The 141,159-nt window shown below is 43.8% G+C and overlaps 1 protein-coding gene across 2 annotated transcripts; it reads left to right on the forward strand.

Moving 5' to 3' along the window:
• The first annotated feature begins 1,668 nt into the window (after nucleotides 1-1,668).
• Nucleotides 1,669-94,878, forward strand: ttf2 (transcription termination factor, RNA polymerase II). 2 transcript variants are annotated; one of them, XM_070892950.1, is made up of 23 exons: nucleotides 1,669-1,745; nucleotides 6,966-7,077; nucleotides 8,898-8,984; nucleotides 12,396-12,462; nucleotides 13,778-14,875; nucleotides 16,398-16,524; nucleotides 17,339-17,503; nucleotides 21,154-21,311; nucleotides 38,355-38,436; nucleotides 48,540-48,653; nucleotides 51,911-52,061; nucleotides 54,947-55,052; nucleotides 55,475-55,674; nucleotides 55,955-56,108; nucleotides 65,135-65,226; nucleotides 66,473-66,561; nucleotides 75,173-75,315; nucleotides 75,925-76,095; nucleotides 77,768-77,826; nucleotides 83,445-83,598; nucleotides 84,239-84,321; nucleotides 85,704-85,778; nucleotides 94,274-94,878. In XM_070892950.1, the coding sequence occupies exons 1-23, from the start codon at nucleotides 1,718-1,720 to the stop codon at nucleotides 94,416-94,418; spliced, it is 3,660 nt and encodes a 1,219-aa protein (XP_070749051.1). In that variant the 5' UTR covers nucleotides 1,669-1,717; the 3' UTR covers nucleotides 94,419-94,878. The 2 variants fall into 2 exon arrangements, with proteins under 2 accessions (XP_070749051.1, XP_070749053.1); XM_070892952.1 differs by having other exon boundaries at nucleotides 75,176-75,315.
• Nucleotides 94,879-141,159: the final 46,281 nt, after the last annotated feature.

Here is a 141,159-nt window from a genome sequence, read left to right on the forward strand (position 1 = left end):
TGGGTGGCAGTGTGAGCTGTGAGGGGGATGCCAAGAGGCTGCAGGGTGACTTAGACAGGTTAGGTGAGTGGGCAACTGCATGGAAGATGCAGTATAATGTGGATAAATGTGAGGTTATCCACTTTGGGGACAAAAACACGAAGACAGAATATTATCTGAATAGTGGCAGATTAGGAAAAGGGGAGGTGCAACGAGACCTGGGTGTCATGGTACATCAGTCATTGAAAGATGGCATACAGATACAACAGGCGGTGAAGAAGGCAAATGGTATGTTGGCCTTCATAGCTAGGGGATTTGAGTATAGGAGCAGGGAGGTCTTACTGCAGTTGTACAGGGCCTTGGTGAGGCCTCACCTGGAATATTGTGTTCAGTTTTGGTCGCCTAATCTGAGGAAGGACGTTCTTGCTATTGAGGGAGTGCAGCGAAGGTTCACCAGACTGATTCCCGGGATGGCGGGACTGACATATGAGGAGAGACTGGATCAACTGGGCCTTTATACGCTGGAGTTTAGAAGGATGAGAGGGGATCTCATAGAAACATATAAGATTCTGACGGGACTGGACAGGTTAGATGCAGGAAGAATGTTCCCGATGTTGGGGAAGTCCAGAACCAGGGGACACTGTCTTAGGATAAGGGGTAGGCCATTTAGGACTGAGATGAGGAGAGTTGTTATCCTGTGGAATTCCCTGCTGCAGAGAATTGTTGATGCCAGTTCATTGGATATATTCAAGAGGGAGTTAGATATGGCCCTTAGGCCTAAGGAGATCAAGGGGTATGGAGAGAAAGCAGGAAAAGGGTACTGAGGGAATGATCAGCCATGATCTTATCGAATGGTGGTGCAGGCTCGAAGGGCCGAATGGCCTACTCGTGCACCTATTCTCTATGTTTCTATGTAACAAAGACATCAATGAGGGTTTCAACAGCAGATGAGCTGAGGCAGAGGTGTAGACAAGAGATGTGTGTGCCATGGTGATAAACTGACACATGAACGACAATAAAGCCCATGTTCTGCTGCTCTCAGGGCCAAATCATAGAATCAAATAGTGCAGCACAGAAAGTGTCCATTTGTCCCATGAGTCTTTCGACTCCCCTGCTCTTTCTCCATATCTATGTATCTTTTTGTCCTTCAAATATTTATCTGATTCCCTTTTGAAGGCTACTATTGAATCTGTATCCAGCACACTATCAAGCAGTGCATCCCAAATCCTAACCACCTGTTGCGTAAAATTTATTTTCCTCATATTGCCTCTGGTTCTTTTGTCAATCACCTTAAATCTGTACCCTAACACGTTATTGCATAAGATTCCTCTCTTGAAGCCATTATTTGCCTGGGGTACTGTTTCAAGTATCCATTATTCACAGGTAAGTCTTACAAGTGAGCAGCCAACTTTGGATCTTAATTAGCATCAATATGAGCATGAGCCCTCTGCACCAGCCTGCTCCAAGATGCACACTTCGGGACGCAGCCACCTCCGCCTGTCACAGAGAGAGATCCGCCCCGCCGTCTTCCTCACATTCTGATTGGTCCGTTATCCGGAGAGAATTTAAAAGTACGGGACCCGGATGAAACCCTCGGTTTCCCGCCCAGAACTGGGTGCCGGCTTTTGATTGGGTGAGACCGCGGCGCCGGCACTGGTGACCTGCGTGTGGCGTCGGGTGTCATGTGACCTGGAAAGGTGAAGTTCGGAACTGGAGTTTCTCTGAGAACAAGAGTGCGATGGAGAAGGTGCTGTGCGAGGAACACGGTACGGTGAAGTACTCGGGAGTTTTATGGGAAGTACGCGCGCGCCCGCAAACCGAGCGGATCAGGGGAGTCAGAATCAATGCAGTCCTCGGTTTGAAAACGTCGTTCCTGACGTGACGAACATTAACTGACAGCCGGTGTGACCAATCCAGAGCAGCTGTGCGGTTTGGACCAATCGTTACGTTGAAAGATATGAATTTCCGGCAACTTGCCACGTGGGGCGGTGACGTTCCGAGACCGGGTGCTGTTCCCGGGGGCTTGGAACGTTGCCTCTCAGGGTCCGTGTAGTCGCGCTCGTGCCAGACATGTTCAAAGCTACAAGGAAGAAGTAGCATTCAGACAGCCCCCTTTCACTGCTTCACAATGTGCCACGGCGCTGCCCATTCAATGCATTACTTATGATGTGGATTCCCCTATTAGGGAATTAAATGTTGAAGCCAACTTACCTTGGCGTTACCCCCTCCCCACCAAGACCATGTTTGAAGAAAGGCAGGGAGTTCTCCATGTACTGACCAACATTAATTTCTTCACCACCATCAAATAAAAAATGACCAACTGGTCATTTATTTCACATTCTTGCTGAGTTTGTTTACATAACGGCAGTGACTGCTCTTCAAAAGTCATGCATTGGTTTGGGATGAGGGAAAAGTTAAAGCTATGAGTGCCTTTCTCCTGCTTGAGCTATGTAACTTAACACCAACCTTCCCCTCTCCCCTGTTGCAACGAGACCTGGGTGTCATGGTACATCAGTCATTGAAGGTTAGCATGCAGGTACAGCAGGCGGTTAAGAAAGCAAATGGTATGTTGGCCTTCATAGCGAGGGGATTTGAATACAGGGGCAGGGAGGTGTTGCTACAGTTGTACAGGGCCTTGGTGAGGCCACACCTGGAGTATTGTGTACAGTTTTGGTCTCCTAACTTGAGGAAGGACATTCTTGCTATTGAGGGAGTGCAGCGAAGATTCACCAGACTGATTCCCGGGATGACGGGACTGACCTATCAAGAAAGACTGGATCAACTGGGCTTGTATTCACTGGAGTTCAGAAGAATGAGAGGGGACCTCATAGAAACGTTTAAAATTCTGACGGGTTTAGACAGGTTAGATGCAGGAAGAATGTTCCCAATGTTGGGGAAGTCCAGAACCAGGGGTCACAGTCTGAGGATAAGGGGTAAGCCATTTAGGACCGAGATGAGGAGAAACTTCTTCACCCAGAGAATGGTGAACCTGTGGAATTCTCTACCACAGAAAGTAGTTGAGGCCAATTCACTAAATATATTCAAAAGGGAGTTAGATGAAGTCCTTACTACTCGGGGGATCAAGGGTTATGGCGAGAAAGCAGGAAGGGGGTACTGAAGTTTCATGTTCAGCCATGAACTCATTGAATGGCGGTGCAGGCTAGAAGGGCTGAATGGTCTGCTCCTGCACCTATTTTCTATGTCCCCGTAACATTGCAACGTTTCCATTTCTCACAGCAGCTACTTTCAAATTCTAGTATCAAATTGTAAACAAAAAATCTAGATGCTGGAGACCTGAAAGAAAAACAAAATGCTGGTTTATTTTTTTGCTGATTACATAACTGAAGCCCCTTGTTAACCAATGCCATATAAATAGTAAAAACAGAAAATGCTCAGCAGGTAAGGCACCATTTGTGGGGAGAAACAGTTAACGTTTCAGGTTGATAACTTTTAAATGGAACAGGTGTTTCATTGACCCGAAACATTAGCTCTGTTTCTCTCTTCGCAGATACTGCCTGACCTCCTTACGCTTTCCAGCATTTCCTGTTCCTATTTCAGATTTCCAGCATCCAAAACTTTTTATTGTATGATTACTATATCCACAAGTGACTGGGATATGGTGAGTGGGGACCTGTATTTTCAAATACAGGTACAATGAATATTTCAAATCAGAGAAACTGGTCTAAGCTGCTTTGTGGCATTGGTTTTGTCACAGTGTGGCTGTTATATAGGATTTATTATTTCTAGTGGTGTTTCACATGTGTTACAGACAAAGTGTGCTTACTGTGCTTAGGCGAGGCGAGGGCCCAGGGGCAGCACGGGCCAACCCACACTACGATCTATGGATCTAGGTCCGTGCAGCAGAGCTTGGTGAACTGGGCTTGTAAGAACATAAGAATTAGGAACAGGAGTAGGCCATCTAGCCCCTCGAGCCTGCTCCGCCATTCAACAAGATCATGGCTGATCTGGCCGTGGACTCAGCTCCACTTACCTGCCCGCTCCCCGTAACCATTAATTCCCTTATCGGTTAAAAATCTATCTATCTGTGACTTGAATACATTCAATGAGCTAGCCTCAACTGCTTCCTTGGGCAGAGAATTCCACAGATTCACAACCCTCTGGGAGAAGAAATTCCTTCTCAACTCGGTTTTAAATTGGCTCCCCCGTATTTTGAGGTTGTGCCCCCTAGTTCTAGTCTCCCCGACCAGTGGAAACAACCTCTCTGCCTCTATCTTGTCTATCCCTTTCATTATTTTAAATGTTTCTATAAGATCACCCCTCATCCTTCTGAACTCCAACGAGTAAAGACCCAATCTATCATCATAAGGTAACCCCCTCATCTCCGGAATCAGCCTAGTGAATCGTCTCTGTACCCCCTCCACTGGAGTTTAGAAGAATGAGAGTGGATCTCATAGAAACTTATAAAATTCTGACAGGATTGGACAGGTTAGAGGCAGGAAGAATGTTCCTGTTGCTGGGGAGTTCCAGAACCATGGGTCACAGTCTAAGAATAAGAGGTAAGCCATTTAGGACCTAGATGAGGAGAAACTTCTTCACTCAGAGTGGTTAACCTGTGGAATTCTCTACCGCAGAAAGTTGTTGAGGTCAGTTTGTTAGATATATTCAAAAGGGAATTCGATATGGCCCTTACGGCCAAAGAGATCAAGGGGTACTGAGGTTGAATGATCAGCCATGATCTTATTGAATGGCGGTGCAGGCTCGAAGGGTCGAATGGCCTGCTCCTGCACCTATTTTCTATGTTTGTATGTCTCCAGTCATCTTGGGTAACCCTTGCCACTGGATGAAGACCTAGCTCTGTCAAGCCTGTGTGGTGGCTGGTGTGCAACGGCCACTCCACGTTAAAATAATCCATGCACAGGCATCTTCCACCCTTCAGTATGTAGTTCAGGACCTCGAATATCAGGTCCCTCATTGAAACACCTGTGAACTCATCCCTTTTTGGTGTGGAAGCAGGTCATCCTCGATACGAAGGACTGCCTAATACTGTACTATGCCTCATCAGCACATGTATCCACTGTGGAGATTACCTGCATGCAAACATGGTGCAATAAGTGTTTTGGTATTGAAATGATTTCACAAATCTGTCAAAAGAGAAATGTCATTGTTTTAGTTTAGTTTTCAGGAAAAAGAAAGTCACAATGTTCTGGGCTAGTGGAAGAGTTTGAGAAGATATTGATTAGCAATCACTGGCCAGGGAAAGCACTGAAGCTTTGTTGCTGGATCTAACAAAGTAGATCCAGTAATATAGTTGGTAGTGTAAAATTGAGCATAAAATTACAAAGAGACATTGATAGATTAAATGAGTGGGCAAAACTCTGGCAGATGAACTTCAATGCCGATAAATGATCATCCATTTTGGATCAAAAAAGGTAGGTTAGAGTATTTTTTAAATGGTGAAAAACTAGGAACAATGGAGGCCCAAAAAGTTTTAGGGGTCCATGTACACAGATTACTAAGATGTAGTGGTCAGGTGCAACAAAATAACCAAAATGGAATATTGGCCTTTATATCTAGAGGGCTAGAATATAAAGGGGAGGAAGTTTTGACACAATTATACAAAGCCCTGGTTAGACCACACATGGAGAACTGTGTACAGTTCTAGGCACCACACCTTCGGAACAATAGTCCTTTGCTGAAATGTAGAGCAGATTCACCAGAATATTACCAAGGCTCCAAGGATTGAATTATGAGGAAAGATGTCACAAACTAGGCTTGGATTCCCTGACATCTAGAAGGTTAAGGATGATTTTATTAAGGTTTTTAGATTTTGAAAGAAATTGGTAGGGTCGATATAGAGAAACCTTTTCCACTGGTGGGGCGTCTAATACAAGGGATCATAACTTTAAAATCAGAGCCAAGCCATTCAGGAGAGAAGTTAGAAAACACCTTTTCACGCAAAGGGTGGTAGAAGTGTGGAACTCGCTCCCACTAAAAGCAGTAGATGCTAGCCCAATTAATCATTTTAATACGAGATCGATAGATTTTTGCTAGCCAAGGGTATTAAGGGATAAGGAACCAAAACAAGTAAATGGAGTTAGGATACTGATCAGCCATGATTTCATTGAATGGTGGAACAGACTCGAAGGGCTGAGTGGCCTACTCCAGTTCCTATGTTCCTAATAAATGCTGGAACTGTTGTCTGTAGAAACTATGTGAAGGATATGCAGTAAGTACCAGGACTCGAGTGTGTAAAAGTTTGGAGTAAAGAATTTATATGTTTTGATTTAACAGGAGCAGATTTTAGAATTGCAGAGAATCTTGCTGTGTGGCTCAATGTGATGTTCTAACCCAGGTGCAGTTACGCACAAGAGCTTTTTATGTTTCAGTTTAGCTTTGGTTAATTTAAAATACTTCAATAGCGCATCTGAAAGTAACGTGCTTCAAAGCAATATAGCCTATTGAAATTAATGAACTCTTATTTAAATTCCTTTTAAGGCGCATATGTTGTACCTTGTAATTGTCAGCTGTGGCTCAGTGGGTAGCACTCATGTCCTGAGTCAAAAGGCTGTGGGTTCAAGTCCCATTCCAGAGACTAGAACACAAAATCTAGGCGGACACTCTAGTGCAGTACTGAGGGAGTACAGCACTATCGGAGGTGCAATCTTTCGGATAACACGTTAAGCCAAGTCTGCCCTCTCGAGTGGACGTAAAAGAACCCATGGCACTATTCACAGAAGAGCAGGGGAGTTCTCCCAGTGTCCTGCCCAACATTTATCCGAGAATTAACACCCAAAACAGATAGCCTGCTCAATTATTTCATTACTGTTTATGGGATCTTACTGTGTGCAAATTGGCTGCTGTGCTTCCTACATTACACCAATACTAGACTGCAAAAGTACTTATTTGGCTGTAAAGTGCTTTGGGATGTCCTGAGCTCGTGAAAGGTGTTATATAAACGCAAGTTTTTATTTTTTTATTTCTTCACCCAAACTCTTCTTGATTGTGTGTTCTTGTGTTTCCTGCAGGAACCCTGTGTTTTCTGAAGACAGGAGTGAGAGATGGAGCCACCAAAGGAAAGAGTTTCTATCTCTGCGGAAATCAGCAAAGCTCATCGTGTGCATTCACACAGCTTGCTGAGTACGTATTGCTTGTTCTAAATCACAATATAGAGGAGGAAGTAGGAGCAATGTTTTGTTGAGAAATTTTTAATGTTAAAACGTTTTCCTCTAAGATGCACTCTTCAGAATCCAGTTCGGAATGTTTGGAGCCAAGCAACGTGGAGTTTCACAGGTTGCTGGAAATTGACGAGCAGGTGGTGGCAATACTGTAACTGGAAATTTTGAGAGTTGAAGCACCTTATGAACTTCTGTCATGGGAATATTTTCCCAGTGTCCTGACCAACTTATCCCTTAACTATCACCATGAAAAAATGATTAACTAGTCATTTATCTCATTGATGTTTGTGACACCTTGCTGTGTGCAAATTGTCTGCTACATTTGCCTATAAAACAATGGTGACTGTACAGGGTACTTCTAAAGTAACTAATTGGCTGTAAAGCACTTTGGGTGTGGGCACTCCTGAGGATGTGAAAGACACTTGTTATAAATTTGCGATCAGCCTAAAATATTCCCTTGGGTTTAATGGTGCTGGTTATTCCTTAAGCAAATCCCAAATCTTGTGTTTAGGAGCATGTCTATACTGCCTAATATCTAATTATACAATATGGGGATGTAACAATAGGACACCTTTGTGATCTGAACCAGATAGACTTTGCATTTGTGCTCTTTTCCAGTTTTTCAGTTGGCACACTGAGAAACACTTTATTGAGAAGACGTCAGATATGAATCACAATGCTACTTAATTTTACGGACAGCAATTGAACAGATGGAATAGCAGTTAGAATTAAATTTCACCTTAGTCCATCTCATTTTAGTTCCTATCTCGTAATGAAAAAAAAACATACACTTTTAGCAGGCTAAAAAATTATATTTTCCTTGGTCAGTCTTTTTCCCCGGAACCTGGCCAGCTGTCTAAGCCAAGGTTGGCTTTCTTCATAAAGGCAATCTGCCTGAACCTTGCTGGCTTCCCCCTCAGTAGACCTCTCCAACTGACTGACCAACACATGGGTCTTTATTCTCTTGTTTCCTATCCCACAGGAAGTTGGCTTGATTTCTGATCTCTCCTGCTCTCTTGAGTTGGCCAGAGCTGCTGATCAAGCCTATTACTGTGCTCTCCGTACCCCTTGGTGTGTGTCCCTTGTGAGTCTGGGATGAACTTATTGACTTTTACTACCTCAGCCCAAATAGTAATATTCCACAAATTTGTTTGCATAGCTTTAATACACATCTCCCGCCTCCCCACCCTCGTTATCGTCTGCCGTTAACTAAATAGCATCCTTTTTAACATAAACTATACTAGGATACTCTGTTGGAGAACTAGTCAGAAATCCCCCAAAACTGCCAGTGTTGTATAAATGCAAGACCTTTTTTTTTTCAATTGTAGCATCAGAACTCATCTTTATTTTAAAATAGTGACAGTTACATTATGAATGCTGTGCATATACAATAGTAGTAAGAATCTTAGTCTTTAGATTGAATATATGTTAGAAATTTAAAAATCTGATTCCTCTGCTGAAGTCAATGACCAATGATCCAGGCTTCCTCTTCCACCATGACTGGATAGCAACCAACAGAGAGAACCTCAGCTGATTTCCTCCTCCTCCTCCTCCTCCTTCTGCTCCCCCCACCCACCCAAATTCAGGGACACTGCGACCAATTGTAATGCCCCCAGCACTTCCTCAGTTGGGACCGTATGTCCATTTTTGGTTAAGTAGTTTCATTTAGGGCATCTTTTTTTTAGTTGCCTCCTGTTTCCTCTGATACTGAGGCTCCCACTAACAGCTGTTGTAATTTTCTGTATATTTTCTGCAGTAAGTGATAATGTTTTTCTTTCCCAGTATTTCCGTGTCTCACTGCCTGGTACACGAAGATTCAATTGTAGAACTTCAGGCCATCTCTAGAAAATCCAACACCCAGTCTTACCGGTATGATTTACTGTTAGTATTGTGTAAGCAACTCCAATTGACATTTCACAAAATAAGCAATGAGATCGACACTGAATCCCTTTGTGTTTCTTATTCTGAGGGACAGGAGAAAGGGGGAACCATATCATTTTGTACATTGGGGTATTAGTACTTGCACATTTTTCTTGTAGTTTTGCGCCTTGATCTACTGGCTGGGGTTCATTTACCTAGTCGACCAGCTGAGGAGTTGCAATTTCTTGTTTATTATTAAAAAATTTGTTCCTGGGATGTGGACGACGTTGGCAAGGCCAACATTTATTGCTCATTCCCTAATTGCCCTTGAGAAGATGGTGGTGAGCTGCTGCCTTGAACCGCTGCAGTCCTTGTAGTGAAAGTACTCAGGGAGGGAGTTCCAGGTTTTTGACCCAGCGACAATGAAGGAACGGTGATATAACTTGCAGGGGAACTTGCAGGTGATGGTGCTCCCATGCGCCTGCTGCCCTTGTCCTTCTAGGTGGTAGAGATCGCAGGTTTGGGAGGTGCTGCTGAAGAAACCTTGGTGAGTTGCTGCAGTGCATCTTGTAGATGGTACACACTGCAGCCATGGTGGTGGAGTGAGTGAATGTTGAGTGTGGTGGATGGGATGCCAATCAAGTGGGCTGCTTTGTCGTGGATGGTGTCGAGCTTCTTGAGTGTTGTTGAAGTTGCACTCATTCAGGCAAGTGGAGAGTATCACATCACACCCCTGACTTGTGTCTTGTAAATGGTGGAAAGGCTTTTGGGAGTCAGGAAGCCATAAAATGCCTAGCCTCTGACCCACTCTTGTTGTCACAGTATTTATGGGGCTGATCCAGTTAAGTTTCTGGTCAATGGTGACCTCCAGGATATCGATAGTGGGGGATTCAGTGATGGAAATGCCACTGAATATTAAGGGGAGGTGGTTAGACTCTCGCTTGTTGGTGATAGTCATTGCCTGGCATTTGTGTGGCGTGTATGTTACTTGCCACTTATCAGCTGGCATGGCCTGCTTCATTATCTGAAGAGTTGCGAATAGAACTGTACACTATACAATGATCAGCGAACATCCCCACTTCTGATCTTATGATGGAGGGAAGGTCATTGGTGAAGCAGCTGAAGATGGTTGGGCCAAGGACACTGCTCTGAGGAACTCCTTCAGCGATGTCCTGAGGCTGGGATTAACCTCCAACCACCACAACCATCTTCCTTTGTGCTAGGTATGACTCCAGCCCGTGGAGAGTTTTCCCCCTGATTGCCATTGACTTCTATTTTACTAGGGCTCCTTGGTGCCACACTCAGTCAAATGCTGCCATGATGTCAATGATGTCATTTTCGCTTCGCCTCGCCTCTGGAATTCAGCTCTTTTGTCCATGTTTGGACCAAGGCTGTAATTAGGTTTGGAGCCGAGTGATCCTGGCGTAACCCAAACTGAGCATCGATGAGCAGGTTATTGTTAAGTAAGTGCCACTAGCACTGTCGATAACACCTTCCATCACTTTGCTGATGATTGAGAGTAGACTAATGAGGCAGTAATTGGCCAAATTGGATTTGTCCTGCTTTTTCCACATTGTTGGGTAGATGCCAGTGCTGTCGCTGTACTGGAACAGCTTGGTGAGAGGTGCAGTTACTTCTGGAGCACAAGTCTTCAGCCCGACAGCTGTGATGTTGTCAGGGTCCATAGCCTTTGTTGTATTCAATGCACTCAGCCGCTTCTTGATAGTACGTGGAGTGAATTGAATTGGCTGAAGACTGGCTTCTGTGATGGTGGAGACCTCAGGAGGAGGCCAAGATGGATCATCCATTCGGCATTTGTGGCTGAAGATGGTTACAAACACTTCAGCCTTGTCTTTTGCACTCGTGTGCTGGCCTCCACCGTCATTGAGGATGGAGATATTCATGGACCCTCATCCTCCCGTTAGTTGTTTAATTGTCCACCACCATTCACGACTGGATGTGGCAGGACTATAGAGCTTTGATCTAATCTGTTGATTGTGGGATCCCATAGCTCTGTTTATAGCATGCTGCTTCCACTGCTTAACATTCATGTAATTCTGTGTTGCAGCTTCCCCAGGTTGCTACCTCATTTTTAGGTATGCCTGGTGCTGCTCCTGGCATGCTCTTCTGCACTCCTCATTGAACCAGGGTTGGTCCCCTGGCTTGATGGTAATGGTAGAGTGAGGGATATGCCAGGCCATGTGGTTACAGATTATGGTGGAATACAATTCTGCTGCTGCTGATGGCCCACAGTGCTGCATGGATGCCCAATTTTGAGCTGCTAGATCTGTTCGGAATCTATCCCATTTAGCACGGTGGTAGTGCCACACAACACAATGGAGGGTGCCTTCAGTGTGAAGACAGGACTTTGTCTCCACAAGGACTGTGCGGTGGTCACTGCTACCAATGCTGTCATGGACAGATGCATCTGCGACATAGATTGGTGAGGACGAGGTCAAGTAGATTTTCCCTCATGTTGTTTCTCTCGTCGCCTGCTGCAGGCCCAGTCTGGCAGATATGTCCTTCAGGACTTGGCCAACTCTATCAGTCGTCGTGCTACTGAGCCACTCTTGGTGATGGACATTGAAGTCCCCCAACCAGAGTACATTCTATGCCCTTGCTACCCTCAGTGCTTCTTCCAAGTGATTTTCAACATTGAGGAGTACTGATTCATCAGCTGAGGGAGGACGGTAGGTAGTAATCAGCAGGAGGTTTCCTTGTCCATGCTTGACCTGAAGCCATGAGGCTTCATTGGGTCTGGAGTCAATATTGAGAACTCGCAGATCAACACCCTCCTGACTATCACGGTGGGACCATACCCAGGGATGGTGATGGAGGAGTCTGGGACATTGGCTGAATGGTATGATTCTGTATGTACGACTATTCTCAGGCTGTTGCTTGACTAGTCTGTTGGATAGCTCTCCTGATTTTGGCACAAGTCCCCAGATGTTAGTGAGGAGGACTTTGCAGGGTCGACTGGGCTGGGTGTGCCATTTTTATATCAGGGTTTGGATCTATCTATCCTTTGGGTGTGATCTCTTTTCCCAGAGGAGTGAGCTGGATGTGATGCTTTTTCTCAATCCGAAGTTTGGCCATTCACCCATAGGACTTAGTTTAAAGAAACACTGTCAAGACATTCTTGTCAGTGTGAGTCACTCCTACAAAGTACCATAAAAATTGTCTTCTCTCTGAGGTTACATGATAGAAGCACACTTGCGTGCATAGCTCCATCATTGGAACTGGTTCTGTCTTCTCCTGTACATAGTCCCTATATATGAAAAGATGTTGGTCCAGTATATGTTCGTTAATGGGAAGTAAATTGAATAATTTATCTCCCAGAGCAGAAATAATGAAAGTGTGATTGAGGCACATTTGCAGTCAATTTTGATTTTCACTGTTTGTCTTGTGCTCTTCCTGTAGGTTATACTATCGCTGTGTGAAAGGGAAGGCAGATAAACTGAAATGGTGCGGAAATGTGCCCTGGCAGGTATAGTGGTTCAATAGGAGTTTGTACGATAGCATTTGGCAATAGTTAAGATGTTGTAATGTTGATAACCTATTCTATTAGTACCAGAAGCCAAAGGCATGGATCATTATTATTTTAAGGGGTTGAAATGTTGGTTCTTGATATTTTATATTTGGATTGATGTTAATAAAGCAGAAAAGAAAGTCTTGCATTTATATAGCGCCTTTTACGACCTCAGGACAATAAAGTACTTTGGAAGTGCAGTCACTGTTTAATGTAGGAAAATCTAATTTACTGTATATTCACAACTCCAAAAACTATAAGTGATGTACTCCTTTTAGATGTTATAATAAAGACTGTGGACGGGGATTACTCCTTGTGTGCCCTTCAGCCTCCGATTTTCCTTTCCATTAAAATCGATAGAAGCAAACTTAAGGACAGATGTGTGTAGAAATCCCCAATAAGGATGTTGTACAAGATGATAGGAAATACGTATAATTATAGGGAGCCTCTGAAATCCACTAGACCAGTTTAGTCCTTATATTTTCTCAATCTTCCATGATTCAGAACCTTGCCCAGAAAAAGTTGTATTTTGCATATGGCAAAGCTTTCCATTTAAAAAAAAATTCTGATTTGAGCACAAATTTAGCTTTTATTGAGAGGTAGGGTGGCTGTAGCAAGAAAAACCCTAACAACATATTAACAGTAACATTTTTGGCTTTGTCTAAACGATTGTAGAATTTGACCCAGTGGTGCTAATTTGAAAGGTGGCTAATGTTACGTTATTGACCTTCTGATATTGATACCAGTTAAGTGGGTTTCCAGGCATTAAAACAGTGTTTTTCACCTTTGTGACCTAAACATCCAGATTATAATGTTGGTATGAAGAATCCCTATTCCGATCATTAAATGAGTGCGGACTGTCAAAAGTGCACTTATGCTAATTATGCATTAGTCATCAATCTCACTCAGAGGCCAAAGGATAGTTAGTGCTTTGAAAGTGAAACACTTGTGCAAAGGGATGTTCTTCTGCGGTTTGAGTTGAGGTGCAGTGTGAGTGTTGTGCGGAGGTTACTTTGTCCAGTATCTGGTCTCTGCTGTCCCTGACCTGAGAACATTTGATGTTTACATGGGATGTAGGAATGGAAAAATGTTCCCACAGCACTGACACTGACAGGAAAAAATACAGATATTATACAATATTCTACATGGATTCATTCAGCTTGGTTTTCATATAAAGTGGAGCTTTTTATTTCACAAATTAGACAGTCTACAAGATGTGTTCTTTTTTGGACATGCACAATAAATATTAAATGTTAATATTTGTGTTTTTCAGGAACCAAATTCAAAGCTGTCATCAACTGAGAGAGATGCCCATCATGTTGGGGGGCAGCCCCAGCATTCTAAGAAGCAAGAACGCAATCCTTTCAGAGTTCCGAGTGAGAATCAGAAGCCATCCACATGGAAAGCTGCCACTGGTAACCGTAGTAGCGAAGAGTCTGAAAGAAACAAGATACATAATGAGGATGTAAGCGAGGCGCTGAAGTTAAATGGTTTACTAGTAAGTGATAAGGAGATGGCGAAGAAGTCTAATGATGGGTTCAAGATCAAGGAAAAGTCATCTGATGAGGCTGAAAAACTTGCAGTTAAAGACTCTGAAGAGACCCAAAAGGCAGCAATTCATCACCTTAAGTGTGATGCCAGAATAGGTGGAACTGACTCGAGCAGAAAGGAGAAAACTCACAACTTACCATATTTAAAACCATCTGGCCCCTTGGCAACTGACAAAGGAAAATTATCAAAGCCAACCCAGACTATGGAGAAGGATAAATTGCAGTTAGGATCTGAGGAAGAGCATGTCCATAAAGAATTATCTATGCACTCATCACACCATGGAAACGCTTCAACCACCAGCGGTGCACACTTGAAAGGGGAACAACTAAGGGACAGACAAGCATCAAGTAATAAAAGCGAATATAGTTGTGAAAATGAAAAGTCAAGTAGCACTCAGAAATGCTGTATGACCAGGATACCCCAAGTGATCGAACCAACAGACACTTGGGAGAACCGCTCAGAACAGACACAAGGAACCAAAGTGGATCATGGCGCTACTGGACACTGTTCAGTCCTTTCTACAGATAGCTCAGATTCAAATAGGAAAAAAAATGAGGAAAGTAGATCATATGGACAAAGTCATGCTGAGGCACCTGTCCGTATTGGAACAGAAAATAGCCATACCAAATTAGAGCAAAGTATGCCCAGCTGTCAGTCAGTGGAAGCCAAGCAGACAGCAGCTACAAAGAAGGCAAATATAAGTAATGGGCAGAGAACAATCACAACCTTTCCTGGATTCGAATATGCATCAGCACACATGGAAACCAAGAAAGCAGTAGCACTGCACAGCCAGCTGACTGCTCAACTTAAACAAAAGAAGGTAATAGTCATGAGCGGAGGTAACAAAGGGACAGTGATATGTGATTTTTAGCATTCTTTGGGATGTGGGCATCACTGACAAGGCAGGCATTTATTGCCCATCCCTCGTTGCTCTTGAGAAGATGGTGATGAGCTGCCTTTTTGAACTGTTGCAGTCCTCTGGTGAAGGTACTCCCCCCAATGATGTTAGGTAGGAAATTGCAGGATTTTGAGCCCGTGACAATGAAGGAACAGCGATATATGTCTAAGTCTGGATGGTGTGTGTCTTGGAGAGGAACGTGAAGGTGATGATGTTTCCATGCACCTGCTGCCCTTGTCCTTTTAGATAGTGGAGGTGGTGGGTTTGGGAGGTGCTGCTGAAGAAGCCTTGGCGGCTTCCTGCAGTGCATTCTGTAGATAATATTTTCTCAATAAATGATCTAAGCTAGGTGGGAATTAAGTGCACAGACTATAGATATGTGTTACTGGGAATACAGTCTGTTTAAATCTCATCTGTTGTATTGATGAGGTTAATGCAGGAATCCAGAATTGTAGACAGATGGTACTACTCTTCTCAAAAGCAAGGTGAGACGGCACTTAAATATATGGTGAAGCATAAAAGTGGTTGATGTAAAGTTTATAAAATTGTATATTTCTGGAGTTCTGAATCCATATGTTTTTCCCATGCACACAGACCCATGCAAAATAGGAGAATCTCAGTGTACTACAGATAGTTTTATGAATGTAAATTTCATGTTCAACATGAATTATGTGAAAATCTTGTTATTTTGAACTGTGAGGGCACTTGGAGGATTCAATTTTGTATTAATCCTATTTATCCGTGTTTATAGAACGACTGTAATTGTAGGGGATTATCAGGAATGATTCTTAAATCGATGCAAGAGAGGAATGTTAGAAATAGTTGACCCCATTTCCCATTTTTCTCTGTTTATCAAACCTGTTGATCTGACCACCATCATGCGTGCTTCTCCTCCAAACAGGACTGTTGGGTAACTTGGCTGTGGAGATTTCTCAAGCTGATTTTTAATGTCGCCTCTTGATTAACCAGTATGCATATCGTGTAGGGTTGCAAATGTACTAGTGTTGAGGTTAACCTGCCTTGCTTCTGACTGGGAGTACTCCATCTAGCAGAATGGCTTAGAGTTAGTTGCCTTTGCTATTAGATTCAATTCAGCATGCTCAAGTTACAGTAAAATCTGGAAAGCAGATTTCCTGCTTTCTGGCTTGAGAGGTAGGAATGATGTCTTTGCAACTGCAAAACCAATTGGTATGCTAGCTGTTATTAATTCCAAGCTGGGTTTCAAATAGGGCATAATTCTATCTATGCTGATCAGTTATGAATATCTTGCATTCTGTGAAATTTTTAACATGCCTGTTTTGATAATTCAATAACACAATTTGCTACATCCGTGATTGGCCAGCAAGAAAAAAATACTTCCTGTTTAAATTTAGGAAGAAAAATGATAGGAATAATAATACTTGGCAGTATTGCTGTTTTCATGTCTAAATATTTTATTTTTCAGAATACTCTGAGAATAGTGAATGTTGCTGCCCTTCCTGATAAAGGTCAGAGGTTAATAAATCAGGTCAAAGACCTGGAGGATGCTCTTGGTGCACTGTGCTTGTCTGCAGCAGATGATGAAGAGAAAGGTACTGTATTGGGCTCATTAGATTGAATTACTGCATTTCTTGGATGGGTGAGTGGGATATTTTCAAAGCTACAGGAGCGTTAATTTAAATCTGATTATTTTGTTTGAATCCTTGCTGAACCTTCTGCTCAGTTTTAGAATTGATTCCACCAAAAGAATACGTTTGTTACTTCTTTGGAATTCAAAATTCTGAAGTGTACATGTAACTGGGAACATTTTACGAGTTGACACTGCCAGCAAGGAGTGAAACATAGGAACAGGAGGAGGCCATTCAGCCATTCAATTAGATCATTGCTGATCTCTATCTTAACTACCCACTTTGGTTCTGTAATCCTTGCCGAACAAAAATCTTATCCATTTCAATTTTGAAATTTTCAATTGACCCAGCCTCAACAGCTTTTGGGGGTGAGGTTTCCAGATTTCCACTGCCCTTTGTGTGAAGAATTGTTTCCTGGTAGCACAAATTGGAAATTTGTGTGCATTCTGTCCATGGTTTTCCAACCAGATTGGATTTGCCCTGGCAGTGTGGACTCATAAATTTACACTCAACAAGTACCAGTAAGTTAGAAACTGTTAAGCAACAGCGGTTGATGCACCAAGATGCTTTGCTGTGAAATTGTACGATGTGAATTTCTACACAATTTGTACATCTAATCTCAACGAAGCCATCAAGCAAAGTGCTTTTCAAAGGCCAGGTACTTTATTAGTGCAACTGAAGTTGGTAATAATGGATTTAGTTACGAACTGACATGTATTGACAGTGCAGCTATAAACACAATTGAAACTCAAACTCTTAACAATATCTTTCTCTGTAGGAGAGGAAACCAGGAACAGTTCGATCAATCCCTTCGACAAAAGTGGCACCATCTTATTAAATAAACCTATACCCCATCAGGATCCCAGATCTGATGCAACAACTTTACGTTTCAATGATGCTTCTTCCCTGGGGTCAAGTCACTTTTATAACCAGATGTACAGAGGTAAAATTTCACAAGAAAGCATTCTTTTACGAGAAATTAGAATCACAGAATGTTACAGAACAGATCGTTCGGCCTGTCAAGTCTGTGCTGGTGTTTTCTCCTTAGGCCACCTTGTCTATTCCTGCTGCTGCTTGCTTCCCAAGCCCTTTAATATTCCTCTTTTTCATGCAACTGTCTATCTTTTAAAAGCATTTAAGGACCCATTCAACATCAGTTTGTGGCAAAGTATTCTATATTCTAACTAGCTTTTGTTCTTTTCAACTCTCGATAAGTTATCCTTTTTGGCAATCAACAGCTGGCTATATGTCTCCATTAAATTCCTAATAATCATGTCACAAATCAGCTCATACTTTCCTTTGGATGTTGAACCAGACAACTCTTTGATACTCCTTTATCTCTGGCTCAGATAGAACTGAACCCCACAGGTGGATTCTGTGAAAGGCACTCCACATTATATAGAGAAACAGCTTAATGTGAACTTTAACTTCAGATTGAAAACTCTCATTATTGCTTAGTTGAATTCATTACACAGTGACTACGCTTCAAAAAGTACCTCATTGGTTGTAAAACGCTTTGGGATGCCCTGAGGTCATGAAATACACTATATTAATAAAAGTCTTTCTTTTATAACGTATAATAGCAATGTTTCAGCTTGTTCACAATTGTAAATAAGATACAGTTATTCTCTTGTTTTAAAAAAAATAATAATTGAACCACTATTTACCCTAAGGAATGTTGCTATGGGTATTATATTAACCTCATCAACTGCTCTCCTAAAAAATAAATATTATAATCTGTTTTTAAATGTCACCATCCTTCTTCTGTGCTGTAAGAGTATATGATTCCTTCATATACTGCTACTAAATCCTGCTACTAAACTGTAATTACTGTCACGTGGCTAATACGATTAATGCTTCAGATGTAGGCAGTTGTATGGTGATTCAGTTTAGCAGTTCCAAACCATATAGCCACACCGTTATTGCTGCCACAAAATCGGTACAGGTTGAACCTGTCTAACCCGGCACCCTTGGAACCTGGCCTGTGCCGGACCAGAGAATTTGCCGGACCACGGGAGGTCACGCCGACCCTCGACTTACCGGGTCCTGATGACAGCGCTCGTGCCCCTGACCACCTCCGCCACGCTCCAGCTCCAAAACTCCCGCCACACACGCTCCTTCTCCGTGCTGCTTTGTTGAATGTTGACTGACAAAATGGCGTCCCAACCTCGAAGATGGATTTGCTGTACAGAAGGCTACTGCGCAGCATTTATTCCCAATTCACCCGATCTGAAAAGCATCCACTTTGTCCTGTCTGAGGAAGCTCCCAGAAGGAGCATCAGGATCATTTTAAGGGGACATATCTATGAGACACTGTCACCAAACACCGGGAAAAACACGCTAGGAACGTACACACATCACTTTTAGGATAATAATTCAGTGTTACTTTATTTGATTGAAGTTTCATTCTGATGGTGCAGAATAAGGTAAAAGCAGATCAAAGGGTCAGTATGGCTTATGCTGTTGGCGAAGAGGTTCTGCTCCATTGAATTGTGCATGTGCACAGCATTGACTCAATCCATACTGTAACCCTCCTGAGCCTTAGTGTTATTGTTTTAACAAAAAAACATTTCTTGTTAGTGTTCGGCATATAACGTTCTTGCAGTGTGCCAGCTGACCTTACCGGGTACTGCTGACAACGCTGCTGTCAACGACCCGGCCACGTTCTGCGCATGCGCCCCACTGGCCGGGAAGGTTGCCGGACCAAAGAGTACCGGATTTGAGAGGGTCAACCTGGATTTGAACAATGTTAACATTTATCTTTATCTTTTCTTTGTTCTAACTGAAGAATCATAAAAGCAGTGTTGTCCACTAGAAGTCACTGGCTAGCCACCGACGTGACTATAGCGATAACCTATTTAGCCAAGTGCACTAATTGTAGTAGAACACGCCTTGCACACAATATAGGTAAATGTACTTCACGTGTATATTTGCTTAACAAACTCTTACCATCATTCAGTGTGAAACTTTGCAGTCTTTCTCATTCATCAAAGTTTAGAATTCTGGCGTGAATTTATTAGATACAGTACAACTTGATGCAGTTTCTAGATTTTTGTCCAGTAGTTGCGAGTGATACTATGACTTCACCAGAGTGACCGCTTGAAAAGTTGACTTGCACAACACGACGTGCCAAACCCACCCCTGCTCTCAATTCATGACGTGGATGCTGCTTATCTTTTCCCATGACATGCCCTTTGGAGCTGCTCATTATTGGTTGGGCTTGCCTTTTCTGCTGACCTGGATGCTTAATCTAATTAGTCAAGCTGACCACGATACCCACTCCCCTCTCTATACAATGGTATTGAAGTCCGGTTTCACCCGCGATGCACACCATTTTAGCAGATAACCAATAAGTAGCAACTCAGGAAGAAAAGCACACACAATGATCAAAATAGGTGAAAGTACTCATGCGTACACTGTATGAATATGAGTATTGAGATCACATGGTCAACAACAGTACCTATTACTCATTTTTTAAAATGTATTAATCAAAAATGCAATTAGCCACATGTGGCTAATGTATTGGACAACATTGAGTTAAAATGGTCTGGACTGGAAACGTCTTGACTGCTACTGATACCATTTTGCGCTTTTTAAAATTAATTTAATTGACACAAAATCTATTTGCCGATGGCTGCTGGAAAATAAAAATTGCCACTGTGCTTGGAATTTCTGAAGAATGACTCCAGCAAATTTATCATCAGTTCTCTATGCAATTGTAATTAATGTACTTGCAAAGGTACGCTCTTTCTAAATTGGCCTGTCTTTTAGAATAGTGGGCCTCAAAATTCAGGCTATGGGTTCTGTAGGAAGCAGTACTGTTCGATCGTGAAATCCTACGATAGAAGCTGTCCAACGATGGAGGCTGACTAACTGTTCACAGTAACCTTTCCCTATACAATGGAACCTCTATTATCCAGACTCCAATTATCTGATTTTCCAATTGCTTGTAAGAATTTTTGCAAAACACTGAGAGACATCAATTTACTGCACAGCTTTTATTTATATTTATCTCCTTGTCTCGGTTGAATAAATCTATGTGATGTTTCTTTTATTATTTGTAGAGTATTGTCATCATCTGGAATTATTGACCAATTTCTATTGTCCACAGGGCCTCCTCCATATGGCAGATAATAAAGGTTCCACTGTAGTTGCATAAGATGGGCAATAAATGCTGGCCTTGCTTATATATCTGAGGCTGATGGGTTGGGGGGGAGGAGAGAGAGAGAGAGAGGAGGGAATGTCTACATAAGGAAGTAGCTATGAGCCGCATTGGTGTCAGAATGTGGTTCTTGATTCAAATCACTCCATGGTCTCACCCACCCTACTTTCATGCTCTCTTCCTGCCTTACATCCCCTTGTCCACGCTCTACTCTTCTAACACCAGGACTATCCTCATCACCCACGCCACCAGCAGTGCCTACTCTTGTCCTTTGAAATCACTTGGCCAGTTCCTTCTGCCTCGCCAGCTTTTATTTGCTTTCAAAACCTCTCCTTAACTATGCTTTTATTCCCCCACCCACCCCCGCCCAATCATAATCATCATCATTTTTGTGAGCAAATTTCTAAATTAATTATTTTTCTCGATTTCAGCAAATTCTCAGCAGCAAAGTCTATATGGAGGACGGATGACAGAGGATCGACTCCTCACTGTCACGAACGTGACCAGTGAGGCCATTGAACAACTCCACAAGTCACTGGAGTCTTGCCCAGATATATCTGATGAGGCTGAAGATCCACAATATCTCAAGGTAACTGTAAATGAGATTATATTGTTTGTATACATTTTCAGCTTGGTATACCTTTTTGACTTGGAGTTGGTTTTTAAAAAAAAGGTACTGTAATTTAGTAATATACTGATGTTCTCAGCCACTTGGCTAGTCGTTTAAAGCTGCTTGGCACAGTTGGGATGAGTTTGGTTAGTTTTCAGGCAGGGATCCATATTCCCCTTCTGCTGCAGTTATGGATAACAGCCATTGTTTCTGGAATGTTTTTTTTTGATCTGCAGTATAGGTAAATGGAGTACTGATTTTCTGATCATGCAGTGTGTAGAGTGTTCGTTTTCCACTCTACTTTGATTCATAGACCCCGGGAATTACAGGAAGGACTCCACGTAACACAAAGTTTAGGCTTAAACCCAACAGTTAGTTTATTACACAAAAACCAACTAAAAATTACAGAACAAGACTGCGTAGAGATTGATCGAAGACATATAATCACCCATCCAGCCAGTTGCTGCTGTTGTCGATTGTAGGCTTGTGGAGCTAGGGAAGATGTTGGATCCCAGCTGCTTGCTTCGTGGTCGTTCTTCCTTTGACCTGCTCCCCTGTGCTGTTGTTTCTTCCTTCATCCTGTTGTTCTTCTGAGCTGTTGTTCTCAGCTCTTACATGTATATCCATTTGATTATACACACCTCCTGCTGGGCTGCTTTCAGTTAATGCGTCTGGATGGCTCTGATGATGGGTCTGGATCTGTTTGGTTGGCCACAATTCACACATGGAGTTGACAGGGCAAACGATAACTCCTTATCTTTTGTGCCCCGTTATCCAAAAATACACGCCTTGTGGGATCCTTTGTTGTCCTGGATTTTCGTAGACTTGTAGTCTCCATAGGGAACTGTGTTTTCCCCTCTGGCCAATTAATCCATGGGCACCTCTGCTTGATTGTATCAAAAAACCTTTGTCTCGATGTTAATCGGGTCTCGCTCTTGACCCCAGAAATCACATTAATCAGTTATGAGTCACCACCTGCCTCGGGCTGGCGCCCTTTTTCCAGCCCAACAGTCCCAAAGGTTTCTTTTAAACTATTTTAGTCCATTGCCTCTTGCTGTGCCTTGATCATGAAATGTGTAAACCTTACAAGGGTATGCCATTTCTGTGACCTCTGCAGAATTTTTTTGTAGGCTTTGATACGTTAAATATTGTAAATTAGAGCTGTAAAATGGTTTCACCTAATTTTTGAAATGACTTAACTGATACAGGAGTCTTCAAAAGATAGATAGTGAAAAAGAATATGGGGCCGAAATTCCCCAGTTCTCCTCCCATTAGCGGCTCTGGGGCGCACTAACTGGGTGCAAACAGTTTTTGCCCCGGGGGGGAGGGGCGCTACCAGCACCCGCAAAACTGCGTGGGAATTAGTGGAGGCGCGAACATGGTAGCATAGCGCCCTGGGCCGCCTCGCCACCGGCGATGACATCATCACTGTGCACGGCAACCCCTTTCTGCCCTGCGGCGGAAATTGGCCAGCGCCAGTGCAATGTCAGCGCCAGCCTCGCGGGTCGTGAACCGGGCCAACCTCCGCTCGTTGGGTGGAAGTTAAAGGAGAGGTGCACTGTGCTGCGGGCCGCTATTTTTTTTCTTCAGCCAACTCACCAGTCAGCTCATTCTGCTTTGCTGCCCAGCGCTCCGTCTCGGTGCCGGGCTGCGGCCATGGCACCACACAGCCCTGGTGGCCCAGTGGAGGCCTTGAAATGGCCCTGCAGAGTTCGCAGCGTTCCTCCCCTTTAACGGAAGGGGGCGGATGTTGAAATGTTCTCCGAGTAGCGCCCCTGAATCCGCCCCAAATTTGGGATCTCAAGCTGAAAAATTTGGACAGCTGGATTTTACTGAAAAATTCAGTGTCACTATACTAAAGATGGTAAATTGGCATTTCCGTTGTATCGCACTCCCAACTTTCTGTAGAGTGAGTTTTACTAAAGAGATTGTAACGGCTTGTTGCGTTTCAAGATTCTATTTTGAGAATATAGTAGAAGTCTTTTTTTCATGAGGCTCCCTCCACCCATGACAAACACTCCCTTTATCCAATAATTTCAGTAATCGCTACGTAAAGAGGATAATTTCCATGGTAACTATACAAGACACTGACTCCATTCAAACAGCATCATTTGTGGGTGACATTAGGAGGCTCTGCAAGATTTTCTCAGACTATGATGCTGTCAGACCTCATCACAGTCAAATGTAATGAGAATTCTATCCATTGCCTTTTTTTAAACTACAGATGCAATAAAGGACTATTTTGAAATACTCGTTATAAAATATGCCTATAAAGTGGTAAAGTCAGTTTTACAAATTCATAGATCTGCAGTAGATTTTCTCCTGGTCTTAGCATCACTAGTCATATGTTAGTGGACCTCGTGTCCTCTATGATCTGGAGAGCAGCTTTGATACTCAATATCTAGTTAACTGACCCAGGGATCCAAACAGTAAGCCCCTTGTTGCCTGTACTGGATACTGTGATGTTTCACATGCTGCTGCGTGTCGTCCTCTCTGTTTGGAAGATGGATTGCAAAGCACTCTACTGAGATGAGGCCAATGTAAACCAACAGTTTATTTTTTGTAGGATACATGAATGACCAGAATATAGTTTTATAACAAACTGCATCTATTTCCTTCCACTCCTCAAACGATAAAACAACAAATATGCAACTTGCCTCTAGTGTAGGTTAAAATCACCGTTATTAATTTGAGTTCAGTGGTGTTAGCAGTTCCCTTAAATTGTCTGGTTGCCTGCTGCTCTTTATGGAAATTGACTGACACTCCCCTCTATCTGCTCAGTCCCAGGAGTGTAACAAATAAACTCACTTGTTATTTGGACTGGATGTCCATGTCTTAAGCATATGTACTCCTTTCAATATCTCTAAAGAAAGGTCGAGCTGACACTAGGTAAGATATTGGGCCCGAATTTGATCAAAGCCAAGTTCTGCCCATTTACCGTCGAAAAGATCGCTAAGATCCTGATGGTACTTTGGGCAGAAGTTAGGTGAATAAATGGGAAAAAAACCGCCCGGCGGAAAAAAATGGGCGTTACAAAAAAAAATGTTCAACAAATAAAAATCAAAACATGACAAAACCTTCAGAGGACCCTTTCAAACAAAATCGCTGCAAAAGAATGAAAGAAAAACATCTCACTAACCTTTTCTTGCAGGTCTTCATACTTACCGTCCCGACTTCAACGCAGCGATCCTTTCTCCTGCAGGAGTGGAGGACCGCTCCGATGAATCATGGGCGGGAGGACTTTTACCGGCGTTGCACGCCGACGCACACCAACGATGCTCCCCAGCGGTCCTTTCAAACCGCCGGTGTGAGGGCCTCACCAAACTCACACGGAGGGGAGAGCGCTGAATAAACGGGGAGTTTTCTTGGCGGCAGCCCGCGGTAGGGTGATCAAATTTGGGCCCAATATTGTTTGTTTCGGTTCATAAGCTGCTGTATTTAACATTCAGTAAAACATACATTGTGCCACATGATATTCATTACACTCAAACTTGTGTTCGTGGACCGTTACACAAATAACAAACAAGCGTACAGTAGCTTACTTTGGTAAGCCCTTAACATCATAACACTTGGGGCCCGAAATTCATCGACATACCGCCCGCTTACTGCCCAAAAATACAAGTTTTGTCAAAAAACAGGTACATACTACTGACATACCACCCAGCGGCAGATTCATCATTGACATATCACCGAGCGGTATGCACATGGCCATGTGGAACCGCCTGCATACTGCCCAAAAAGTGCAATTTTCATGACATACTGCTGACATACCACCAGAGCTGCATACCGTCCTGGAGAAGGTGGTTTTACTCAATCTTGAATGGGCGGTAGTGCTCAGTGTCACCATTTTGAAATCGGGAACAGTCAGCAAAAGCAGCACCTCAGTATTTCAGAGGTGAACAGTGAATTTTCAGTGCGATTTACAATGGGAAAGATATTTTTATTGGTACTGAGGCAATTAACTCAAATGCCTTCTATCTTAATAGAAGGCCAATAGATTGGCCTTCTATTAAGATAGAAGGCATTTGAGTTAATTTTTTTCATTGAAAAATCATTTGAGTTTATCTCAGGCTCTTTGAGGAGATTGTGGAGATTTAAAAAGAATGGGGCCTGTACTATCTCAGCCTGTATTGCTGACTACTTGTCTAATGCAGGATCTAGATGGGAGAAGGTTTATTGAGCAGAATTATCAGGGTAATGGAGGAGGTCGCAGACTGATGAGGAAGAGGCCTTACCCCCAAAGGATTTTCAGGGAGAAGCATTCATACTTGGAACTGACCAATCGACAGTGCTTTCGAAGGCTGGGCTTCCGAAAAGTGGTGATCAATGAGATTTGCCAGTTCAGTACCACCACCATTACTGCACTCTCTGTCAAGATGAAGGTGACTGCGGCCCTTTCCTTTTATGCATGTGGCTCTTTTCAGGCATCATCTGTGGACATATGCTGTATTTCTCAGCACGCTACTCATCGTTGCATTCGAAGGTAACCGAAGCACTGGGAATTATAGACCGGTCAGCCTGACATCGGTAGTGGGTAAAATGATGGAATCAATTATTAAGGATGTCATAGCAGTGCATTTGGAAAGAGGTGACATGATAGGTCCAAGTCAGCATGGATTTGTGAAAGGGAAATCATGCTTGACAAATCTTCTGGAATTTTTTGAGGATGTTTCCAGTAGAGTGGATAAGGGAGAACCAGTTGATGTGGTATATTTGGACTTTCAGAAGGCGTTCGACAAGGTCCCACACAAGAGATTGATGTGCAAAGTTAGAGCACATGGGATTGGGGGTAGTGTACTGACATGGATTGAGAACTGGTTGTCAGACAGGAAGCAAAGAGTAGGAGTAAATGGGTACTTTTCAGAATGGCAGGCAGTGACTAGTGGGGTACCGCAAGGTTCTGTGCTGGGGCCCCAGCTGTTTACACTGTACATTAATGATTTAGATGAGGGGATTAAATGTAGTATCTCCAAATTTGCGGATGACACTAAGTTGGGTGGCAGTGTGAGCTGCGAGGAGGATGCTGTGAGGCTGCAGAGCGACTTGGATAGGTTAGGTGAGTGGGCAAATGCATGGCAGATGAAGTATAATGTGGATAAATGTGAGGTTATCCACTTTGGTGGTAAAAACAGAGAGACAGACTATTATCTGAATGGTGACAGATTAGGAAAAGGGGAGGTGCAAAGAGACCTGGGTGTCATGGTACATCAGTCATTGAAGGTTGGCATGCAGGTGCAGCAGGCGGTTAAGAAAGCAAATGGCATGTTGTCCTTCATAGCAAGGGGATTTGAGTACAGGGGCAGGGAGGTGTTGCTACAGTTGTACAGGGCATTGGTGAGGCCACACCTGGAGTATTGTGTACAGTTTTGGTCTCCTAACCTGAGGAAGGACATTCTTGCTATTGAGGGAGTGCAGCGAAGGTTCACCAGACTGATTCCCGGGATGGCGGGACTGACCTATCAAGAAAGACTGGATCAACTGGGCTTGTATTCACTGGAGTTCAGAAGAATGAGAGGGGACCTCATAGAAACATTTAAAATTCTGACGGGGTTAGACAGGTTAGATGCAGGAAGAATGTTCCCAATGTTGGGGAAGTCCAGAACCAGAGGTCATAGTCTAAGGATAAGGGGTAAGCCATTTAGGACCGAGATGCGGAGGAACTTCTTCACCCAGAGAGTGGTGAACCTGTGGAATTCTCTACCACAGAAAGTTGTTGAGGCCAATTCACTAAATATATTCAAAAAGGAGTTAAGATGAGGTCCTTACTACTAGGGGGATCAAGGGGTATGGCGAGAAAGCAGGAATGGGGTACTGAAGTTGAATGTTCAGCCATGAACTCATTGAATGGCGGTGCAGGCTAGAAGGGCCAAATGGCCTACTCCTGCACCTATTTTCTATGTTTCTATGTTTCTATGCATGCCGGATGGAATTTATAAACTTCCCAATGACCAGGGAGGCACAGAGTGAGAGGGCTTTGGGTTTTGGACACATTTCCGGCTTCCCCAAGGTGCAGGGTGCTGTTGACTGTACCCATATTGCCCTGCGAGCACCATTACAGGAGGCGGAGGTGTACCAAAACCGTAAGGGATTCTACTCCCTCAACGTGCAGCTCGTCTGCGACCACACACTGCATAATGGCTGTGAATGCCAACTTTCCAGGGAGCATCCATGATGCACACATCTTGCGTGAAAGCACTGTGTCTGACATGTTGAAGTCTGAGCCACAAGGTAAATGCTGGTGGAACACAGGGTTTGGCCTCGCCGCCTGTCTCTTGATCCTCACCCTGCAGAACCCCAAACAGAAGCGAGTGACGATATAATGGCCCAGAAATCCCGGCCATCCCAGGTCCGTATGGAGTGTGTACGGACCCAGGAAGGCATCGCAAACGGCGGTTTTCAGCGCACAATGCGCATGTGCTGAAAACCGGCTTTTCCGATCCATCAACTGGAGCACGCATCTCCACATCCAGGACATCCGCAAGGGCAAGGTTGCGGTATTTACCCATATCTTGTCCAGCGGATGTCCTGAAAACTCTTGCGCCTGATAAAAGCAGGTGCATAGCCTACTTTTACAGGCGTAAGAATTCTAAAATACACAAAAACATAATAAAATAAAATGTAAAAAACACATTTTATTGTTTAAAAACCCTCCCCACTACAGTAAGTTTATTTTAAACCATAATTAAATTTTTCTAAATCGGAAAAATATTTTTCTTATAACAAATAACTTGATGTTAAATATGTGGTGTATATTTTCTATTTTTTTTATTTGTGTTTTGGATGTTGTTGGGGGGGTGAGGGGGGGATTTCTCAATCATAATAATGGGAACTCCCAACTAATGGAGTTCCCATTATTATGAATGAGAATATACTTTACCTGGATTGGCTGCCCAGAGCCATGTGACTGCAGCTCTAGCCCTGCGGACGTCCTGACATGCACACGCTCCGACACGCAATCAGTGGAGGCCTCAGGACTGGGATCTCTCGTGGGCGCAGCAGCTTCATGTAAGTGCGCATTTTTTAAAACTTTTTTTTACACAATCGCCCGCTGGAAGCAGCCAACTAGGATTGCTAGGCCATTGAGCCATATAGCCACACGTAATATTATCGAAAAGACAATTGGAGTGCTGAGGCAGCGCTCTCGATGCTTGGACCACTCGGGAGGCAGGCTGCAATGCCACCCTGAGCAGCTTGCTCAGTTCACAGTGGTGTGCTGCATGTTGTATAATTTAGCAATCATGTGGGGACAGGAATTGCCACAGGGGACTGCGGGACCACCTGAGGAGAGAGTGGCGGAGACTGAGGAGGAAGAAGAGGATAATGAAGGGGAGGAGGATGAGGAGGTGCTTCCAGATCAATCCATGGCACCACCACCACCCCGCCCCCCCCCCCCCCCCAAAATTGTTACGTCAGCAGCTCATAAATGAAAGCCCTGCTTGAATGTGGAGAGCTGCGTTTTGGGACCCTGATGACTGTTATCCCAAAGGTTTGACACCGTACAAGAGTACTTACATTCAATTCAAACGTTTATGTAAAAATGTAAAAAATATACAACAATTATAAAACTTTGTAAAACTTATAACTATAACTTTGAACAACTGTAACAACTTTAAAACTGTAACAACTTGAAATAACCTTTTTAAAAATCAAACTTCATCTATTTTAAATGAACAATGAGCACTTGACTCGAAAAAACACCCTTCACTGTCCTCGACCTCGACCGTATACTCACCTCCCCTTTTCTTACTCCCGCCCTTCCCTTTCCCACTGCCCCTGAGCCCAGACATCCCTGTGGTGGTACCAAGCCGGTGTGCAGCAGTGCACATCGAATGCTATTACTGTCGTTGGGGGTCAGACATTGCAGGGGCAATGAATGGGGCCTCAGGAGAAGCTTGTGATCTGGAAGGCACGGCTTCAGGGTTGGAAGCTGCTGGCAGCTCCCCACCCTCAGGTGCTGTCAACCCGACTATTATGGCATGAGGGGATTCCACGCCATGGCCTGATCCCGTCGATTGCCGCATGGCATCAACTGAGTCGACGGCTCGCTCCATCACAGTGATCAGACGCGACATATCCTCCGACTGTCATTCTGATAGCGCCGCGATGTTTCCGGCTATTATAGCCATGGCCTTGAGCAGCTCTCGACCTATGTCAACGCTGGCCTGTGACAGACACACCATGTCCTGGTACGCGCCTATCTGTCTTGCAGCATCCGACCTTTTCTGCACCAACCTCCATCGTTGCTGCACACCGCTTGGCCCTTATAAAAACAAAAGACAGAAAAGAAATGAGTAAAAGTGAAGGGCAGAGAAACCAAAGGCAAGAAACAAAAAGGGCCACTGAATATAAAAGGGCTGCAGGAGGGGTAAAAACTAAAAATCATGGTTTAAAAACTAGGATGAAAACACTCTACCTAAATGCACGCAGCATTAGAAATAAAGTAAATGAGTTGACGGCACAAATCATTACAAATGGGTATGATTTGGTGGCCATTACAGAAACATGGTTGCAAGGTGGCCAAGACTGGGAATTAAACATACAGGGGTATCTGACGATTCAGAAAGATAGGCAAGAAGGGAAAGGAGGTGGGGTAGCTCTGTTAATAAAGGATATCATCAGGGCAGTTGTGAGGGATGATATTGGCTCCAATGAACAAAATGTTGAATCATTGTGGGTGGAGATTAGAGATAGTAAGGGGAAAAAGGTCACTGGTCGACGTAGTTTATAGGCCCCCAAATAATAACTTCATGGTGGGGCGGGCAATAATCAAGGGAATAATGGAGGCATGTGAAAAAGGAACGGCAGTAGTTATGGGGGATTTTAACCTACATATCGATTGGTCAAATCAAATCGCAGGGGGTAGCCTGGAGGAGGAATTCATAGAATGCATACGGGATTGTTTCTTAGAACAGTATGTAACAGAGCCTACAAGGGAGCAAGCCATTTTGGATCTGGTCCTGTGTAACGAGACAGGAAAAATAAACGATCTCCTCGTAAAAGATCCTCTCGGAATGAGTGATCACAATATGGTTGAATTTGTAATACAGATTGAGGATGAGGAAGTTGTGTCAGAAACGAGCGTACTATGCTTAAACAAAGGGGACTACAGTGGGATGAGGGCAGAGTTGGCTAAAGTAGACTGGAAACAAGGACTAAACGGTGGCACAATTGAGGAACAGTGGAGGACTTTTAAGGAGCTCTTTCATAATGCGCAACAAAAATATATTCCAGTGAAAAAGAAGGGCGGCAAGAGAAGAGATAACCAACCGTGGATAACCAAGGAAATAAAGGAAAGTATCAAATCAAAGACCAATGCGTATAAGGTGGCCAAGGTTAGTGGGAAACTAGAGGATTGGGAAAATTTTAAGCAACAGCAAAGAATGACTAAAAAAGCAATGAAGAAAGGGAAGATAGATTACGAAGGTAAACTTGCGCAAAACATAAAAACAGATAGTAAAAGCTTTTACAGATATATAAAATGGAAAAGAGTGACTAAAGTAAATGTTGGTCCCTTAGAAGATGAAAAAGGGGATTTAATAATGGGAAATGTGGAAATGGCTGAGACCTTAAACAATTATTTTGCTTCCGTCTTCACAGTGGAAGACACAAAAACCATGCCATAAATTGCTGGTCATAGGAATGTGGGAAGGGAGGACCTTGAGATGATCACTATCACTAGGGAGGTAGTGCTGGACAGACTAATGGGACTGAAGGTAGACAAGTCCCCTGGTCCTGATGAAATGCATCCCAGGGTATTAAAAGAGATGGCGGAAGTTATAGCAGATGCATTTGTTATAATCTACCAAAATTCTCTGGACTCTGGGGAGGTACCAGCGGATTGGAGAGCAGCTAATGTAACGCCTCTGTTTAAAAAAGGGGGCAGGCAAAAGGCAAGTAACTATAGGCCGGTTAGTTTAACATCTGTAGTGGGGAAAATGCTTGAAGCTATCATTAAGGAAGAAATAGCGGAACATCTGGATAGGAATAGTGCAATCAAGCAGACGCAGCATGGATTCATGAAAGGGAAATCATGTTTAACTAACTTACTGAAATTCTTTGAGGATATAACGAGCATGGTGGATAGAGGTGTACCGATGGATGTGGTGTATTTAGATTTCCAAAAGGCATTCGATAAGGTGCCACACAAAAGGTTACTGCAGAAGATAAAGGTACGCGGAGTCAGAGGAAATGTATTAGCATGGATAGAGAATTGGCTGGCGAACAGAAAGCAGAGAATCGGGATAAATGGGTCCTTTTCCGGTTAGAAATCAGTGGTTAGTGGTGTGCCACAGCGATCAGTGCTGGGACCACAACTGTTTACAATATACATAGATGACCTAGAAGAGGGGACAGAGTGTAGTGCAACAAAATTTGCAGATGACACTAAGATTAGTGTGAAAGCGGGTTGTGTAGAGGACTCAGAGAGGCTGCAAGGAGATTTGGATAGGTTAAGCGAATGGGCTAAGGTTTGGCAGATGGAATACAATGTCGGAAAGTGTGAGGTCATCCACCTTGGGGGAAAAAAAACAGTAAAAGGGAATATTATTTGAATGGGGAGAAATTACAACATGCTGTGGTGCAGAGGGACCTGGGGGTCCTTGTGCATGAATCCCAAAAGGTTAGTTTGCAGGTGCAGCAGGTAATCAGGAAGGCAAATGGAATGTTGGCCTTCATTGCGAAAGGGATGGAGTACAAAAGCAGGGAGGTGTTGCTGCAACTGTATAAGGTATTGGTAAGGCAGCACCTGGAGTACTGCGTGCAGTTTTGGTCACCTTACTTAAGGAAGGATATACTAGCTTTGGAAGGGGTACAGAGAAATGAGGGGGTTACCTTATGATGATAGATTGAGTAGACTGGGTCTTTACTCCTTGGCGTTCAGAAGGATGAGGGGTGATCTTATAGAAACATTTAAAATCATGAAAGGGATAGACAAGATAGAGGCAGAGAGGTTGTTTCCATTGGTGGGGGAGACTAGAACTAGGGGGCACAGCCTCAAAATACGGAGGAGCCAATTTAAAACCGAGTTGAGAAAGAATTTCTTCTCCCAGAGGGTTGTGAATCTGTGGAATTCTCTGCCCAAGGAAGCAGTTGAGGCTGGCTCATTGAATGTTTTCAAGTCAAAGATAGATAGATTTTTAAGCAATAAGGGAATTAAGGGTTACGGGGAGAGGGCGGGTAAGTGGAGCTGAGTCCACGACCAGATCAGCCATGATCTTATTGAATGGCGGAGCAGGCTCGAGGGGCTAGATGGCCTACTCCTGTTCCTAATTCTTATGTTCTTATGTCCTGCAGAATCAGAGGAGGCATGGGGAAATCCTATGAATATAGAGTCGGTGGTGGAGGATGTTCCAGCTGGCCCACATGGAATTGTTATAATCCTCCTCTATTTCCACCCCCACTTCCGCCTCCACTGGCTCCAGGATGAGCTGCTGTTCCTCTTCCTCCTCTTCATCTCTGGCAGTGGTGAAGTCGGTAGAGGGCTGGGTGACGCCAGAGGTGGAGGCAGTGGGTCTATCGTCTGTCCTCTCTGCGGAAGTCTGGTCTGAATCCTCCGAGTCTGGAAGTACAAAACAACATTTAAAAGTGCTTGGCACCAGGGGAGGTGTCCGGGTTACATGAGTATAGTGACATAGCGTAGTCTTACTTAAATGTCCACCACTGCTGCATTACTGCATTACATATCGCAGACAGACTATACATATATACATATACATGTACATTGCATTACATGCCCCCAACATTGCAGTACATCATATGAACCCAACATTACAGTGCAATAAACTTGCATTACATTACATGAGGCCAACATTACAGTTACAGTTACATTACATGATATTACAGGACCCCAACACAGACCGGGGGTTGTATTGAACTGGCCATCCTGTATGGGTGGGTCAGCTCCAACACAGGTGGTGGCACAGTTGTTATCCCTGACCAGCGACAGGGCACGGATCTCAATCTCCATCAATGATTCTTGCGTTGGGGGTCCTCCCCCCGTACGCCGCTGATCCGCTGCTATTGCAGATGTCTTCTGCAGAAAGTGAAGTAAATGAAAGTAAAAACCTTCAATCCATTTAACATCGCAGACACACAGGTTCACACACAAACATGCGCGCGCACACACACACATCAAAACACTGAGTTGATCCTCTTGTCATTGCCTGAAAGCACAAATACATTGCCGTAACCTTGGGATAAATAACATCATCTGTGTGACACTGAACCTACGTTCACATGGGGGGGCGGGGGGGGGTGCATAAATAAAATCATTACTTTTGCTACCCTCACCAGGTCGTTCCACCTCTTACGACACCTTTCTCCACTGCGTGCCATTGTACTTGTGGAGGAGACAGGCTCCCCGATCTCATCCCATATTCTGTTGTACTCCTTTGCGCGGAGGGGGGGCCTTTCCACGACCACCCTTCGTTAATTCGAGTATCTCTCCGTGATATTCTTCAGCAGTGCAGGTATCTCCGTTACGTCGAAGGCGGACGCCCTCAACCCCCTGTCCTTCTCGATGTTCCTTCAATTTCTTTTTCAGCATTTCCATTACATTTATATTATATTTATTATTTTTTAATTTATAAAATATGTATTGATATTGTATAATTATTATTTGACTCTGGAATCTCTGATGAAGACAACTGACCCTCGAATACTTTGCTGCTCCTTTTCACTCTCTCTCCCTCGACTTCAACTCTCTGCACATGCGCAGGTGACTCCTGACCCCCGAAATCGCGGGGAAAAAGCATTTGTGGGGAAAAAAAGCAAAAACCAAATTTGCACATGTTCAGTGCCGCACTGTCCATCGACAAGAAAGTCAATCTCGATCGACTATAATACTGCCTACTGCACACCGCTTTCATACCGCCAAATAAAATTTCACCAAACTAACACTCTCTTCAGTCTCGGCGTTATTCCAGTGGTTTTAAACGACACACCGCCGGGAAATGGGCGGACCTTATGTCCTGATGAATTTCAGACCCAAAGTCTCCTGACCAGGGTAGAGGTTATCCTCTTTCTGCAGTGTCTGTGTCCTCACTTTTTTTTTTTTAAAGCCTCTCACCCCAACCCACAAAGATCAAAAAAAATTGCCAACACCAAGATGTTAGATGTCTTCCTGATTTGCCAGACAAATTCACCGTAGTTTGGAATCTACAAAAACAACTACCAATTCTGCACTTAAATCACCTCTGCCTGTGAGTGGGCTTGCTAGGGAAACTTTAGGCAAGTTTGTATCCTAAATATACATTAAAATGGTTTATTTCTGATTTTTGTGGAATGTGGCCAAAAAATTCGAAGCCATGACACATCGTAGCAGTCCCTGAAATAACCGGCACTAACTTTTTTTTGCAGGCTATACATGTTCATACCTCGACCTTGAATCTTTTAGTCTCCCTGACTGCTTAGAGGGCCAGATCTCCATGTTGCTGACTGCCCTAGACTGATTTTTCTAGAAAATGTTAGAGACACAAAGATGACCTCTGATCCCGCCCTCAACTCCAGCAGCACTGTACTTACTCCAAAGTTAAAGTTACCACCTTGAATACTTCCCCCACCCTCCAAATTCCTCCGTGGTGTGAAAGCTCTTGGCACCTGCGTTGTGTGTCCTTTGAAGCCCGCCTGAAATTCTAACTCTAGGGTGTGGACTGCTATGTGATGTTCTAAATGACTTCCCTTTAGTTCAAAGCTGACACAATTTGCAAAAGTATGAAATGTGATGGCTTTCCTCCTAAACATCCTCATCAACATTCTCGATGCCTTCTGTGTCTCTGAGGGTTACCTCTTTGTAAACTAAACGTGACCATAGATCTGCAGCGTAATATAAATTAAACCAAAATCCCATCTAGGACAAATAGGTAGGATTCCCAAATGTATTAGGCACACTAATCTGCTATTTGTCAGCTCTGGTTGCAATATATGGCGAAGGCTTAGTGCCGAAGCAAACTGAATAAGAATATAAGAATTAGGAGTAGGCCATACAGACCCTCGAGCCTGCTCTGCCATTCAGTAAGATCATGGCTGATCTTTGACCTCAGAGTGTGTCTGACAGATGTCAGGTTGCAAATACATCTGAGATTCAGGCTATTTATAGAAAGGTCAGAGGAGAAATGAAAAAAAAAATAAGAGGGGCAAAGAGAAGGTATGTGAATAAAATGGCAGCTTACATAAAAGGTAATCCAAAAGTCTTCAAAAGGCATATAAATAGTAAATGGGTTGTAAGAGGAGGGGTGGAGCCGATTAGGGATCAAAAAGAGACCAATGCATGGAGGCAGAGGGCATGGCTGAGGTACTAAATGAGTACTTTGCATCTGTCTTCACCAAGGAAGACAATGCTGCCATAGACATAGTGAAGGAGGAGGTAGTGGAGACAATTGATGGGATACAAATTGATAAAGAAGAGGTATTAGAAAGGCAGGCTGTACTTAAAATAGATAAATCACCAAGAGCGGATGGAATGCATCTTAGGATGCTGAGGGAATAGAGGGTGGAAATCACAGAGGTACTGGCCATAATATTCCAATCCTCCATAGGGGTGGGGGGTGGTGCCAGAGGACTGGAGAATTACAAATGTTACACCATTGTTCAAAAAAGGGTGTAAACATAAACCCAGCAACTACAGGCCAGTCAGTCAGGTACTGGGGAATATTTCAGAAACAGTAATGTGGAACAAAATTAACAGTCACTTGAACATAAGAAATAGGAGCAGGCCATTTGGCCCCAAGAGCCTGCTCCACCATTTAATAAGACCGTAGCTGATCTGATCATGGACTCAGCTCCACTTCCCTGCCCGCTCCCCATAACCCTTTATTCCCTTATCGCTCAAAAATCTGTCTATCTCCGCCTTAAATATATTCAATGACCCAGCCTTCACAGCTCTCTGGGGCAGAGAATTCCATAGATTTATAACCCACTGAGAGAAGAAATTCCTCCGCATCTCAGTTTTAAATGGGCGGCCCCTTATTCTGAGAATATGTCCCCTAGTTTTAGTTTCCCCTATGAGTGGAAATATCCTCTCTGCATCCACCTTGTCGAGCCCCCTCATTATCTTATGGTTCGATAAGATCACCTCTCATTCTTCTGAACTCCAGTAGGTCCAACCTACTCAACCTATCTTCATAAGTCAACCCCCTCATCTCCGGAATCAACCTTGTGAACCTTCTCTGAACAGCCTCCAATGCAAGTATATCCTTCCTTAAATACGGAGACCAAAACTGTACGCAGTACTCTAGGTGTGGCCTCACCAATACCCAATAACCAGGACTTCTCTGCTTTTATACTCTTCCCCTTGTAATAAAGGCCAACATTCCATTTGCCTTCTTGATTACTTGCTGTATCTGCATACTAACTTTTTGTGTTTCATGCACAAGGACCCCCAGGTCCCTCTGTACTGCAGCACTTTGCAATTTTTCTTCATTTAAATTATAATTTGCTTTGCTATTTTTTCTGCCAAAGTGGATAACCTCACATTTTCCCACAATATACTCCATCTACCAAATTTTTTCCCACTCACTTAGCCTGTCCATATCGCTTTGCAGATTTTTTGTGTCCTCCTCATAATTTGCTTTTCCACCCTTCTTTGTATCATCAGCAAACTTGGCTACATGACACTCTGTCCCTTCATTAATATAGATTGTAAATAGTTGTGGACCCAGCACTGATCCCTGCGGCACCCCACCAGTTACAGTTTGCCAACCGGAAAATGGCGCATTTATCCCGATTCTCTGTTTCGTGTTAGTTAGCCAGTCCTCTAGCCATGCTAATATATTACCCCCAACCCGGTGAACTTTTATCTTGTGCAGTAACCTTTTATGTGGCACCTTAACGAATGACTTCTGGAAATCCAAATACACCACATCCACTGGTTTCCCCCTTATCCACCCTGCTCGTTACTTCCTCAAAGAACTCCAGCAAATTTGTCAAACATGATTTTCCTTTCATAAAACCATGTTGACTCTGCTTGATTGAATCATGCTTTTCCAAATGTCCCGCTACTGCTTCCTTAATAATGGACTCCAGCATTTTCCCAACGACCGATGTTAGGCTAACTGGTCTATAGTTTCCTGCTTTTTGTCTGCCTCCTTTTTTAAATAGGGGCGTTACATTTGCGGTTACAGTTGCGTGTCCGCCCTTAAAGCTGCTGGCAACTCCATTATATTTATTTTTGTTGGCCAAATGCCAAGTCTGCCCGACAATTATATCCCCAGGGTAGGCCAGGCCACCAACAGGTAGCCTAGCCCCCTTCTTGAGTGCCAGGCGGCTGGTCCAGCTGAAACCCTCCCTGCTGGCCCAGGGGGCCAAACTGAGCTTGTTGCAGAGCTCGCAGTGGCCCTCCCCTTTAACGTTGAAGTGCTGCGTCGCACTGACATCAGCACGGCACTGATGACTGGTCGGGGCGGCCGACCCACTGCAAGGGCACTTCCGCCCCACAGCCAGCACAACTTATGCCCTGACCAAAAAAAAAATTCTATCAGTTGAATCTCTTCGTTATTTCTGCCCCATGGTTTGGGGTGGAAAAAAAAAAAGGAAGGTGCACCCCATTTGGGACGGGGGAGGGGAAATTTCTGCCCCCCTTACTCTGCTTCTATACTCTATCCCCATTACAATAAAGGCCAACATGCCATTTGCCTTCCTAATTGCTTGCTGTACCTGCATGCTAACTTTCTGTAAATTGTGAAGTGTGAGTGACTGATGTTGCCTACAGTGTTCCTTTAAGATCTTACCTGGTATACAGCGTACTTCATGTTATCTAATATTTAATGATTCTCTACCTTTCTTCCTAATGCTTTTTTACTGTCAATTCCATCAACAATTGTTAATTTACATTAAAATTGGCATACTTTATTCCTTCTATTGCATTTGAAAAGGAGACAAAATAAGTTCCCATGGTTACGATAGTTCAATCCTGGTAAAATTATGTGAGTTTATTCTGTTTCATTCTATATTTTGTAGACAAAGTTGAAAAAGATACTTGATGCATAAAATGTTGAAATTTTTTTTTTTTACTGTTCATTTTTACAGGTCCCGCTGCTAATTCATCAAAAACAAGCATTGGCATGGTTACTCTGGCGGGAGAAGCAAAAGCCATCGGGTGGCATACTAGGTAAGAGAGTTCTTTTTAGGAGGGTTGTACAAGCTGACCTGGTCATGGAAGGAAAATGAGATTGAAGAGTGTAATTTGCATAAAGGTTGAATATGGCCAAAGCTGGCATTAACTTTTAACTTTTTGAAAAGTTAGCGCCCGGTGAGATGGGCTGCCAAATTCTGTAAAATTGGCCGTTTTTGGAAGGGAGGGGTGGTGGTATTTGAGGCGCTAATGGCCTCAGTGGAGCGCTGTTGCAGCACTATTGCCAGAACGCTATCCAATTTCAGGTGACTTTCAGGCAGTACCTGATCATTTTCATCATTGCTGGACTTCACTGAGAGCTGGAAGCAACTTCTGACATGGCTGCTCCAAATCCTGTGACAAGGGCCATTCACTTCGATGAGGTGGCAATGGACACATTGGTCGGGGCAGTGGAAAAAAGGAAGGATGCACTGTTCCCTCCATCTGGGAGAAGGCCGGTGCCACTAGTTTTTAGGGCCATGTGGACAGCGGTGGAGGTGTCGGCCAGCATCGTGGTCAACTGAATGTCATCACAGTGCCGGAAAAAATTCAATGACCTCAATCGGGAGGCATAACTCTTACATACCAGCCTCTGAGCCTCTGTCTGCACACTCTGCAAACCAGCACTTAACCCAACAGGCAACCACCAAGCATCTGTACCTACTGACAGTCACATCCTCATTTCACACCTTACCTACATTCACAGCTACATGGCAGGCATATCTTCCACATTCATAGCTGAACTCTTACTCACATAAGTTCCTTTCTTTTGCAGGCCAAAGCAGCACAAAACAGAGGGGAGCAGCAGCGGGTTGGAGGGGCGGGAGGGGGGAAGCTGACTGCGCAAGCTGAGTGACCTGGAGGGGCGAGTGCTGCGGCTCATTGGCCTGCAGGTGGTGGGCACCGTGGCCAGCGAAGACGTCGAGCCCGCTGGGGGCAACAATGGTATCTTTATCCCCTCTTCTCATCCCACTTCCCTTTAAACCAGGTCCTTATCATTTTCCAGCTTCTCATACTGTCTGCCTTCCTTGCTCCATTCCTGCACTCTTGTGCCATTTATGCTTTCAGATCACCATGCAGCAGATGAGCAGCCTGTCCCTGAGTCCCCCCCAACAGAGTCACAAGGGGGGCGAGGAGGAGCCAAACATTGTGTCACTGCTTCTCTCACCCGCAGGCACCAGCTCAGATACTGGCACTACGTAGTCCTTGGAGGTTAGGTTAGTAGCGGGGTCTGCACTGGGGCCTAGCGGGCTGCAGCACGGTCAAGGGGAAAGGCAACCTCTGGAGCCATCTCCCCGGAGTACGTGTTTGCACGCGAGTTCTGCTGCACAGGACTCGGATGACGATCTCGATGGGGAGGTGTTCGTACAAAGGGTGATGGCCATGCAATCCGACATGATAGGTGTAATGGCAGGGGTGCCTGAGAGCCTTTAGACAGTGGTAGTGTAGAGGAGTCCGCATTAAGTCTTGCACAGAGCTCTGCGCACACCATAGAATCCATCATTGCCACTCTGCAGATGATGGTGGACTCCCAGAGAAACCGTGTGGATCCAGACCTCATGACGCGTGTCATGGGCGATGCAGCAGCTGCCATTACAGCACAGGCGGAAGCATCACAATGTCTTGGTGCTGTGATGCGGACAATGGTTGACAGCATGGAAGCTCAAACTGCTCTCATGCAGACTCGGCTGGATGCCACACAAGCTCCGACTCCTGCCATCGTTGCTGGGTCCTTCATAGGCCACTGGGGATCTCACGATGTTGCAGCAGCCCACCAAACTGTCCTGCAGCAGATTGGTGGAGATACTGAGGTGCTGCTGCGGGGAAGTGGCACCTGCTGTCCTCTCGTGATGAGAGCATTGCTGATCCCACCGCTGCCACTGCGCCATTGCACTTGTCGCTGCTTGTCATCCAGCCAGCCCAGACTGCCGCCGTCCAGCCTGAGGTGGTGCAGTCTACGGGCCCAGAGCTGGTCGAGGGCATCTTGCATCTGTAGTCTCTGGCCCTGACACAGCAGCCTTCCACCAGTGCAGCCACAGGGGACACACTGCGGTGTAATAGTAGAATAAGTAAAGGAAAGAGTGTTATAACGAATCGCACAAAGGTGATTTATAAATACACAATTATACATTTTATTATTGTTTTATAAATTTTGATTGGAATTTTTCATGTTTGCTGTTGGCTCTCATTTCAGTTTTGGGGCTTTAGTATGAAAGAGAAAATTGATGCGGTGATGGGGATGTCCAGAGGAACCGGGAAGTGGGATGGAAATCAGTGGAAACGAGTTCTGATGAGACGGTCACGGATCTCCCTGCAGAATCATGTTGCAGTCGCTGCCTCCTCCAGCGCAGGTGTTGCTTCTCCTGCTCCTCCTCGTCCTCGGGTGGTGCGGCTATGCTGGTAGCAATGGTTGTGCCCTCACGATGGCCAGGTTGTGCAGCATGCAACAGACGAATAGGGGCATCCACTCTGGCGAGTACTGGAGGACTCCTCCCAAGCCGTCAAGGCAGCGGAACCGTTGTTTGAGCACTCCGACAGTCCACTCAATGATGTTCCTGGTGGCGGCATGGCTCTCATTGTATGAGAGCTGGGCAGGAGTGTTGGCGTTATGGAGGGGAGTCATGAGCCAGGTACAGAGCGATTAGATCTTGTCTCCGAGCATCCATCCACACACCGGTCTGGCGCAGGATGAAGGCATCGTGGCTGCTGCCAGGATAGTGGGCATTGACAGTGAGATTTCTGAGTGTGTGATCGCATACCAACTGCACATCAGTGAGTGGTAGCCTTTGCGGTTACAGAAGATCTCAGGATTGTGATGTGGTGCCCGCCAAGCGACGTGACTGCAGTCGATGGTGCCCTGCACCATGGGGAAGCCCGCTATCCTGATGAATCCACATGCACGCCCGTGCTGCTTTTCTCTGGTCATAGGGAAGGAACTGTAGTCCTTCCTCCTTCTGTACCGAGCATTTGTGACCTCGCGGATGGAGCAATGGACGGCAAACTCGGATATGTTGGAGATGTCTCCTGTTGCATACTGGAAGGATCCATTGGTGTAGAAATTGAGTGCGATGGTGACCTTGCATGCCACTGAGAGAGCTGTCCTCACCCTGGTCTGAGGCTTGAGGTCTGGTTGCAGACGATGGCAGAGCTCTGTGACCATGTCCTTGCTGAAGTGCAGCCTTCGAACACACTGCTCATCAGTGAAATTGATGTAGGCGAAATGCTACCGGAATACTCTGGGAGGGTAAAGTCTCTTGTTGCCAGGCCTGTTGCGCTTTCTCTCTCTGGCCACATCTTGCTGTCCTTCTACCTGTCTTTCTCCCTCTCTCTCCCTGCCTTTCTCCTTGTCTTGCTCTCTCTCTTTCTCCTTGTCTTGCTCTTTTCAGGAAATAGTGGGGGCCTGTAAAAAGGGAACAGCAATAACCATGGGTGATTTTAACCTCCATATTGATTGGACAAATCAAATTGGTCAGGGTAGCCTTGAGGAAGAGTTCATCGAGTGCATAAGGGACGGAACCAACCAGGGGGCAGGCTATCTTAGATCTGGTCCTGTGTAATGAGACAGGATGGATAAACAATCTCCTAGTAAAGGATCCCCTTGGAATGATTGATCATAGCATGATTGAATTTCAAGTTCAGATGGAGGGTGAAAAAGTAGGATCTCAAACCAGCGTACTAAGCTTAAATAAAGGAGACTACAAAGATATGAGGGCTGACTTGGGTAAAATGGACTGGGAAAATCGATTGAAGTGTAGGACGGTTAATGAACAGTGGTGTACGTTTAAGGAGATATTTCACACCTCTAAAGAAAAATATATTTCAGTGAGGAGGAAAGGGTGTAAAAGAAAAGAGAGCCATCCGTGGCTAACTGAAGAAATAAAGGAAGGTATCCAATTAAAAACAATGGCATATAAAGTGGCCAAAACTAGTGGGAGGACAGAAGATTGGGAAGCTTTTAAATGCCAGCAAAGAATGACTAAAATAATGATTAAGAAAGGGAAGATGGACTATGAAAGTAAACTAGCACGATATATTAAAAACAGACAGCAAGTGTTCCTATCGGTATATAAAAAGGAAAAGAGTGGCTAAAGTAAATGTTGGTCCGTTAGAGGACGAGAGCGGGGAATTGGTAATGGGGAACATGGAGATGGCAGAAACTCTGAAAAAATATTTTGTATCAGTCTTTACGGTGGAAGACACAAACAATATCCCAACAGTGGATAGTCAAGGGGCTATAGGGGGGAGAAACTTAACACAATCACAATCACTAAGAAGGTGGTACTCAGTAAGATAATGGGACTAAAGGCAGATAAATCCCCTGGACCTGATGGCTTGCATCATAGGGTCATAAGAGAAGTAGCGGCAGGGATAGTGGATGCATTGGTTGTAATTTACCAAAATTCCCTGGATTCTGGGGAGGTCCCTGCAGATTGGAAAACTGCAAATGTAACGCCCCTATTTATAAAAAAAAAAAAGGAGGCAGACAAAAAGCAGGAAACTAGAGACCAGTTAGCCTAACATCTGTGGTTGGGAAAATGTTGGAGTCCATTATTAAAGAAGCAGTTGCAGGACATTTAGAAAAACATAATTCAGTCAGGCAGAGTCAGCATGGATTTATGAAAGGGAAATCATGTTTGACAAATTTGCTGGAATTCTTTGAGGATATAACGAACAGGGTGGATAAAGGAGGACCAGTGGATGTGGTGTATTTGGACTTCCAGAAGACATTTGACAAGGTGCCACATAAAAGGTTACTGCACAAGATAAAAGTTCATGGGGTAGGGGGTAATATATTAGCATGGATAGAGGATTGGCTAACTAACAGAAAACAGAGTGTCGGGATAAATGGTTAATTCTCGGGTTGGCAATCAATAATTAGTGGAGTGCTGCAGGGATCAGTGCTGGGACCCCAACTATTTACAATCTATATTAACGATTTAGATGAAGGGACTGAGTGTAACATAGCCAAGTTTGCTGACGATACAAAGATGGGAGGAAAAGCGATGTGTGAGGAGGACACACAAAATCTGCAAAAGGATATAGACAGGCTAAGTGAGTGGGCAAAAATTTGGCAGATGGAGAAGAATGTTGGAAAGTGTGAGGTTATGCATTTTAGCAGAAAGAATCAAAGAGCAAGTTATTATTTAAATGGAGAAAAATTGCAAAGTGCTGCAGTGCAGCGGGACCTGGGGGTACTTGTGCATAAAACACAAAAGATTAGTATGCAGGTAAGGCAAGTGATCTGGAAGCCAATGGAATCTGGTCTTTATTGTAATGGGGATGGAGTATAAAAGCAAGGAAGTCTTGCTACAGTTATACAGGGTATTGGTGAGGCCACACCTGGAATACTGAGTACAGTTTTGGTTTCTATATTTAAGAAAGGATATACTTGCTTTGGAGGCAGTTCAGAGAAGGTTCACTAGGTTGATTCCGGAGATGAGGGGGCTGACTTATGAGGAAAGGTTGAGGAGGTTAGACCTCTACTCATTGGAATTCAGAAGAATGAGAGGTGATCTTATCGAAATGTATAAGATTATGAGGGGGCTTGACAAGGTGGATGCAGAGAGGATGTTTCCACTGATGGGGGAGACCAGAACTAGGGGGCATAATCTTAGAATAAGGGGCCGCCCATTTAAAACTGAGATGAGGAGGAATTTCTTCTGAGGGTTGTAAATCTGTGGAACTCGCTGCCTCAGAGCTGTGGAAACTGGGTCATTGAATAAATTTAAGACAGAGATAGACAGTTTCTTAACTGATAAGGGAATAAGGGGTTATGGGGAGCAGGCAGGGAAGTGGACCTGAGTCCATGATCGTATTAAATGACGGAGCAGGCACGAGGGGCCGTATGGCCTACTCCTGCTCCTATTTCTTATGTTCTTATGTTCTATTTCTCCCTTTTACTGCTGTAAAGCGCCTTGGAACATTTTACTACATTAAAGGCGCTATATAAGTAAAAGTTGTTGTCTTGCGACCTCTCTGCCTTTGTCCACCTAAGTAATCTCCGATGGTGACGTCGGAGCAGGAGGTCAAGCGCCAACACAACCCCCATGAAATGAGAAAAATGTTGGCGAGTCAAATCTGCTCTGAATTAAACAAAGCAATGATTAAGAGCCAGAACAGTCCTCGAGGTCGAAACCACTAAACATAAGAACATAAGAATTAAGAACAGGAGTAGGCCATCTAGCCCCTCGAGCCTGCTCCGCCATTCAACAAGATCATGGCTGATCTGGCCGTGGACTCAGTTCCGACTTACCCGCCCGCTCCCCATAACCCTTAATTCCCTTATTGGTTAAAAATCTATCTATCTGTGATTTGAATACATTCAATGAGCTAGCCTCAACTGCTTCCTTGGGCAGAGAATTACACAGATTCACAACCCTCTGGGAGAAGAAATTCCTTCTCAACTCGGTTTTAAATTGTCTCCCCCGTATTTTGAGGCTGTGCCCCCTAGTTCTAGTCTCCCCGACCAGTGGAAACAACCTCTCTGCCTCTATCTTATCTATCCCTTTCATTATTTTAAATGTTTCTATAAGATCACCCCTCATCTTTCTGAACTCCAACGAGTAAAGACCCAGTCTACTCAATCTATCATCATAAGGTAACCCCCTCATCTCCGGAATCAGCTGCGTGAATCATCTCTGTACCCCCTCCAAAGCTCGTATATCCTTCCTTAAGTAAGGTAACCAAAACTGCACACAGTACTCCAAGTGCGGCCTCACCAATACCCTGTACAGTTGCAGCAGGACCTCCCTGCTTTTGTACTCCATCCCTCTCGCAATGAAGGCCAACATTCCATTTGCCTTCCTGATTACCTGCTGCACCTGTAAACTTTGGGATTCATGCACAAGGACCCCCAGGTCCCTCTGCACCGCAGCATGTTGTAATTTCTCCCCATTCAAATAATATTCCCTTTTACTGTTTTTTTCCCCAAGGTGGATGACCTCACATTTTCCGACATTGTATTCCATCTGCCAAACCTTAGCCCATTCGCTTAACCTATCTAAATCTCTTTGCAGCCTCTCTGTGTCCTCTACACAACCCGCTTTTCCACTAATCTTTGTGTCATCTGCAAATTTTGTTACACTACACTCTGTCCCCTCTTCCAGGTCATCTATGTATATTGTAAACAGTTGTGGTCCCAGCACCGATCCCTGTGGCACACCACTAACTACCGATTTCCAATCCAAAAAGAACCCATTTATCCCGACACTCTGCTTTCTGTTAGCCAGCCAATTCTCTATCCATGCTAATACATTTCCTCTGACTCCGCGTACCTTTATCTTGTGTGGCACCTTATCGAATGCCTTTTGGAAATCTAAATACACCACATCCATCGGTACACCTCTATCCACCATGCTCGTTATATCCTCAAAGAATTCCAGTAAATTAGTTGAACATGATTTCCCCTTCATGAATCCATGTTGCGTCTGCTTGATTGCGCTATTCCTATCTAGATGTCCCGCTATTTCTTCCTTAATGATAGCTTCAAGCATTTTCCCCACTACAGATGTTAAACTAACCGGCCTATAGTTACCTGCCTTTTGTCTGCCCCCTTTTTTAAAGAGCCGTTATATTAGCTGCTTTCCAATCCGATGGTACCTCCCCAGAGTCCAGAGAATTTTGGTAGATTATAACGAATGCATCTGCTATAACTTCCGCCATCTCTTTTAATACCCTGGGATGCATTTCATCAGGACCAGGGGACTTGTCTACCTTGAGTCTCATTAGCCTGTCCAGTACTTACCCCCCTGGTGATAGTGATTATCTCAAGGTCCTCCCTTCTCACATTCCCGTGACCAGCAATTTTTGGCATGGTTTTTGTGTCTTCCACTGTGAAGACCGAAGCAAAATAATTGTTTAAGGTCTCAGCCATTTCCACATTTCCCATTATTAAATCCCCCTTCTCATCTTCTAAGGGACCAACATTTACTTTAGTCACTCTTTTCCGTTTTATATATCGGTAAAAGCTTTTACTGTCTGTTTTTATGTTTTGCGCAAGTTTACTTTCATAATCTATCTTTCCTTTCTTTATTGCTTTCTTAGTCATTCTTTGCTGTCGTTTAAAATTTTCCCAATCCTCTAGTTTCCCACTAACCTTGGCCACCTTATACGCATTGGTTTTTAATTTGATACTCTCCTTTATTTTCTTGGTTATCCACGGCTGGTTATCCCTTCTCTTACCGCCCTCTTTTTCACTGGAATATATTTTTGTTGAGCACTATGAAAGAGCTTCTTAAAAGTCCTCCACTGTTCCTCAATTGTGTCACCGTTTAGTCTGTGTTTCCAGTCTACTTTAGCCAACTCTGCCCTCATCCCACTGTAGTCCCCTTTGTTTAAGCATAGTACACTCGTTGAGACACTACTTCCTCACCCTCAATCTGTATTACAAATTCAACCATACTGTGATCACTCATTCCAAGAGGATCTTTTACTAGGAGATCGTTTATTATTCCTGTCTCATTACACAGGACCAGATCTAAGATAGCTTGCTCCCTTGTAGGTTCTGTAACATACTGTTCTAAGAAACAATCCCGTATGCATTCTATGAATTCCTCTTCAAGGCTACCCTGTGCGATTTGATTTGACCAATCAATATGTAGGTTAAAATCCCCCATGGTTACTGCCGTTCCTTTAACCATGGGGGATTTTAACCTACAATCATTGCAACAGGCACTCTGCCTATCTGTCAGCAAGCTCTAAATAATGTTGGCTGACAGAAAATTGTTTGCCAAGATGGCGCCTTTAAATAACGCTTCTCCAGCCGACTCCCATCTGCAACTCGACAGGTGAAGCTGTCGTCAGCACCAGGCGGTAACTGAGGGGGAGAGGCCGAATTTATGTTGGGAGGAGATAACGAGGCAGTGCGCAAGGCGATAACATTATCATCGCCAGGCGCACTTGAGCGGGGCGAGCCCCTATACAAAAAACGAGGCCAATTTCGCTGGAGGTGATCGCCCGGCCGAAAACAGGTTTGTTAGCGACCTCAAGAGCTGCTAATGGCACCAATTTCGGCCTGGAAGAATCTTAATACAAAATAATGGCTCTCCCTTGGCATTGCTTATGGCAACTCAAATGATGCACTCTTTAATAATGACAGGAACATCATACCACATAGTACACAAAATATTTTTACTGCTAAGGTGGATCTGTGTTTATGTTGACATATACCTTTAAGGTCGCCAAGTCTAATTGCTTTGAATAAGCAGTCTAAGATTACTCTGTTTAATGGTCTGATTAAGAACTTTGCAGATTGGAATGTGCTCGTCACTTTCAGATTGCAGCTGAGAAGCATCCAGCATTTTAAGATTGTTTTGCATCTGAGAGAAAGTATGATATGTGTCCACTAATGTACTGTTTTTAATATTATACATAAGACATATATAGGGTTATAAAATATGTTTGACTAAGATAACCAAGGTTTAGACTTCTGTCAATCCAGGGGTGTTCTAATTTTGAAAACAGAATAAGATTGCACTCAATTCCTCTTGGAAGCAAGTAAGATAGAAATAATTGTTGGAGTTGGGGGTATTTGTGGATGAATGTGGAGCTGTTAGGCCCTTTAGGTTGCTATGTTATTGCCTGTATTAAACTTGTGAACAAAGGAATAGAAACATAGAAACTAGGTGCAGGAGTAGGCCATTCAGCCCTTCAAGCCTGCACCACCATTCAATAAGATCATGGCTGTCATACAATTGCTTAACAATAATATCTCGCACTCAGTCTCTCGATCCAGAAGTCAGTACCATCTGCAGAATGACAGTAAATTGCAAGTTCAAATCCTATAAGTGTTTGCTATTTAATTTCCCTATTGTGATTAGATATTATTTAGCTATCAGTAATAAATATATATGTAAGCATTCCATTTGGATTAACATAGAAGAAATCGAGGAACAACAACTGATGATGTATTTTTTGGCCTACTATTCATGTATACCCTAGGAGGAGGGGATGATATCCAGAATACCTATAACTAATAATCTTTGTGGTAAATGAAAGTTTTCTGGATTGGAATCAGATGTCTGTCCATCTTTAGTAATAACCTAATTAGGAAAATGAAGAGTATAAATTTAAAATATTGACACTTTTAAAACTTTTTTTAGCGGATGACATGGGTTTGGGGAAAACTCTAACGATGATTGCACTCATCTTAGCACAACGGTGCAAGGGGAAGAATGAAAAAGAGAAAAAGCTCGAGGAGTGGATCTCAAAAACTGGTAAGAAGTGAAGATAATTACAATAATTTAAATAACAGGGGAACAAAACATGCACTGTGGATTACCAGCTTTTTGCTGACTCGAGTCCTGGGAAGGGGCTTCTGACCGAGTTGAGAGTGCTGCTAATTGAAGCAAGGTGATATTTGCCTCGGTGACAGCACTCTCGCCTTTAAGTCAGAAGACGTGGGTTCAAGCCCCACACCTGAGTTTTGAGTAATTACCACAAAAACAAGGGACCCAGCACTGGGCCCTGTGGAACCCCACTGGGTACAGCCTTCCAATCACAAAACACCCATCAACCATTACCCTTTGCTTCCTGCCTCTTGAGCCAATTTTGGATCCAACTTGCCACTTTGCCCTGGATCCCATAGGCTTTTACTTTCATTATCAGTCTGCCATGTGGGACCTTATCAAAAGCCTTGCTAAAATCCATATACACTACATCATACGCACTGCCCTCATCGACACTCCTTGTTACCTCCTCGAAAAATTCAATCAAGTTAGTCAGACACGACCTTCCCTTAACAAATCCACACTGACTGTCCTTGATTAATCCATGTCTCTCCAAATGAAGATTTATCCTGTCCCTCAGGATTTTTTCCAATAATTTTCCCACCACTGTGGTTAGGCTGACTGGACTGTAATTACTCGGTCTATCCCTTTCTCCCTTTTTAAACAAACATGCAACATTAGCAGTCTTCCAGCCTCTGGCACCACACCTGTAGCCAGAGAGGATTGGAAAATGATGGTCAGAGCCTCTGCTATTTCCTCCTTTGCTTCTCTTAGCAGCCTGGGATACATTTCATCCGGGCCTGGAGATTTATCCACTTCAAAGGTGCTAAGCCCCTTAACACTTCCTCTCTCACTTTGTTTATCTCGTCTAATATTTGACACTCCTCCTCCCTGATTGCAAAGTCTGTATCGCCCCTCTTGTGAAAATAGATGCAAAGTATTCATTCATAATCATACCCACATCTTCTGCCTCCACACACACATTTTCTTTGTGGTCTCTAATAGGCCCCACTCTTTCTCTAGTTATCCTCTTGCTCTTAATGTATTTATAAAACATATTTGGGTTTTCTCTGATTATACTTGCCAACATTCTTTCACGCTCTCTTTTTTCTTCTTCCATGATATCTTTTTTAATTGCATCCCTGCACTTTTTATACTTCTCTCTGCAGTATTGACTTCTCCATATCTATCATAAGCTTCCCTTTTCCTAGATAAAAAATCTTGTTAAAATTACAGCTCTCATCGAACTATTAAACATCTACCAGTATTTAACCTTTTTTTTTAAATTACGTGCATACAGAATATAATAGAGGGCCAACTTATTTCATGGAACAAAATTATTCAAATAGTTTAAAAAAAGAACTACAACCATTCTTCTCCCTGGGAGATATCATCCATCATCATAATTGGTTCCTCGAACAAGGATGACTTGCTTCCACAAGAGTTCACTCAATGTTCCACCTCACCTCCAGTCGAGGGGGTGGAAGATGCCTGTGCGTGGATTTTTTTAACGTGTGGTGGCCGTTGCACACCAGCCACCACACGGGTTTGACAGAGCCACAGGAAAGATGTGATTGCACTGGAAAGGGTGCAGAGGAGATTTACAAGAATGCTGCTTGGATTGGAGAATTTTGGCTATGCGGAAAGATTGGAGATGCTGGGTCTGTTTTCTTTGGAACAGAGGAGGCTGAGGGGAGACCTGATTGAGGTGTATAAAATTATGAGGGACCTGGATAGAATCGATAGGAAGGTCCTGTTTCCCTTGGCAGAGGGGTCAACAACCAGCGGGCATAGATTGAAAGTAATTGGGGGGAGGTTTAGAGGAGATATGAGGGGAAATGTCTTCACCCAGAGGGTGGTGGGAGTCTGGAACGTCGGTGTTCTCGCTCAGGCCAACATCCCCAGCATCGAAGCATTGACAACGCTCGATCAGCTCCAATGGACGAGCCACATCGTCCGCATGCCCGATACTAGATTCCCAAAACAAGTGCTCTACACAGAGCTCCGACACGGGATGCGAGTCCCAGGTGGGCAGAGGAAATGCTTTAACAACACCCTCAAAGCCTCCTTGGAAAAAGTGTAACATTCCCACTGACACCTGGGAATCCCTGGCCCAAGACCGCTCAAAGTGGAGGAGAAGCATCCGTGAAGGCGCCGAACACCTTGAGTCTCTTCGCCGGGAGCAAGCGGAAGCGGAGTGCACAACATCCCAAGCACCCCCCCACCCATCTGTCCCTTCAACCACCATCTGCACTACCTGTGACAGAGACTGTAGGTCCCGCATTGGACTCATCAATCACCTGAGAACTCATATTGGTGTGGAAACAAGTCATCCTCGACTCCGAGGGACTGCGTAAGAAAAAGGTGGTCCAGGTCTGGAACTCACTGCCTGAAAGGGTGGTGGAGGCAGAAGCCCTCACCACATTTAAAAAATACTTGGATGTTCACAAAGTGCCGTAACCTACAGGGCTACGGACCAAGAGCTGGAAAGTGGGATTAGGCTGGATAGCTCTTGGTCGGCTGACGCGGACACGATGGGCCGAAATGGCTTCCTTCTGTGCTGTATATTTCTATGATTAGGAAATTACATAAAATAATTTTCTGATTTGATTTTGGGGGTATTTTTAGTGAATACATTAATTAGTGGTTGAACTGGTCTGGTTTAGCTGCATCTAAAAAGTTAACTTTTGCAACCACATTTCTTTCAACACTTGCTATTGCTCAAGAGTGGTTGGCTTAAACCACTGATCACAGCTTGGCTTTATTGAAGAGATTTGGCTGTATATTGTGTTTGTTAGAATGTCTTACAAAGCTGGTGATACTGGGGAGCAATGTGGTTTAAGACACAATTCATTTTTCTTGCATTTGCAATTTAGAAATACAAGTCTGTCTTAAAGGGTATACTTTGCAATTTACAACATTTTACATAAAACATGCATGTATTAGATAAGGTACCACAAAATAATTTGATGGGTTGCTTTCCGTGTTGTGATTTGACTAAACTACAATAGTTAAACAATTCTATAACTACCATTTACAGAAATACTACTGTAGGGACTACATTGTTTTGCTAGTGTACAGATTGTCCAGAAGGAGTCCATGACAAGTATTGGTAGAAATGCAGAGTGAAGCTTTGCCCATTGCAGCATGGTGTTGGCATGAGATCCAGCTAAACCAAGATTGTTTCTGTCACTGCTGTCTGTTCATAGCTTAATATTACATTCTAATGCCCTCAATTCCAACAGATAGCACTTTTGTGATCTCCTGTGGGACACTCATCATTTGTCCAGCATCTCTAATCCACCATTGGGAGATGGAAATCAAGCGGCACGTCAGTGCAAGGAAACTAAGTATATACATATACCACGGCCCAAAGAGAGAGACGTCAGCAAAGGCGTGAGTACCTGTAGCACTATGGTGTTCCTACTCTGAAAATACAATGCCATTTACAGCTCTGAATATAAAATATTTTCAGCATTCTATATACAATATTATACTTAATGCAATATATGGAAGACATTTCTATAATCTAAAGTGTGTTCACCCCTTTTGTTAGAGTTGCTATAAATATAGTTGCTGATCAATCTTTCTAGATTGGTATGCTAATGAATCACTAAATTCGTTATTTGATATTATTAACGTTAGCACAAGATTAGGAGTTCAATTTTCCCCGGTGATTTGCGGCGTTTTTTTTGGCGCGCGCCACTTTTTTTGGCCTAAAATAAAAAAATCAAAGTTTCCCCAAAGATTGTGTGCCAGCGTAACTCTGTTACGATTTTTTTAGGTTAAGTTTTTTTGTGTCATAGGGCCGTAACCTGCCACCCGCGCCAATTCTGGCCATTTAAGCAAGTTTGGCCAGCTCCGATTTACTCCAATTTTTCTTAGGATGGCGTATGTGGCCTCTGTGGAAATACCTTCTGGGCAGTTAAGAAAATCGCCGCAGGTAGGTAAATCAGCACAGCAGATGCCGTTTCAGAGCCTGGACAGCAACAGCAGAGGGGAGGGGGATGGATCGGGGGGGGGGGGGGGGGGAGGCCTTTCGGCCAGAGCTAGGAGCGGGGACTGCAAGGGAGGGAGGCTGTTCGGCCTGGGATAGGAGCGGGGACCGGCACTGGGAGAGGGGGGTAAGAGATAGACTTTTGTCATTCTCACTAATAATTTAATTGTGGTCAGTTGCTGCAATGTGTAAGGTACTTGTGCAAGTTGCTGTGAGCTGGCTGTATGTTTCACTTTCCAGCCTCAGCCGCAGTGTGTCCCTGGTTACCGTGGCAACCCAATCTTTTTGGCGCTGATCTTAGGCCCACCCCCAAAACTAAACGACAGGCTAGGCGGTGCCAAAATGAAGAAATCAAAAGGGGAAACTTGGATGATTTGTTTTTGGTGTACTTGGGCCCCCAAAAACCAGGCATGACTCTTCAAGTACGCCAAAAAACAGCTTTGAGGAAAATTGAGCCCTATATTTGTAAACTTGAGGCTGACCAAACAGCTTAGGCTGCACATACAGGTTTCCTAATGTGTCACATCATGAAAGAGTATAATGTAGGTTATATGTCACAGCATCGTCCATGGAGTTTCTGCTCTTGGATGCTGTTTGATGAAGGCAAGTGCCCCCCACTCCATCCCTTAGATCAAAGAACAATTAATAAGCAAGTCAATCTGTGGTCACCAGAAACCAGTTTAGTAGCAGCATTGGAAGAGGACTGGCACCAGGGCACTTTGCCCCATCAGTCAGGGCACAGAGCCCAGCAGGGCATCCAAATGAACGGGAAGGACTGTCTCACATAGCTGGAGGAAGTTGACCTTTAAACTAAAAATATCGTTAAGTAATATTTTATAGAATCATCGAAATTTACAGCATGTTAGGAGGAAATTTCGGCCCATCGTGTTCATGTCAGCCACAGGAAGCTATCCAGCCTAATCCCACTTTTCAGCTCTTGGTCCGTAGACCTGCAAGTTACAGCACGTCATGTGCACATCAAATACTTTTTATATTCGGTGAGGGTTTCTGCCTCTACCACCTTTCAGGCAGTGAGTTCCAGACCCCCACCACCCTCTGGGTGAATAAATTTCCCCATAAATATCCACTAAACCTTCTCCCAATTACTTGAAATTTATGCTCCCTGGTTGTTGACCCCTCTGCTAAGGGAAATAGGCCCTTTCTATTCATTATATCTAAGCCCCTCATAATTTTATACATCTCAATGAGGTCTCCCCTCAGCCTCCTCTGTTCCAAGGAAAACAAACCCAGCCTATCCAATCTGTCCTCATAGCTAAGATTCTCCACTCCTGGCAACATCCTCGTAAATCTCCTCTGTACCCTCTCCAGTGCAATCACATCCTTCCTGTAATGCGGTGACCAGAACTGCACACAGTACTCTAGCTGTGGCCTAACTAGTGTTTTATACAGTTCAAGCATAACCTCCCCCTGCTCTTGTATTCTATGCCTCGGTAATAAAGACAAACATTCCGTATGCCTTCTTAACCACCTTATCTACCTGGCCTGCTACCTTCAGGGATTTGTGGACATGCTCTCCAAGGTCCCTTTGTTCCTCTACACTTCTCAGTGTCCTATCATTTAATGTGTATTCCCTTTTCTTGTTAGCCCTCCCCAAATGCATTACCTCACACTTCTCCAGGTTGAATTCCATTTGCCACTGTTTTGCCCACCTGACCAGTTGATTGATATCTTCCTGCAGTCTACAGCTTTCTTCTTCATTATCAACCACAGAGCCGATTTTAGTATCATCTGCAGACTTTTATATTCAAGTCTAGATCATTGATGTATACCACAAAAAGCAAGGGACCTAGTGCTGAGCCCTGCAGAATCCCACTGGAAACAGCCTTCGAGTCACAAAAACATCCATCAACCATTACCCTTTGCTTCTTGCATTTGAGCCTATTTTGGATCCAACTTGCCACTTTGCCTTGGATCCCATGGGCTTTTGCTTTTGTGACCCGACTGCTATGTGGGACCATATCAAAAGCCTTGCTGAAATCCATATACAGTACATCAAACGCGCTACCCTCATCGACTCTTTGTTACCTCCTCAAAAAATTCAATTAAGTTAGTCAGACGCGACCTTCCCTTAACAAATCCGTGCTGACTGTCCCTGATTAATCCATGTCTTTCTAAATGAAGATTTGTCCTGTCCTTCAGAATTCTTTCCAATAATTTTCTCACCGCCGAGGTGAGGCTGACTGGCCTGTAATTACTCGGTCTGTCCCTTAAACAAAGGTACCATATTGACTGTAATCTAAGATATTAAAACATTTTCTTATAGGCTGTCAGAATTTGATGTTGTTGTTACGACATATAGCCTCGTTGCAAAGGAGATCCCAGTGAAGAAGGAAAGTCGACAGTGTGCAGCTCAAGATGAGGAGGCGAATGTAAGTGGAGAATTTTGTGCAGTGATCCCACTTGTAGATTTGAGTAGTATGAAATGCCTTGGCATCTTCCACTGCTTTTATGAGTACCCTGCAGTTGCTACTTGTTGGAATGGTCACCCAACTAAGAAATACCGGATTATCACTTCAGAATAATTCTGAACACCTGTAGTATTTTGACAGTGGGATAGCTCACGAACTATTTTTTGGAATGAGTGGATCAGGCAGATTATCAGTGTGCTTTCTAATTGGGTAGAAGCAACTTCTATGCTATCAAAAGAGACAGTGAAATTATGATTTTTGCTTCCATCTCAGAAAATCCATTGATAAGGATAAGGTGAGAGTAAACAGTTATGTACTTCATCTTTTCAATCCAACCATGTTCCAATAAAAAACACACTTTTTTGTTCATACGCTGTTTTCAGGTCTTGGCAAAGGCAAAGTCTGCACATTCTCCTCTGTTGAAGTTAGCATGGGCTCGGATCATCCTGGATGAAGCTCACAACATTAAAAACCCCCAAGTACAAACATCAATGGCAGTGTGTAAACTCCAAGCTAAAACACGCTGGGCAGTCACAGGAACGCCCATTCAGAACAACCTTCTGGATATGTACTCCTTGCTCAAGTAAGAAGTCAGACTAGCTTAAACTTCATTATTAAATTGTGTTCTTCGGACACTTACCTGTATTATCCCCATTAATGATTGGAGCATTTAAGAAGTTATCCTAAAGTTGTTTCCATCTTCTTGATCTTGTTTCCCTCCTTTTTAAAAAAAAAAACAAATCTTCAGAATTGTTTTAGATATTGTTCCCAAGTTATGTTGTTGAGACAAGTTAATTCTAGTTAATTATGGCTAATTCTAAATTCTCATAACTCTGCTTTCTAACCTTTCCCTATTTGTTCAGGTTCCTTCACTGTTCCCCATTCGATGAGTTCAAGCTTTGGAAGAATCAAGTGGATAATGGTACAAAGAAGGGTGGCGAACGCCTTAATATTATCACCAAAGGCCTTCTGTTACGGAGAATGAAGGACCAGCTTGACACCAGTGGCAAACCTCTGGTATATCTGTTTCTATATTTCAATTCTGACAAAAAAAAATCACTCTTTATATTGCAAGTTTAGCATTGCTCGCAAGTGATTTGGGCTTTGCACCAATGCCCAACTGCAGTATAAAGCTGACTTTGGAGCCAAACCTGACTCTATGAAGTGGGTTCTGTGTCAAACCTGTTCAAGACGTGCTCGCTTTGTAAGCCCACCTAATCTCAATTTAAATATTTAAAGTGTATGGATTCTCCCCTTTTAGACATTTAAATTTTTAGCTGTTGCGAAAGGGCTCTGTTTCTGCCTGTATCCAAATATGCACACAATTCTTTCCTGAGAAAATAAGCGAGAGCCGGAGGGTCCAATTTTCCACATGGCCGATTTTTGACACAATTGGTACATTTTAGTGGCCAACTGTGCCAAAAAAAAGTTGCAAGTTTCGCCAGAATAAACTTTCATTTTGGAGCGGCGCAGATTGTCCTTAAGCTCTGTGGGTGGAGCTTAAGGTCAGTGCCGAAAAACTGAGGTTACTAGGGTAAAGAGGGACGCTGAATTTATCCTGTAATGTCATTGCTAATTTTTCTCTCCCCAGAATTTCTAGTTTCATAACAGGTGTAAGCATTCCAAGAGCTTAATTTTTAAAAATTGATTTGTCTCTTTGTAAACTCAACCATGACCTCGTGATACCCCCCCCGCCCCCGGTGCCTGCCGCTTCTATCCCGGGCCGAAAGGCCCCCCAGCCCCTGATTTTCTTAAGGTAAGGTTTTTCGGAACGGTGCACTGCGCCGTTTTTGAAAAAATCCTACATGACCAGAAATGGCGCAGCTGGCACCCCCAGTGACGTCAAAAAATCGGGAACTAAAACGATCAGCAGTAAGTAGTTTAGGATGGTGCAGAAACTTTGGCGAAACTTGCAGATTTTAGTCCGCTCCAAAAAAAAGGCGCAGAATGATGGTGAAAATTCAACCCTTGAATGTGGACTAACTTTTGTCTGACTGGACCTAGTCTCAAATGGTAGCTGCGGTTTATATAGGATAAAAGATGGTAATTTATCAAAGCTGTTCTAAAGATGAACAACTTTAATCATTCTCTGATATTTTTGGTCCTAAAAATCAAATCATTCTTGCTGAACTTGTAATAATGGAACTATGGGTTTGCAGAACACAAACCGTAACAAATTCAATGTTTTTGCTGGAGGAGGGGATCTTAGTGAAGCTATAGTTTGCCAGTTATTCTTGTGGCGAAAAGTCCTTTTCTTTGTTTCAATGGTGAGGCCACACCTGGAGTATTGTGTACAGTTTTGGTCTCCTAACTTGAGGAAGGACATTCTTGCTATTGAGGCAGTGCAGCGAAGGTTCACCAGACTGATTCCCGGGATGGCGGGACTGACATATCAAGAAAGACTGGATCAACTGGGCTTGTATTCACTGGAGTTCAGAAGAATGAGAGGGGATCTCATAGAAACATTTAAAATTCTGACAGGTTTAGACAGGTTAGATGCAGCAAGAATGTTCCCAATGTTGGGGAAGTCCAGAACCAGGGGTCACAGTCTAAGGATAAAGGGTAAGCCATTTAGGACCGAGATGAGGAGAAACTTCTTCACCCAGAGAGTGGTGAACCTGTGGAATTCTCTACCACAGAAAGTTGTTGAGGCCAATTCACTAAATATATTCAAAAAGCAGTTAGATGCAGTCCTTACTATTAGGGGGATCAAGGCGAGAAAGCAGGAATGGGGTACTGAAGTTGCATGTTCAGCCATGAACTCATTGAATGGCAGTGCAGACTCGAAGAGCCGAATGGCCTACTCCTGCACCTATTTTCGATGCTTCTATGATTTACAGGTATAATCGTAAGAAAAAAGAAGTGATACGACATGGGTTTAAATTATTGGGCCGTGTGTAGAAGTATCAGAATGTGATGGACAGAAAATGTTGTTCTTGATCTCTCACTCTGCTTGGTACCATTCCTTTTCCAATTTACTCAGTTCCTGATCCCAGTTATTATGGAGACCAGGGAAAATAATGTTGTCAACTGGCCATGTTCATGTGATTTTTAGTGCCTGTCTAAGTAAGAGCAGCATTGATGGAGGCTTGGGAATAGGATGCCACACTGTGCTCTCAGTCACAGGAAATGCATCATCAGTAAGAGTAGAAAAAGCAGGAAAAAGTGAAGGGCCTTTGAAAATTAACTTTAAGGCTCTGTTCGTGGACAACTACATGTTCTGATTCTTAGTCAGAGATAGACAGCTTGTTAGGTTTAGGGTTATAATACGATAAAAATCTCTTCCTCTTACTATTGAAATTGTGTAGTTAGGACTGCTGCTCCGTGGTCTGTGCTTCCTGTCAATCACAGTAGAGCTGGAACCCAGGAGCAGCAGTAGAATTTTGGGGTGTGAACTTTGAGTTTCCAGGTTAACATCTTCACCTCAGTGATCATAAGTACCCTTTTAATGGCGTAGTAAATCTTAATTACTGTCAACCTCTCTGCAACCGAAAATTATCTTTTACAAGTGTGCAGTCTCATTCTTTCAGCTTTTAATTATTGTATTTTTGAGATTTAAAAAAAAATTAAATATCTTTATTTTTACTTTTTCTCCCTGTCTTTTATCTCTCTCATAATCCAATCTTTCTTTCCCTCTCCTTGAGCTCCATTTTCCCCAAAGCCGTTTTTTGTCGTATTTGAAGAGTTACGTCCGTTTTTTTTGGGCCCAACTATGGCAAAAAAAAACATCCAACTTTCCCAGCTTGAATTGTTGATTTTGGCGCTGCCTAGCCTGTCCTTTAGCTTTGGGGGTGGAGCCCAAGATGTGCGCCAAAAAATTGGGTTGCCAGGGTAACGAGGGACACACTGCGGGCTGAGGCTGGAAAGTGAAACATACAACACATCTGGCCAGCTCACAGCAACCTGCACAAGCACCTTGCACAGTGTAGCAGCTTACCAGCATTAAATTATTAGTGTTTATGCCAAAAGTCTGTCCCCCGCAACCCCCCTGGAGTCGGTGCCGCTGCTCGCCCTAGCCAAAAGGCCTCCCTTCTCCCGGTTGCCGCTGCTCGCCCTGGCCGAAAGGCTTCCCTCCCCTCCCAGTGCCGGGTGCCGCTCCTAATTCTGGCCGAAAGGCCCCCACCCCTCTCTTCTCTCCCCCTCACTCTCCCTCTCTACTGCTGCTGCTATCCGGGCCTTGGAGCTGCATCTGCTATGCTGATTCTCTTGCCTGCGCCGATTTTGTTCACTGCCCAGAAGGTTTTTCCAGAGTGGTCACATACACCGTCCTAAGAAAAATTGGAGTAAATCGGAGCTGGCCAAACTTTCTTAAATGATAAGAATTGGCATGAGCGGCAGGTTACACCCTCAACGAGGTTTAAAAAAAAAATCGTAGCCTAAAAAAAATCACGCTAGCTTAGAAACTTTGGGGAAACTTGGAGATTTGAATTTACTCCCCAAAAAAATGGTGCACGCCAAAAAAACAGCGCAGATAATTGGGGAAAATTGAGCCCAATATTTTACTTTCTGTATCTGATTTGACATTGAATTCACTATTCTGACTTACACTTCCTGGTTCAACTCTGCTGCTATTAAAATCTCTTCAATCTGATTGGTTAATAGAAAACATAGACATAGAAAATAGGTGCAGGAGCAGGCCATTCAGCCCTTCTAGCCTGCACCGCCATTCAATGAGTTCATGGCTGAACATGAAACTTCAGTACCCCCTTCCTGCTTTCTCGCCATAACCCTTGATCCCCCGAGTAGTAAGGACTTCATCTAACTCCCTTTTGAATATATTTAGTGAATTGGCCTCAACTACTTTCTGTGGTAGAGAATTCCACAGGTTCACCACTCTCTGGGTGAAGAAGTTTCTCCTCATCTCGGTCCTAAATGGCTTACCCCTTATCCTCAGACTGTGACCCCTGGTTCTGGACTTCCCCAACATTGGGAACATTCTTTCTGCATCTAACCTGTCTAAACCCGTCAGAATTTTAAACGTTTCTATGAGGTCCCCTCTCATTCTTCTGAACTCCAGTGAATACAAGCCCAATTGATCCAATCTTTCTTGATAGGTCAGTCCCGCCATCCCGGGAATCAGTCTGGTGAACCTTCGCTGCACTCCCTCAATAGCAAGAATGTCCTTCCTCAAGTTAGGAGACCAAAACTGTACACAATACTCCAGGTGTGGCCTCACCAAGGCCCTGTACAACTGTAGCAACACCTCCCTGCCCCTGTATTCAAATCCCCTCGCTATGAAGGCCAACATGCCATTTGCTTTCTTAACCGCCTGCTGTACCTGCATGCCAACCTTCAATGACTGATGTACCATGACACCCAGGTCTCGTTGCACCTTCCCTTTTCCTAATCTGTCACCATTCAGATAATAGTCTGTCTCTCTGTTTTTACCACCAAAGTGGATAACCTCACATTTATCCACATTATACTTCATCTGCCATGCATTTGCCCACTCACCTAACCTATCCAAGTCACTCTGCAGCCTAATAGCATCCTCCTCGCAGCTCACACTGCCACCCAACTTAGTATCATCCGCAAATTTGGAGATACTGCATTTAATCCCCTCGTCTAAATCATTAATGTACAATGTAAACAGCTGGGGCCCCAGCACAGAACCTTGCGGCACTCCACTAGTCACTGCCTGCCATTCTGAAAAGTACCCGTTTACTCCTACTCTTTGCTTCCTGTCTGACAACCAGTTCTCAATCCACGTCAGCACACTACCCCCAATCCCATGTGCTTTAACTTTGCACATTAATCTCTTGTGTGGGACCTTGTCGAAAGCCTTCTGAAAGTCCAAATATACCACATCAACTGGTTCTCCTTTGTCCACTTTACTGGAAACATCCTCAAAAAATTCCAGAAGATTTGTCAAGCATGATTTCCCTTTCACAAATCCATGCTGACTTGGACCTATCATGTCACCATTTTCCAGATGCACTGCTATGACATCCTTAATAATTGATTCCATCATTTTACCCACTACTGAGGTCAGGCTGACCGGTCTATAATTCCCTGTTTTCTCTCTCCCTCCTTTTTTAAAAAGTGGGGTTACATTGGCTACCCTCCACTCCATAGGAACTGATCCAGAGTCAATGGAATGTTGGAAAATGACTGTCAATGCATCCGCTATTTCCAAGGCCACCTCCTTAAGTACTCTAGGATGCAGGCCATCAGGCCCTGGGGATTTATCTGCCTTCAATCCCATCAATTTCCCCAACACAATTTCCCGACTAATAAAGATTTCCCTCAGTTCCTCTTCCTTACTAGACCCTCTGACCCCTTTTATATCCGGAAGGTTGTTTGTATCCTCCTTAGTGAATACCGAACCAAAGTACTTGTTCAATTGATCCGCCATTTCTTTGTTCCCCGTTATGACTTCCCCTGATTCTGACTGCAGGGGACCTACGTTTGTCTTCACCAACCTTTTTCTCTTTACATACCTATAGAAACTTTTGCAATCCGCCTTAATGTTCCCTGCAAGCTTCTTCTCGTACTCCATTTTCCCTGTCCTAATCAAACCCTTTGTCCTCCTCTGCTGAGTTCTAAATTTCTCCCAGTCCCCAGGTTCGCTGCTATTTCTGGCCAATTTGTATGCCACTTCCTTGGCTTTAATACTATCCCTGATTTCCCTAGATAGCCACGGTTGAGCCACCTTCCCCTTTTTATTTTTACGCCAGACAGGAATGTACAATTGTTGTACTTCATCCATGCGGTCTCTAAATGTCTGCCATTGCCCATCCACAGTCAACCTCCTAAGTATCATTCGCCAATCTATCCTAGCCAATTCTCGCCTCATACCTTCAAAGTTACCCTTCTTTAAGTTCTGGACCATGGTCTCTGAATTTACTGTTTCATTCTCCATCCTAATGCAGAATTCCACCATATTATGGTCACTCTTCCCCAAGGGGCCTCGCACAATGAGATTGCTAATTAATCCTCTCTCATTACACAACACCCAGTCTAAGATGGCCTCCCCCCTAGTTGGTTCCTCAACATATTGGTCTAGAAAACCATCCCTTATGCACTCCAGGAAATCCTCCTCCACCGTATTGCTTCCAGTTTGGCTAGCCCAATCTATGTGCATATTAAAGTCACCCATTATAACTGCTACACCTTTATTGCATGCACCCCTAATTTCCTGTTTGATGCCCTCCCCAACATCCCTATTACTGTTTGGAGGTCTGTACACAACTCCTACTAACGTTTTTTGCCCTTTGGTGTTCTGCAGCTCTACCCATATAGATTCCACATCATCCAAGCTAATGTCTTTCCTAACTATTGCATTAATCTCCTCTTTAACCAGCAATGCTACCCCACCTCCTTTTCCTTTTATTCTATCCTTCCTGAATGTTGAATACCCCTGAATGTTGAGTTCCCAGCCCTGATCATCCTGGAGCCACGTCTCCGTAATCCCAATCACATCATATTTGTTAACATCTATTTGCACAATTAATTCATCCACCTTATTGCGGATACTCCTTGCATTAAGACACAAAGCCTTCAGGCTTGTTTTATTAACACCCTTTGTCCTTTTAGAATTTTGCTGTACAGTGGCCCTTTTTGTTCTTTGCCTTGGGTTTCTCTGCCCTACACTTTTCCTCATCTCCTTTCTGTCTTTTGCTTTTGGCTCCTTTTTGTTTCCCTCTGTCTCCCTGCATTGGTTCCCATCCCCCTGCCATATTAGTTTAAATCCTCCCCAACAGCACTAGCAAACACTCCCCCGAGGACATTGGTTCCAGTCCTGCCCAGGTGCAGACCGTCCGGTTTGTACTGGTCCCACCTCCCCCAGAACCGGTCCCAATGCCCCAGGAATTTGAATCCCTCCCTGCTGCACCACTGCTCAAGCCACGTATTCATCTGCGCTATCCTGCGATTCCTACTCTGACTATCACGTGGCACTGGTAGCAATCCCGAGATTACTACTTTTGAGGTCCTACTTTTTAATTTAGCTCCTAGCTCCTTAAATTCGTTTCGTAGGACCTCATCCCTTTTTTTGCCTATGTCGTTGGTACCAATGTGCACCACGACAACTGGCTGTTCTCCCTCCCATTTCAGAATGTCCTGCACCCGCTCCGAGACATCCTTGACCCTTGCACCAGGGAGGCAACATACCATCCTGGAGTCTCGGTTGCGGCCGCAGAAACGCCTATCTATTCCCCTCACAATTGAATCCCCTATCACTATCGCTCTCCCACTCTTTTTCTTGCCCTCCTGTGCAGCAGAGCCAGCCACGGTGCCATGAACTTGGCTGCTGCTGCCCTCCCCTGATGAGTCATTCCCCTCAACAGTACCCAAAGCGGTGTATCTGTTTTGCAGGGGGATGACCGCAGGGGACCCCTGCACTACCTTCCTTGCTCTACTCTTCCTGCTGGTCTTCCATTCCCTATCTGGCTGTGGACCCTTTCCCTGCGGTAAGACCAACTCACTACACGTGATACTCACGTCATTCTCAGCATCGTGGATGCTCCAGAGTGAATCCACCCTCAGCTCCAATTCCGTAACGCGGACCGTCAGGAGCTGGAGGCGGATACACTTCCCGCACACATAGTCGTCAGGGACACCGGAAGCGTCCCTGAGTTCCCACATGGTACAGGAGGAGCATAACACCCGACCGAGCTCTCCTGCCATGTCTTAACCCTTAGATACACTTAAACTGGTAATAACAATGTTAAAAGTTACTGACCAATATAAGAAGAAAAAGAAAAACTACTCACCAATCACCAGCCAATCACTTACCCCCTAGGCTGTGACGTCACCTTTGTTTTTTTGCCTTCTCCCTGTAGCTGCACCGGTACGCCTCTCGCCGACCCCGGACTCGCGCTGCTCCGAGCTCCCGCTGGCCTTTATAGGCCTCTCGCCGACCCCGGACTCGCGCTGCTCCGAGCTCCCGCCTCCTCGACTGACTGCTCCGAGCTCCCGCTGGCCTTTATAGGCCTCTCGCCGACCCCGGACTCGCGCTGCTCCGAGCTCCCGCCTCCTCGACTGACTGCTCCGAGCTCCCGCTGGCCTTTATAGGCCTCTCGCTGACCCCGGACTCGCGCTGCTCCGAGCTCCCGCCTCCTCGACTGACTGCTCCGAGCTCCCGCTGGCCTTTATAGGCCTCTCGCCGACCCCGGACTCGCGCTGCTCCGAGCTCCCGCCTCCTCGACTGACTGCTCCGAGCTCCCGCTGGCCTTTATAGGCCTCTCGCCGACCCCGGACTCGCGCTGCTCCGAGCTCCCGCCTCCTCGAGATACAAAGTTGCTTGCCCTGTTCACACAGGTCCCAGCTGTCCTGTTGAGGGCACCATACTGCTTTGGATGTCCCACTGACCGCAACTTACCATGCAAAACCCCATAGAAAGTCTATGGGCTTGGGAAAGTCGTAACAAACGTTTGCCGCTCGCAGCAAAATCTAGACCAATGTATTCGATATATAGACGTGTCTAAAGACATTGGAGTATTTTAAGCTGCAGGCCAATAAAAATGATTAACAACGTGTTTTCTTCTTATTTATTAGGTAATTGCTTCCTGAGCGACCAGGTATAGCCTAGGGTTGTATATGTTACGGCTTTATATTTAAATTTAATAAGGAGTTTCACCTTTTGTGCTCCATCATGCAGAAACTAGTGCAAGATTCTTTATTAAATGCAAGTATTGTGCTTCCTTTAGTGAAAATGATACCTTGTACTTACAGTAAACATCATATATTTGTAATATCATTATAGAGGAATCAGCTGATTGTTTCACCAAAACTTAGTTTTGAAACCTTATCATCAGCATAGGCGGTCCCTTGTATTGAGGATGACTTTCTTCCACACCAAAAATGGATGCATTCAGAGGTGTTTCAATGAAGGACCAAATATGCAGGTCCTGAACTACATCGTGAAGGGTGGAAGATGCTTGTGCGTGGATTTTTTTAACACGTGGTGGCCATTGCACACCAGCCACCCTCATCAGACAGTGATGCCATGGAAAAAATATTTATGAAAATATAGTATTATTGTGAACCTCATGGTCTTTTTTTGTAACAAAATTGCTCAGGCATGTGTTTTGTTTTTGCAGGTTGCCCTGCCACAGCGATTTAACTGTTCTCATCGCCTAAAATTGTCAGAGGACGAGGAAGCTGTTTACAATGTCTTGTTTGCTTGTTCCAGGTATATTTGAGGAATTGTGTGCTCTGAGATACAAGACACCATCACTGCTTCCAACTATGGAATGTATTTTGGATAATCCTGGCCATTACCAGTACCGATTTGGTGTATCCCTCCTACGAAAAGGATGATAGTGTCCAATATTGGCGGTGGGGGGGGGGGGGGGGGGGTGTGTAAGGTCACCAAAACGACAAATGTTAACTTTGTCACGATGAAATCGAGCACAGGTGACCTAATATATTTCAACACAATTGTATTGTTCAATTGTGTATTTGTAATCTAAAGTAAAAAGGTTTTTTCATGAGGATGAGTGGACCTGGGATTGAGGTGACTCAAATCTCCGGCAGATGGAACCTGAAGTACTATTGCAGACTGCACCACCTCTTTCTTAGCTCTCTGCACTTTCGGCACGTGCAGACACCAGAGTGGGAGAGTTGGGATGTGCAGCCATTCTGAGAAGCAGCACCCTGGTTTGTGCACATACAAGTTACCCCTCTGCTGCTGGGAATTGCTTCACCGAGGCACTGATTGGTGTGACAGCAGACGTAATTGCACCAAAGCGATCAGTGGACCTGCTTCATGGTTCATTCTAGCTGATCACCCAGAGATCCTGGAACCAAGGATGTGAACTGTAAACAAATTAAAAAGATGGGTGATTTTTCCCCTTTTTTAGGTATTGTAGGAGGTATTAAAATAATCTTCAAATAAAAGTTGTATTCCATATAACAAACTGGTACTCGGTTGCCACTTGGATAAACCTGTGGCTATTATATCTGATACTAGTTTTTCAGACATGTTTATCTGGAAGCCCATTTTTCAACAGGACATAACCTATGTGCATAAATATACATATATGCTGTTAATTATTTACATTCTTTAAATTATTCCATACAAAAAATGTGATTGTTTACATTTTTAAAACATATCAGGATAAAACAGGTTAGATGTGGTACATTTTCAATTGTCGTGTTTTATTAAATCCAGTGCTGTAAATTTCACTGCAGTGGGGTGAGAGATTTTCCTTTTAGCCTCAATTAGCCTCACCACTGAACAGTCCACTAAAATGTCTGTTCTGCTCCACTGAACTAGAATCAATTGATGAAATGTTTTGTCAGTCTCAGCAAAAGTTAACATTATTCTCCACTGACCATCTCTTAAAGAGACATGCAGCCCTCTGATTTTTCCTGGATGCAGTTTGTTCATTTATCCATCGTTTGCGGAACCATTTAATTACCTATTCTCTCCATAGGTCAACCTTGCAGTCATATCTGAAGAGACACGAGGGCAAGGATTATAAATCTGCTTCATCACAGGGTGCTGATAACCCCTTCAACAGAGGTAAAAACGCAAATTAAGTATGACCCTCTCATTAGAGATGAAAAAAAAACAGCACATGCTATTAATTTGCAGTAAAAATGGAAAATGCTAGAAATACACGGCAGATAGGTCAGAGTCCAAGGACCTGCGCCTGAAAATTAGCTTAACTTTTCCCTTTGCAAACACTAGACTTTGCTGTATATTTCTGGCACATTGTCTTTTTATTTGACTTTGTCACAGAATCATAGAATGATACGGCACAGAAGGAGGCCGTTTAGGCCATCTTGCTTGTGCTGGCCTTTTGTAAGAGTTATTCAATTAGTCCCATTCCCCTGCAATTTCCCCATAGCCCTGCATAGTTTTTCCCTTCACGTATTTATGAAATTCCCTTTTGAAAGTTATTATTGAATCTGCTTCTACCACCCATTCAGGCAATACATTCCAGATCATAACAACTCGCTGTGTAAAAAAAAAAAAAAAAAAATTATTTGCATCTCGTCTCTGGTTCTTTTGCCAATTACCTTAAATCTGTGTCTTCTGTTTACAGACCCGTCTGCCACTGAAAACCGTTTCTCCTTATTTACTCTATCAAACCCCTTCATGATTATGAATACCTTATTAAATCTCCCCTTAACCTTTTATGCTCCGAAGAGAACAATCCCAGCTACTCTAGTCTCTCCATGTAACTTAAGTCCCTCATCCCTGGTACCATTCAAGTAAATCTCTGCGCTCTCTCCAAGGCCTTGATGTTCTTCATAAAGTGTGGTGACCAGAATTGGGCACAATACTCTAGCTATGCCCGAGCAAGTAATTCATAAAGGTTTAGCATAACTTCTTTGCTTTTGTACTTTATGGGCCCAAATTTGATCAAAGCCAAGTGCTGCCCATAAAGACCGCTAAGATCCTGATGGTACTTTGGGCGGAAGTTTGGTGAAAAAAATGGAAGAAAAAAATGCCCGGTGGAAAAACTGGACATTACACGGCGATTCGGGGCAGTAGAGGGCGGTAGGTCCGATTCTGAGCGACAAATGCAATCCTCGACAAAGTAACGCCGAGGCTGGAGTTGGGCCCAGGGAGGGGGGGATGGGGGGGAGGGGGGAACGCAAAAAAAAAATGTTCCTCAAATAAAAATCAAAACATGACAAAACTTTCAGAGGACCCTTTCAAACAAAATCACTGCAAAAGAATTAAAGCGACACATCTCACTAACCTTTTCTTGTAGGTCTTCATACTTACTGTCCAGGTAAGACCTGCTTCCACGCAGCGGTCTTTTCTCCTGCAGGAGCGGAGGACCGCTCAGATGGATCTCGGACGGGAGGACTTTTTTCGGTGTTGCATGCCAGCGGACACTCCCCAGCGGTCCTTTCAAACCGCCGGCGTGAGGGCCTCGCCAAACTCGCACGGAGGGGAGGGCGCCAAAAAAATAGGGAGACCGCCGAGCAGCCAGCGGTAGGGTGATCAATTTCGGGTCCCATGTCTCTATAAAGCCAAGGATCTCGTATGCTTTTTTAACTCCCTTCTCAACATATCCAGCCACCTTCAAAGACTTGTGTACGTACACCCCTGATCTCACTGTTCCTGCACCCCCTTTAAAATTATAGCTTTTTGTTTATATTGCGCCTCATTCTTCCCACCAAAATGCATCTCTTCACACTTCTCTGCGTTAAATTGCATCTGCCATATGTCTGCCCAGTTCGCCAGTCTGTACGTCCTCCTAAAGTCTGTTACTAGCCTCCTCACTGTTAATGTGTTTCTCAGTTTTGTGTCATCTGCAAACTTGAAATGATGTCCTGTTTACTTTTTCATGAGATTGTGTTGATGAAAAAGTCTTTATTGTGCTTCTATGGAACTGTGTCTTAAGTTTAGCTCTTGGTGTGTTTTGGGTTGATGAGAAATTATTAAAATTTATTTAGAAATAATTTTGATCTTGACTTGTATGATCTTTTAAGGAGATTATGTAGAAATAGAAACATAAAAACATAGAAACATAGAAAATAGGTGCAGGAGTAGGCCATTCGGCCCTTCTAGCCTGCACCGCCATTCAATGAGTTCATGGTTGAACATGCAACTTCAGTACCCCATTCCTGCTTTCTCGCCATACCCCTTGATCCCCCTAGTAGTAAGGACTTCATCGAACTCCTTTTTGAATATATTTAGTGAATTGGCCTCAACAACTTTCTGTGGTAGAGAATTCCACAGGTTCACCACTCTCTGGGTGAAGAAGTTTCTCCTCATCTCGGTCCTAAATGGCTTACCCCTTATCCTTAGACTGTGACCCCTGGTTCTGGACTTCCCCAACATTGGGAACATTCTTCCTGCATCTAACCTGTCTAAACCCATCTGAATTTTAAACGTTTCTATAGGTCCCCTCTCATTCTTCTGAACTCCAGTGAATACAAGCCCAGTTGATCCAGTCTTTCTTGATAGGTCAGTCCCGCCATCCCGAGAATCAGTCTGGTGAACCTTCGCTGCACTCCCTCAATAGCAAGAATGTCCTTCCTCAGGTTAGGAGACCAAAACTGTACACAATACTCCAGGTGTGGCCTCGCCAAGGCCCTGTACAACTGTAGCAACACCTCCCTGCCCCTGTACTCAAATCCCCTCGCTATGAAGGCCAACATGCCATTTGCTTTCTTAACTGCCTGCTGTACCTGCATGCCAACCTTGAATGACTGATGTACCATGACACCCAGGTCTCGTTGCACCTCCCCTTTTCCTAATCTGTCACCATTCAAATAATAGTCTGTCTCTCTGTTTTTACCACCAAAGTGGATAACCTCACATTTATCCACATTATACTTCATCTGCCATGCATTTGCCCACTCACCTAACCTATCCAAGTCGCTCTGCAGCCTCATAGAGCCTCCTCGCAGCTCTCACTGCCACCCAACTTAGTGTCATCCGCAAATTTGGAGATACTACATTTAATCCCCTCGTCTAAATCATTAATGTACAATGTAAACAGCTGGGACCCCAGCACAAAACCTTGCGGTACCCCACTAGTCACTGCCTGCCATTCTGAAAAGTCCCCATTTACTCCTACTCTTTGCTTCCTGTCTGACAACCAGTTCTCAATCTATGTCAGCACACTACCCCCAATCCCATGTGCTTTAACTTTGCACATTAATCTCTTGTGTGGGACCTTGTCGAAAGCCTTCTGAAAGTCCAAATATACCACATCAACTGGTTCTCCCTTGTCCACTCTACTGGAAACATCCTCAAAAAATTCCACAAGATTTGTCAAGCATGATTTCCCTTTCACAAATCCATGCTGACTTGGACCTATCATGTCACCTCTTTCCAAATGCGCTGCTATGACATCCTTAATAATTGATTCCATCATTTTACCCACTACCGATGTCAGGCTGACTGGTCTATAATTCCCTGTTTTCTCTCTCCCTCCTTTTTTTAAAAAGTGGGGTTACATTGGCTACCCTCCACTCGATAGGAACTGATCCAGAGTCAATGGAATGTTGGAAAATGACTGTCAATGCATCCGCTATTTCCAAGGCCACCTCCTTAAGTACTCTGGGATGCAGTCCATCAGGCCCTGGGGATTTATCGGCCTTCAATCCCATCAATTTCCCCAACACAATTTCCCGACTAATAAGGATTTCCCTCAGTTCCTCCTCCTTACTAGACCCTCTGACCCCTTTTACATCCGGAAGGTTGTTTGTGTCCTCCTTAGTGAATACCGAACCAAAGTCCTTGTTCAATTGGTCCGCCATTTCTTTGTTCCCAGTTATGACTTCCCCTGATTCTGACTGCAGGGGACCTACGTTTGTCTTTACTAACCTTTTTCTCTTTACATATCTATAGAAACTTTTGCAATCCGCCTTAATGTTCCCTGCAAGCTTCTTCTCGTACTCCATTTTCCCTGCCCTAATCAAACCCTTTGTCCTCCTCTGCTGAGTTCTAAATTTCTCCCAGTCCCCGGGTTCGCTGCTATTTCTGGCCAATTTGTATGCCACTTCCTTGGCTTTAATACTATCACTGATTTCCCTTGATAGCCACGGTTGAGCCACCTTCCCTTTTTTATTTTTACGCCAGACAGGAATGTACAATTGTTGTAGTTCATCCATTCGGTCTCTAAATGTCTGCCATTGCCCATCCACAGTCAACCCCTTAAGTATCATTCGCCAATCTATCCTAACCAATTCACGCCTCATACCTTCAAAGTTAGCCTTCTTTAAGTTTTGGACCATGGTCTCTGAATTAACTGTTTCATTCTCCATCCTAATGCAGAATTCCACCATATTATGGTCACTCTTCCCCAAGGGGCCTCGCACAACGAGATTGCTAATTAATCCCCTCTCATTACACAACACCCAGTCTAAAATGGCCTCCCCCCTAGTTGGTTCTTCGACATATTGGTCTAGAAAACCATCCCTTATGCATTCCAGGAAATCCTCCTCCACCGTATTGCTTCCAGTTTGGCTAGCCCAATCTATGTGCATATTAAAGTCACCCATTATAACTGCTGCACCTTTATTGCATGCACTCCTAATTTCCTGTTTGATGCCCTCCCCAACATCACTACTACTGTTTGGAGGTCTGTACACAACTTCCACTAACGTTTTTTGCCCTTTGATGTTCTGCAGCTCTACCCATATAGATTCCACATCATCCAAGCTAATGTCCTTCCTAACTATTGCATTAATCTCCTCCTTAACCAGCAATGCTACCCCACCTCCTTTTCCTTTTATTCTATCCTTCCTGAATGTTGAATACCCCTGGATGTTGAGTTCCCAGCCCTGATCATCCTGGAGCCACGTCTCTGTAATCCCAATCACATCATATTTGTTAACATTTATTTGCACAGTTAATTCATCCACCTTATTACGGATGCTCCTTGCATTAAGACACAAAGCCTTGAGGCTTGTTTTTTTAACACCCTTTGTCCTTTTAGAATTTTGCTGTACAGTGGCCCTTTTTGTTCTTCGCCTTGGGTTTCTCTGCCCTCCACTTTTCCTCATCTCCTTTCTGTCTTTTGCTTTTGTCTCCTTTTTGTTTCCTTCTGTCTCCCGGCATTGGTTCCCATCCCCCTGCCATATTAGTTTCACTCCTCCCCAACAGCACTAGCAAACACTCCCCCTAGGACATTGGTTCCAGTCCTGCCCAGGTGCAGACCGTCCGGTTTGTACTGGTCCCACCTCCCCCAGAACCGGTTCCAATGCCCCAGGAATTTGAATCCCTCCCTGCTGCACCAAAACAATAGTCATGTGACTGATCATCCACTTTGAAAGATTTTAGTTATGATTTTAAATTGTGTGAATTTTTCTGGATATTATTACTGGATAATGGAATATTTACTACTTGCCAACTATTGTTCGTATTCATTACTGCTAGGTCAGGTTTAGGACACCATATACTACTCTGTCTAATATTGCCACTTTAAGAAATTCAATCCCTTATTTTTGCCACGGTAATTTTTTTTCTGCTTTCAATGCTAGCCATTTTTGTTATGGATGCTGAATGACACAATCAATTTGTGCCAAATTACAAGCAGTTTTGTACTTTAGACCTCCGACTTCTCGAAACTGAGTTAAGATCGCCCATCTTTTTTTACATGGGCCGCTTATAGCTAGCAAAAAGAGGAAATGTCAGTCGGGTAGATTCAAGTCCAAGTCCCAGAGGTGAAAGTGGTGTGGTGAACTACTACACTACTGCTTTATAACATAGATGTTCTTTATTAAGGAACAGCCTGCTGGAAAGACATACCGTGCACAGTCTGTCAGAAAAGAACTTCTCAGAAGGCCTATTGGCCAGCCATTATTAAGTTGAGCAAGGATCAGTATTACTTCATTCAAGATGCTTATTTTGAGTCTTCAAGCTTAACTTAATTTATTTTTTGGTTTTTTTTGCATTCTTTATCCCTTTTGCCTAACGTTCACGGTCTAATGTGTGAAACAAACAATGGACTGAAATTTAATGAGGAAGGCAGGTTGGGGGTGCGGGGAGCTCCGAGGCAGTCGGGAAACCCGGGAGAATGGGTTTCCCGTAGGCCCTGCTGGATTTAATGGCAGGGCATGAATGGGAAGCCGCTGTTACCTAACTGCAGCCAGCCAGCTGGACAGGCTGGCTGGCTCAGAATGGGTAGGCCTGCAGCACGAGGCCACCGAGAGGAGAGAGGGATCGCGTAGGGGCCGGGAAGAAGGTCGGGGTGGGCGGTGGTGGCCGTGTAGAAGATCGGGGGGGCAGGAGCAGATAGAAGATTGGGGGGTGGCCAATAGAGGGTCTGAAGGGATCGGCAGCCGGAGGAGCAGCTTTGAAAGTGGATAAGTCCCCAGGCCCAGATAAAATGCATCCCAGGTTCTTGAGCGAAGGAAGAGAGGAAATAACAGAGGCTTTGACCATCATTTTCCAGTCCTCTTTGGATTCAGGCATGGTACCGGAGGACTGCTAATGTGGTATTCTTGTTTCAGAAGGGAGAATGGGGACGGCTGAGTAATTACAGGTCTGGTAGCCCAATCTCAGTGTGAGAAAATTATTGGAAAAGGTCCTGAAGGACCGAATAAATCTAAATTTAGAAAGGCAATGATTAATCAGGGACAGTCAGCACGGATTTGTTAAGAGAAGGTCATGTCTGACTAACCTGATTGAATTTTTCAAGGAGGTAACCAGGAGGGTCGATGAGGGTAGTGCAAATGATGCAGTGTATATGGACTTTAGCAAAGCTTTTGATAAGGTCCCACATGGCAGACTGGTCACGAAGGTAAGAGCCCATGGGATCCAGGGCAAAGTGACAAGTTGGATCCAAAATTGGCTTAGAGGTAGGAAACAAAAGGTAATGGTCGATGGATGTTTTTGTGACTGAAAGGCTGTTTTCAGTGGGGTTCCACAGGGCTCAGTACTGGTTCCCTTGCTTTTTGTGATCTAGATTTGAATATAGGGGGTATGATTAAAAAGTTTGCAGATAACACTAAAATTGGCTGTGTGGTTATTAATGAAGAGGAAAGTCATAGACTGCAGGAGCATATCAATCTACTGGTCAGGAGGGCAGAACAGTGGCAAATGGAATTTAATTCGTAGAAGTGTGAGGTAATGCACGGGGAGGGTTAATAAGGAAAGGTTTTACACATTAAACGGTAGGCCACTTAAAAGTGTAGATGAACAAAGGGACCTTGGAGTGCTTGTCCACAGATCCCTGAAAGTAGCAGGCCAGTGGATAAGGTGGTTAAGAAGGCATATGGAATGCTTGCCTTTATTGGCCGAGGCATAAATACGAGAGCAGGAAGGTTATGCTTAAATTGTATAATACACTGGTTAGGCCACAGCTGGAATACTGCGTGCAATTCTGGTTGCCGTATTATAGGAAGGATGTGATTGCACTGGAGAGGATGCAGAGGAGATTTATTAGAATGCTGCCTGGAATAGAGAATCTTAGCTATGAGGACAGATTGGATCGGCTGGATTTGTTTTCCTTGGAACAGAGGAGGCTGAGGGGAGACCTTATTGAGGTGTATAATATTTTGAGGGGCATGGATATAGTGGATAGCAAGGGCCTATTTCCCTTGGTGGAGGGGTCAATTACGAGGGGGCATAAGTTTAAGGTGGTTGATGGAAGGTTCAGAGGGGATTTGAGGGGAAGCTTCTTCATGCAGAGGCTTGTGGGGGTCTGGAACTCGTTGCCAGGAAGGGTGATGGAGGCAGAAACCCTCACCACATTTAAAAGGTGCTTGGATGTGCACTTAAAGTGCCGTAACCTGCAGGGTTACGGACCTAGAGCTGGTAAGTGGGATTAGACTGGATAACCTCTTGTTGGCTGGCACAGACACAATGGTAAGTACATCATAGAATCTGATACGACCAGAGTGATCTCCTGGACTAGTTTCGATCGCCTGGATGGGTCGGAGAGGAATTTTCCCAGATTTTTTTCCCCAATTGGCCTGGGTTTTTATCTTTTTTTTGCCTTCCCCAGGAGATCGCATGACTCCGGGTGGGGTGGAGTGTAAAATGTTGCAATACATGGGGTATCGCATTTGTGTGGGGCAGACTGGTTGGGCGGATGCTCTTTACCTGTCTACCATTGTTCATTGTTCATAGGTTTATATGTAGCCTTCAGGGCTACTGAACGAGGGCCCTGTGACTCTTTGTCGGCCGTCGCGGACATGATGGCCTCCTTCTGCGCTGTAAATTTCTATGTTTCTATGGGGAGGGCCGAAGGAGCGGGGGGATGTGAGAGGACTCGTGGAGTGATCAGACGCCTGGCGATGATCGAAGGTCTCATGACGGGGCCGTCTCCAACCGAGGGGGTGGATTAGGCAAGGACACGATGGACCGAAGTGGCCTCCTTCTGTGCTATAAATTTCTATGCTGTAAATTTCTATGACCCTAGATTTAGAAGGTAAGTGTAAAGGCACTTATCTCCTGGATGCAACAGTCGTTGCCTTGCATTAGCTGGTGGGTTTGACGGGGTGTGCAAAACCCGACCAGCTAAAGTTAAATTTAAAACGGAGGTTAAAGCAGAGGCTTTCAGCCGGAAGTGGACGGGTTGAAGGTGGGTCCAGGTTAAGATTTTAACACTTTAATTGCATATGTGCCATTGTAGGATTCCTATTGTGTATAATATTCAGTCTTTTATTTAAAAAGTTGGCATATTTTGCATTTTGTTTTCTCTGCTTTCATTCAGTAGCTCGAGAGTTTGGCATTGAGTCTGTCAGTGGTGGTCCTTCCTCTTCCCAGAAGGCTTCTCACACTTCAAGCACTGTCCACATCTTATCCTTGCTGCTCAGGCTTCGACAGTGCTGTTGTCACCTCTCTCTGCTGAAGACGGTAAGAAATGATTGTCCCCCATGTGCATTGAGAACCACATAAAAGACAAAAGAATGTGCAAATGAACAAATACCACCTTTTAAAATTATAAATATTCACAGCACAAGCATTTCTGAGGCTAGACTGCAAAAAAACTCATTGAAGTTTGTAACTTTGTGACCGGGGTGCAAATGGAGGAATCGTAATGAAGTTTAGGCTTTACTTTGTTGGAAACATCAGCTTTGTCCCTTACTTGCAGAGCTCTTGTGGAAGACGTGAATATTGTCCCACATGGTAATTGGATCTTAATGTAATACATGGCTGAAGACTGGACTCCGGACTGCATTGATCCAATGAACATCCTTTTTATGACGGCATTAGGATGGTTAAAAGATGATCCTTTTCCCATCAGTACAAAGAGCCAGAGAGCAGGGAATTAAAACTGGCTATCTTCTGCCAACACTCAGGTTTACATAGCAGGAGAGAAAAGATCACAAAAGCAAATACAGATGGTGGAGGCCATTCAGTCCATCTAGCTTATCTCTTCCACAAAAGAAATCTGCAATTGCATCGACCAATTTATTTTGGTATGTTACTGTTTTTTAAAATGATGTTTGTCTTGAATTATAGGCTCTCAGTCATACAGAGATGGAATCTGAAGGCATCACCCTCTCACTGGAGGAGCAGCTGAATGCATTATCATTGTCAGAGGTCACAACCTCTGACACCAAGTCAATCGTTACCCTGAATGGTACCAGCTTCAAAGCAAACCTGTTTGAAAAGACCAGGAAGAGCACTAAGGTATGTTCGGATGTTTCAGAGCATTAAATTGTGAAATTATTTCATTCCAAATGGAATTTGAGTAAAATTTACAATTTTTATTAAGACTTTGTTTTGTTCATGAGCACAGCAAAACAATTGTACATCTTTGGCTTTGGGATGTTTTCTACGTTAATAGCACTGTACATGTTGTTGTGTCATCACATTCTCAGTGTCCCAAAGTGCCTCACATTCAATGAACTGCACTTGAAGTGTAATCACTGCTATGCAGAGGATCGTGGCAGCCTATTTGCCCACAGCAGTATTCCTCAAAATGAGATGAATCACCAGATAATCTGTTTAGTGATGTGTTGTTTGAGGAAGGGATATCGGACAAGATACTGGGATTACTCGCTGCTCTTCGAATAAAGCGAGTCCTTGAATCCACCCAACATTGCACAAGCAATCCTCAAGTATTCATGTGGACCATGTTAAATTTAGATATCAATTACATTTATTATGTATGATAAATCAATCCAAATTGAGATTTAAATGGTGGGTAAACACTGTTGAAGTTTGAATAACTTTGCAAAAGATTGCAAGAGAATAATTACACAACAACTTGTATTTATATACTGCCTTAATGTAGAAAAACATTCCAAGGTGTAAGCAAAAATAGATTGAGCCAAAGGACAGAAAAGGGTAGGCTTGGAGGAGGTGACGAGGCAGAGATGGCACCCAGATGACTGAAGGAACATTCCCCAGTGGTAGGGAGGAGGAGGATGTACAAGAGGTTGGAGTCAAAGGAATGTGGAATTATAAAGCTGAAGAAGGTTACACTGATGGAGAGGGGTGAGGCCATGGAGGGATTCAAATGCAAGGATGGGATGAGAATTTTAAATTTGAGGGGTTGGGTCACCCATGTAGATCAGCGAGGATGATGGTAGGCTAGCGGGATTTCACGTGGGACAGGATACAGGCATCCGAGTGTAGGGTGAGCTGAAATTTCTGAAGGATGGAAGGTGGGAGGCTGGCCAGGAGATCATTGGGGTAATTGAGTCGAGGTGAAAAAGGCATGTATGTATGAGGGATTAGGCGAAAGAGGAGCTGGGGTTGGGATGGAGGTGGATGCTGTTAGAGGTGAGAGTAAGTGGTCTTTGTGATGGAGAGAAGATGGGACTAGAAATTCAGCTCGGAGTCGAACACATTGCTGAGGTTGCAGTCTGGTTCAGCCTGTGATGGTCGTCAAGGAATGGGAGAGAGTCTGTGGCAAGGGTATGGGGTTAGTGGTGGGTGCCAGTTTTTAGCTGAAGGAAATTTTGGCTCATCCAAGAGTGAATGCTGGACAAGTGGAGCAGTTGAGAGGTGGTGGGATAAGTTTTATGGAAGATGACTCATGTCTGCAGCTGATGGCATCAAGGAGCAGCATGTACACAAAAAGGAATAGGGGGCCAAGGATACACCTGGAGGTAATGGTGCAGGGGTGGGAAGAGAAACCATTGCTAGAAATGCTCTGGCTACAGATATTAAATAAGGAACAATTTATTCTGTGCTTGTTGTAAGCTCAAACATAAATCTTTAAAGGATACATAGTTAATAAATTACTTCAGTCCATAAAATAAAGAATTAATGACTTGCTGAAGTTGCCAGCTATGGACCAAAAATGTTTTGGTTGAATAATCCTCTCTTTACATTCTGTTCCTTTTGTTGCCAGATCTCTGCACTATTAGAGGAACTAAATGCAATAAGAAGTAGCCCAGAACCACAGAAAAGGTACATTTCCAAGAAGGTTTCATTTTTCAGGAAATCTGTTATTAGATGGGAAGATGTTTTCTTCAGGTACAATGAAATCTGTCCTTCTTTGTATTTTCTATAAAGCACTGGCTGTGGAAACATTACTGAGTGTAGAGAAGCTGAAATTACGCACTGTAATTTGCGTTATTGGCCCTGAAATTCCGGTCGGAGGCTTCTTTCGGATGAATGCCTCCGACCCGAGAATTTTTACGAAATTACCTGGCGATCCCGGAGGAGCTTACGATTCCAGTGGGGAGGCCTTCTCTTCGTGCTCCCGTCCTCCAGGTTTGAACACAGAAATCAGGTACAGTATTCTCATTAATAGCAATGAGAACTCCATTATCTACAAGTTCTCATTGCTATTAATGGAAACAAAACAAACACACTAAACACAACATAAAAAATAAAAAACACACCTCACATCATTACAATTAATTGAAATTAAAGTTAATGTGCTAGAAAAAAGATATATTTTTCCGATTTAAAAAAAAAAAAAAGTTTTGTAATTAGGGTTTAAAATAAACTTGCCTTAGTGGGCAGGGTTTTTAACATAAAAATGTGTTTTAAAATTTTATTTTTATACGTTTTAAAACTCTTACACTGGTAAAAGTAGGCTATGTGCCTACTTTTACCAGGCGCAAGAGTTTTAAGAACATTCGCTGGGCAAGAGATGGGCAAATATTGCAATCTTGCCCATGTGAATGTACTTGCTGCCGAGATGCGTGCTATCTGTCAAGCCAGAACTTGACAGATTGGAAAAGCTGGTTTTCCGGCGCATGTGCATCCGAAAACTGACTTTTGCGATGCCTTCCCAGGTCCGTACGGACCCAGGGGCCGGAATTTCAGTGCCATTAAATAGGGACTAATGCCTGCCAGTGATCTGCGGAGCTGAATTGCTGTAAAATGAAGGGTCAGCTCATTTGAATATCTACTAATGGTTCTTGTGTAAAATCCCCAACTATGCTGGTGTTTTTTGGAAATTAGAGTGCAGTTTTTAAAAAGCCATGTCTGGCTAAAAACAGCAGGCCAAGGGGAGTAGCAGGTAAGTAGGAAAGTGCTTGGCTCCCTGAGTTCATTGTAAGGTAGCTATATTGGATGGGGGAAAGGAAGAGAAGGGGAGCCCTCACCCTCTACAAGAAGCATGCCATGGAGATGCTGGGGATGCACCCTGCCCTACCGCTGAGATGATGAGGTTGGTAGTACAGTGTTAGCACCAGATTACTGGTTGTACACCTACACAGTGAATTTTTCCCACTTTTCAGTAATGTCTCCACTAGAAGCAAAGACGGCCAAAAAGAAACAAAAGTAGGGCACACAATGTCACTGAGATGGACCTTCAAACCCTCCTATTCAGCAAAGAATAGAGAAACTTCTGAGTCTCCATGGGAGGAGAAAAATTTGTCTTGTCATGTCGCCATCATCATGGGCAGCCCCTCGAAATCGAGGAAGACTTGCTTCCACTCTAAAAATGAGTCCTTAGGTGGCTGAACAGTCCAATATGAGAGTCACGGGTGGGACAGACAGTCGTTGTGGAAAAGGGTGGGTGGGACTGGTTTGCCGCACGCTCTTTCCGCTGCCTGCACTTCATTTCTGTATGTTCTCAGCGATGAGACTCGAGGTGCTCAGCGCACTCCCGGATTTACTTCCTCCACTTTGACCCTGGTTTTTGGCCAGGGACTCCCAGGTGTCAGTGGGGATGTTGCACTTTATCAGGGAGGCTTTGAGGGTGTCCTTGTAACGTTTCCTCTGCCCACCTTTGCCTCGTTTGCCGTGAAGGAGTTCGGAGTAGAACGCTTGCTTTGGGAGTCTCGTGATTGGCAAGCGAACAGTGTGGCCTGCCCAGCGGAGCTGATCAAGTGTGGTCAGTGCTTCAATGCTGGGGATGTTGGCCTGGTCGAGGATGCTAATGTTGGTGCGTCTGTCCTCCCAGGGGATTTGCAAGATCTTGCGGAGACATTGTTGGTGGTATTTCTCCAGCGATTTGAGGTGTCTACTGTACATGGTCCATGTCTCTGAACCATGCAGGATGGCGGGTATTACTACAGCCCTGTAGACCATGAGCTTGGTGGCAGATTTGAGGACCTGGTCTTCAAATAATCTTTTCCTCAGGCGGCCGAAGGTTGCACAGGCGCACTGGAGGCGGTGTTGAATCTCGTTATCAATGTCTGCCTTGTTGATAAGAGGCTCCCAAGATATGGGTAATGGTCCACATTGTCCAGGGCTGCGCCGTGGATCTTAATGACTGGGGGGAAGTACTGTGCGGCGGGGCAGGTTGTTGGAGGATCTTTGTCTTACGGATGTTTAGCGTAAGGCCCATGCTTTCGTATGCCTTAGTAAATACGTTGACTCTATGTGCGCAGATGCAGGCATCGTTCATGTACTGTAGCTCGATGACAGAGGTTGGGGTGGTCTAGGACCTGGCCTGGAGATGACGAAGGTTGAATAGGTTCCCACTGGTTCTGTAGTTTAATTCCACTCCAGCTTGTTGACTGTGAGGTGGAGCATGGCAGTGAGGAAGATAGAGAAGAGGGTTGGGGCGATTACGCAGCCCTGTTTGACCCCGGTCCGGATGTGGATTGGGTCTGTAATGGATCAGTTGGTAAGGATCATGGTCTGCATGTTGTCGTGGAGCAGGAGGAGGATGGTCACTAACTATGGAGGCATCCGAAACTGAGCTCCATAGACCCTTGCGGTTGACAGTGCCAAAGGCCTTTGTAAAGTCGAAGAAGGCCATGTATAAGAGCTGGTATTGTTCTCTGCATTTTTCCTGCAGCTGTCGCGCTGTAAAAATCATGTCCGTTGTGCCCCGCAGGGGACGAAATCCGCACTGTGACTCTGGGCGAAGCTCCTCAGCCACAGGGCGAAGACGGTTGAGGGGGACTCTAGCGATGACTTTCCCAGTGGCTGGTAACGGAGATTCCTCTGTAGTTGCCGCAGTCGGACTTGTCCCCTTTTGTAAAGATGGTCACGATCACTGCATCTCTGAGATCTCCCAGCATGCTCTCCTCCCTCCAGATGAGAGAGATGAGGTCATGTATTCACGCCAACAGTGCCTCTCCGCCATACTTCAGTGCCTCAGTAGGGATTCCATCCACTCCCGTAGCCTTGTTGTTCTTGAGCTGTCTTATGACTTTTTCTACCTCGTGCAGTGTTGGGGTCTCGCTGAGGTGGTGGCGGGTAGCATGCTACGGCAGAGTCTCGATTGAGGAGATCTTCGAAGTGCTCCTTCCAGCGGGCCCTGACTGCCTCAGTGTCCTTGATGAGTGTTTCCCCATTTTTGGCCAGCAGTGATGAAGAATCCTCGCACATCATGGCTGTCGGCCAGCTGCTATATCTCCTACGCTTTCTCCATTCACCATCTGTTCTTTAGGTCCCAAGTTTTTTGTTGGACCTCGGCCTTAAGCCATCTGTAATGCTGCCTTCCTGCTTCTGAGTTGGGTTGTTGATTAAGGCTCAGAAATGCCCTACACTTGTGATCTATTAGCTCTTGGATCTCCTGGTCATTCTCATCAAACTAGTCCTGGTGTTTCCTGGTTGAGTGACCGAGCGTCTCTTCGCAGGCACTGGTTATGGAAGCCTGGAGGGCAGACAAAGTGCTGTGGTAATCAAGGCATGCCAGATTAGCTGTGAGGCGCTGACTGTACAGAGCTCTCTTAGCTGGATCTTTGAGTGCCCCGGCATTGACTTTTTTGCAGCACTGCTTCTGCTGCCCTCGCCGTTTTGGGGCTATGTTGATGTCAATGATGGATCGGATCAGGCGGAAGTCCGTCCAGCAGTCGTCAACTCCTGTCATGGCGCAGGTGATGCGCACATCCTTGCGATCCCTGGCTCAGACGATGACACTTTTGTCATGTGGAGAGAGGCCAACTCTCTTGCCCCCAGAACTGCAGGCCAATGCTGCATTAAATTCAATGGCCTGATGAGGGCAGACAAGGTAACACACTGGCTGCTCTCTTTCTTCCTTTGGTAGCAGCGCACCCTTCAGGCGCAGCTTTCTACACTCTTCTTTCTCTTTAAACCCAAGGGGGTTATACTTATTCATTCTTGGCTTGTACTCCCATTTCCTGTAGATCCAATGCAGCAATAGGGTCTGATGATGAAGAACAGAAAAGAATGGAAATCATCTTTGTGGACTGTGAGGATGACTATCCTGAGGGGGATAATAATGATGGAGAGGATGTGAAGGTCAAGCTCGGCAAAAAAGCACATCAGTTACCTGACGTGTGCGTAGCCAATATTACACAAATTCCCCCGTGCCAGCCTGAAATGCCGGGTGCCATAAATGTTGAGTGCAGTTGTGACTTTCACCCCAGCAAACAGTTGTCAGGGCAGATGACCATGCCTGCAGGTCCTTCATGCAGCTTTCCTATTGCCTCTTTGATGACATGCAGCGTTCAATACATATACCCTCTCTAAGGTCTTCTCGGGACCTGCATTTCATGTATATACTTTTGGGGATGGAGGGGAGGGTAATATTTTGTGGCCTCGCTCTCCTTTCCTCCATCCTCTCTCCTCCCTCCTGTGGAAGGAGAGGGGGGCAAAATATCATGGTGTCGTACATTCCCACAGACAGTGAGGAGCAATCCAAGGCTGAAAGCGGGAAAAAAATCATTCAAACGTAATTCCCAGCTGCAGTAATTGCGACTCAAACTTTCAGCTGTCCTCGGGCTCAAAAGCTCCTTACTTTCACCAGTACCAGCTGATCCTAGCAGCAGCTGCGCCTTATAAAATTTGTTATGGGGATTTGGGTGGTGCTAGAAAGGCCACATTATTGCTCATCCCTATTTTTCCTGGTGGTGGTGGGACTTCTGGAACTGCTGCAATCCTTGTGGCAGTGGTGCTCCCACAAAGTGCGAAAGAGGGAATTCCCAGATATTGATATTGAGTGAAGATTTAGGAACAATGATACAAGTCAAGTCAGGATGGTGTATCAATTGGAAGGGAGCTTGGAAATGATGGCGTTTCCAAGTTCTTGTCCTTCTCGGTGATGGAAGGTGCTCTTGAAGTAATCTTGGTGAGTTGCTGCAATACATCCTGTAGATTATAAATAGTGCAGCCATATTGTGCTGGTAGTGAACAGGCCGGATTTTGAGTCCAGCAGTAAGGGGCAGCAATCGAACAAACTGCCTTAACCTGGATAATGTTGAGTATCTTCCTGTTGTTGCCACACACATACAGGCATGTTTATCATATCCCTGACTTGAGCTTTGTAAAATGGTGAATAGACTTTGAATTATGGGGATGCACTACCCATCATTGCAAATTGACTGTTGTGTTTGCCTACATTGCAGGAGTGACAATAATTCACAGCCAATTAATTCGCTGTAAAGTGCTTTGGGATATCCTGAGGTCATGAAAAGGTGCTATATAAATACTCTTTTCTCATTCAAATTCACTCACCAATATTTTTCATGCCTGTTTGATTGTGGTGGAATTAGTATCTGAATTAGACCTCTATGTATGTAACAGTTCCACATTATCTTGTGGTCTCTTACTTTCCCAGTCTCAATAGTTTCTTAATGTACAAATAAATTGAATGTTGAGGCTGAATTTACCATTTTGTTGCATGAAACTATTATTGGTCATTTCTCTCTCAGTGTAATAATTTCTCAGTGGACCAGCATGCTGCACGTGGTGGCAGGTCACTTGGATCAAATCAGCCTTACCTATGTTACTCTGGACGGCTCTGTGACTCCTAAACATCGTATGGATCTCGTAGAGGAATTTAACACTGACCCTAAAGGACCTCAGGTACCAACTGGCTGCTCTTTTGGGTTTTCTTGTGGGAAAAGAACCACTGATCCAGAATACTAAGGGAGCTTTGTTTTATTTCCAATTATCTTAGTTGAAGGTGCTAATGTGTGATCAGGTACAGTTGTTGGCATCCTTCTAGTACTGTACAAATTTGTGAACTTTGAGCGAGGTTAGGCTGTGCTTAACTTTGGTGCATACACTTTCCCCTTACCCCTCGGGAAAATAGCCCTGTAACACTTCCAGTCTAACCTTGTATATGAGGAATGGATGTTTGGATGAGGTACTAGAACGCTGCTGGTACCCATGGGACCATATTCCAGCATGTGTCACCATCTTTGAGAGGTGGAAAGAAAATTGGACAAAAATAAATTCTATCGTGGTTTGCATGCGGTGGTTTATATATCGGGTATTTCAACAATGGTGCCCATTACTAAAAATGTAATACAAGTTCATTGCATGTTGGGAAATCTATGGATATAGTCAAATCTACTTGGTTAAATCACTGTTTGTATGCGCTCTGTTTATTTAAATATGGGGGTCCTTTATTTAAACCTGTGTGGTATCAGTAATGTGTAGTTTCTAAGACTTGATTATCTTGGGCATGCTTTCTTTCTAAATACTTACTCTTTTATCACAGGTCATGTTGGTCTCTCTGTGTGCTGGGGGTGTGGGTTTGAATCTCATTGGAGGCAACCATCTTTTCCTGTTAGATATGCACTGGTAAGATTAAGAATCAACACTAATGCAGATAGTTACAGCATGTATTAAAATGCGATATTGGAAGAAAGGATACCTATTCCTTGCTGGACTGTGCGTGTGGATAGTTTTACAATGTTGCCTATAAACAACTACCTGATTTCAAACATTTCAATTATCAATGTATTAAATCATGTTAATACCACACTGTAATGTATGCTCACAGGTTTGTAGAGCTGTTGAGTTCGGAGTCACGTGATGTTCACAAGACTCAATAAAACCCCAGCCAGTTGGGTTCGGGGGATCCACGATGAAGCAGGTGGTTGTGAGCCTGGTGGATGAACTGGTTGTTCATCCACCAGGCTCATTGTTAAACCTTTTGTTAAACCTGTTGTGATTGTTAAACCTTTTGCTAATAAACCAACTAGTTCTTAATAGCAATGTGTTGCTGTTAATTCTTAAGCAAAGAACCCATGAAGTAAATACATTACACACATCACATTGGAGTTCAGAAGAATGAGAGATGATCTTATTGAAACATATAAGATAATGAGGGGTCTCGACAAAGTGGATGCAGAGAGGATATTTCCACTCATAGGGGAAACTAAAACTTGGGGACATAGTCTCAGAATAAGAGGTCGCCCATTTAAAACTGAGATGAGGAGGAATTTCTTCTCTGAGGGTTGTAAATCTATAGAATTCTCTGCCCCGGAGAGCTGTGGAGGCTGGATCATTGAATATATTTAAGGCGGAGATAGACAGATTTTTGAGCAATAAGGGAGTAAAGGATTATGGGGAGTGGGCAGAGAAGTGGAGCTGAGTCCATGATCAGATAAGCCATGATCTTATTGAATGGCGGAGCAGGCTCGAGGGGCCAAATGGCCTACTCCTGTTCCTATTTCTTATGTTCTCCCGCTCTCCCTCTTGCTTCTCCTGCCCCTCTCCTGCTTCCCCTAACCAAAGCTCAGCTGTGTTGGGGCAGTCTCAGCCAGGGACCATTTCAGACAAGCTAGGTCTAATTAACCAAATTCAGATAATCTTATTAGCATAACTGAGTCACCAATTTATATAGCGTTTAATGTCTTGATAATGTGGATTATTCATAAAACCAACACTAATGCAATGGTGTATGCTGCTAATGTATTTTATGCATCTTATAATCCAAACTCCTTTGCATTTTATTTGTCTCGAGGTAGCACCTACATGATATTTGCAGGAGGTGTTCACAAATTTGCTAGTTTGTCAAAAAAGTCTGAAAGTTTAAAAAAAATGTTTGTCTTGACAAATCTAAAACTGTTTTGGTATTAAAATTAATGAAGTAGTATTAATTATTTAATTCCTTCAGTAAATTTCCTTATGTACTTTAGACAGGTCAAATTCATGAATGCACCCAATTGTGTTTTCAGGAACCCAGCACTGGAGGAACAGGCATCTGATCGAATTTACCGGGTGGGACAGCGCAAAAATGTCACTGTGCACAGGTAACTGAGAAGACATCAAACTAGGAATCCTATATTCCCTTTCTGAAGGAGTGAAAATGAATGGGAAGGATAAATGAAAATCATTCATTTTAATTTTGCATAACACTGATGCATTTGAAAATGAAATTCAATACTAATTATGTTCAAACATACAGCAGCAATGCATTTGAATGAAGCACCTATTGTTCATGAATCTGTCCTATTGTATATTGCAAACCGCTTCACAAATCGAGAGACAGACACCTGGCAGCCACTTCCATGACTACTCCATACTTCTAAACTTTCTCCTTGTCGCAATTTCTCCTCAGTTTATTGAGCTGCTACAGTTTCTACATTTACTGCTTAGAATTTAAACTTTAAAATCTACATATATGCTCTTTGTGCAAAGTTATTTGTAAATATAATTCTTATTATATTCACTTTAGTTTTAGAATAGTGGGAGGAAAGTGACAGCCAGATAAATCAGGTGTAGGATAAAGAGCAACTGAGAGGGAGAATGGCAGCCGTCAGGACAGCAGAAACTTTGAGAATTCAGTTTGATACTTCAGGTACAATAAAAACAGAGTTGATGGAAGACTTTAATTTTCATATAGATTGGGAAGAGCAGAGTATCTCTAGTGACTTTTTTTGGAATGCACTCAAGATAGTTTTCTGGAGCAATATGTTCTAGCACCAACAAGAGGGCTTGTCTTTACTAGATTTAGTAATGAACCAGGCTTAGTTAATAATCTAACGGTAAGGGAAAATTTTACAACAGTGATCATAATATGATTGCCACTTTAACAGTTTCCAGTTTCCTGGCCCCAACCGTCTCCTTTTCACCATGAACGTCCAATCCCTCTACACTTCCATCCCCCACCAGGACGGCCTGAGGGCGCTCCGCTTCTTCCTCGAGCAGAGGCACAACCAGTCCCCATCCATCACCACCCTCCTCCGCCTGGCTGAACTCGTTCTCACATTGAACAACTTATCCTTTAACTCCACTCACTTCCTCTAAATTAAAGGAGTTGCTATGGGAACCCGCATGGGTCATAGCTATGCCTACCTTTTCGTGGAATATGTGAAACATTCTTTGTTCCAGTCCGACTCTGGTTCCCTCCCTCACCTCTTTTTCCGGTACATTGATGACTGTATCGGTGTCATTTCCTGCTCTCGCCCTGAACTAGAAAATGTCATTCACTTTGCATCCAATTTCCACCCTTCCCTCACCTTCACATGGCCCATCTCCGACTCTTCCCTTTCCTCCCTCGACCTCTCTGTCTCCATTTCTGGGGATAGACTATTGACAAACATTCACTATAAACCCACTGACTCCCACAGCTACCTGGACTACACTTCCTCCCACCCAGCATCCTGTAAGGATCCATTCCATTCTCCCAGTTTATTTGTCTCCATTGCATCTGCTCTGACGACACCACCTTCCACACCAGTGCATCTGTCATGTCTTCCTTTTTCCCCAACCGAGGATTCCCCTCCGCCGTGGTTAACATGGCCCTCGACTGTGTCCGTTCTATTTCCCGCACCTTTGCTCTCACCCTTTCCCCTCCCTCTCAGAACCATGACTGGGTTCCCCTTGTCCTCCTCTTTCACCCCACCATCCACATTCAATGGATCATCCTATAAGAACATAAGAATTAGGAACAGGAGTAGGCCATCTAGCCCCTCGAGCCTGCTCCGCCATTCAACAAGACCATGGGGACTCCGCTCCACTTATCCTCCATTTCTGCCACCTCCAGCGTGATCCCACCACCAATCATGTCTTCCCCTCCCCTCCCCTCCCCCCTCAGCGTTCCGAAGGGACTGCTCCCTCTGCGACACCCTGGTCCATTCCACAGTCGCCCCCAGCAGCCCCTCCCCTTCCCACGGCACCTTCCCGTGCAAGTGCAGGAGATGCAACACCTGCCCTTTTACCTCCTCCCTTCCACTGTCCAGGACCCCAAACACTCCTTCCAGGTGAATCAGCGATTTACTTGTACTTCTTTCAATTTAATATACTGTATTCGCTGCTCACGGTGTGGTCTCCTCTTCATTAGAAGACCAAACGCAGATTGGGTGACCGCTTTACGGAACATCTCCGTTCAGTCTGCAAGTGTGACCCTGAGCTTCTGGTCGCTTGTCACTTTAGTTCTCTACTCCACTCCCACTCTCATATCTCCGTCCCCAGCATCCTACACGGTTCCAATGAAGCTCAGCACAAGCTCGAGGAACAGCACCTCATCTTTCGTTTAGGCACTTTACAGCCCTCTAGACACAACATCGAGTTTAACAATTTCAACCATAACCCCTGCCCATATTTTGCTCCCTTTCCTCCTTTTTTTAAACCCCCCTCACCGATCTTATGTATTTTTTTCTCTCTGTTTCCCATGGCAGCTGGTAATTATTCTGAATCATCATCATCATAGGCAGTCCCTCGGAATCGAGGAAGACTTGTTTCTGCTCTTAAAATGAGTTCTTAGGTGGCTGAACAGTCCAATTCGAGAACCACAGTCCCTGTCACAGGTGGGACAGATAGTTGTTGAGGGTAAGGGAGGGTGGGACAGATTTGCTGTACACTCTTTCCGCTGCCTGCGCTTGATTTCTGTATGCTCTCGGCGATGAGACTCGCGGTGCTCTGCACCCTCCTGGATGCACTTCCTCCACTTAGGGCGGTCTTTGGCCAGGGACTCCCAGGTGTCGGTGGGGATGTTGCACTTTATCAGGGAGGCTTTGAGGGTGTCCTTATAACGTTTCCTCTGCCCACCTTTGGCTCGTTTGCCGTGAAGGAGTTCCGAGTAGAGCGGTTGCTTTGGGCGTCTTGTGTCTGGCATGCAGACAATGTGGCCTGCCCAGCGGAGCTGATCAAGTGTGGTCAGTGCTTGAATGCTGGGGATGTTGGCCTGGTCGAGGACGTTAATGTTGGTGCGTCTGTCCTCCCAGGGGATTTGTAGGATCTTGCGGAGACATCGTGGTGGTATTTCTCCAGCGACTTGAGGTGTCTACTGTACATGGTACATGTCTCTGAGCCATACAGGAGGTGGGTATTACTACAGCCTTGTAGACCATGAGCTTGTTGGTAGATTTGAGGACCTGGTCTTCGAACACTCTTTTCCTCAGGCGGCCGAAGGCTGCACTGGCGCACTGGAGGCGGTGTTGAATCTCGTCATCGATGTCTGCTCTTGATGATAAGAGGCTCCCGAGATATGGGAAATGGTCCACGGTGTCCAGGGCCTCGCCTGAAACGTCCTGAAACGTTAACTCTGCTTCTCCCTCCACAGATGCTGTCTGACCCGTTGAGATTTCCAGCATTTACTGTTTTTATTTCAGATTCCAGCATCCGCAGTATTTTGCTTTTGTATATTATGATCAATGTCAGTTCAGCCATGATCTTATTGAATGTCAGAGCAGGCTCGAGGGGCCAAATGGCCTACTCCTGCTCCTATTTCTTATGTTCTTGGGTTTGAAAAGGAGAAACGTAACGCAGTTAAGATCTAGATTTTAGTATGGCTAACTTTAATGGGATGAGACAGAGACTGATGACAACAAACTAGTCAAATCTGTTAGTAGGTAAAACTACAGATGAACAGTGGGAGATATTCAAAAATTAATTTATCTTAATACACGACCAATATATAAGGGGCAAGAGCTCTACATACCAGATAAACGCCCATGGTCGACAAAAGATGTGAGGGATAACATACGACTAAAGAAAAGAGCATATAAAAGTGCAAAGAATAGTTTGATCCAGGGGACTGGGAGAGATGCAAAGAACAGGAAAGGAAAACATAAAAAGATAGTAAGAACTACAAAAAGGAATACAAAAAGAAACTTGCAAAGGATATCACAAAGGATAGCACAAAGATTCTGCAATTATATTAGAAGAAAAAGGTAATATGAGCCTTTCAAATACATTTGCGGGTAATATTGCAAATGAAAATGAGGAAATGGCAAATTGTTGAATAATTACTTTTTGTCATTATTCACAGTAGAGGAAGAGGATAATATACCTGACATTCTAGGGAAATTAATAATGAATCAAGGACTGGAACTCACTAAAGTTAAAGTAGGCTAGAGAACAGTATTAGAAAAATGATTGCACTAAAGACTGACAAATCCCCCGGACCTGATGGTTTCCACCCCAGGGTTTTACTGGGGCTCCTTGTTACCACACTCGGTCAAAGGCTATCTTGATGTCAAGGGCAGTCACTCTCACCTCAGTTCTTTTGTCCATGATTGAACTAAGGCTGTAACGAGGCATGGAGCTGAGTGGTCCTGACAGAACCCAAACTGAGCATCGGTAAGCAGGTTATTGGTTAATGTTGCTTGATAGCACTATTGACGACACCTTCCATCACTTTGCTGATGATTGAGAGTAAGCTGCTGGGGCAGTAATTGGCCGAATTGGATTTGTCCTGCTTTTTGTGGACAGGACCTGGGCAATTTTCCACTTTGTCAGGTAGATACCAGTTTTGATACCGATCCGAGAACAGCTTGGCGCGATACACAGCTAGTTCTAGAGTGCAAGTCTTCAGTACTACAGCTTGGATGTTGTCTGGGCCAATAGCCTTTGCTGCATCCAGTGCGCTCAGCCATTTCTTGATATCACGTAGCGTGAATCAATTTGGCTGAAGATTGGAATCTGTGATGTTAGGGACCTTAGGAAGAGGCCAAGAAGCATCATCTACTCTGTACTTCTGGCTGAAGATGGTTATGATCGCTTCAGCCTTGTCTTTTGTACTCGAGTGCTGGGCTCCCTCGCCATTGAGGATGGGAATGCTTATCCTCCTTCCATTAGTTGTTTAATTGTTCAGTCCTGCCACATCTAATGGTGAAGAGCTTTGATCTGATCTGTTATTTATGGGATCGCTTGGCTCTGCCTAGCATGCTGCTTCTGCTATTTAGCTCTGTGTTGTAGCTTTCATCAGGTTGGCACCTCATTTTCAGCAATGCCTGGCATGCTCTTCTACACGCCTCATTGAACCAGAGTTGGTCACCTAGCTTGATGGTAATGGTAGAGTAAGGAATATGCCGGGCCATGAGATTACAAATTGTGGTGCAATACAATTCTGCTGCTGCTGCTGATGGCCCACAGCGCCTCATGGATGCCCAGTTTTGAGCTGATAGATCTGTTCTGAGTCTATCCCATTTAGCACGGTGGTAATGCCACACAACACAATGAAGAGTGTCCTCGGTGTGAACTTGGAGCTTCATCTCCACATGGACTGGGTGATGGTCACTCCTCCCAACACTGTCATGTACAGTTGTATCTGCGACAAGTAGATTGATGAGGACAAGGTCAAGTTTTTCCTTCGTTCATCTCCTGCCGCAAGCCCATTCTGGCAGCTATGTCCTTCAGGACTTGGTCAGTTGTGATGCTACTGAGTCACACTTTGTGATGGACACTGAAATAACCCATCCAGAGTATATTCTATGCCCTTGCTACCACAGTGCTTCTTCCAAGTGGTGTTTAACATGATTCATCAGCTGAGAGAGGGCGTTTCGTGGTAATCAGCAAGGTTTCCTTACCCATGTTTGGCAAGGTGCCATGAAACTTCATGGGGTCCAGAATCAATGTTGAGAACTCCCAAGGCCACTCCCTCCCGACCGTATACCATTGTGTCACCACCTCGGGTGGGTCTGTCCTGCCGGTGGGACAGGACATTCCCAGGGATGGTGATGGAGAAGTCTGGGACTTTGGCTGAAAGGTATGATTCTGTGAGTATGACTATGTGAGGCTGTTGTGTGACTAGACTTTGGGACAACTTTCCCAATTTTGACACAAGTCCCCAGATGTTGGTGAGGAGGATTTTGCAGGGTTCGCTGGGCTCGGTGTGCCGTTGTCATGTCCGAATCAGAGGTCGATGCTGGGTGGTCCGACCGGTTTTATTCTTACTGTAGTTTTTGTAATGGTTTGTTACAACTGAGTGGCTTGCTAGACCATTTCAGAGGGCAGTTAAGAGTCAATCACATTGCTATGGGTCTGGTGTTGTATATAGGCCAGACCAGGTAAGGAGGCAGATTTCCTTCCCTAAAGTACATTAGTGAACCAGTTGGGGGTTTTACAACAATCCAATAGCTTCATCGGTCACCATCACTGATGGTAGCTTTTTATTCCAGATTTTTTTTTCAATTAGCTGAAATCAAATTCACAAACCGCCGTGGTGCGAGTTGAACTCACGATTCTGGATTATTATTCCAATCCCCTGGATTACTATTCCTGTAACATAACCACGATGCTACTGTACCCTAACCAGAATATTACCAGGGCTCCGAGGGTTAAATTATGAGGAGAGATTAGGTAAATTAGGCTTGTATTCCCTGGAATAATAGAAAGTTAAGGGGTAATTTGATTTGAGGTTTGTAGGATTTTGAAAGGAATCGATGGGGTCGATAGAGAGAAACTTTTTAAGCTGGTGGAGGAGTCTAGGACAAGTGGACATAACCTTAAAAGCAGAATCAGGCTATTCAGGAGAGAGGTTAGGAAACAGGGCTTCACAGAAATGGTGGTAGAAGTGTAGAACTCTCTCCCACAAAAAACAGTAGATGCTAGCTCAATTAATAATTTTAAATCTGAGATATATAGATTTTTGCAAGCCAAGAGTATTCAGGGATATGGAGCCAAGGCAGGTAAATGGAATAGGATACAGATCAGGCATGGTCTCATTGAATGGTGTAACAGGCTCGAAGGGCTGAATGGCCTACTCCAGTTCCTATGTAAATCATTCTCTCTTGGATCAGTGAGTGCCACAGTTTTAAAGCACTTTAGTATCTGCATTCTCAGCTTTTTTGAAAAAGTTAATTTGAACACGTGTCTACATCAAGGTCCCAGGCCTTGTTGAAAAGGACAAAGTGTGTTTCAGGCCAGGCTTATAATCTGCAGACCCTGAAAATATAGCATTCTATCTGGGTCAAAGTGTCCCTTGAATCGTTATCAATTTTCACCAGTTTCAGATGGATCCGATTGTTTATTGCAGCTGAAGTTAGAACGTGTTACATAGAAACATAGAAAATAGGTGCAGGAGTAGGCCATTCGGCCCTTCTAGCCTGCACCGCCATTCAATGAGTTCATGGCTGAACATTCAACTTCAGTACCCCATTCCTGCTTTCTCGCCATACCCCTTGATCCCCCTAGCAGTAAGGACCTCATCTAACTCCTTTTTGAATATATTTAGTGAATTGGCCTCAACAACTTTCTGTGGTAGAGAATTCCACAGGTTCACCACTCTCTGGGTGAAGAAGTTCCTCCGCATCTCGGTCCTAAATGGCTTACCCCTTATCCTTAGACTGTGACCCCTGGTTCTGGACTTCCCCAACATTGGGAACATTCTTCCTGCATCTAACCTGTCTAACCCCGTCAGAATTTTATATGTTTCTATGAGGTCCCCTCTCATTCTTCTGAACTCCAGTGAATACAAGCCCAGTTGATCCAGTCTTTCTTGATAGGTCAGTCCCGCCATCCCGGGAATCAGTCTGGTGAACCTTCGCTGCACTCCCTCAATAGCAAGAATGTCCTTCCTCAGGTTAGGAGACCAAAACTGTACACAATACTCCAGGTGTGGCCTCACCAATGCCCTGTACAACTGTAGCAACACCTCCCTGCCCCTGTACTCAAATCCCCTTGCTATGAAGGCCAACATGCCATTTGCTTTCTTAACCGCCTGCTGCACCTGCATGCCAACCTTCAATGACTGATGTACCATGACACCCAGGTCTCTTTGCACCTCCCCTTTTCCTAATCTGTCACCATTCAGATAATAGTCTGTCTCTCTGTTTTTACCACCAAAGTGGATAACCTCACATTTATCCACATTATACTTCATCTGCCATGCATTTGCCCATTCACCTAACCTATCCAAGTCGCTCTGCAGCCTCACAGCATCCTCCTCGCAGCTCACACTGCCACCCAACTTAGTGTCATCCGCAAACTTGGAGATACTACACTCAATCCCCTCATCTAAATCATTAATGTACAGTGTAAACAGCTGGGGCCCCAGCACAGAACCCTGCGGTACCCCACTAGTCACTGCCTGCCATTCTGAAAAGTACCCATTTACTCCTACTCTTTGCTTCCTGTCTGACAACCAGTTCTCAATCCATGTCAGTACACTACCCCCAATCCCATGTGCTCTAACTTTGCACATCAATCTCTTGTGTGGGACCTTGTCGAACGCCTTCTGAAAGTCCAAATATACCACATCAACTGGTTCTCCCTTATCCACTCTACTGGAAACATCCTCAAAAAATTCCAGAAGATTTGTCAAGCATGATTTCCCTTTCACAAATCCATGCTGACTTGGACCTATCATGTCACCTCTTTCCAAATGCACTGCTATGACATCCTTAATAATTGATTCCATCATTTTACCCACTACCGATGTCAATCTCAACAATTCGTGAATAATACATTGCTGTCAAAATGCCTAATACATGAAATTTTGTGGCAAATTAGATTTCACTATAAAAGGTTATGCTGCAATCAGTAATGGTAATATTTTTTAAACAAATGTATGTTTTACTAGGTTTGTTTGTGAGGGAACTATTGAGGACAAAATCTTTGAACTTCAGGAGAAGAAAAAGGAACTAGCAAAGAAGGTGCTGTCAGGAACTGGAGGATCCTTTACCAAACTTACACTGGCTGATCTTCGAATTCTATTTGGTGTGTGAGTCTCCAAGGAAAAACAGTCCTGAAAACTAATTGTCGAACATTCCAACAAATTTTGTCGAGAGATTCTGTGTGTCCTTAAACTATAGAAAGGGGACCAGTTCAAACTTCCGGATGTCCTAAACATTTATGTCAAACATAATATGGATGTTAGTGTGTTAATATGATGGCTTTCAAAAACTTTATAAGTTCATAGGTCATTTATATATTTGGTGTGCGAGTTTTTTTGTTTCAAGAATGAAATACACAGGTACTTCAGCCCAGTCTGAAGCCAGATATTGTCTAAATGACTTGGGAAAATACAACCGAGGTAAGGAACTGAAATAATTTGTTTGGATCTTAGTCTGGCAAAAAGGGAGTGTTTTTTGTAAACACAAGGCTTCTTCATTTTTAACAGAGGTAGGAAAACAACTCCCCATGAAAATGAAGATTTACTTTATCAATGTAAATATGATTTCAGTTAAGTCAGACCGTTGCTTTCTTAACTTGGCATTTGTCATTTTTTATAACTGAATGTACAAAAGAATATTCATCATTAAAGTAAATTATTTTGACTCCTTTCTGCAGAATATTTTGGAAAAGACAGTTCTTTAATCAATCGGGCATTGGGAAAGAATGTGTGAATCATACAATGGATTAATGCACTGTCCCTGAGGTGGGTGAGTTTGAATCCAGCTCAGATTGCAATGGAAATCCCCCTTGCTGTTGTAAGGGCTCTTTGTGAAAGTAGTTTAGGCAGACTTGACGCAGTGGTTAGTGATTGTGGATGCATTGCCCAAAACCGCCAACAATTCGGCACAAAGTGAAACTAAATTATCAGTCTTAACATAAGAACATAAGAAATAGGAGCAGGAGTAGGCCATTCAGCCCCTCGAACCTGCTCTGCCATTCAATAAGATCAAGGCTGATCTTCTACCTCAGCTCCACTTTCTTGCACTGTCCCCATAACCCTGGATTCTCTTAATATCCAAAAATCTATCGATCTCTGCCTTGAATATACTCAACGACTGAGCTTCCACAGCCCTCTGGGGTAGAGAATTCCAAAGATTCACCACCCTCTGTGAAGAAATTTCTCCTCATCGAAGTCCTAAATAGCTGACCCCTTATTCTGAGACTGTGACCCCTGGCTCTAGACTCTCCAGGCAGAGGAAACATCCTCCCTGCATCTACCCTGTCAAGCCCTGTAAGAATTTTGTATGTTTCATTGAGACCTTCTAAACTAGAGAATATAGGCCTAGTCTACTCAATCTGTCCTCATAGGACAATCCCCCCATCCCAGGAATCAGTCTGGTGAACCTCCCTCCATGGCAAATATTTCCTTCATTAACTAAGGAGACCAAAACCGTACACAATATGGTCTCACCAGGGCCCTATATAATTGCAGTAAGATGTCTTTTACTCTTATACTCAAATCCTCTTGTAATAAATGCCAACATAACATTTACTTTCTTAATTGCTTGCTGTACCTGCCTGTTAACTGTGATTCATGTACAAGGTCCCTCTGAACACCAACATTTCCCAATCTCTCACCATTTAAAAAATACTCTTGCTTTTCTATTTTTCCTACCAAAGTGGATAACTTCACATTTCCCCACATAATATTCCATTTGCCATGTTCTTGCCCACTCACTTAGCCTGTCTATATTCCCTTGAAGCCTCTTTGCATCCTCCTCACAACTTACATTCCCACCTAGCTTTGTATCATCAGCAAACTTGGCTATATTACATTTGGTCCCCTCATCCAAATCATTGATATAGATTGTGACTAGCTGGGGCCCAAGCACCGAACCTCGTGGTACCCCACTAATTACAGTCTGCCAACCCGAAAATGACCCGTTAATTCCTACTTTGTTTTCTGTCATTTAACCAATTCTCAATCCATGCTAGTATATTACCCCCATCCCATGAGCCCTAATTTTTTTTATAACCTCTTGTGTGGCACCTTATCGAATGCCTTCTGAAAATCCAAATACACCACATCCACTGGTTTCCCCTTATCTATTGTGTTAGTTACAACCTCAAAAAACTGGAAGAGATTTGTCAAACATGATTTCCCTTTCATAAATCCGTGTTGACTCTGCCCAATCCTATTATTCTTTTCTAAGTGCCCTGTTACTATGTCCTTAATAGATTCTAGCATTTTCCCTACGACTGATGTCAGGCTAACTGGTCTGTAGTTCCCCGTTTTCTCTCTCCCTCCTTTCTTAAATAGTGGGGTTACATTAGCTACTTTCCAATCTGCGGGAACTGTTCTAGAATCTATTGAATTTTGGAACCAATGCATCCACTATCTCTATAGCCAACTCTTTCAAAACCCTAGGATGTAGGCCATCAGGTCCAGAGGATTTATCGGTTTTCAGTCCCATTAATTTCTCCAGTAGTATTTTTTATACTAATACTAATATCTTGATGGATAGCTGGTTAAGCTAGGTTCAAGGCACATTGTTGGAGCAAAGCAGAGGGAGGTTTATTTTAAACCTGCAATCTGAGAATGTTTCAGGGTGACATGGGATGGCTTAAATAAGGAAAAGTGTTCTATTCCACAGAACTAGCCCCCTTTCATCATATAAGCACAAGCGATTGGCAAAATGTAACTTTAATTAAAAATAATTGTGATTTGATCCAACCTTCGTTCTGTGGACCTCCATCTGAGTAATGGGAGCTTGATTTATATTCTATTTAAAAATGAAATGTATCATTGTGCTTCATTGCCATTGCCTACAGGGAATGAAATGGACAGGTATATATATTTTTTTAATCTCTAGTTTATAGCTGTGATAAAATCTTAAAATTCATTATTCAAGTACAATCCAGAGAAATTCCAACTGTTAAGTCTTTCATTTGTTTAAACTAGTACTTTTCAAACAGTTCTGTGTGGCAAATCATGCAAATATTCCACAGGACCATCAGTCCTGACTTATAAAAAGGTATTTGCTACCCAAAGGAAACAGATGCTGTCATGGTGGAAAAGATTTTTATTAGTATACAGCAAAATAAACATAAGTCAACAACTAGAGAGAGTCAATGAGCTTTGTGGTATCCCAGTTTAAAAACATGGGGGACGAAATTGCCCTGTGCCCCGATTGTGGGTGATAACCTGCTGAGGCCGAGACTTCCGCCGTGGATGTCCCGTTCCGGCTGCTGAATTAGGCTTACCGCCCCGCTCCACTTCCTTTAGGGGTGGTTCCAGCGGCGCTAACGGGGTGAGTTGTTCAACTCCACGTGAATACTGCACGTAGCGCTGACCTGCTTCAACGCCCCTCTTTGTCGCTTAAAGGGGAAGGCCTTTGCGCGCACTCCAAGGCCTCTGATGACCGCTGCTGGACCATCAGGGCAGCGTGGTGCCGGGAACGGAGTGTTGGGCTGCACGATGGCTGCCCCGACCACGTGAGGGGAGTCGACCTGAAGTTGAACCAAGAGTTGGCAGAACATTAAAGATGGTGGCATGGGACGATGGCGACCTCCCACAGCGTCTTCAGAAACTCATAGGCAATTTCCCAGGAGTCAGTAGCGCCCCCCCAGGGTGAAAAGTGCCTCCCGGAGGAGCTAATAGGCCTCTCAAAAAGGGGCAATTTTGCCCCCATGGTTTCAGCATCATGTAATAGGTTGAATTTGTTGAAGTGCAGAATTATTTTTTGCTGACAGATTTACTCTTAATAGCTGGTATTATGTAACCTGTTGCAATGTTCTCCATTTTATTGAATCCATAATACATGCATTTCCTGCAAGTTGACAGTTATCAGTGTTTATGGACAAAAATTATTTCATCTGTTTGCAGTGTATACAGATTCTAAATAAATCTACTGGAATCGGTCTATTATTTAATGGCTTGCAAAGTGAAACCTAAAGCATATTCAATTTTTATGAAGTAAGGAAATAATCATTATAAACAATTAACATCAAAACAAAATTAGTAACAAAAAGTCCATCCATGTCATTATTTATTCAGACCTTCCGAAACTCTACCTTCCAGAAGGACAGGAGCTGCAATGGCACAAGAGCTTTTGAGAAATGAAATAGGACATATTAGAATTATGCTAATGTTTATTACACATAAGCATGCTAAATAAATGTAGATCTTACCATTTACTTAGGAATCTGATGCAGATCACTACCATCAGTAACAAACTCATTCCCACACAGACAGTGAGGTAGCGTATCATTACTGGATCAAAACAGCCATCTGTAAATAGAGTACATAGGGTGAGGTCACCCTTCTGTGCTAATAGTTTGATAACCTGTTAATGCACTCCTAAGAAATTATGTTGCTCCTTTATTTTTTAACTAAGGTATTTTAACTGGGTTAACACATTTATCAAAATAACAAATCCAGATCTGTCATAGATACCGTCAGGGCCGTCTCTTTCCCCTAAGTGATCTGAGGATCTTCTAATGGAGATGACTTATGCTACTCTAGATATTGTATAATAGCATAACCCATGTTGTAACAATAGTCTCTGCTCGTGATCTGAACTTGCTTTTTCTTTTACGTGTGCTTCTTTAATCTTCTCCAAGCGAATGAAGCAAACATGGTGAGGCAAGGTCAGATATGAATCGTAAAGCTGCTTTATGACATAGTAGGGAAAACAACAGATATGCTTTGATTCACTTAATTAAATCAGTTCAACTTATCTTCACGTATTAATACAAAATAAAACTACGCTTCCCCACATCAACAGTCTGTCTTACTGACTTTTTAAACAAAATGCCTTCCAACTATCCTCCAGCATTTCTAAACTCTCCGTCAGCGAAAACTCTTGCAGCTTTCTGTTTGAAAACCTGACTGACTGCCAGTGTCTCTGTCTCTGCTTTTATCTCCCTTTGTTGACAGAGATCAAAAATGGACAAACTGTTTCAATGCGACACACTCCAACAGAGACAATTAGACACTATAGCTTGCAGGTTTTCAGCGTCTCAATCATCAACCAATCAATCTGACTGGCTGTATATGATTTACTTCTCCTAACAATCAAGTGTAGGAAGATGAAAAACTTAAGATACTGGTCCAAAAAATATCAGTTGAACTGATTAAAATTTTATAGTATAAATTACATTAATCTGGCAATTCTGTATTAACTAAAATCCTGTGATTCAGCATATTACTGCAAGTCATTATACCGAAACAGGCATTTGAAAAGTTCATAATTGTGTTTTTAGTTTGTCTTATTATAGATTAACAGCATATTTGTGTTGTTTCAGTTTGTAGATATGCAGTTAACTTGTGATTTTAAATGGAGAACCAATTGCCTTCCATGTATATGTGTCTGTATGGTTACCTATTAATACAGCATTAAATGATTTTCAATTGATTGATTTATGTACAAATCAAATACTGAATGAAATCTACCAACATGTTACTTCAGAGCCCATTTCTCTTGCTGCCTGGCTGTCTATCCAACTCTCCATTTGCTTAGTCTTTTGTCTGGACTGTTGACCATCTCTTGGGTCAGTCCCAGTTACTGATTAGCTATCGCTGTGACCATGTTTCTGTCTGGTTCTCCCAATGCATGTTTATCAATGTCACTATTTGTCTATCTGGTAACTCATTTATCTTCACTGCGACACTTGTGTCCTTATTAATTATAAATGTACAATATTAGAATCACATGTATATTCTAATTAGTTCTGCCCTTTGGTTATATTTATAAGAAACAAAACATTGTATTATATATAACAAAATCAGTGTAAAAGAAACTTGTTTTTAATTATAAGGAGTTATCCTATTTTATCATGTGATATATGCTGCAGTGTAATTTAATTAAGTAACACTTATGTCTTCAAAACTATTACATTAATATTCACATTAATTAGTTTAAAATTAGAAAGTCATTTTATGTTATACTCTAAATAGACTTACAGGTAGTACTTTAGTGTATTTGAGGGACTGAGTTAAACGTTAATTATTACCTGGGAGGACTTTTATGGTGAGTTTTGCTTGATTGGATATTATGCAAGTATTAGTTGGAACTGATCTTGCTAGAAATGCTATAACTGTCCTTTAAACAGAATATGTAAAGCACAGTAGTAATATTTTATGAATGCAATTTGATGCAAAGGAAGACGGTGCACACGGATTGGAGTCAATTGTTCTTTTGATGGGCATTTTCGAGCAAAGCAATAGAAAATTCCCATCAAAAGGTATGTTTATCTCTCGTTAGGGGCCGTTTAAAATACCCTGTTCCATGTGTAGTACCACGCTGTACTTTACTGATATACAGTGAAGTATGTATCAGATACTGACCACACATGGCTTATCAAAATAATGATAGCCCCACACTTGAAATTCAGACGGTAAAACTTGGGACATTTCACAAATAGGCATTGTTTAGCAAACCAACTTTATCTTTTCATAGATCCAGTCAAATACTTGGAGGGCAAATGTTATCTGATAAAGATCGACCTGAAATACATTTTAACAAAGTCACAGTATCTCTTATATAAATACCCCGAGTATCCGCTCGCTAATAGGAATAGCCGTTAAAAATTGTCACCTTCCTACAGACCCCATTATTGTACAGACAACTCGACCTGATCTACTCTCACTACAGTAACCCTTCCCTGAATCGAACGGTAGCACACGATGACTTTTTTAAATCTCTCAAAGTGTGTGTATCAATTTTACCATCTGTGCGTGACCCGAATACTAATGTGCCTTTTCCACTCATGCATAAAACATTCATGTTTGGCATTCCACTGGTTGGATGTGGAGTAACTGGGAGCAACGAGCTGTGGGATTTATTCCCTCTGTGAACAACTTACCTCCGCTGTCACTGAAACTTTTCCTCACTGACCCTTTGACTGTAAGGTGTTGAACCTGGCAGGTGATGGCGGTTCCCGGGTCCCAGCGAGTGTCTGTAATCCGCAGCCGGGAGCTCAGGTTGTAGGTGCCGTCACTGTTTACTTTCAGGGAGCCCGGTTCTGTTTGATAGGAGACATCTCCCGCGACAATCCAAGAAATGTTCACATCGCTCGGAAAAAATCCTGCAGCCACACAAATCAGAGACTGAATTCCAACAACTTCATTCTCGGGATCCGCAGAGAGATAGACGTCAGGTTTCGCTAAATAAACACAAATTAAATCAATCTGAGTTACAGCAAACATTTATAGAGAGCAACTGTGGATTAAACTTGTGCATATTTGACACTAAATGGGAAATTGCAGAATCAATTTGATGTGATTTGTATGTTGATACATAATCTAAAGATACATATAATAAAATATAACGTACCCGAACGAAATACGAGCCAGAATAATATCCCGTGATTTTACAATAAATTTCGTTTGAGCACAAATTCCCTTTGTTTTTCTTTAGACCAATATTAAGAAAATTTAAATAAATGACAATGCTTGTTTCACATAATCAGTGTCGCTATTTGCAATTCGCTTGTTATATAAATAATATTCCTGTTACTATAGAATCTTACAGCACAGAAGGAGGCCTGTCTCGGCTCTGTGACAGAGCTATCCAAAAGTCCCACAACCCTGCTCTTTCCTGCATTTTTTCCTTTTAAAGTATTTATCCAGTATTGGTATCAGCATTCTATAGTTTCGTCTTTTGGATATTTTTCTTCAAACGAAGGTTTTAAAAATTATATGAAAGTCCTGCTGTTAAAATAATATTGTGGAATTAAAGTTAAACGCTGGTGTATTCAGCCCAGTCCCCAGGGCACCGAGCATGTCAGTCCCAGATTAGATCTGTGTATGGAGCTATTTCTGATTCCTTTGCCCTATACATTGAACTATTTCAGTTTTGGTTAATCTAATTACCTTGGATGTTCAGTTCTGTTCCCTCTCCTATAACCTGTTTCCAGGACTGAGGCTCATCTCTCAGAACCAGGCAGTGGTAAGTGTCCGAATCGTCCATAATCACTTCCCAAATAACAAGAGAACCCCCCGATACAGATACAGACACACGAGGGCTGTTATTGAGGAAATTCGTAGTTGCGATGTCTCTGATGTCAGGGTTGTCTCTTGTCCTGTACCAGTAATATCTCACCAACTCCACCAGCTCCTCTCCGGGTAACAGGGTGCAGTTGATCCGAGCAGTCTGTCCTCTCGGGAGGGACAGAGCTAGAGGAGACTGGATCACTTTCAGACCGACAGCAGGCCCTGGGACATAAAATTACAGGTAGGAACATGGCATTCAAATGATCGGAGTAACAACTAGAATAAATCTCATCTGGGGAAAAATGAATACTTACCAAAGACAAGGAGCCACAGTTTGAGAACACTGTGTCTGAATGGGCCCATATTGCTGAAGAAATCACCGCCTCACCGATTGGTGAGATCTGTTGGCTGTTCGAAAGTTAAGATCGCTGGGAGATTATTGCGGTTGTAGCACACAGTGCGTCACATCACACTGGCTGCTGGTTGCATACACCTAAGGTGCAGGTGACCTGGGTCCCAGCTAAATATGGGACTCCCACCCTTCACTGCTGAATTAGTTTACTTTAAGCATAGCATATTGTGATATAATTTACTTTATTATCAATGCAATGTGTAAACATTCTGGGCCTATTTCTTTATGGATTTTATTACATACTTGTGTTATAATGGATGGGGGTACTGTTGGGGTTGGAGCAGCCGCCCCCCCCCCCCCAACCCAAAGCCTCCACGCCCATGTTCTTGATGGCCATGGCCTCAAGAATTCTTACTCCGGCTCTGTATCCAGTCTCCTTCAGCTCTATTCCCCTCTGTCAGACCAACAGCAGGCATTGTAAAATTTAAATTACGTTATTAAAAGATAAGGGAAGCTGAAAACTGCGCAGAACTGCAGTAAATAGTTTTTTTTCAAATGAACATGAAAGCTGACCAAAGACCATGAAGTGGAATTGAAGAATCTAGGTCCAGGCCTCCTCTCCTGACCTAGTTGCTGATCAGAGACAATCAACTTGAAATTGAAGTTTACTGAAGTGGTCAAGTACATCACCTCACAATACTGCAAACTCGTTCCAAAAGCATGCCGACAAGTTCAGTAATTTAGTTAAATGCAGGAAAAGAATATTTTTATTTTTAGATGAACAGTCATTTGCTCAAGTGGGCAAGAAAGCCACTTTGATTGTTGTTATTGATGGTCGGGATATAGGCATGACTGGCAAGGCTGGCATTTCTAGTCTGTGGGACAGCTCTCCCAATTTTGGCACAAGTCCCCAGATGTTTGTGAGGAGGACTTTGCAGGGTCAACTGGGCTGGGTGTGCTTTTGTTGTGTTCAAAACAGATGCCTAAGTCAATGCCAGGTGGTCATTGAGTTTTTTGTAGCGGTTCAATACAACCGAGTGGCTAGCTAGGCCATTTCAGAGGGCAGTTAAGAGTCAATCACATTGCTGTGTGTCTGGAGTCACACGCAGGCCAGACTGGGTAAGGAGATCAGGTTTCCTTCTCTGAATGAGATTAGTCACATTTTTTCTTCGTAAAGCAATAATTTTGTTTAATTACCATTTCTGATTGCAGCATAACCCTTTGAACCAAAGGTTGTGGCATAGTGGTATACAGTCAGGAAGGAGTGACAGGGAGTTGTCAACATTGACTCTGGACTGTAAGCGGGCGGGGGGGGGGGGTGAATTGGGAGTTTGTGTTCTCTATGAGGGGGTCGGGTTCCCTTTTGACCAACTTGAGCGGTTCGAATCACTACCACTCCCTTGGGTTCTGTACTCTGGATTTATTTGGGGGGTGTGACAAAAGTGCAGAGGACACTGGTTTGATGCAAAGAGCTATGGTTTTATTGCAGTGAAGGTAACACAGACTTATTACTCTAGTAAGAAAATACACGGCCAAACTTACAATCACTCTAATAAAGGACAGTACAAGGAAAGGTACAAGGTCAAACTTAAAATCACAAATCACTCGAATAAAGAACCATGCACTACACATTCAAAGGGGGTTGCAGTAAAATTATACATCCCACCTACCAACACCTAATTTTAGCTAGGCTAGATTCCAGGGCAGGCAGGGGACTTATGCTTACCAATCCTTTTGATAGTTAATGGTAGATCATGATGTTCTTCCTTCCTTCAGGACTTCAAGACTTCGAGGCTGGAGAAGTTAGTTTATAACTGTCATGTTGGTTTCTCTCCTTGTCTTGATGAGGTAGTGGCAGCCTTGTAGCTACCTAGCAACCACCTCTCTCCCTAACTCCTGTTGAAAACAGTGGCCAGTTATACGATTTCAGTGTTCTAATCTGAGCGCCAAATCTCTTCAAAATCCTTTGTATAATTTTGGTGGGCTTGGTTCTTTGTAATATTTTGTCGGGCTCGTTAAAAGTTGATATGTCTTGGGTGGATTGATGTTCGAAAACTGTTTCTTGATGGAAATATTAGTTTGGTAATTGCAATGTCCTTTTGTGCTTGGTCTTTTGCATACAGGCTGGATTGGGCCTCTGCGTGATGTATATGCTGAAATGGTTGTCCAGACCCATGTTGATGGGGAGCTACCTCTGGGTGATTTTCTGATGTTAATGTCTCTTGTGGAGAAGGATTTTCAAATACTCAATCTTCTAGACAGGTTAACTCAGTTCTCACACCCAGGTAGCTTTACTTAATTAGACTGTCTCTTGCTAGCTCCGTAGGTCCGCCCACAGCCTTGAGTTTGTCTTTTAAAATCCAAAATTCTATTAAAGTTTGTAGTTTCTTCCATAAGCACTTTAGAGTTCCAAATTTTTCGGTAGATAGTTCCAAATTAAATTTCCTTTCAAATGAACCCAAACACTGGGGGGTGGGGGGTTTCTTGTGAATTTTGCATTCCTTCAGCACCCCATGAAGTTTCATGGCATCAGGTCGAATATGGGCAAGGAAACCTCCTGCTGATTACCACCTCCCACCCTGACTGAGCTGATGATAAGGTACTCCTCCATGTTAAACACCACTTTGCAGAAGCACTGAGGCAAGGGCACAAAATATACTTGTCCATTGACTCCATGTGTCCATAAATTTTAGAAATTGGAACTACTGGATGTCCTAAACATTTATGTCATACATAATATGATATTAGCATGTAACTACAACGGCTTACATGGGCAACTTTAATCTACATATAGATTGGGCTAACCAAACTGGTAGTAATACAGTGGAGAAGGATTAGAAATGGAGTGTATTAGGAATGGTTTTCTAGACCAATATGTCAAGGAACCAATTAGAGGGCTGGCCATCCTAGACTGGGTGATGTGCAATGAGAAAGGACTAATTAGCAATCTTGTTGTGTGAGGCCCCTTGGCGAAGAGTGACTATAACATAGTAGAATTCTTTATTAAGATGGAGAGTGACACAGTTAATTCAGATACTAGGATCCTGAACTTAAGGAAAGGTAACTTCGATGGTTTGAGGCGTGAATTGGCTAGAATAGACTGGCGAGTGATACTTAAAGGGTTGATGGTGGATAGGCAATGGCAAACTTTTAAAGATCACATGGATGAACTTCACCAATTGTACATCCCTGTCTGGAGTAAAAATAAAGCTGGGAGGGTGGCTCAACCGTGGCTAACAAGGTAAATTAAGCATAGTGTTAAATCCAAGGAAGAGGCATATAAATTGGCCATAAAAAGCAGCAAACCTGAGGACTGGGAGAAATTTAGAATTCAGCAGAGGAGGACAAAGGGTTTAATTAGGAGGGGGAAAATAGAGTATGAGAGGAAGCTTGCTGGGAACATAAAAACTGACTGCAAAAGTTTCTATAGATATGTGAAGAGAAAAAGATTAGTGAAGACAAACATAGGTCCCTTGCAGTCAGAATCGGGTGAATTTATAATGGGGAACAAAGAAATGGCAGACCAACTGAACAAATACTTTGGTTCTGTCTTCACGAAGGAAGACACAAATAACCTTCCGGAAATACTAGAGGACCGAGGGTCTAGTGAGAAGGAGGAACTGAAGGAAATCCTTATTAATCAGGATATTGTGTTAGCAAAATTGATCGGATTGAAGGCCGATAAATCCCTAGTGCCTGATAGTCTGCATCCCAGAGTACTTAAGGAAGTGGCCCTAGAAATAGTGGATGCATTGGTGATCATTTTCCAACAGTCTATCGACTCTGGATCAGTTCCTATGGCTTGGGGGTAGCTAATGTAACACCACTTTTTAAAAAAGGAGGGAGAGAGAAAACAGGGAATTATGACTGGTTAGCCTGACATCAATAGTGGGGAAAATGTTGGAATCAATTATTAAAGATGAAATAGCAGTGCATTTGGAAAGCAGTGACAGGATCAGTCCAAGTCAGCGTGGATTTATGAAAGGGAAATCATGCTTGACAAATCTTCTAGAATTTTTTGAGGGTGTAACTATTACAGTGGACAAGGGAGAACCAGTGGATATGGTGTATTTGGACTTTGAAAAGGCTTTTGACAAGGTCTCACACAAGAAATTGGTGTGCAAAATTAAAGCACATGGTATTGGGGGTAATGTATTGACGTGGATAGAGAATTGGTTGGCAGACAGGAAGCAGAAAGTCAGGATAAACGGTCCCTTTCAGAATGGCAGGCAGTGACTAGTGGGATGCCGCAGGGCTCAGTGCTGGGACCCCAGTTATTTACAATATACATGAATGATTTAGATGAAGGAATTGAGTGAGCGGGGAGGTGCAACGAGACCTGGGTGTCATGGTACATCAGTCATTGAAGGTTGGCATGCAGGTACAGCAGGCGGTTAAGAAAGCAAATGGCATGTTGGCCTTCATAGCGAGGGGATTTGAGTACAGGGGCAGGGAGGTGTTGCTACAGTTGTATAGGGCCTTGGTGAGGCCACACCAGGAGTATTGTGTACAGTTTTGGTCTCCTAACCTGAGGAAGGACATTCTTGCTATTGAGGGAGTGCAGCGAAGGTTCACCAGACTGATTCCCGGGATGGCGGGACTGACCTATCGAGAACTGGGCTTGTATTCACTGGAGTTCAGAAGAATGAGAGGGGACCTCATAGAAATGTTTAAAATTCTGACGGGTTTAGACAGGTTAGATGCAGGAAGAATGTTCCCAATGTTGGGGAAGTCCAGAACCAGGGGACACAGTCTAAGGATAAGGGGTAAGCCATTTAGGACCGAGATGAGGAGAAACTTCTTCACCCAGAGAGTGGTGAGCCTGTGGAATTCTCTACCACAGAAAGTTGTTGAGGCCAATTCATTAAATATATTCAAAAAGGAGTTAGAAACATAGAAACATAGAAAATAGGTGCAGGAGTAGGCCATTCGGCCCTTCTAGCCTGCACCGCCATTCAATGAGTTCATGGCTGAACATTCAACTTCAGTACCCCATTCCTGCTTTCTCGCCATACCCCTTGATCCCCCTAGTAGTAAGGACCTCATCTAACTCCTTTTTGAATATATTTAGTGAATTGGCCTCAACAACTTTCTGTGGTAGAGAATTCCACAGGTTCACCACTCTCTGGGTGAAGAAGTTCCTCCGCATCTCGGTCCTAAATGGCTTACCCCTTATCCTTAGACTGTGACCTCTGGTTCTGGACTTCCCCAACATTGGGAACATTCTTCCTGCATCTAACCTGTCTAACCCCGTCAGAATTTTAAATGTTTCTATGAGGTCCCCTCTCAATCTTCTGAACTCCAGTGAATACAAGCCCAGTTGATCCAGTCTTTCTTGATAGGTCAGTCCCGCCATCCCAGGAATCAGTCTGGTGAACCTTCGCTGCACTCCCTCAATAGCAAGAATGTCCTTCCTCAGGTTAGGAGACCAAAACTGTACACAATACTCCAGGTGTGGCCTCACCAATGCCCTGTACAACTGTAGCAACACCTCCCTGCCCCTGTACTCAAATCCCCTTGCTATGAAGGCCAACATGCCATTTGCTTTCTTAACCGCCTGCTGCACCTGCATGCCAACCTTCAATGACTGATGTACCATGACACCCAGGTCTCTTTGCACCTCCCCTTTTCCTAATCTGTCACCATTCAGATAATAGTCTGTCTCTCTGTTTTTACCACCAAAGTGGATAACCTCACATTTATCCACATTATACTTCATCTGCCATGCATTTGCCCACTCACCTAACCTATCCAAGTCGCTCTGCAGCCTCACAGCATCCTCCTCGCAGCTCACACTGCCACCCAACTTAGTGTCATCCGCAAATTTGGAGATACTACATTTAATCCCCTCATCTAAATCATTAATGTACAGTGTAAACAGCTGGGGCCCCAGCACAGAACCTTGCGGTACCCCACTAGTCACTGCCTGCCATTCTGAAAAGTACCCATTTACTCCTACTCTTTGCTTCCTGTCTGACAACCAGTTCTCAATCCATGTCAGTACACTACCCCCAATCCCATGTGCTCTAACTTTGCACATCAATCTCTTGTGTGGGACCTTGTCGAACGCCTTCTGAAAGTCCAAATATACCACATCAACTGGTTCTCCCTTGTCCACTCTACTGGAAACATCCTCAAAAAATTCCAGAAGATTTGTCAAGCATGATTTCCCTTTCACAAATCCATGCTGACTTGGACCTATCATGTCACCTCTTTCCAAATGCACTGCTATGACATCCTTAATAATTGATTCCATCATTTTACCCACTACCGATGTCAGGCTGACCGGTCTATAATTCCCTGCTTTCTCTCTCCCTCCTTTTTTAAAAAGTGGGGTTACATTGGCTACCCTCCACTCCATAGGAACTGATCCAGAGTCAATGGAATGTTGGAAAATGACTGTCAACGCATCCACTATTTCCAAGGCCACCTCCTTAAGTACTCTGGGATGCAGTCCATCAGGCCCTGGGGATTTATCGGCCTTCAATCCCATCAATTTCCCCAACACAATTTCCCGGCTAATAAGGATTTCCCTCAGTTCCTCCTCCTTACTAGACCCCCCGACCCCTTTTATAACCGGAAGGTTGTTCGTGTCCTCCTTCGTGAATACCGAACCAAAGTACTTGTTCAATTGGTCCGCCATTTCTTTGTTCCCCGTTATGACTTCCCCTGATTCTGACTGCAGGGGACCTACGTTTGTCTTTACTAACCTTTTTCTCTTTACATATCTATAGAAACTTTTGCAATCCGTCTTAATGTTCCCTGCAAGCTTCTTCTCGTACTCCATTTTCCCTGCCCTAATCAAACCCTTTGTCCTCCTCTGCTGAGTTCTAAATTTCTCCCAGTCCCCAGGTTCGCTACTATTTCTGGCCAATTTGTATGCCACTTCCTTGGCTTTAATACTATCCCTGATTTCCCTTGATAGCCACGGTTGAGCCACCTTCCCTTTTTTATTTCTATGCCAGACAGGAATGTACAATTGTTGTCGTTCATCCATGCGGTCTCTAAATGTCTGCCATTGCCCATCCACAGTCAACCCCTTAAGTTAGATGTAGTCCTTACTACTAGGGGGATCAAGGGGTATGGCAAGAAAGCAGGAATGGGGTACTGAAGTTGCATGTTCAGCCATGAACTCATTGAATGGCGGTGCAGGCTCGAAGGGCCGAATGGCCTACTCCTGCACCTATTTTCTATGTTTCTATGTTTCGATGTAATATCTACAAGTTTGCAGATGACACTAAGCTGGGTGGCGGTGTGAGCTATGAGGAGGATGCTAAGAAGCTGCAGCGTGACTTGAACAGATTAGGTGAGTGGGCAAATGCATGGCAGATGCAGTATAATGTGGATAAATGTGAGGTTATCCACTTTGGGGGCAAAAACACGAAGGCAGAATATTATCTGAATCGCGGCAGATTAGGGAAGGAGCACCGAGACCTGGGTGTCATGGTACATCAGTCATTGGAAGTTGGCATGCAGGTACAGCAGGCAGTGAAGAAGACAAATGGCATGTTGGCCTTCATAGCTAGGGGATTTGAGTATAGGAGCAGGGAGGGCTTACTGCAGTTGTACAGGGTCTTGTTGAGGCCTCATCTGGAATATTGTGTTCAGTTTTGATCATCTAATCTGAGGAATGACGTTCTTGCTATTGAGGGAGTGCAGCGAAGATTCACCAGACTGATTCCCGGGATGGCAGGACTGACATATGAGGAGAGACTGGATCGACTGGGCCTATATTCACTGGAGTTTAGAAGGATGAGGGGGATCTCATAGAAACATATAAAATTCTGACAGGACTGGACAGGTTAGATGCAGGAAGATGTTGGGGAAGTCCAGAACCAGGGGTCACAGTCTAAGGATAAGGGGTAAGCCATTTCAGACCGAGGTGTGGAGAAACTTCTTCACTGAGAGTTAACCACCTGTGGAATTCTCTACCGCAGAGAGTTGTTGATGCCAGTTTGTTGGATGTATTCAAAAGGGAGTTAGGTATGGCCCTTATGGCTGAAGGGATCAAGAGGTATGGAGAGAAAGCAGGATAGGGGTACTGAGGTGAATGATCAGCCATGATCCTATTGAATGGCGGTGCAGGCTCGAAGGGTTGAATGGCCTACTCCTGCACCTATTTTCTATGTATCTAAAAACTTTATAAGCTCATGGACCATTTATATATTTGGTGTGTGAGTTTCTCTGTTTCAAGAACAAAATACTTCAGCCCAGTCTGTAGCCAGATATTGTCTACATGATTAGGGGAAATATGACAGAGGTAACTATTAACTATAAATATACAATATTCGAATATTTATTTTCTAACTTAGTTCTGTCCTTTGCATTCTATTTATAAGAAGCAAGCATTTTCATTATATATCACAAAACCTATGTAAAAGAAACTTTCTTTTAATTATAATGAATTATCCTATTTTATCAGATGTGTTGTATGCTGCAGTGTAATTTACTTAAGTAACATTTATTTTTAAAAACTATTAATATTTACATTTTAATTCATTTCATAATAGAATGGCATTTTACGTTGTACTTTAAATAGACTTACAGGTAGCCCTGGTAGTAGATGAGACTGAATTAAACATGAATTAATTATTACCTAGGTAGGCTTTTATCACATTATTGATTGGACATTATTGTAGGTATCCACTGGAACTGGTCTTGCAACAAATGCTATAATTGTCCTTTTTACAGAATATGTAAAGCACAGCAGTAATATTTTATGAATGCAACTAGTTAAGAGCAGTTAGAGCGAAAGGAAGATATAGTGCACATGGATTGGAGTCGATTGTTCTTTTCTAGCTATAATAAATAAATAAACCAGGGCATCATTTTCAACCATAAATGCTCTCTCTGTTTTGATGATTAGAGTAAAAGAATAGAAAATGTCCATCAAACTACCTCTTTATTGGACAGTTTAAAAATGCACTGTTCCACATGTATCACCACGCTGTACTTTAATATCGATATATAGTGAAGTATGTATCAAACACCACATACATATGGCTTATCAAAATAATGATAGCCCTACACTTAGAATTCAGAGGGTAAAACTTGGTACAAATACGCATTGTTTAGTGAACCAACTTCATCTTTTCATAGATTCAGTGCAAATGTTATCTAAATATATTTTTGATGAATATTAGCCACAAATACATTTTAACAAAGTCACAGTTCATTTCAGATAAAAATGCAGATTGGTTTTAAGCAAGCTTGTATTCTGTACTCACTTATATCTCTCTTTTATCAATACTCCCGAGTATCTGCTAGCTAAAGGGAATCCACCGTTAAAAGATTGTCATCCTCCTACAGACCCTATTTTAGAATCATAGAATTGTATAGCACAGAAGGCAGTCAGTCCGTTGGGTCTGTGCCGACTCTGTTGAAGAGCAATCCAGGTAGTTCCACTCCATGCTGTTCTTTCATCTTATTCAAGTATTTATCCAATTCCCTTTAGAAGGCTACTATTGAATCTTCCTCCACCACCAGCAGATAGTGCACTCTAAATCCTAATCATTCGTTGCATAAAAAGTTTTTCTTCATGTCGCCTCTGGTTCTTTTGCCAATCACTTTAAATCTGTGTCCTCTGGTTATCAACCCTTCAGCCATTGGAAACAATTTATCTTTATTTACTCTATCTAAATCCTTCATGACTTTAAATACCTCTATCAAATCTCCTCTTAAGCCTCCCTTGCTCAAAGGAGAACAACCCCAGCTTCTCTAGTCTATCCACGTAACTGCAATCCTTCATCCCTAATACCATTCTAGTAAATCTCTTCTGTGTCCTCTGCAAAGCCTTCAAATCCTTCATAACGTGTGGTGTCTAGAATTTGACACAATACTCCAAATGGGGCCAAACTAGTATTTTTTATTGGTTTAGCATAACTTCCTTGCTTTTGTACTCTGTGCCTCTATTTATAAAGCCCTAGGATCCCATATGCTTTATTAATTGCTTTGTTAATCTGTCCTGCTACCTTCAAAGATTTGTACATAAGCACCCCCAAGTCTCTGTTCTTGAACCCCCTTTAAAGTGTAGCATTTAGCTGGTATTGCCTCTCCTCATTCCTCCTACCAAAATGTATCACCTAACACTTTTTTGCATTGAATTTCATCTGCCATGTGTCCACTCATTCCACTAACCCGTCTAAGTCCTCTTGCAGTCTATTACTATCTTCCTTACTGTTTACTACACTTCTAAGTTTCGTTTCATTGGCAAATTTCAAAATCGTGTCCTGTACCCCCAAGTACAAGTCATTAATGTATATCAAAAACAGCAGCGGTACTAGTACTGAACCTTGGGGAACTCCACTGTATGCCTCCCACAAGTCTGAAAACAGCCATTCACCACAACACTGTTGCGCCAGCCTTTATAAATGGCCGCCTTCGACCTTACAAAGGCCTTTGACATTGTCAATCACGAGGGTCCATGGAGCGTCCTCTTCCATTTCGGACACCCCAAAAGTATGTGGCCATCCTCCACCTGCTCCACGATGATAGGAAGGCCATGATCCTTACCAACAGATCCATCACAGACCCCATCCACGTCCGGACCGGGGTCAAACAGGGCTGCATCATCGCCCCAACCCTCTTCTCAATCTTCCTTACTGCCATGCTCCACCTCACAGTCGGCAAGCTTCCCGCTGGAGTGGAACTAAACTACAGAACCAGTGGGAACCTGTTCAACCTTCGCCGTCTCCAGGCCAGATCCAAGACCACTCCAACCTGTGTCGTCGAGCTGCAATACGCAGGCGACACCTGCATCTGAACACATACAGAGGCTGAACTCCAGGACATAGTCGACGTATTTACTGAGGCGTACGAAAGCATGGGCCTTACACTAAACATCAGTAAGACAAAGGTCCTCCACCAGCCTGTCCTCGCCGCACAACGCTGCCCCCCAGTCATCAAGATCCACGACGAGGCCCTGGACAACATGGACCACTTCCCTTATCTTGGGAGCCTCCTATCAACAAGAGCAGGCATTGATGATGAGATCCAACACCGCCTCCAGTGAACCAGTGCAGCCTTCAGCCGCCTGAGGAAAAGAGTGTTTGAAGACAAGGCCCTCAAAACTGTCACCAAGCTCATGGTCTACAGGGCTGTAGTAATACCAGCCCTCCTGTATTGCTCAGAAACATGGACCATGTACAGCAGACACCTCAAGTTGCTGGAGAAATACCACCAACGATGTCTCCTCAAGATCCTACAAGTCCCCTGGGAGGGCAGACGTACCAACGTTGGCGTCCTCGTCCAGGCCAACATCCACAGCATTGAAGCACTGACCACACTTGATCAGCTCCGCTGGGCAGGCCACATCGTTCACAGGCCAGACACGAGACTCCCAAAGCAAGTGCTCTATTCTGAACTTTTTCACAGCAAATGAGCCAAAGATGGGCAGCAGAAACGTTACAAGGACACCCTCAAAGCCTCCCTGATAAAGTGCGACATCCCTACTGACACCTGGGTGTACCTGGCCAAAGACCGCCCTAAGGGGAGGAAGTGCATCCGGGAGGGCGCTGAGCTCCCCGAGTATCGTCGCTGAGCGCATGCAGAAATCAAGCAGGGAGCAGAAAGAGCGTGCGGCAAACCAGTCCCACCCATCCCTTTCCTCAACGTCTATTTGTCCCACCTGTGACAGAGACTGTGGCTCTCATATTGGACTGCTCAGCCACTTAAGAACTCATGTTAAGAATGGAAGCAAGTCTTCCTCGATTCCGAGGGACTGCCGATGATGATGATGTTTTCTATCAGCCAATTTTCTATCCATGCTGCTACTGCCCGTTTTAGCCCATGTGCTTCAATTTTGCCAACACACTAATTATGTGCTACTTTTATCAAATGCCTTTTGGAAGTCTATATACATATCAACTGCACTGATCTCATCCACTCTGTTACCTCATCAAAACACTCAATCAAGTTAGCCAAACATGATTTGCCCTTAAATCCATGTTGGCTCTCCTTTATTAGTACATGCTTGTCCAAGTGGCTGTTAATTTTCTCTGTTGTACAGACTACTCGACCTGATTAACTCTCACTACAGTAATCTATCCTTAAATTGAACTGTAGCACTGGTTACATCTAATAAAATGTGTTTAACAATTTTATCTCCTATGCCTGACCCAAATACTTACTTTTCCACTTATGCATCAAACATTCATGTTTAGCATTCCACTGGCTGGATGTGGAGAAACTGGGAGTAGTGAGCTGTGGGATTTATTCCCTCTGTGAACAACTTACCTCACCGAAACTTTTCCTCACTGATCTTTTGACTGTAAGGTGTTGAACCTGGCAGGTGATGGCGGTTTCCAGGTCCCAGTGAATGTCTGTAATCCGCAGCCGGGAGCTCAGGTTGTAGGATTAAATTAATCCAAGTTACAGCAAATGGAGAGAGAGCAACTGTGGGTTAAAGTTCTGGATATTTGATACCAAATGGGAAACTAAATAATTAGATTAGATTATGTCTCAACATACAAATCACAAGATACATATAATAAAATATAACATATGTACCCAAATGAAAAACGAGCCAGAATAATATCCCGTGATTTTACAATAAGTTTCATTCGGGTACAAATTCCCTTTGTTTTTATTTGGACCAATATCAAGAAAATTGAAATAAAATGACGATGCTTGTTTCACAAACCAGATTGCAATTCGCTTGTTATATAAATAATATTCCGCTGTTACTATAGAATCTTACAGCCCATCTTGCCTGTCCCGGCTTTGTGAAAGAGCTATCCAATAGTCCCACTCCTTTGCTCTTTCCTGCATTTTTTTCTTTTCAAGCATTTATCCAATATTGGTCTCCGCATTGTATGATTTTGTCTTTCTTCAAACGAAGGTTTTAAAAATTATATGAAAATCCTACTGTTTAATGGATATTGTGGAATTAAAGTTAAACGCTGGTGTATTCAGTCCAGTCCCCAGTGCACCGAGCATGTCAGTCCCAGATTAGATATGTGTGTATGTGCGGTGGGCTTGGAGCATCGTGGGCCCCCAACTGCGAGAGAACATCTCCCACAGGTCGGGCTATAAAAGAACTGGAGCGGCATACGACCACAACTTCCAGCGTGAGCTGACATAAATGGGTGATGTCATCAGGACCCAGGTCACTGTTTGGAGCATGGGCAGGAGTATCGGTGGGGCCCTGGTAAAGCAGAGGAGCGGGAAGGTCATGGCAGAAGTGCAGCGAGTGATCGAGGCGGAGGAGCGGCGCGAGATCGTGGTTGAGGTTCGGGGAATGTTTGGTGCGGAGGGGCAGCGAGTGTTTTGTGGCGGAGGAGCAGTGAGAGATCGTGGCGGAGGAGCGGCGCGAGATCGTGGCGGAGGTGCGGCAAATGAGGGTACGGGGCCCAAAAGTTCTGAGGGCCCAGGAGCAGCACGGGCCAGCCCACAGTGCGATATGTGTGCACACTAGGTCCATGCAGCAGAGCAGGTCTCCAGTCGCCTTGGTTAACCCTTGCCACTGGATAAAGGCCTAACTCTGTCAAGCCCATGTGGTGGCTGATGTGCAACGGTCACCACACATGAAAAAAATCCATGCACAGGCATCTTCTACCCTTTTAACTGGAGTTCAGGACTGAAATATCGGGTCCTTCATTGAAACATGTGTGAACTCATGTGGAAGCAATTCATCTTGTTCGAGGGAGCCCCTATGATGATGATGTGTATGGAGCTATTCCTGATTCCTTTCCCCATACATTGAACTATTTCAGTTTTGGTTAATCTAATTACCTTGGATGTTCAGTTCTGTTCCCTCTCCTGTTAAATGTTTCCAGGACTGAGGATTCTCTCTCAAAACCAGGCAGTGGTTAATGTCCGAATCGTCCACAATCACCTGCCGAATAACAAGCAAGCCCTCCAATACAGATAGACACACGAGAGTTTTTATTGAGAAAATTCCTAATTTTGTTACTTCTGATGTCAGGATTGTCTCTTGTCCTAAGCCAGCAATATCTCTCCGAACCCACCCGCTCCTCACGGGATAACGGGGTACAGTTGATCAGAGCTGTCTGTCCTCTCAGGAAGGACAGAGCTGAAGGAGACTGGATCCAGAGCTGGATTAAGAATTCTCTGAATCCCAGGCACCAAGAAATCCTCCCCCCCCCTCCCCCACCCCCCTCCCTTTCAAGAAAAGAAAGAATTTCCCGGCCACCGGACGTCTCAAAGCGCTTTACAGCCAATGAAGTAGTTTTTGGAGTGCAGTCACTGTTGTAATGTAGGAACCACTAACTGGTCTGTAATTTACCATCTAATTTCCTGGTACAAAATGTATGTCTGAGAAAGACTGAAAATCTATGGTCTTGCCCTGATCTTCTCTTTGGCATCTTTCAACAGACCAGTGTGCATGGCACCGGGGCCCAGTGACATATCCACCGAGTTTTGATTATTTGTTCAGAACCAATTCCTTTTCCCAGCTCCCCAACAATTCCTGCATCATGTGTAAAAAGCCTTTTATTTACTATATCTCCACCATATCCATTCTCCACCACTAGACTCCCTGCTCTCCCTTTAACTGTTTTTACTTACAATAATGAAAACCCTACTTCCTTTTAAATTATCGGCTAACCTTTTTCTTGTATAATCCCGTTTAGCCCTTTAGATCTCCCTCTTCAGCTCCCCACTTCACTTTCTACATTCCTCCGGATTTTCTTCAGTAATATAAACCCTAATTTATCACTCGCCTCAGTTTAAGTTTCAATTTTTAATCAGAGATTATGGTTCTCGTATTGGACTGTACAGCCACCTAAGAACTCAGGCTAAGAGTGGAAGCAAGTCTTCCTCGATTCCGAGGGACTGCCTATGATGATGATGATGGTAGGAACCACTACAACACAAACATGTAGGTTGTAAAATCCATGAAGAAATAGGCCCAGAATGCCTATACACTGCATTGATAAAGTAAATCATATAACAATATACTATGCTTAAATGAAACTGATCTAGCAGTTTGGGTGAGTTTTACCAGGAGCCCCATATTTGGCTAAAGCTCTTGGGAGTACGCCCCATAGGTGCATGCGTTAATCCACCCTTTTCACTTTCAGACCAACAATAAAATTAAAATTACGTGAAAAGAGCTATGGGAAGCTGAAAATTGTATATAACGTGAAAAAAAAACTGACCAAAGACAATGAAGCAGAAATCTAGGTCATCAGAAATCAACGTGTTGACCTAGTTGCTGATCAGAGGCAGGCGACTTGAGATAGTTTCCTGAATTGATCAAGTACATTGCCTCACAACTCTGCAACCTGTTTCCAAAATCATGCCATACAGTTCAATTTAATGCGGCAATAGAATGGGCTTTTATTTGTTGTGAGTGACGCTTGCCGTTCATTTTATTGCATTTGCCGATAGACTTTCTGTGAACCTTTGCACAGGAAGTTGCAATCAGTGGGACATCCAAAATCGCAGCGCACTCTACAGGGCATCTGGGACCAATCAGCTTGAAGAATCATTAATGAGCCATGCAGAATCTGAACCAGGACGTGTTAGTTGGAATAATGAATTCAATGACTAATCAGGTAAACAAACGGAAATTATTTAAATGTTTTCTTTAAAATCTCCAACAATAATTAAAAGTTAAAGCTATGAAACTCCACATCTGTAAAAGTTAATTTTGAGTTCCAGAGAGGTTGTTTGGCAATAATTAAAACTTACCACACCGTTAAAAGGGTACTATTATATGGCTCAGAGACATGGACCATATACAGTAGACACCTCAAATCGCTGGAGAAATACCACCAACAATGTCTCCGCAAGATCCTGCAAATTCCCTGGGAGAATAGACGCACCAACATCAGTGATCTTGATCAGGCTAACATCCCCAGCATCGAAGCACTGACCACATTTGACCAGCTCCATTGAGCAGGCCATATCGTCCGCATGCCCATCAAAAGACTCCCAAAGCAAGCGCTCTACTCGGAACTCCTACATGGCAAGCGATCCCCAGGTGGGCAAGAAATGTTTCAAGGACACCCTCAAAGCCTCCTTGATAAAGTGCAACATCTCCACCGACACCTGGGAGTCTTTGGCCAAAGACCGTCCTAAGTGGAAGAAGTGCATCTGGGAGGGTGCTGAGCTCCTCGAGTCTCGTCACCGAGAGCATGCAGAAAACAAGCGCAGGCAGTGGAAGGAGCGTGCGGCAAACCAGACTTCCCACCCACCCTTTCCTTCAACGATTGTCTGTCCCACCTGTGACCGAGACTATAATTCCCGCATTGGACTGCACTGTCACCTAAGCAAGTCTTCCTCAATTTCAAGGGACTGCCTATGGTAATGACTTAGACTGGAGTGGACAAGCCCTAACTTTCCATGGAGATTTTAGTCCATATCTACCATACAAGTACAGGAGCTTTATGTCGTTCAATATATTTGAATAGGGAGTCAGTTGGTGGGATGTCGTTTACAATGAATTATTACATTTATTAGAACATTGTATTTATTAGGTTGTATTTGGCTCCTACAATGAATACACTCATTTTCTGCTATTAACTGCACATTTCTCTGGAAATTATGAGCTCTGGTTAGAGATGTACCTACACCACCGGCATGTAAAGTCCGTACCAAAAAAAAGTTAAAAGGACAGGAAGTACAGAAATAAATAGCAGTGATGACTGTGGATTGCAATTGTATTCTTTTTCTTGTGCTACATTTAAGAGCTCAGTCTGAACAATAGCTGATCAGCTGTGTGGTTAACATGTTGACCTAACCACTTAAACGCTTGTCGGTATTGAACATAGTTAGCAGAGCTAAAAGGCTTTTTAGCAAAGGGCATTAGTAGCAATCAGAAAATTGTGAACTTTCAGGGTAGGTTGGTGACTAAGGCATGCAACCAAATTGAGAGCTTGTAGGTGTGTAAAACACCCACAATGGTTTTCAAATTGCCATCTACCTGAAACGTGTAACAAACTGTTCAAAGAGATGACATGACATATTAGCATGCATTTGGCATCTCACTGAGCTCTCGCTTTTTAAAAGTAGAATTCTCATCTGATGTTTTAAAAGAAATAGAGTAAAGTACCCCCAGGAAAAATGAAAAAGAACTTCATTCTGAAGTAGCATAAAATTATCCAGATAGTCTACGTAATTAACTTTTGCAGAAATCTTGGAGCACACTATTCTTAGGTGCATTCAGAACTATCCAAACTACCCAAAACCTTCTCAACATGATGACAATGTTCTTTTAGGACATCAGTTTTTGAAAACTGCAGCAACATATTGCACAAAGTTTAAAATTATAAAACACTAGCACATTTTCTCCTAGGTGGAAACTAAACAGATAAAATCATTGCAATCCATTATTATCCCTCAACATTTTGTAATACCTACAACTATATATTTTAATAAGGATAATGGATTTCTTAAGTCCAAGAAAACTAATGGAACTTGCAAAATGAGGAATTCCAAATGCCACCTGAGCTATGATCCGATTGGTTTGAAATGTTGATGTGCATAATAGATACTTTTCATATTTTGCTATTTAAGCCATTTAAATATTGTATGTCTTTACCTTTCAAACAGTATTTTGTGTTAGTAACTCGAAACAATATTGAAAGGGTTGTATTTCGGTTGATTAGAGTTCCTACAGGCTTCAGTTAGTTAAGATGTTGTGTAAGATTAGGATCTTACGCACTTTCAGAACAATTTCACACACATACCCAAGGGGGTCTTAGAAGTTATAAGGCACTTTTATTAAGGGAGCGGTAGTTCAAATATAGTCAAACACAACACACAATCAGGATAGACATAGTAGCTGTTATTAGTCCTGATCGGACAGGCGCCTGATGACACGAACAGTTCTTATCTTCACAGTCTGCGCTGAAAAGCACTTTAGACGTCTTTTTCATTGTCGTTTTAAGGGTGGGCCTGGCGGAGGGAGCCCCATGGCCTTTCAAGTTCTTTATCTCCACACTCAGGTGAAACCCTCCCCTTCACATGCCTTTCATGTTTATGCTTTCTGAAAATCCATCTCCCACAGTTGGAGTCAGACATGCCTTCAGATGTTTGGAGCTGCCTGTAATCAGCTATTTAAGTTCACGCTGTTCAAGTCGCTTTAGCTATTGTACCATGGAATGAATCTTTTAATTCTAACACCAGAGACTTTTTGGTCTCAAGTAATTTCTTCCAATTTACGATTTCTTACAGTTGGAAACTGACACACCAGGTTTCTCAAAGGAGTGTTTTTGCCACTCTCATGTGGCTCAGCAGGGAGAGGAGATTGTCATGTATTCAACCAGCATTGTAACCCATGTATAATCTGACCTAAGTTGTACACTGTGAGAACAAAGACCACGAGGTGAGAGACACTCCTAACCTGGACCTTCAGATATAAAAGGGGAAGTTCCACCCACCCTCATCACTTGAGTGCTAAGAAATAAAGGATAGGTCACAGACTGACCTCTCAAGCATGGGCCTCGTGTGCATTTATACTGTATAGTAAGGACGCATCAATGTCGACGAGAAACTGGGATTTAAACCATGCGAGCATGGCCACCAGCAGAACATACGAGAGGTACAGTGTTAAGGAATGGTTGGGACAGAGATTCAACATTGTTAAAGCAGCACACAGTTCTCCAGGCAGACAAGGGCAGTCAGGCATGCCCCAACATATAGTCGAACCTAGAGGGGGAGTTCGACAGAGACACTGGCAAGTTGAACGGCGATTCACGCCATTTCAAGGGACAATGCGGCCAGTAATGGGGCCATCAACACCTGTTAATGGCACACTCAAGGACAGTCACGGGGCAGTCAGGGACGATCGACTGGCAAGGGACCTTTTGTTTCCAACAGCAGCTCATGTTGGAGGCGTGGAGGCACACACTCAGCCGGAGTTTGCAGAGATGAGCAAACTACCTGCAGAAATTGCAGAAATGAACGCTGGGGGAAATCGCTGGAAGCTGAAGTTCAGCGAGTTCCTGTGGAGCACGTATACAGTTCATACACCAGGACGCCACCGATAATGATGAAAGTGCTCCTCAATAGCATCCCAGTATCAATGGAGCTAGACACGGGGGCCAGCCAGTCCCTGATGGGTATCAAACAGTTCGAAAAGTTGTGGGCGTCCAAGGCCAGGAGGCCAAAATTATCGCCGATTGACGCACAGCTATGGACTTACACAAAGCAGATCATTCCGGTGCTAGGCAGCGCCACGGTAGTCGTGACCCACAAAGATTCGGAGATCAGGTTGCCACTCTGGATTGTCCCAGGGGATGGTCCCGCACTACTGGGGAGGAGTTGGCTTGCTGTCATGAACTGGAAATGGGGCGATGTCAATGCAATTTCCTCTGTGGAGCGAGTATCATGCTCACAGATCCTGGACAAATTTGGCTCATTATTTAAACCCGGCATCGGCACTTTCATGGGGGCCAAGGTAGTGATTCATAAGCCAGCCTCAAATGGCCAGGCAGAACGAGCAGTGCAGATAATCAAACAGGGGGTGCTCAGAATCCAAGGGGGTTCCCTACAAACCCGCTTATCACGCCTCCTGTTAGCCTATAGATCCCGACCACACTCGCTCACAGGGGTTCCACCCACAGAGCTGCTAATGAAAAGGACGCTCAAAACTCGGCTATCCCTTATACACTCCACCATGAAAGAAATTGTCGAGAGCAGGCGCCAGCCACAATATGACTACCATGACAGGAATGCGAGGGCGCGATCTTTGATGTAAATGATCCTGTTTTTGTCCTCAACTACGCTGCAGGGCCCAAATGGCTCGCAGGCACTGTGATTGCCAAAGAGGGAAATAGGATTCTGGTAGTTCAACTTACCAATGGACAAAATCTGCCGCAAACACGTGGATCAAACAAAAAGGAGGTTCAGCAACCCCATAGAAGAAGCAGAGGAAGAACACGATGTAGAGTTCACTCCACCACGGGTGACCGCACACCGGAACCAAAGGGAGGAGAGCCCAATCACTGTGGGCAGTCTGGATAGGCCTGAGGCACCGCAAACAGCAGACACTCAGGCCAGCACCCAAAAACCGCAGCCCCAACTCAGGCGCTCTACAAGAGAGCGTAAACCACCAGAGATACTCAACCTGTGATCCCAACAAGACTTTGGGGGGGAGGTGATGTCATATATTCAACCAGCATTGTAACCCATGTATAATCTGACCGAAGTTGTACACTGTGAGAACAATGACCACTAGGTGGGAGACATTCCTAACCTGGACCTTCAGGTATAAAAGGGGAAGCTCCACCCACCCTCATCACTTGAGTGCTAAGAAATAAAGGACAGGTCACAGACTGACCTCTCAAGCATGGGCCTCGTGTGCATTTATACTGTATAGTAAGGACGTATCAGAGATCACTTCCTATGTTGCTACAGCAAGTCTTTCCAATGGTCCATTCACCAAATAGCTCCATTCGCAATGCCTGTGGAAATGTTCCTGGACTTTTCCTTCTATTGTCCTAGAAGATGAGAACAAGGTGAATAGACAGAGGATTAATTTTGAATAGGTGAAAAATTGTGATAAAAATTGTTCTAAAGGTGCGTAAACCAAATTTAATGGATATTTGACATATTAGTGAACACAATATACCCTTAGATTAAACATGATGAGAATTATCAATCACGTGTAAGATACATAGTAGAAATAAATGGGTCATCTTTGGGTTGACAGGTTGTAACTAGAGTATCGCAAGGATCAGTGCTTGGGCCTCAGCTATTCACAACTATATAAATGATTTGACTGAGGGGACCAAATGGAATATATCCAAGTTTGCTGATGACACAAAGGTAAGTTGTGAGGAGGATGCAAAGAGGCTTCAAGGGGATATAGATAGGCTAAGTAAATGGGCAAGAACATTGCAAATGGAATATAATGTGGAGAAATGTGAAGTTACATAAGAACATAAGAACATAAGAACATAAGAACATAAGAACATAAGAACATAAGAACATGGAACAGGAGTAGGCCATCTAGCCCCTTGTGCCTGCTCCGCCACTCAACAAGATCATGGCTGATCTGGCCGTGGACTCAGCTCCACTTACCCGCCCGCTCCCCATAAGCCTCAACTCCCTTATTGGTTAAAAATCTATCTACCTGTGATTTGAATACATTCAATGAGCTCGCCTCAACTGCTTCCCTGGGCAGAGAACTCCACAGATTCACAATCCTCTGGGAGAAGGAATTCCTTCTCAACTTGGTTTTAAATTGGCTCCCCTGTATTTTGAGTCTGTGCCCCCTAGTTCTAGTCTCCCTGACCAGTGGAAACAACCTCTCTGCCTCTATCTTGTCTATCCCTTTTACTATTTTAAATGTTTCTATAAGATCACCCCTCATCCTTCTGAACTCCAACGAATAAAGACTCAGTCTACTCAATCTATCATCATAAGGTAACCCCCTCATCTCCGGAATCAGCCTAGTGAATCGTCTCTGTATCCCCTCCAAAGCTATTATATCCTTCCTTAAGTAAGGTGACCAAAACTGCACGCAGTACTCCAGGTGCAGCCTCACCAATACTCTGTACAGTTGCAGCAGGACCTCCCTGCTTTTGTACTTCATCCCTCTCGCAATGAAGGCCAACATTCCATTCGCCTTCCTGATCACCTGCAAACTAACTTTTTGGGATTCATGCACAAGGACCCCCAGGTCCCTCTGCATCACAGCATGTTGTAATTTCTCCTCATTCAAATAATATTCCCTTTTACTGTTTTTTTTTCCAAGGTGGATGACCTCGCATTTTCTGACATTGTATTCCATCTGCCAAACCTTAGCCCATTCGCTTAACCTATCTAAATATCTTTGCAGCCTCTCTATGTCCTCTATACAACCCGCTTTCCCACTAATCTTTGTGTCATCTGCAAATTTTGTTACACTACACTCTGTCCCCTCTTCCAGGTCATCTGTTAGATCTCTTAATTTCCAATGAAATACGAACTCCGATTGTAGTTTTAATGTCACTTTATTTTGGCTGCAATAACAAGCTCTTGGCTTTAAGCCAGGTCTTTGTCCTTCTGATATCACATGGCCAAAATGGCTGTATTTATACCGGGTTCAATTTACAGAAAAGAACTCGCCTTCTTTCACCTTATTGGCTCAATTAATAGTCTTTTCACCTTTTAATTGGCTCGCTACCCAAGATCCTAAAATGTCAAGTTGATTGATGATTTAATGCAACATGCTGAACTGCATGTAGACATGGGAGTCTGTGTTTTCTCAACCTGTCTAAATGCAGCCTGTTTGAATTCTCTATCAATCCCCCCTTTGATACTTTCACAAACTGAATCATAAAACATCAGGTATCACCGGTTAAACATTCTACAAAATAATTTCATACATGTTAATAGAGTTTCCTTCTAAAATTTGTTGATGTGTTTCACCACATGTCCGGATTAGTAGCTGCCACACAAATTCACATCAACTCGAGTTCCATCGTGGCCACAATGGAAGTCTGGTTTTCGTAGGTTAATTAACCTTATTCCAATTTAATCCAAATCAATATCTTAATTCAACCAGTAAACAACCTTTCCTTCAGCATAACATACCCCTGTGCCACGTACAGATGGTCTGCTGGGACCTGCAAGGTGTCTCACCTACTGGACAGCAGCTACAGCCGCCTGGTCGTAACAACATTTAATCAACATAAACAAACAATATAAAAGTAAAATAATTACAACAAATAGGATTAAACCTTCCACCAATGAAGTTCCTATTGAACCTAGCCATTCAGTGGCTCCACTCCACAAAGTGAATGATGGGGGTTGCTTAAGTTTTTCTACCTCCTTTTGGATATGCTCCGCTAAGTGGGTAATTTCTTCGGAACTATCTGGGATATATGTGCAACACTCAGTTCCGAGTAGGGCGCAAGTACCTCCCTTTTCAGCCAGGATGTAATCAAGGGCCAGTCTATTCTGTAGGGGTACTGTGCGGATTGCTACCATTTCTGCATTGATTTTAACTAGGGCCTCTGAGGTATCATTGGCTACCCGTTCCACAATGGATGCCATGTTAATGGATTCCCTTGCCAGTCTGGCGGTCCCATACCTAGGGATCAGAATGGCAACGAACCTCTCTATTTCTGTGATAGCTCTCTTAGGATGGTGTAAATGTTCCGACAGTGACTTTATATGATATATATAAGGCACAATGTAGGCTAAATAGCAGGATCACGACCAATTCTGAGGCAGTCAAGGTTAGGTCTTGTGGCCACACACCCAATAGGTGCCATTATATGTAATGAAGGTTAGCTGTTGCTTTGTCAGCAACACTCCGGGGCCTGTCCAGGCTTTTCCATCTGTTTTATTCAGAATTCCCATTACGTTAAAAATTCCCACATCGACCCAGTTTGGACAGTTCCGTGGCTTGATTATATTATAATTCCGGGAGCAGTTACTATACCCCATATTTTGGCCTCCTTTGATATTTCTAATCAGACAAACCGATTCCCCCGGTCTTCCTATTCCCGTTGTATTAGTGATAACAAAAAATGGAGGCCGTTTGGAATTATTGTAACATGGTTGGTATCCCCCTTCAAAGGTAGTCAGATTGTAACCTGCTGACTTCCATTTACGCGCCCAGTTTTCCATATCCTGAAATGCCTTGCCTGTTTTGTTTTGATTAATTATCCACTCAGCCATTTCCGAGATATTCAAGGGAACTGGCCTCAAGGGAATCCCTCCCTTTGAGTGAATAGAAATATGCGCGCACACCCAACAACTAGAAATGTTACCTTGTTTGGCATAAATGTATGACATATATAAAAAGGTATTTACATGTAATTCCCTTGCTACTCTACTATTTCCCTTTGGTGCAGAGAGTCGGCTAGTAAGAAGTAGGCCTATGCCTAGAATACCTACAGTCAGTAATACAGTAAATTTATACATTTTGGCAAAAAGTAATTGTCCTTATTAGATTTCAGCTTCAGTTACGGGTGCTCGTTTAACGTGTGAAGCGTGGATCCAGGCTTTCTTTCCTTGGACTTTAACAGCTGCCCGGGTGGTCAATAACACTTGATAAGGTCCCTCCCACTTGGCACCCAAAGGTTCTTTATGCAACTTTTTCACATACAACCAGACTCCCAGGATGATGTCGTGTCCTCCTTTGGGTGGATTACCCCAAGCTGCCGATACCTGTTGGGAAACAGAACTAATAGCATTGGTTAAGTTCTGACAGTATGATAACAAAGTGTCACTCATTAAGTGAACATCAGCTTTCCGTAAATCGATAGTTCCTGGCAGCGATATGGGTCTTCCTGTTATAATTTCAAATGGACTTAGACCTGTAGCTCTGTTCGGGGTTGCCCTAATACTACATAGCACTATTGGTAATGCCTGGGGCCATGGTGTTCCTTTTTGGTGATATTTGGCAAGCTGTTGTTTCAGAGTTCGATTCATTCGCTCTACTTGTCCTGATGATTGTGGATGATAAGGACAATGTAAATCCCACGTAATGTTCAGTAATCTACAGACTTCTTGGCAGACAGCACCTGTGAAGTGTGTTCCCTGATCTGAGTCAATGCTACTCGGGACTCCCCATCGGGGAATGTAATCCTTACAGAAGACCTTTGCAGTGTGATTGGCTGTGTGTCCTTCTGCTATTCGACATGCTTCTGACAGGGCCCGTAACTCGGCCTGCTGTGCTGACGTTCCGGAGGGTAAACATCCTTTTGCCACTATGTCATATAAGGTTGTAACTGCCCATCCTGCTTTTCTGGTACCATTGTCAACAAAGGAGGAACCATCTGTAAACAAGATGAGGTCTGGGTTGTGCAGAGACTCCTCTGCTGCTAAGGCTGCTTTTTCTGTTTCTTTTAAAATCTCCACGCAGTCATGCTCTTCACATTCTCCCCCCTCTTGCTCCCTCGATTCTGACATCGGGAGCATAGTTGCGGTATTAATCGGGCTGGCCCGGACAATATGGAGATTAGGAGCTTCCAAAACTGCTGTCCAGCGGGTCCATCTAGCTGCCGTCACCTGAGACATTCTATTCATAGACAGCAAAACATGTACAGTGTGGGGACACTTGACAATCAGCTTTTGTTCGAGGACTAGACCCGCAGTGATCATTACCGCTCGACATGTAGCTTCCATAGCCCTTAGGCAACTTCCCCATCCGAGGGCTACCGCATCCAGTTTTGCCGAATAATAGCTAATAGGTCTTTGCCGATCCCCATGTTCTTGTGTCAGTATAGCAGTCATATATCCTTCTTTCTCATGGACAAACAGGGTAAATGGCTTACCACTGTCGGGGATTCCCAGAGCCGGTGCCGAACACAAAGCCTTTTTCAAACTCAGGAAGGCCTCTTGCTGTTCCTTAGTGAGGGTGATGGCTTCTTTAGAGGCACGTTTCCCCTTTAAGATATCATTCAATGGCTGAGCAAGCTGTGTGAAGGAGTCAATCCAATTTCTGTTAAAGTTACACAATCCCAAAAAAGACCTTAGTTCCTGAATAGTGGTGGGTTTTTTAGCAGCCCGAATGGCTGCAGTTCTATCCTGGGTAAGTTCTCTCTTTCCTTGTGAAATCTTTTGTCCCAGGTATACAACCTCTTCTTGGGATATTTGTGCTTTGTCGATGCTGGCTTTATGTCCTTTCAGCCGAAGGTGGTCCAGCAAAGCTCGTAAATCTTGTTCATGCTGGTCTTCCGTGTTTGAAGCTAGCAGGATATCGTCTACATTTTGGATGACTGTGGATGACAGGGGAGATAATTCTCGCAAATGACTTTGTAAAGCCATGTGGAATACCGTAGGGCTGTTGTGGAAACCCTGTGGTAACCGGGTCCAAGTATACTGTTGTCCTTCGACCGTGAAAGCAAACCACTGTCGAACCTTCGGTGCCAGAGGCACCGACCAAAATCCGTTGGCCATATCTATAACCGAGAAATATTTATGTTCCGGTTTGAGGGCATTAAAAATGGTGGAGGGATCTGCGACCAAAGGAGCTTTTTGATCAATACACTGGTTAGCTTTCCTATAATCGACAGTCAAACGCCAAGTCTCATTAGATTTCTGTACTGGCTACACGGGGCTATTGGAGGAGCTATGCGTTTTAATAAGCAGCCCTGTTTCTCCAATTGCTGAATAACCGGTAAGATTCCCGCAATGGCAGTTGGACTGATGGGATACTGTTTAGTGCATGGAGGCTTGGTCCCGGTAAATGACGCAGGCTCCATCTGGAGTAGGCCACAATCGTTCTTATTTTTAGCCCATATCAGTTGTTCCTTCAATTCTTCTTTCTTCAAAGTTCTAATTGACCATGTCACCCGACCATCCTCGAAATGCAACGATGAATCTACTTGGATTAAAACGTCCATTCTCAAAAGGGGTTGATCTACTGGGCCTATCCAGACTGGCGTGGTTAGTTCATGTGGACCCAGCCCTATAAGTACCGGTGTTGTCCTTTTAATTTCCATTTTATGGCCCCCAACTCCATAGGCTGTATGTGCCCTACCATCCAACACAAAAAGTCTCCATACTGTAGGGGTAAGCATGTTAATTCCGCCCCTGTGTCTAAAAGACAGTCCACATCCTTATCGCCCACCCTCACAGTTATATATAGCCCATCTCCCCTTTGTTGTATTAGTGCGAGGAGGTGGACCAGGGTGGGCTCTAATCGTTTTTTGCTATCCCAAGTAACTCCTTCTGTTGTTGTATTGTCAGTTGCTTAAATGCTTCTATGAGGTCGTTATTTTGTGACCAGTCTGGTTTGTTGGCTGAATTGTATCCCTGGCTGCGTCCTCTTCTCCGGCCACGACCTTGCTGTTTTGTCCTGCACGTCTTGGCCCAGTGACCTTCTTTCCCACAATAATGACATTTTCCGGCTAATTTTCCTAATAACTGTTTATCGGAATCCTGGGATTTCCATCCCATAGCCTGTACAGCTCGGACTTTAGCTCCCATATCCCGATCTAATTGGTTACATCGATCCACCAATGCTGCAAAGGTAGTTCCTCTACCTTCCCAGTCCGGTAACACTACCTTAAGCATTTTGGACAGTTCTGGCTTTAGACCTGCCACGAAAGCTGCTTTCGGGGGTCCAAACACTTGTTCATCCATTTCCTCATCCGTATTATTCATACCCGAATGTTCTAGCCACGTGCATCTAAACCGCTCGTCATACTCCAGGACCTCCTCTGTTCCTTTCTGTTGGCAGGCTGCAATTTTTCCCCAGTCTGTCTTAGCTGGACTGAAGGCTTGCAGCCAGTGTTTAATCGCCTCCCATCCTGCTTCTAATTCTTGCTCATCCTGCCCCAAAGTTTCTTCTACCTTGTCGTGCAATTTTCTTCCCTGTGTTTTTGGCACCATTATGGTCAAAATTTGCACTCCGTCCCAGGGATGAAGTTGATATATATTTCTTAAGCGGTCCAATTGGTCCCACGTTTTCACTCCCCCTTTCTTTGGATTGGGCAATTCCTTGGACCATTTATCAATTTTCTCTGGGTCTGCCGGATCATGAACTAAGTATTTTGCATACAGCCTTTTCTTCGTTTTTTTGGTTCCGCCTTCATCTGCAGTTTCTTCTGATTTGACTACAACACATCTTTTTTTTTAAACGGGGCAAAGCGCACCCCTAATTCTTCATCCTCCGATCCTGTATCGTCGGAGGATTCAGAATCCGTATCTATTCCTCGGTCGTGTCTTCGTGTTTGCGCTTTTAATTTATCCAAACATGGGTACCCTGGGAATTGACCGATACATTTTCCTTTTCCTATTACTGTCTCTGGACCAAATGATTTTTTCCATTCTTTAATTTCACCTTTAAGATCTTTAACTTCCGCTTCCGACTTTTCAAGGTCAAGTTTTTTCTGTCGGAGCTGTTCACAAACAGCTTGCAATTGGTCCTTTTTACTGGTCAGTTCTCGATCATGTTGGGAACGCATTATAATTTCATTCCGCTTTCGAATCTGTCCCATAACCGCTAGGGACCATCTGATTCGCTCTTTATTTTTCATACGGGTTGTTTTTCCCCAGACCCTTTTAATCTCGTCCAAGGACCATTGTCCTTTGGAGGTACCGTATTTTTGTTCGATCTTAATACAGGTTTTAGATAAATTGAATTGTTGCTCTATGTATTCTTTCAACTGTTCGAGAATTTCATCTAGCGAAACCTCAGGTGGTGCCAGCCCATCTTTAACAGTTGTAGGCAATTCTTTGCTCTTATCTCCTGCTGCCATAATACTGATTTCTTTACTGGGGTCTCGAGTCGTAAGCTTTCTAGCCGATCAATAGGTCGGTGATTAATTAACTAACACACCGCCAAAGTTTGATGTCTATGGGACCTAGAGCCGACTACCAACCGGAGGGTTCACAAACCGGAGGCTTTCGGAATCGCGTAGGAGGAGAGGCGAATTTAGACTTTTGACCGAAGACTTTTATAATGAGGAGTCCTTACCTCAGTACCCACATTCCCGTGACCAGCAATTTTTGGCATGGTTTTTGTGTCTTCCACTGTGAAGACCGAAGCAAAATAATTGTTTAAGGTCTCAGCCATTTCCACATTTCCCATTATTAAATCCCCCTTCTCATCTTCTAAGGGACCAACATTTACTTTAGTCACTCTTTTCCGTTTTATATATCGGTAAAAGCTTTTACTATCTGTTTTTATGTTTTGCGCAAGTTTACTTTCGTTATCCACTTTTGTAGGAAAAATAGAAAAGCAGAGTATTTTTTAATGGTGTGGGGCTGGGAAATGTTGGTGTTCAGAGGGACTTGGATGTCCTTGTACACGAATCACTGAAAGTTAATATGCAGGTACAGCAAGCAGTTAGAAAATCAAATGGCATTTATTGCAAGAGGATTTGAGTATATGAGTAAAGACATCCTAATTAAATTATATAGGGCTCTGGTGAGATCACACTTGGAGTATTGTGTACAATTTTCATCTCCTTACTTAAGAAAGGTTATACTCGCCATAGAGGGAGTGCAATGACGATTCACCAGACTGATTCCTGAGATGGGAGGATTGTCCTATGAGGAGAAATCGAGTAGACAAAACCTATATTCTCTAGAGTTTAGAAGAATGAAAGTCGATGGCCCAGAAATCCTGGTTGACTGCTTTCCGCGGGCAATCGAGGGAAAAAGTTAAAAAAGATGCGCACCTACTTGTTCCTGCTGCGCTCACACGAGTTCCCGGTCCTGAGGCCTCCACTGACTGCGTGTCGTAGCGCATGTGCGTCTGGACATCCGCAGGGCTGGAGCTGCAGTCACATGGCTCTGGGCAGCCAATCCAGGTAAAGTATGTTCTCATTCATAATAATGGGAATACCGTAAGTTGAAGTTCCCATTATTGTGAATGAGAACCTCGCCCCCACCCCCAACACACACAACTCTAATTAAAAAAATAGAAAAAATATACCACATTTTTATTAATTTAAATTAGTTATTTATGTATTATAAAAAATATATATTTTTCCAATTAAAAAAAAAAGGTTTTTCAGTTATGATTTAAAATAAACTTACCGCCATGGGGAGGGTTTTTTAACAATAACATTTGTTTTTTAAATTTTATTTTATAATGTTTTTGTGTATTTTAAAACTCTTACAGTTGTAAAAGTAGGCTATGTGCCTGCTCTTATCAAGCGCAAGAGTTTTCAGTACATCCGCTGGGCAAGATATGGGTAAATACCACAATCATGCTCATGCGAATGTCCTGGATGTGGAGATGCAGAGGATCTGTCAAACTTCAGCTTGACTGATCGGAAAAGCCGGTTTTCAGCGCATACTCATTGTGCGCTGAAATCCGGCTTTTGCGATGCCTTCCAGAGTCCGTATACACTCCGTACCAACCCGGGAGGCAGGAATTTATGGGCCCATATCATTGGAACATACAGGGCTTGACAAGGTAGATGCAGGGAGGATTTTTCCCCTGGCTGGGGAGTCTGGAACCAGGGGGTCACAGTTTCAGAATAAGGGGTCAGCCATTTAGGACTGAGATGAGAAGAAATTTCTTCACACAGAGGGTTGGAATTCTCAACCAGCAAAAATGGCTGTGGAGGCTCAATTATTGAGTATATTCAAGACAGAAATCGATAGATTTTTTGATATTAAGGGAATCAAGGGATATGGGATAATGCAGGAAAGTGGAGTTGAGGTTGAAGATCAGCCATGATCTTATTGAGTGGTGGAGCATGCTGAAGGGACAAATGGCCTACTCCTGCTCCTATTTCTTATGTTCTTATATCACAATTTAAGTGTTGAATTATAATTTTCTGAAACATCTATTGGCTCAGTGATCTTGCATTTTGTAGCATTGGTTTCAAATGTACTATTTCTTCTCTAAACTGCTATTTCTTCCATCTGCCATTGAAACCCTCACCATGTCGCTTTTTACCTCTAGACTTGACTATTGCAATGCTCTCCTGGCTGGTCTCCCATATTCTACCCTACGTAAACTTGAGGTCATCCAAATCTCGACTGCCCGTGTCTTAACTCGCCCATGTCCCATTCACACATCACACCTGTGCTTGCTCACCTGCATTGGCAAGACCTCAATTTTAAAATTCTCATCCTGATTTTCAAATCCCTCCAAGGCCTTGCCCTCCGTATCTCTGTAACTTTCTCCAGGTCTATAACCCTCCGGGCTCTCTGTGCTCCGTTTCGGCTGTCCCCAAAAGTTTGTCCTAATGCTCCGGCTGCTCATAGAAACATAGAAAATGGGTGCTGGAGTAGGCCATTCGGCCTTTCGAGCCTGCACCACCATTCAATAAGATCATGGCTGATCATTCCCTCAGTACCCTTTTCCTGCTTTCTCTCCATACCCCATGCTCCACGACAACATGCAAGCCGTGATTCTGACCAACGGATCCACCACAGACCCAATCCACATCCGGACCGGGATCAAACAGGGCTGCGTCATCGCGCCAACCCTCTTCTCGATATTCCTCACTGCAATGCTCCCCCTCATACTCAACAAGCTCCCTGTTGGAGTGGAACTAAACTACAGAACCAGTGGGAACCTGTTCAAACTTTTTCATCTCCAGGCCAGATCCAAGACCATCCCATCCTCTGTCGTCGAGCTACAGTACACGGACGACACTTGCGTCTGCGGACATTCAGAGACTGAACTCCAAGTCATAGTCAACATCTTCACTGAGGCATACGAAGGCATAGGCCTTACACTAAACATCTATAAGACAAAGGTCCTCCACTAACCTGACCCCACCACACAGCACTGCCCCCCAGGCATCAAGATTCACGGCGCGGCCCTGGAAAACGTGGACCACTTTCCATACCTCGGGAGCCTATTAGCAGCTAGGGCAGACATCGACTATGAGGTTCAACACTGCCTTCAGTATGCCAACGCAGTCTTCGGCTGCCTGAGGAAGAGCGTTTTCGAAGATCAGGTCCACAAATCTGGCACCAAGCTCATGGTCTACAGGGCTGCCGTGATACCCGCCCTCCTGTATGGCTTAGAGTTGTGGACCATATACAGTAGACACCTCAAATCGCTAGAGAAATACCACCAATGATGTCTCCAAGATCCTGCAAGTCCCCTGGGAGGACAGACACACCAACATCAGTGTTCTCGATTAGGTCAACTTCCCCAACGTCGAAGCACTGACCACACTTGACCAGTTCTGTTGGTAGGACCACATTGTCCGCATGCCCGACACAAGACTCCCAAAGCAAGCGCTCTATTCTGAACTCCTACGCAGCAAGCGATCTCCAGGTGGGCAGAGGAAATGTTTCAAGGACATCCTCAAAGCCTCCTTGATAAAGTGCAACATCCCCACCGACACCTGGGAGTCTCTGGCCAAAGACCGCCCTCCGCCAAAGTGGAGGAAATGCATCTGGGAGGCCGCTGAGCTCCTCAAGTCTCATCGCCAAATGCATGCAGAAAACGAGCGCAGGCAGCGGAAGGAGCGTGCGGCAAACCAGACTCCCCACCCACCCTTTCCTTCAACGATTGTCTGTCCCATCTGTGACAGAAACTGTAATTCCTGCATTGGACTGTACTGTCACCTAAGCAAGTCTTCCTCAATTTCAAGGGACTGCCTATGGTGATGACTAAGACTGGAGTGGACAAGCCCTAACTTTCCATGGAGATTTTAGTCCATATCTACCATACAAATACAGGAGCTTTATGCCATTCAATATATTTGAATAGGGAGTCAGATGCTGGGATGTCGTTTACAATGAATTATTACATTTATTAGAACATTGTGTTTATTAGGTTGTATTTGGCTCCTACAATGAATACACTCATTTTCTACTATTAACTGCACATTTCTCTGGAAATTATGAGCTTTGGTTAGAGATGTACCGACACCACCGGCATGTAAAGTCTGTACCAAAAAAAAATTAAAAGGACAGGAAGTACAGAAATAAATAGCAGTGATGACTGTGGATTGTAATTGTATTCTTTTTCTTGTGCTACATTTAAGAGCTCAGTCTGAACACAAGCTGATCAGCTGTGTGGTTAACATGTTGACCTAACCACTTAAACGCCTGTCGGTATTGAACATAGTTAGCAGAGCTAAAAGGCTTTTTAGCAAAGGGCATTAGTAGCAATCAGAAAATTGTGAACTTTCAGGGTAGGCTGGTGACTAAGGCATGCAACCAAATTGATGATGATGATGGCTTCTTCAATTTCGGTCTCTGGGACATCCTACACTTTTTTGCTCCACCATTGGTGGCCATGCCTTCAGCTGCCTAGGCCCTAAGCTCTGGAATTTCCTCCCTAAATCTCTCTGCCTCTCTACCTCGCTTTTTGTTTTAAGACACTCCTTAAAATCTACTTCTTTGACCAAGCTATTGGTCACCTTTCCTAATATTTACTTATATTGCTCAATGTCAAATTTTGCTTGATAATTGCCTCCTGTGAAATGCCTTAATTTTACTTTGTTAAAGGCGCTATATAAATGCAAGTTGTTATTTTTGTAAACTGTAAACAAAGGCTAAGATACAAATGGAAGGAAAGCGTCAAACAAGAGTTCAAATTGCCTTCTGGGTTTATTAAAAAGAAGGAAGAGGTACTTAATTTTCTTGAAATAAGTTTAGAATATGTCATGTTTTTTGAGTTTTTACACTTGTTGGGGATGAAATTGGACCCCATTGCACCAGTTTCCCAGGTGGAAAACGGGTGCAAAGAGGTCCAATTTAAGGCGCCAATCTCCCATGCCAAACAGGTTAGGAAACACGTCCAGTGCCATGTTGGTTTCGTGGACCAAGTTAACAAAGGATGAGATGAACCATTGCCCACAAACAACAATGAGATAATGAGGTGGGGTAGCACTGTTAATAAAGGATGGCATCAGTGCTTTAATGAGAAATTATATTGGTTCAGAGGATCAAGATGTTGAATCAGTTTGGGTGGAGATAGGGAATAATAAAGGGAAAAAATCAATGGTGGGCATAGTCTATAGGCCCCCTAACAGTAGCTATACTGTTGGACGGAGTATAAATCAATAAATAATGAATCGACAATAATCATGGGTAATTTTAACCTTCATATTGATTGGACAAGCAAATAGGCCAGAGTAGCCTTGAGGAGGAGTGCAGAGTGTATCCGGGATAGTTTCCTTGAACAGTATGTTGCAGAACCAACCAGGGAGCAGGCTAAATTAGATGTGGTACTGTGTAAGGAGCCAGGGTTAATAAATGATCTCGTAGTAAAAGGTCCTCTAGGAATGAGTGACCATAAAATGGTTGAAATTCAAATTCAGTTGGAGGGTGAGAAAGTTGGTTCTCAAACCAGGGTCCTAAGCTTAAATAAAGGAGACTGCAAAGGTATGAGGGCAGAGTTGGCTAAAGTGGACTGGGAAAATAGATTAAAGTACGGGACAGTTGATGAGCAGTGGCAGATATTTAAGGAGATATTTCATAACTCGCAACAAAAATATATCCCAATGAGAAGAAAAGAATGTAAGAGAAGGGATTATCATCCGTAACTAACTAAGGAAATAAGGGAGGGTATCAATGTGGCCAAGACTAGTGGGAGGCCAGAGGATTGAGAAATTTTTTAAAGCCAGCAGAGAACAACAAAAAAATGATTGAGAGGGAAGATAGATTATGAAAGTAAATTAGCACGAAACATAAAAACAGATAGTAAGAGTTTCTATCGGAACATAAAAAGGAAGAGTGGCTAAAGCAAATGTTAGTCCCCTGGAGGATGAGACTGGGGAATTAATAATGGATAACAGGAAAATGGCAGAGACGTTAAACAAATATTTTTGTATTGGTTTTCAAGGTAGAAGACACTAAAAACATCCCAATAGTGGATAATCAAGAGGCTATAGAGGTAGGTACAATCACTATCACTAATGAAGTAGTACTTGGTAAAATAATGGGACTAAAGGCGGACTAGTCCCCTGGACCTAATGGCTTACATCCTAGGGTCTTAAAAGAAGTGGCTGCAGAGATAGTGGATGCATTGGTTGTAATCTACCAAAATTCCCTGGATTCTGGGGCGGTCCCAGCGGATTGGAAAACCGCAAATGTAACGCCCCTTTTTAAAAAAGGAGGCAGACAAAAAGCATGAAACTATAGGCCAGTTAGCCTAACATCTGTTGTTGGGAAAATGCTGGAGTCCATTATTAAGGAAGTAGTAGCGGGACATTTGGAAAAGCATGATTCAATCAAGCAGAGTCAGCATGGTTCAATGAAAGGGAAATCATGTTTGACAAATTTGCTGGAGTTCTTTGAGGATGTAACGAGCAGGGTGGATAAAGGGGAACCAGTGGATGTGGTGCATTTGGATTTCCAGAAGGCATTCGATAAGGTGCCATATAAGAGGTTACTGCATAAGATAAAAACTCATGGGGTTGGGGGTAATATATTAGCATGGATAGAGGATTGGCTAACTAACAGAAAACAGATAGTCGGGATAAATGGGTAATTTTCCAGTTGGCAAACAGTGACTGGTGGGGTGCCTCAGGGATCGGTGCTGGGTCCTCAACTATTTACAATCTATGTTAATGAATTGGATGAGGTTCATGGTCTGCAGGGCTGTAGTAATATCCACCCTCCTGCATGGCTCAGAGACATGGACCATGTACAGCAGACACCTCAAGTCGCTGGAGAAATACCACCGACGATGTCTCCGCAAGATCCTACAAATCCCCTAGGGAGGACAGATGCACCAATATTGGCATCCTTGACCAGGCCAACATCCCCAGCATAGAAGCACTGACCAGACTTGTTCAGCTCCGCTGGGCAGGCCACATCGTTCGCATGCCAGACACGAGGCTCCCAAAGCAAGCGCTCTACTTGGAACTCCTCAACAGCAAAGGTGGGCAGAGGAAACATTACAAGGACACCCTCCCTGATAAAGTGCAACATCCCCACCGACACCTGGGAGTCCCTGGCCAAAGACCGCCCTAAGTGGAGGAAGTGCATCCGGGAGAGCGCTGAGCATCTCGAGTCTCATCGCCGAGAGAATGCAGAAATCAAGCGCAGGCAGCGGAAAGAGCGTGCAGCAAACTAGTCCCACCCACAGGGACTGTGGTTCTCATATTGGACTGTTCAGCCACCTAAGTACTCATTTTTAGATTGGAAGCAAGTCTTCCTCGATTCCGAGGGACTGCCTATGATGATGAAAATGGAGGGTGAACAGCCAGTTGTCGTGGTGCATATAGGCATCAACAATATAGGTAAAAAATGGGATGAGGTGCATATAGGTATCAACGATATAGGTAAAAAATGGGATGAGGTTCTACAAGACAAATTTAGGGAGCTAGGAGCTAAATTTAAAAAGTAGGACCTCAAAAGTAGTAATCTCAAGATTGCTACCAGTGCCACGTGCTTGTCAGAGTAGGAATCGCAGGATAGCTCAGATGGCTTGAGGAGTGGTGCAGAAGGGACGGATTCAAATTCCTGGGACATTGGAACCGGTTCTGGGGGAGGTGGGACCAGTACAAACCAGTCAGGCGACACCTGGGCAGGACTGGAACCAATGTCCCAGGGGGAGTGTTTGCTAGTGCTGTTGGTGAGGATTTAAACTAATATGGCAAGGGGATGGGAACCTATGCAGGGAGACTGAGGGAAGTAGAATGGGGGTAGAAGCAAAAGATAGAAAGAAGAAAAGTAAAAGTGGAGGGCAGAGAAACCTAAAGCAAAAAGGGCCACATTACAGCAAAATTCTAAAGGGTTAGAAAGACAAGTCTGAAGGCTCTGTGCCTCAATGCGAGGAGTATTCAGAATAAGGTGGACGAATTAACTGCGCAGATAGCAGTTAATGGTTATGATGTAATTGGCATCACGGAGACATGGCTCCAGGGTGACCAAGGCTGGGAACTCAACATCCAGGGGTATTCAACATTTAGGAAGGATAAACAGAAAGGAAAAGGAGGCGGGGTGGCATTGCTGGTTAAAGAGGAAATTAATGCAATAGTAAGGAAGCACATCAGCTTGGATGATGTGGAATCTGTATGGGTGGAGCTGCGGAATACCAAAGGGCAGAAAACACTCGTGGGAGTTGTGTACAGACCACCAAACAGTAGTAGTAAGGTTGGGGACATCATCAAACAAGAAATAAGGGATGCGTGCAATAAAGGTACAGCAGTAATCATGGGTGATTTTAATCTACATATTGATTGGGTGAACCAAACTGGTAACAATACGGTAGAGGAGGATTTCCTGGAGTGTATTAGGGATGGTTTTCCAGACCAATATGTCGAGGAACCAATTAGAGGGCTGGCCATCCTAGACTGGGTGATGTGTATTGAGAAAGGACTAATTAGCAATCTTGTTGTGCGAGACCCCTTGGAGAAGAGTGACCATACTATGGTAGAATTCTTTATTAAGATGGAGAGTGACACAGCTAATTCAGAAACTAGGGTCCTGAACTTAAGGAAAGGAAACTTCGATGGCATGACATTTGAATTAGCTAAAATTGACTGGCAAATGATATTTAGAGGATTGACGGGCAATGGCAAACATTCAAAGATCACATGGATGAACTTCAACAATTGTACATCCCTGTCTGGTGTAAAAATAAAACAGGGAAGGTGGCTCAACCGTAGCTCACAAGGGAAATTAAGGATAGTGTTAAATCCAAGGAAGAGGCATATAAATTGGCCAGAAAAAGCAGCAAACTGAGGACTGGGAGAAATTTAGAATTCAGCAGAAGAGGACAAAGGGTTCAATTAAGAGAGGGGAAATAGAATATGAGAGGAAGCTTGCAGGGAACATAAAAACTGACTGCAAAAGCTTTTACAGATATGTGAAGAGAAAAAGATTAGTGAAGACAAATGTAGGTCCCTTGCAGTTGGATTCAGGTGAATTTATAATGGGGAACAAAGAAATGGCAGACCAATTGAACAAGTACTTTGGTTCTGTCTTCATGAAGGAAGACACAAATAACCTTCCGGAAGTAATAGGGGACCGAGAGTCTATTGAGAAGGAGGAACTGAAGGATATCCTTATTATGCGGGAAATTGTGTTAGGGAAATTGATGGGATTGAAGGCCGATAAATCCCCGGGGCCTGATAGTCTGCATCCCAGAGTACTTATGGAAGTGGCCCTAGAAATAGTGGAAGCATTGGTGATCATTTTCCAACAGTCTATCGACTCTGGATTAGTTCCTGTGGACTGGAGGGTGGCTAATGTACCATCACTTTTTAAAAAGGGAGGGAGAGAGAAAACGGGTAATTATAGACCAGTTAGCCTGACATCAGTAGTGGGGAAAATGTTGGAATCAATTATTAAGGATGAAATAGCAGCGCATTTGGAAAGCAGTGACAGGATCGGTCCAAGTCAGCATGGATTTATGAAAGGGAAATCATGCTTGACAAATCTTCTGGAATGTTTTGAGGATGTAACCAGTAGAGTGGACAAGGGAGAACCAGTGGATGTGGTGTATTTGGACTTTCTAAAGGCTTTTGACAAGGTCCCACACAAGAGATTGGTGTGCAAAATCAAAGCACATGGTATTGGGGATAATGTACTGACGTGGATCGAGAACTGGTTGGCAGACAGGAAGCAGAGAGTCGAGATAAATGGGTCCTTTTCAGAATGGCAGACAGTGACTAGTGGAGTGCCGCAGGGCTCAGTGCTGGGACCCCAGCTCTTTACAATATACATTAATGATTTAGATGAAGAAATTGAGTGTAATATCTCCAAGTTTGCAGATGACGCTAAACTGGATGGCGGTGTGAGCTGTGAGGAGGACGCTAAAAGGCTGCAGGGTGACTTGGACAGGTTAGGTGAGTGGGCAAATGCATGGCAGATGCAGTATAATGTGGATAAATGTGAGGTTATCCACTTTGGGGGCAAAAACACAAAGGCAGAATATTATCTGAATGGCGGCAGTTTTGGAAAAGGGGAGGTGCAACGAGACCTGGGTGTCTTGGTTCATCAGTCATTGAAAGTTGGCATGCAGGTACAGCAGGCGGTGAAGAAGGAATGTTGGCCTTCATAGCTAGGGGATTTGAGTGTAGGAGCAGGGAGGTCTTACTGCAGTTGTGCAGGGCCTTGGTGAGGCCTCACCTGGAATATTGTGTTCAGTTTTGGTCTCCTAATCTGAGGAAGGACGTTTTTGCTATTGAGGGAGTGCAGCGAAGGTTCACCAGACTGATTCCAGGGATGGCTGGACTGACATATGAGGAGAGACTGGACCAACTGGGCC

Source organism: Pristiophorus japonicus, chromosome 11, assembly GCF_044704955.1.
Source record: "Pristiophorus japonicus isolate sPriJap1 chromosome 11, sPriJap1.hap1, whole genome shotgun sequence".
In the NCBI taxonomy this organism is placed as follows: Eukaryota; Metazoa; Chordata; class Chondrichthyes; family Pristiophoridae; genus Pristiophorus; species Pristiophorus japonicus.

What these genes read in the sequence shown, in the direction of transcription:
- ttf2 (XM_070892950.1), top strand. Translation starts at nt 1,718, where the DNA reads ATGGAGAAGGTGCTGTGCGAGGAACACG. An exon ending in TCCAACACCCAGTCTTACCG is followed by an intron (nt 8,985 to 12,395) that starts GTATGATTTACT and finishes CTCTTCCTGTAG; the next exon opens with GTTATACTATCGCTGTGTGA. An exon ending in AAAAATGTCACTGTGCACAG is followed by an intron (nt 85,779 to 94,273) that starts GTAACTGAGAAG and finishes ATGTTTTACTAG; the next exon opens with GTTTGTTTGTGAGGGAACTA.